Raw genomic sequence first — 144,179 nt, 5'->3', positions numbered from 1 at the left:
CCTAGCTGTCTATCTACAACTCAGATTCATCACCCACCCCCCAGCTTTACACACACCAGTTGGTGTGCATTCCTCCTGAACTCCCTGCATAGGTGATACACCTCCACACACCCTTGTCTCTCAACCAGAACTTCCTGGTCAGCCCCAGTCACAACGTCACCCTTGAATTTCTTCAAGAGCAAGAGGCTGCAGCCATGACCAGAAGTTTTTGCTGTGTCTTCTCTTCTAATAATCTGAGTGTTCTGTCATAGGCACTTAGGACTTGTATCGTGTCTGCTACATTTCACGATAGTGAAGGGATTCCACAAAGGTATATTAGACTAAACATAACCCTGTCTTCATTCCTCGTGACCCGTCCATCTCCTGTCCTCCTAACTTGTCCTGGTCTCCCATCTGTGCTCCGGGAACCCTTCGGTGTCACCACCAGAGTCACCGAGAACCCTTACCTCAGTCCTTCCCTGGCCGGATAAGAACATTTTTTCTCCGATTACCTGCCTCCACCTTGCCTCTAGAGTTGCCTCCAATATCAGACTCCTTCAAAGCCATTCATTCGGGTGAGCATGTCACAGGCGGTGTGTGTTTGTATGACTGTGCGACCTTGTGTATACAGATGTGCAGGCCAGGGTTCACATCAGGTGTCTCCTCCATCCCACTCCACCTTGAATTTTGGAAGACAGACTCTCACTAAACACAGAACTCACCAGTTGGTCAATGAGCTCCAGGGATCCTCCTGTCTAGACCTCCTTTGCCTGGGAGAACAACTCCCTTCCTTGGCTTTTAGTGGGGATTGAACTCAGGTCCCTGTGCTTGGCACTTTACTGACTGAGCCACCCCAGCTCTCACCCCAGCCCTCACCCCACCCCCAGCCCTCACCCCAGCCCCAACCCTCACCCCACCCCAACCTTCACCCCACCCCTCACCCCAGCCCCCAGCCCTCACCCCAGCCCCCAGCCTCACCCCAGCCTCCAGCTCCTACTCGTACCCACCCCATCCCCAGTCCTCACCCCAGCCCCAGCCCTCACCCCCGCCCCCATCCCTCACCCCCGCCCCCAGCCCTCACCCCAGCCCCAGCTCCTACTCCCCCCCAGCCCCACCTCCTACCCCCGAGAGGTGTTTATTTACTAAGGTATTTATTTTGTCATCACACTGTGTCCCTGAGACTGAGTATGGTTCCTAAATCGTGAGGAAAGGGATGGAGTGGGGGAGTCAACTAGATGTCCTTGTCTCAGCCCACAGGACAAGGAGACAAGCAGAATCAGACTGGAGTAAGCAGCCCTTCCCAATGCTGCTTTAGGTCAAATCCACGTTTCTTGACGTGCTTGGTTCCTTCACGGACAAAGCTGATTTCCCCAACCTGAGCTGCCTTGTGGGGAATCACCCCACGGCGGTTAATCTGTTGCTGTTTAAAACACGTTTCTTCTGGGTTGCAGAGACCACTAGAGCCACCACCAGGAACCTAACTCCCCTGCCTGCGTTTCCACGGTCTCCGCAGCGGAGGGCTCCAGGACTGGGTATAATTTCCATTCAGAAAGTGTTTCCAACCCTTTCTCCTTTCCCTCAGTCTGATGCTAGAAGGAGGAGTTGGGGGCGGGGTGGGCATGCCTGGCCAGTGACCCCAGGTTACAGGCTAGCAGAGAAAGGCTGGTGTGGGGCTTCCTAGGTCCCCAGTCTGTGTTCTGGTCTGTGAAGTGGGTTAGAGGAACTCAGCAAACTCCATCCAGCACCTCGGGTGTAGATGATCATTGTGCACTGTGGAGGCTGCGGGGGCGTGGGGGGGTCGAGGGGATTGCGCTCTGCAGCAGCGGGTGCCTCTCTTCCTTCCCGGTCCATGAGAGTCCTTATCCCAGCCAAGATCCTCATCACCCAGCTGAGCCGCGGGTGACTCTAGAGGGACGGGCCTGGAAAGGGCGATCAAACTCCCTGGAAGGTGCAAGCGAAGCCAGCATGGCTCAGCCAGCCAGAGCTTGGGGGTGCCTGAGACTCTCTGGCGCCCCTTGGCGACCAGGAGTAGCTGTAGGTGTGGGCAGGTGGGGAAGTTCTGGGAAGAAATCGCAGCCCTTTTTCCCAGTGGTTTCTTACACACCAAATCAGAAGCTACACCCAGATTTTATAATTGTGTAAAAACAGACTCAGGCGGCCAATTGAGATTGGATTCTGAGAAACTGAGAGCCCCGACTCCCCTCACTCACGCGTGGGAGCCCACTCAGGTCCGAAGGTGTTCCCAGAAAACACACCAGAATTACCCTTGCTGACACCCAAACCTGTGAAGGTTCCCCAGTTTCCTTGAAGGACCACTTCATCCCCAAAGCTCACGGTCACCTTCCCATTGCAGATAAACTGTTTCCCATCCATGAGGGGACATCCTGCCTGAAGAGACTGGGGAGGCGCTGGGCAGGTCGGAAGGAAGCTCTTTAGATAAAGAGGAGATCCCATACAAGGTACCCCGCCTGGGAGGGGCTATCCTCGTTTACTGGGCTGTTTCCCTTCTCTCTGGGGCCACTTCAATCGGTGGTCGCTCCAGTGGCCGCTTTCTGAGCACGTGTCCTGCCGGACTGCGTCAGCACTGGGTAAACAGATGACTGGTTGCGCGCCGGGCGGGGCTATTTAAGAGGCAGCCGCCCTCCCGCCTGCCCTGAACTTGGCTGGACTGCAACCTGCTCTGCTGGAAACCGCCAAGCCTGCTGGTTCCCCATCAAAGGTAAGTCAGTGTCTCCGCTGGCCGATCCAGGAATCCTGAGTGTGAAGAATCTCGGCCCGCAGCTTTGCAGCCTTGTCGTATAGTCTTTCTGTTTTCTGTGCCTTCTTTCCCCTTTGACAGCTGGGAAGATTTCCTGAAGTCAGAAATAACGGCGCTGGATCTTAAAATGCGTCTGGGTGGGTACTGCTGTGTGGAGACTTGCTTCTCTGTGTGCTTTTCATGCCAAGGCTGGGATGGCTATTTCTTAGGGTCCCCATGATGTTCGGATCACTTTGCAATTATTTATATGAAAATACTAAGTGGTTTTAAGACATGCCCGTTTTCTAAATGCTACGAGAAAAAAATTAAGGCTTTGGGGATAGAAATGCATCGCTATGATGCAGGACCTATTGGCCCAGTTCTCAAATGTGGCAGGGCTTTGGCCACAACTCAGGACTGGGCGCAGATTTCTGGGTTTTGCTTTGCATAGTGACTTCTTGTTCGTTCCCATAAAAACACCGAGGAACCTCTATAAATACAGCTTCTATTTATGCGCTCATACTTTAAACGGTGCTTCCCATCGTCGTCCCATTCATTTCTGTAGTGACAGCTTTTAATCTCCCACATTTCTCTCCAGGGGTATTCTCCTCTCTCTCTCTCTCTCTCTCTCTCTCTCTCTCTCTCTCTCTCTCTCTCTCTCTCTCTCTCTCTCTCTCACACACACACACACACACACACACACACACACACACACACTGTGCTTTTCTGGTTAGAAGAGAGGTGATCTACAAAGGCGTCCTCTAACTTCAGGAAAGCAGTAGGCACTGCTTCTGAACGGAGTAGAAAATCCTGTCTCTGTGGGATCCCGGGGCCCTAGATGTGGATAACACAAAAGCCAGGCAGACGTGTCTCAAGGCGCACGGTGGCCAGGGCGCAGCTGGGGACTGCGCTTGGCTAGCTCTAGGGCACGAGCCAGCCTGGCGGCTGCAGCCCTCCCATTCGACCTCGGTGGACTTGGGTGTGCAGGACTTTAGGCTGGAGCCCGCCGAGGTCAATCTTAGGTTCATGCTCCTCGCCTCCGCTCCCCACAGCCATGAAGAGTGGAGTGTGTCTGTGCGTGCTGATGGCAGTCCTGGCTGCAGGCGCCCTGACACAGCCAGTGGCCCCGGACTCCGAGGTGCAGCGGGCGGAGGAAGCGCCCCGAAGGCAGCTGAGGGCCGTGCCCAGGACCGACGGAGAGCCCCGAGCGCGCCTGGGCGCACTGCTAGCGCGATACATCCAGCAGGCCCGCAAAGGTAAGGGTGTTCTCTCTCTCTCTCTCTCTCTCTCTCTCTCTCTCTCTCTCTCTCTCTCTCTCTCTCTCTCTCTCTCTCTCTCTCTCTCTCTCTCTCTCTCTCTCTCCTGCTGCGGCTCTGGGGTCCCAATCCTGATCCCCAGAGCACCTGCAGGGAGGAGGAAATAGGGTACACACAAGGAGCAAGATTTTCACTCTTTCCCTGAGGTACGCTTCACCGCACTGTGCCATTGGCAGGTGATGGTCGCAGCACCCAAGAGGGAGATGGCTTACCTCGTGGGTAAGGGAAGGCTAACCCTTCTCTGAACTGATGTTGGCACGGTGTTAGGGCTGAAGTCCAACACCGCTTTAGGAAAACATTAAAAAAAAAATCGAGTGCTGGTAAAAGAGTCCCCAGAACTGCCCTCTCTGCTGTATATGAACAGGATTGGGGACCACCCAGACACTGACCCTTGGAACCCCTCTGACAGAAAGTGGGTCGGTGCTGAGAAAGCCTGAGATCTGAGAAAAGCAGTTGGCACTGTGTATGTCTCCCCCAGCACCGAGCAGGAGGAAAGGGTCAAAGGGCCAGGAGCAGTTGGAGTTCCCTTGGCTGCCCAGTCTGTAGCTGTTAGAAAGGTGGCCTCGATGGTGACCATCGCAGGGCTTCTTAGCGTTGGAAGGCTTTCCCCAGGAACCCTGTGGGCGGTTCAGCAGCTTGCCAGTTGAGGGTTCCTTTCCTGTGCCTGAATCTCACATCTTCGGAGAGGCGATGAGGGCAGAGCGACCCAGATCCCCTCCCAGCTCAGAATCATGGCTGGCACCAAGACAGCTTTCATCTCTGACTTTATCTGCAGGGACGTGGATGGTGATCTCTGGCTGGGTTGTGTTAAACTAGACCAGTAGATCTGGATTAAAATGCGGGAGGTGGGCATCCTTTCTGTGGAGCTCATTTACCAACTTGTCCTGTCCGCATTTGAACAGTCCATGGCATTAGGCTTGACTAGTGAGGGGAAACAGGGGCGCTTGGTTGAGTCTCCTAGAGTTCCACATGAAGATGAGACCAGGGTTCTTCAGGGGAATCAGAGATTTCTTGCTTTTCTTCCTGTTTGGGAACTCAGCCCACAGCCATTCCTTTCTAGGTTGTTTTCCTGCTAATTCCACAGAGGGAGGGAAGGGGAGGAAATGGAGAGGAGAGGAGAGGAGAGGAGAGGAGAGGAGAGGAGAGGAGAGGAGAGGAGAGGAGAGGAGAGGAGAGGAGAGGAGAGGAGAGGAGAGGAGAGGAGAGAGATTCATATCAGGTATGAGAAAACCTGGGAATCTGGGATCCCCCCTCTCCATTCTTCTGATTGCCTGATCTGCCCTCTGGCGTGGACCACCAGCAGACCCTTCTGGAGTATTCTAGACTCTTCACTGAGCCGCCACTCCAGAACCTTTTCGCCTAGGTTTAAGAATGCCCCAAGCAGTTCTAGCAACAAAAGCCTGGTTGCTGAATTATTGCCTAGAACCAACATGTGACAGTGGTTTTCCCAGCAGAGGTCTTAGCTGGAAGCTCTTCCCAGCCCTCTTCTCAGTCCCTCTTCCCTCAGCCTGTTGGACCTACAGAGCCCAGAAAGGAGCAGCTGCAGTCATCTGAAGGTTTGTTTGCCCACACCCAGGATCAGGGCTAAGTATAGAAGAGTGATGCTCATTTATTTGACAAATATAAACTCAAATATTGTCAATGTTTTACAATTTCTTTGAATAGTTTGTAAATGATTTTGTATTCGACTCTACTGCATAGCATTCTTAAAGATTCTAGAGAAGATACTTTCTGAGTGAGTGGGGCTTGGTTTTAGTTGGTAGACTAGCCTAGAATGCACAAAATCCTGAGTTCAACTCTAGCACCACATCAAAGTGGGTATGGTGCTGCACACCTGTAATCCTAGCACTCAGGAGGTGAAGGTGGAGTTCAAAGCTAGCCTCTGCTATGCAGCAGGTTTGAGGCCAGCCTGGGCTATGTGAGATCTTGTATTAAAAAAAAAGAAAACTAAAATGTAAAAGAAAACAGTTTATCCTTAGGACTTCCCTGCAGTGTCCTCAGTGGTCTGGGAGAAAGCGTATTCCTGTGGGAGGTGGGGGAGGCATCAGTGGTCTGGGAGGAAGTGTGTTCCCATGGAAGGTGAGGGAGGCATCAGTGGTCCAGGAAGAAGTGTGTTCCCATGGAAGGTGGGGAGGCATCAGTGGTCCAGGAGGAAGTGTGTTCCATGGAAGGTGAGGAGGCATCAGTGGTCCAGGAAGAAGTGTGTTCCCATGGAAGGTGGGGAGGCATCAGTGGTCCAGGAGGAAGTGTGTTCCCATGGAAGGTGAGGGAGGCATCAGTGGTCCAGGAAGAAGTGTGTTCCCATGGAAGGTGGGGGAGGCATGTCCAGGAGGTGGTTCCATGAAGGGGGGAGGCATCAGTGGTCCAGGAAGAAGTGTGTTCCCATGGAAGGTGGGGGAGGCATCAGTGTCACAGGCATTGGATGCTATCTCCGTGCATCTCCCTCAGGCCTTAAAACCGTTCCGCACAGTAAGCATCTCATTCATTTTTCATTTATGGAAGTCCATGCTAAAGAAAGCAGGTAACATCTGTGCACATGTTGGCACATCTAGGAGGCAGCAGAGTGAATCTATACAGGCTTGACTTCCCCTGAGGCCTGGAGGCCATTCGGCTTCCTAGCTCACCTGTCTGCTCTGGGTATAAGAGTTCTTTACTGTGTAGTGCTGGGGACGGTGGATGGAGAGTGATAACACCACGCCTGAAGACAGATCTGTGTGGGATGTGAGAGCCGAGGCATGTTCCAAACGCAGCTCCCATGACGACACTGACCAGACAGCTGGCTGATAGAAGCGTGGGTTGTGCCCAGCCCTCACAGTGGACACTGATCCCTGAGCGGCTGGAGGATGGGCTGTGTTTTCCTGTGATTGTACAGGGAACTGGACTGCGTATATTTCTGACTCTATATGTATGTTTTTACCTGAGAGGTACTGAGCAGTTAAGCAGCAGGGCTTGTTCTGCACAGGCCGGGACTGTCTACCCAAAGAACTCAGCAAGTGGACTCAGTCCCCAAGCTGGGAAGACACGGGTCAGAGAAAGGAAACGTGCTTTAAGTGTAGCTGGTTAAGTTCTTTATGCAGTAAGTCAGGGCAACTGCCTCTGTGGTGTCATTTAAAAATGTTTTATTAATGTGTATTAATTATGCTATAATGGTGAGTTTCATTGTGATGTTTAATGCATCTACAGCACATTCAGATCACACTCACCCACGGCCCTGGCTTGTCCCCCTCCCCCTCCAAGTCCTCTTCCCAACCAACCCCTCTTCTACTTCCCGGCCTTTTTTTCAATGACTTCAGTGCCCTAATGGGTCTCATTAGGTAGGGTTGCTTACGAGCATGTACCAGTGTTCTTTCTTTGGCTCTGCTAGCCTGGGGGCAGGCTCTGGCAGGGAAGCCACCTGCAAACTACCCAAACTACTCCCACTGTGGTCCCAGATCTCTCTCTCTCTCTCTCTCTCTCTCTCTCTCTCTCTCTCTCTCTCTCTCACACACACACACACACACACACACACACACACACACACACACACACTTGCGCGCGCGCGTGCATGCAGGCACCGAGCTACCTGACTGACAGGTCCTCCTTCTAAAAAGAAACTATGTATTTATTTACTTATGTAAAACCTTGAGAGGTTTACCCCAGGGGCCTCTCTTTACCCTTAGTCCACACAGAAGGCTTTACCCTGGTTACAAGTCCAGGAGGCTATTGTCAACCATCTGTGGGCTGGGACCGTGTCATGTGCCTGCAGAAGGAATCATGTCGCCACCCCCTCCTTGCAGATCACACAGTTGCCACAGGCTGGACCCCATCGCAGGTTACATCATTGTGTTTTGATCAAAATGGCTGATTAAAGTTCCATTTTTTGGGACTTTTCATTCAGTTTCTTTAAATGTTACCAAGATGCCAGTATTTTAACCTGACAAGGTGTATTTTTCTGGTTATTTTTAAGACTGTAGCTTTCAAATTAATAATTTGTAAACAATATTCATGTAGCAAGAGAACTCGATTTCATTATGTTTTACATTTATTTAGGAGGGGGCATGCTGTGTGGTCCTGTGGAGTTCAGAGGACCACCCACAGGAGTCTGCTCTCTTCTTCCACCGTGTGGGTCCAGGGGCTCAAACTCACCTTGTCAAGCTCGGCAATTAGCATCTCTTCCCACCGAACTATCTGACCATCCTTGTTCTAAAAAGAAACCATGTATTTATTTACTTACGTGCGTGTGTGTGTGTGTGTGTGTGTGTGTGTGTGTGTGTGTGTGTAACAGTACACGTGTGGAAGCCACAGGACAACCTCAGGCATTGGTAGGGCTTCACCTTCTACCTATTTTTAGGGTCCTCTATTGTTTGTGACTGTACTTCATGCTCCAGGCTGCCAGGCCCATGAGCTTCTGGGGGATTTCCCTGTCTCTGCCTACCTCAGCCTCGGACATACATCAGTGTCTCCAGCGTGGATTCTAGGAATCTGCAGTTAGGTCGTCAGGTTTATGTAGCCAGTGATTTTAGTCTCCCTGGTTCCTTGATTCTATTTCTAAAATTCTTATACTAGACAATCTTATACATGACACTGTCATGGTGTCATAGTCCCTGGAATATCCCTGATGAGCTAAGCATGCTGGGATGTTAGTCATGACATTTGGAAGTAGTGAGTCCTGGGCAGATCTCTGCATGGCTCCCAGTGAGGGTTATGTGCACTGTGAAATGCTGTTCTGGGTAAGAAAGCCTAGACAGCTCCCAGGCTGACCAAGGCAGGGAGACGAGAACCATCTAAACACTTCCACAGACGGTTCCTCCTCTTCCCAGCAGCAGCTGTTTGACGCCTTTCGGAAGGCCTGTGAGAGGGCACTGTCAGTAACCACCACAGAAGCACAGCTCAGTCCAACCCCCAAGAGCCCACGTGAAAGAGCTGGCTGTGGAGTCTGCCCACAGTCCTCGCACTGGGGCGGCAGACACAGGAGGACCCCGGGGGCTTGCTGGCCAGCCGGGCTAGCCGAGTCAGTGAGCTCCAGGTGCAGCAAGAGGCTCCATCTCAAGGAGATGGAGAAGAGAATGAGGAGGATACAGATACATGTATATACATGTATGGACGCTGAACACACACGAACAGACGCAGACACACACATCTTGGCTTTCCCCACTTTATGCTTTAGTCATATTCTCAGATCTACGGCCCTTGTCTCCTTCCTCTCTTCTACCCGCAGCTCCTTCCGGCCGCATGTCCGTTCTTAAGAGCCTGCAGAGCCTGGACCCCAGCCACAGGATAAGTGACAGGGACTACACGGGCTGGATGGATTTTGGCCGGCGCAGTGCCGAGGACTACGAATACCCGTCCTAGTGGACCAGCTTCTCAGCCCTGCTTGGAGGAGGGTGGAATGAGAAAAGAATCACGCACACAACCCCTTGCCTCTGCTGCCTGACATTTTGAGTATCTATTTATTAAGTTCCCAGTATGAAATCTGTCTGTTAAGAGGGTACAGCGCAGCCACACACCTCAGCGCAGCTGGCGGTTGGAAGGCAATGTTTTCCCCCGGTGACTCCCAGACCTAATGTTGCTATGCTATTAAAGAGATTTCCTTCTGCCCCTCATTCATTGTGTCCAGCGGGGATCTCCAGAATGGACAAGGAGGGGAGACTGGTATACAGTATCCACAGGTGAATCCTTGCGATAAATGGTCCCAGAAAGAGCTTGGGACATGAGTGCAGGGCATGGAGCTGGCCTGCCCACTGAATAGTAAGGTGGCTTGTGTACCGGCCCTTGAGCTCAGCTCTGGGGCCTAGACCTGGCTACACCAATCCCCGATCTCTTCTTCCAGGCTCTCCCACCCCAAGATTTCTTTAGGGTTCTCTCAAACTTTAATAAGTTACACATGTCAGTGATCGCCCACAGCCTGTCCTCTACAGACAGGGAAGTGAGCCCTGAAAGGTGAATTGGCTTCCCTGGTGCCCCAGTTGGTAAGTCCTAGACTTGAAGGCTGATACACCTACGTGAGCAGGACCCCTTACCCAGCAACCCTGGAACTATAGAGTCTAAGAATCACCAGGAGATCATGGTAAACTCATGTTCTGACCCAGAAAATTAGGGCTCAAGTCCCAAGCAGACTCCCAGGTGATGTTGGCCCCAGACCATTCTTGGGCACCAATAGACCAAAGAACTGCTTCCATCCACACCTGGCTTGGTGGGTTTATTGGGGTCACTTATGGAATCATGGGTGAGTTAGGCAGCTGCGTCACCAAAAACACACCCCAGCATGAGCAGGGGGTGGGGGTGGGGCTGGGCACTCATGAAAGCTGCATCCCTAGAGCTTCCTGCACGGCCTTCAGGCAACTCCACAGAAGAATGTCCTCTCTCCCAGAAATAGTTCTCCACTTTTACAGCCTTGGGAGGGGCCTCTTGGGTCTTGTTTCTTGGGAGTTTCATGAGCCTCCCTGATCCCTTGTGGGTGGAATGTTTAATCCAGAGGAAGCAGTTACATAACAGCAGTGAGCGTTTTCCCTGTCACAGTGCAGTCAGTCAGAGGGCATGCTGGGAGGGCTCTTGTCATCCAGGACAGGAGCCAATCTGTTCATTCTCCGTGGGCAGCAGGGAAGGGATCTAGTCCACAGAGACATCCAGAGATGATCTAGGAACTGCCACAGTGCAGCTTCCCAGACCTCCTGGCCGAGGCCTCCAGGACAGGGTGGCACAAAGGGACAGATATTGAAAGCAACATTGTCCAGTCTCTGTCATGTCTCAGCAGGCCCACCCCAGCCCACCATCATCCATTGGGATACTCAGTGTTTCTTTGGTGGCAGTAAAAGGACAGCTAGAAAGTCCTTCTGGTGACCTCAGGGAAATATGGTCAGAGCAATCTTTAACCCAAACATGTTAGAATTTAGTGTAAAATTAAGATCCCAAGTAGCTAACCCAAGACACTGTCACTTCCAAGGGTTCCCACCTCATTTAGTTCCAACAACTTGCTCTCTGAGACTGCCTCATAGTATCCATGTGTGATAGTCTGTCTTCATTGGTAACTTGGTTGGATTTGGAATCACCTAGGAGACACACCTCTGGGGAATGTCTGTGAGGTCATTTCCAGAGAAGATTAACTAAAGAGGGAAGGTCCACCCTGAACACAGGTAGCACCATCCCATGGGCTGGAATCCCAAACCAAATAAAAGGAGAGAGCTAGCTGAGTACCAGTGTCCAACTCTACTTCCTGATGCTCCCACCACCATCCATTTCTCCCCATGACAGACTGTATACCTTTAAACACAAGCCAAAATAAATCCTTTCTCCCTGAAGCTGCTTCAGTCACAGAGAAGGGAATGGTAACTAACGTACCATAATTCATTAAAAAAATATGCATAGGTCTGTGTTTCTAGTACACCACCAAGCGTTGGGTGGGGTGAGATGAGATCACACCCTCTGTGCAAATGTGTGTGTTGTGAGGGTGGATGAAGGACTCAGAATTGAATGAGAAGCTAACAATACCAAGTGAATGAAGAACTGATCTGAATTAGTGGCTTTTCAATCACCAGGCATGTGAGCCTTAAGTTTTCAAAGATAAAGCCACACGTGACTCCTAGAAATATAAGACCAAAACATTTCAGTGATGCCATTTAATTCATCCATTAATAAGGACCCCATAGGAAGTTCAGTCATCTCAAAGGACAGCAGACATACAGAGTTTGTCAGAACTATGACCTGGTGTCAGAACTATGACTCACACGTGGCCCCTGTGTCAATAAGATGAACAGAGTCAATGCCTGGAATAATCTTTCCCAGAACAGTAATTAGTTGCATTTTAGGATATTTTCCCTCATGTTTCTATAGACGCATCAGCAGGGTCTAAAGAGCTGACAGAGAGTATGAACTCCAAGACAGAGCCAAACACATGAGTGGAGCGCCGCAGAAGGCCTCAGTGTGCTGACTGCTCTTCTCCCAGTTCAAGGACCCAGTCCCTTGGGTGGAGTAGCCATGGCGGTGGCAGCAGAAGGTGGCTGGGTCCATGGCATCTACAGACAGGAAGCAGCTGGCTTTCCCTTTCCATTCAGTTCAGGGGCCTGGTCTGTAGGTTGCTGCTGCCCACAGTTAGGGTAAATCTTCTCCCAGGGGCCTGGTCTGCAGGATGCTGCTGCCCACAGTTAGGGTAAATCTTCTCTCAGGGGCCTGGTCTGCAGGATGCTGCTGCCCACAGTTAGGGTAAATCTTCTCTCCCCTGTTAAATATCTCTAAAAACATCCTCACAGACATACCCAGAGCTGTCTCTTCTAGGTGGTTCTAAATCTCATCAAACTGGTAAGACCAGACGTAGTATGTGCCAAAGGAAAGACTCCTAATCTCTCAACCTCATTTCTAGGTACATTCAATATTTTTTCCCGGTACCTTTAAATTATTGCTCATCCTGGAGGTAAATACAGCAGAAGCCAAGCAAAGAGAGAGCTGTGGCCTCACTAATTTCCCCTGGGCTCTAGGTTCTGCGAATTTTTATTATCGAATGTGAAAAAGATTTGCCGTGTCTTTCCTCTGCTCTGGGCTACAGCATCTGTCCCAGATTCCCAATCACTTCCTGATCCCCCTAGACAGAGCCCCCTCCCAGCAGTATCCCCTCCAGCTCCACTCATCTCTCCCCCCCCCATTAAACTCTAGCCTCCTCCTCAGGGCTCATCTTTGGCTCATCTTCCCCCCAAAGCATGGCTGGACCTTCCAGGTCCTTCAGCCCTACCTCACCTGCTGATCATCCTCTAAACAAGACTCCTCCCATGTTCTCTGCTTCCTTCCTTCTCGGAATTACATTGTCTATTAATTGATCGCTTGTTTCGTCTTGTCTACTAGGGCATCAGTCCCACAAAGGCAGGAATTTTTGTCTGTTTTATTTAATTTCCATCACTTACCATAGTGTCTGCACTCAACAAATATTTGTATGGTGGATTAGTCAGCAAAGACAAAGTTCTCAGAATCCCTTCCACTAAGGTTACAGATCAGTTTTAAAAGCAATTTCATCAGCAAAGTCAAACACATGCAGGGACATGTGTGGTGATATATTGTATATCCTAATAAACTTTCCTGAGGATCAGAGGACAGAACCAGCAACTAGTTCTTACCTCTACGAAATCCTCAGTCTAAAGAGAGTGAGTTCCTGTTTCCTCACACTTTATATACCTTTCTCTGCTCTGCCATATTATTTCCTGGGATTAAAAGTGTGTGTGTTTCCCAAGCAAAGGCATGAGATCTCAAGTGCTGAGATTAAAGGTGTGTGACACCAGTGCCTGAACTCTATGTCTAATCTAGTGGCTGGCTCTGTCCTCTGATCCTAATTAGTTGGTAATAACTTTCAAGGACTAGAAAACTGCAGCAAGTTTATTAGGGTACACAATATATAACCACAGACATGATTGAGTTCTTCCAAGCAGGTATAGGACGCTGAAAGGCAGGCTACTTACACAGTTGATGTTATGCATGAGGGACATGCCCAGAGTGACAGAGTCTTCCAAAGGACACCCTACTCCACCCCCCACACATTCAGCCTCCTTTCTTTTGCTCCAGTCAAAACCCAGAAGGGAGGCCAGTGAGATGGCTCAGGGAGTGAGGTTGCTTATAACCAACCCAGTGACATGAAGTCTGTATCTGGGGCCCACATGGTGCCCAGAGAGAACTGACTCTCATGATTTGGTCTCCACATACACTGTGCCACATGTATACCCCCAACATAGTATTTTTCAGTTGACAATTTAAAGCTCAAAGTGTTGACAACACCAAAGGAAGGGAGGGAATGCACTGATGGTTCTGCAGTGGGCTCACTTGGTGTGTTAAAGGTATGGACGCTGCCTAAATAGCTGCTGGCACACACACGCACACACAGACACATACACAGACACATACACACTCATGCACACACACATACATACTCCCCTCCCACACTCATACACATGTGCACATATAGACACACAGACACACATACACACATTCACTCACATGCATGCATGTGTATTTGCTCATATAATCACTTTAAAGTTCTTTAAAGGCCTTGAGAGTTCTGGCATCTATGAATCTAACCAGCAGCATCTATTGATTGTCTTTCCCAAGGAGAACTGAGCATTTCACACAACTTTGTATGCTGGGGACACGGTGTGTACCCTGAACAACAGGAACATTACATTATGAGGCCCTGAATCTTGTTGACATCTTAGAACACGTTGGTATTTTGCTTTAGTAGGCTATCCGCCTGGTAAAGTCTCCACAAGTTTCAATCCACCTTCTTTTGGCCTTGCACACATCATTCTGTTTGCAAAGAACGGAGACTGCCCCTTAGCCTCCTTCCTGGCTTGTGACCCGGTGACCAGCCAGGGAACAGGGAGGATTTACCCAAGGCCACAGTCATTGAAGTCTTTGGTGGGGGAGTGAGAGTCGGTAAAGATTGTGTACGTATGCAAAATTATCTAGAAACAACTTAAATGTCAATGATATTAATAAAAGAGGTGCCTGGGGCTTTGGTGAAGCTCATTTCTGGGTGTTTCCAGAGCGTATTAACTTGGGGAGACCCACCCTGAATGTTGTGGTATCAGCACACAGACTGGGATTCCAGGATGAATAAAAGAGGAAGAGGAGGACGCCACCAGACACTTCGTTCCCTTCTCAGCTTCTTGATCCACCAAGACGGGAGCCAGCAGCCTCCCCCGTACTGACCCCCCCCCCACTAAATACATCCTTCCTCCTGAACACAGCGTCTTGTCAGGGGTTGGTTACAGCAATGAGAAGGGTAACTGGTGTTTGAGTAGGAACGGCCCCACAGGCTCCTAGATTTGAATCCCTAGTCACAGGGAGTGTGGCCTTGTTGGAGGAAGTGTGTCACTGGGGTGGGCTCTGGGGTTTCAGAAGCTCAAGCCAGGCCCAGGGGCTTGCTCCTCCTTGCTGCCTGCAGATCCAGATGTGGAAATCTCAGCTACTGTGTCCGCCTGTGTGCCGCCACACTCCTCACCAGGAGGAGAGTGAACTAAACCTCTGACACTGTAAGCAAGTCCCCAATTAAATGTTTTCCTTTGTAAGAAAGACTCGGTGGTCACAGTGTCTCTTCTCAGCAATAGAACACTGATTGAGACAGTAACCAGCACAATGTCCAGTAACTGCTGCCATGAATCATAATCCTGACAGAGAAGCTTCAGACTCAGTAACTCATCTATGCGGAGACCCGGGTTTGCCTCCGCTCCTGCAGAAGGAAGCAGTGCCCCACGTGGACACTGACCCACGCGGACACTGACCCACGTGGACACTGACCCACGCAGACACTGACCCACGCGGACACTGACCCATGCGGACACTTACCCGTACTGCTTGGGTTGCTAATATTTTGCTGTTGAGGCCTCTGTTGAAAGTGGAGGTCTCCCTCCTGTGTCAGTCAATCAATGAAAATTTAAGATAATTGAGTACATGGATTCATATTTTTAATGAGTCATTTTTTTTTCATTTTATTTCTGAGCTTTTAACACAATTGCTAAAAGACCCCTGGATTTGGGAAGATCACCCAGTCGCTGGAAAGACAAGAAAAATGGCTGTCAAATAAAATGCTTTTTGTAGAGTTAAAACCAAGAGGGGGGGAAAAATAACTCTTCAAGATATTTTGAAGGCAACTTGGTAACCATGGTTACCTCTAATTAGTGAACCAGTATCTTCTGCCTTCCAGATCTGAGCGGAGAAAATGTGAAAGAAAAAACAACTCCAAAAAAGTGAAAATGTTAAGTTCTGTTGAGTTCATATAATTTTGTGTTTAAAGCTTAAAGACGGAGAATTTGCTGCTCTCAAGATGGCTCCCTGCCTACCCGCCTTTGCTGTCTAGACTTCTCTCTGCCCCACAGGGAGTCAGAACACCAACCTGGGGCATCTAGAAAGTCTCCCTGGAAGAGGCGACACCAGAGGTCAGGGTACAGGAGGAAAGGTGACTGATTTCGGACCCCCAACTGGTGAAATTAGAGTGTGTTATGACCAATTTCAGGTGTCAACTTGGCATAAACCTAGAGTCACTTGGGAAGAGGGACCCTCAGTGACCATATTGGTCTGTGAGGCATTTTCTTGATTGATGTGAGAAAGCCCAGCCCACCGTGGCTGGTGCCACCCCTGGGCAGGTGGTCCTGATCTATATAAAAAAGGCAACAAAGCAAGTCATGGGGAGCGATTGAGTAAGCGGTGTCTCCCCCATGGCCTCTGCTTCAGCTCTTGCCTCCAGTCCCCTGCCTCAGCTTCCCTCAGTGGTGGACTGTAAAGTGAAACAGACCCTTTCCTCCCCAAGTTGCTTTGGCCATGCTATCTCTCTCCCAACCAGAAAGAAAACTAGAACAGGACAAAAGTCTAAAATGCTCACACCCTGTTCTGTGCTGGACAGAAGGAAGGGGACACACGTGGCTGTCACACTGGTCACAAGCACCCAGCAGGAACTTTACCTGGATTCGGATTTGAACAAAGAGGAATCCTGCAAGAGAAACTGTCAGGGTCTAATCTAGATTTCCTAAGGGATGGAGGTAACGCACGAGCGCGCGCACACACACACACACACACATTCACATGCATGTACAGGCAAGCGAACATGCACACGGTGTCCACACACAAGTGAACATGCACACCTGTCCCTGGAGTCTTCCTGGACCTCAGAGCTGGTTAAAGCCCTGAACAAGCCTGCAGCTGAGTCCAGGAAGGTGCAAGACTTCTGAGTCTCTGGGGACTTTCTCTATTTCCAGGAAAAACGATTTCATTTGCAGCTAACAAAAAAACAAGCTGGCTTTCCAGTTCACTCTGGCCACAGCAGACAGACAACATGGCTATTGTTTGCCTCTGACTGGGAAAGACACGCGCGGATGTGGAAGCTGGGTATCATGATCTTTGGGCGGCACTAGAGACTTCTGAAGCTGCTGCTTACTTTTCCATGTTTTTATTCAAATGCTACTTATTGGCCTGGGAGATGGCCCCATGGGTGCCTTGCCTGATGTGCAGGCATGAGGAGCAGAGTTCAAATCCCCAGCACCCATATAAAAGATGAGCGTGGTGGCATGAGTCTGAAACCCCAGTGAGCTGAGCATGGAGACTGGCAGGTCCGTAGCTCTCTGGTCAGTGTAGAGAACCGGTGAGTTTTAGGGTCAGTAAAGAGACCATGCACTACCGTGTAAGGTGGAGACTGAAGAAGGCATCTGAGACTGACCTCTGGCCTCCACAGGCATGTACTCATGCTCCAACATATAACACATACGTATATCACATGCACAATAACAAAAACCACAGTTGTATCCTGGATGCCTGTGGTCCGGCACACACTAGGATGCTGAAGGAGCCAGAGCCTTTGCGTCTGAGCAGCGCTGGAGCCCACAGTCCTGACTTCTTGCTTTACTGTGCATCTGCATCAAGCTAGGAAGTGCAGCTGGCTCGGGTCTTCTTGAAATGAAAACTGCTCTACTCCCAACAAGGAAAGAGGTCAGGTCAGCTGATGAGGTGTGTGGTGGGTGGGTGCAACCTGGGTGGCAGAGAAATGAAATCATAACTTAACCAGTAACAAGGCCCTGTTTTCAAAGGAGGGGATATACAGAACTGTGGGTTATCACCAGGGATCGAACCTAGGACCTCATGCATGCTCTGTCAGCTTGCTAGCGCAGAGAGGCTCCCAACCTAGAACACGGGTATTGCAAGACTGACAAGGAAAAGGAGACACTGGGGTGCAAATAATGGCAGGAATCAGAACCCCCACTTCTGCAGGACTCGGGGATCAAAGGGATCAGGTAGAGAGCTGAAAAACTGAGATGGCTGACGGAGCTCTCCTGAGAAAGGCACAGCCCAGAGCTCCACGGAGAGTGCCCTGACTGGATGTTATCCCTGCACCGAGGGTTGTGGTAGCTGTTGTGTGGCACTGCTCCTGGAGAGACAAGGGCAACCGTCCACTCACCTCAGACGGGGAACAACAACAGACTGCCACAGTGGAACTCGGAGAACCAATGGTGACAGTTGTGTCACCAAGGCCCTCCCCAGCAGGGGTGACAGCTCACAAAGCTGGGAGCCTGGAGCTGCAGGCAGCTCAGGAGGTTGGAAAGTGTCCTTTCTCAGTGGCTCAGTTGGCCTGAGCCTCCTCTAAGCCGCTAAGCTCACCTGAGAGTGACTTTCAGTGGTCTTTCCTGCTTACATACTCAGGGAGGGCGGGGCCTAGTGAGTCTGGTCAGTTTCAGGGACTTCCTGAAGCTATTGTGAGTTGTTTATTTCTTCTTTGAGAACACCCCATTGTTTTACCTCCTTATAAACATCTGGTGCTAAAATATGCTGTTGCTTCATTTCCCTTTCGTACATTTGTCTTAAGAAGTTTCTCTCCCAGGTGGGAGCTTTTAATCTGAGGGAACTGCTACATAACAGTGACACCCTCTGGTGAGAACCAGGGAAAGCTACACCCTGGAGCCAGGTAGGAAGGTGCTGGGATGATGTTAATGGGACAGGAACATGCACAGGGAGGGGTGAGTCTCCAGGGAAGTGGTTCACAGAACCCCAGCTGAGGCAAAGCAGAAAAGATAAATTTGTAGCTGAGAGACAATAAATCCATAAATCAGTGCAACTGAATTCCCTACATTTCCCACAGTGGGTGTGTTATTGTGGTTCACATTTCAAAGCACCTCTAGGCTGCTGTGCACCCAGACAGGATTGAGAAGCACAGAAAACCGGCTGGATGTCTCCCATGTCCCCTGAACTTCCTTTTGGAGGTCATGCATGCAGTTTTGTTGGAGGTAGAACCTCCCCACTCCCCTTGCCCTCCTCTTGCAGCTGAGTCACATGTTTATTAAATGCAGCTCCCCACCCCCAGCCTCTCTTGGGCCATAGGCTTATGACACTGGACTCCATTAACAGTGTGGGCTGCAGGGCCAGTGGTCTCCTGGTGGTGGCGGCATCTTTTGGCATGCTCCTTCCTCCCTGGTCACTAAGCCTGATTCTCAGTCTTTAGGGAGACTCTTCTCTCTAATTATTATCCTATTACATAATTATATTTATTATATAAACCCTTTTAAAAATCTCTGACCCATCCGAGCTCTTACATCTGCAACTAAGAGGCTTCGCTTATGCAAATGGCAAGAATATCCCGTTTGTTGTATTTTTCTTATCTCAAGCTTTAAATGCTTCATAGAAAATGTTTTTTAAATGCAGGGAGGTGAAGGCACAATAGATGAAATCGGATCCTAGGAGAGGAGGAGAAGAAAAAATCCACAGAATTCTGCAGAAGCAGGTCAGAATCTGGATGGAGAACCTGTTTCCTTCATAAAAGACAGAAAAAAAAAGTCAAGGAGAGTGCACAGCCAGCTTATGGGTCTGGTCACAGAAAGTCGGGAGCCATCTTGTGTGTGTCTGTTTTCACCGTAAAGGAGGGTAACGGTGTTTGTTTAGAATGAAGTGAAGGTGGAACAGAACTGAGGAATGGGGAAGACTTAGCACAGGGAAAGAGCGCTAGCAAGCAGTGGATGAGACAAGAGACCACTTGGCCTCCATGCAGCCCAGCCGAGGTGGAGATCACAGATTGGGCGCCTGCATACCTGCGTTTATCCTCTCCACTCTCAAACAGTTCAGGACCCCTGCTTAAGGAACGGTGCCACCCACAGTGGCTTGGACCATTCCATATAGATTAGCTTAATTAGACACCATCTACACTCAAACACACACACACACACACACACACACACACACACACACACACACACACACGCTCATAGGCCAACCAAACGTAGACAATCCCTCAATGACCTTGTCTTCCCAGGTGACTCCAGATGGTGTCAAGTTGACAACTGACTTTAGGTATGAGATCTTAATAACACACACCATTTTTGTAACTATTTTTAAGGTGCTTTCTGGATGGTCCGGGTGTGGCGGGAGGGTGTGTGCAGTGTTTCCTCCATTGGATGCTGCTATGCTATTTTCTGCTGCTGTGCCTCTCTCAAGCTCACTTGGAGAATTTCCACTGGCCTCATAGTGCCCCAAGCACGGGGACCCACTCAGCTGTACTCATGACCGCTTCTGCTGCCCCTTTCCACCCTCCACCGGAAGCCGTCTGGATCCCCAGAGCAGCCTGAGGCTGAGAGCTAGGTATACGGAGCCTCAGAATGTCTTGAAAGAGCCGGAGGGAAATAGCCCATTGATGAGAGCAGTCCTGCTCCCCGGGCCTTTTCCCCAACCTTGAACCCAGGCAAAGCCTGTTTGCAGGTGATGACCTGAAGCGGGAGAACAGGAGCCTGCCCTTAATTGCTTTTCAGGGAAAAGCGAACTTCTGATCTTGCCATTGATCTCCAGAGCCGGTGCCCACAGGTCATCTTTTATCTCCGAGTGCCCTCTACTGGCAAGGGAAACAAACTCCTCTTGTGCTAGGATGGCACCCAGGAGTTCAGATAGACATGTCGTTTTCTCCTCCAGCCCTCTTATAGGCTTCTGGGAATTCATATTGATACGTCTCTCTGCCAGCTTTCCCCCAGATGGAATCTAGGTTCTGAGATCAATGCTGTGAGGGGAACTCTGAGATTAGAGCTGTGGGGGAGGCCTATGAATATTTTCTTTGGTCTCATCCACAAGGCCTGTGATACACCTGCCTTCCCGCTCCCAGGCAGTGTGTGGTAGTGAATCTTCACATCTATGTGGGACCAGACACTTCTCTGCTGAGACCCATCTGCTGTCATTTCTCCATCCCCACCGCTCAGTGGAGTCCTCGCCTGTGATGGAGGTGAGTCCTGGGCGGGGCTGTGTAACACCCTCCTTGTTAGCTCTGTAAAACTAGACCATCTGTCCTTGGATCCTAAGAGTCACCCCAGGCTTTCCCATAACCTGGAACTCAGACCATTGGAAAGACGGGGTGTGTCAGCATCCAATGCATAAAATACACTGGGACCTCTCCTGCCCTTCTTTCCTTGTCTGCTCAGTCCCTGCCATGGGTGATTGGCTAGTGAGCCTAGCGGGGGTGGGGGAGCTGGGGGGGTGGGGGGTGGGGAGAGATTGGGTGGGGTAAGCATTGGACTGGCAGAGAAATGAAAGAGAGAAAATGGCCCAGCAAGCTTCCCCTCCAGGTCTGGTCTCACAGCACACTGTGTGCTTAGCTTTTTCTTTCCTCATAGCTGAAAACCAAAAACTTGATGTTTCTTTCCTGGTTCTCATATTGACCTCTGCGGGGTCATTTATCCTCGAGTTAAACAATCTGGGCTGCAGGTAGGACATGAATTTGGGAGGGGTGGGGAGATGGAAGTGGGTATGGGAGAAGTTATGGAGTTGCTAGTGAATATGATTAAAATGTATTGTATGAAATTCTCAAAGGACTGAGGGTTTTTTTGTTGTTCTTTTGTTTTTTTAAGATACAGACATGTGGGCCCAATCAGAGGGTCCAAAAAGCATACTGACTTAACGTGAGCGTTTCTTTCCCCTCCAGGCTGCAGGTTGGCAGGGGTTCTGTTCCACACTCGGAGGCTCTGATAATGAGTCCCTCTCCTTGCGTCAGAATATGGCTTAGTGTTGAATGAGCGAAGAGAGGAGCCCAGGGCAGCACCAGGGTGGCACCAGGACCCCTGCCATCCTCCCACAGTTGCTATCTGTGTGGTTTAGATGTGAGCTGTCCCCCATCGGTCTGTGTGTTTGAACACTTGGTCCCCAGCTTGTGGCTGTTTGGGAAAGTTGTGAAGGAGCCTTTGGCATGTGATGCCTCGCTGGAGGAAGTACATCGCTGGGGACTGGCCTTGTGGCTTGCTAGCCCAGCCTTGATCCTCACCTGCCAGCACAGTGTGGCCAATGTCCCCTACGCCGCTGCCACTATTTGTCCCCGCTGTGATGGACAGATTGTATTCTCTTGAGGTGCAAGCTACGGTAAGCTCACCCCACCTTAAACTGCTTCCTGTCTCTACCCAAACATACTCTGCCCCTCACTGCTCCCTCTGCTCAAATAAACGTTCCTGCCTCAGATCTCACATGGTAAAGCCAATGTCCCTCCCTGGAAAGGCTTTTGGGTACTGCTAATCTGAAGTAGCCCTCACATCAACCCTCTGCTCGGCTCTTATTGTTCTGTGGATACATCTATTGTCCCTCCTCACGATTGAAAAGGTGAAGGCCCCCAGTTAAGTGGCTCCCCAGGGTCAACACTACCAAATGATTGGACCTGATGTTGATGAAGCCATGCCCCCACAGTGTCCCTGACTAGCATTCATGATGTCATACCCCCAAATGTTCTCCAGTGTCCCCAACACTCATGAAGCCACGCCCCCATCGTCCCTAACACTCGTGAAGCCACGCCCCCATCGTCCCCAACACTCGTGAAGCCACGCCCCCACCGTCCCGAACACTCGTGAAGCCACGCCCCCACCGTCCCTAACACTCATGAAGCCACGCCCCCATCGTCCCTAACACTCATGACACCAGACCCCCAGTGTTTACCTTAGTGAGTTTATCCTTTCCTCCTCACACTTCCTCTATCTCACTTGGTTCTTAAGTCTCTTGGCAAAACTCTATGCAAGGAACCTCAACACTACCTGTCTGGTGACTCTGTGATGTGCACACCTGTGTGAGAAATCATTTACGTGAAAGTTTGTGTTCACTCTGTGCTTTGATCATGAAAGACGAGAATCAACTCTGTGACCAGCTGTGGGGACTGGCTTACAGAAGGATGTGTGTGTTCACCATGTGTATACAATGGAGCAGCATGCAGTCCCGAAAAAGTGTATCAGGATCTGGCTGGGAAACTGTTGGGGACGGATGGGAGGGAGAGAGTATGTGAAGTATATGCCTTTCATTTACTGTCCCCAAAGAGCCAACCCCCCAACTCTTTGAAGAGGCTAATCTCCTGAGTGAAAAGATCCGTACCAAGGGGGAGATGGCCTGGGTGAAGAGCACTCACTGCTCTTGCAGAGGCCTTGAGTTCAGTTCCCAGCACCCATGTCAGGGCTCACAACCACTGTGACTCCAGCTCCAGGGGACCCACTGCCCTCTTCTGGCCTCCAAGGGCAACTACATTCAGGTGCACACATCCACACACAGCCACACCAAGAGATAGACCAAAGTCTCCAGCCTTTGAGCTTGTTTTATTGATATTCATTAGCGAATAAAATTTTGTTGTTGATCTTGATGCATTACAACACACTTTTTGGTCGTGGTTGCTTGATGTTGCTCACCAGTTTATTAACTACACTAAGTATCACAACCTCTAACATGCCGGTTTTCACACTGGTGTTCCCAGCGCAAATGGGTGGCTCCTCTGAATACATGGATGGTCCGTTCAAAGGCATGGTTGTCACCCTCCTTTGCTATTCTACCTACTGCTTTCAAATACATTCACACAGAAAGGTAAGTTACCGGGAGTGACCGCACACCCACAACAGGCAGGAGAGCGGAGAACGTGACAAACCAGCACTCTCGTGTTTGGAGAATAAATAGTTTGAAATAGCGGGACTGAAGCTTGCTGCTTGGGGACCTTCTCAGAGCATCCTCAGTGGATATGAGATGACCCTCACTCCATCCAAGGACACATCTCTTGCTGGGGGGAGGGTCCATGTGACAAATTCTTGTACACAGGCTGCTTTGCTACCTTTCGAGAGATGGCTGGGGGCAGGTGATCACGTGACACACAGATGGACAGTCATATTCAGACAAAAGTAAATAAATATTATACCTGGGGTGGGATCTCTCTCTCTCTCTCTCTCTCTCTCTCTCTCTCTCTCTCTCTCACACACACACACACACACACACACACACACACACACACACACACTCTCTGGCTGGAGATGGAAGCGGGGGGAGGAATCTGATTAAAATACAGCACACACAGATAATAAATAAAACTGTAACTGAGTGGGTGACAGCAACAGGCCCCGCCTCTCACGTTCTCATTCTCCCATTCATAAGCACCTCTGATTTTTTTTCCTATGGACAGAAATGGGATGAGCAGACAAAGGACTTGAGGGATGGGGAGGAAACTTGTTCCTGTTTTGAAACAAGGATAAAAAAAAATGTGGAGTACGCCTTTAATCCCAGCACTAAGGAGGCAGAGACAGGTGGATCTCTGTGAGTTCAAGGCCAGCCTGGTCTATAAAGGAAGTTCCAGGACAGGGAAGGATACACAGAGAACCCCCATCTCAAACAAACAAACAAACAAACAAACAGCCACTAAATGGCTACTGAGCTCAACCATACTGCCTGAGCTCCCTTCAGAGGAGAGGCCCCAGCAGCCACCAGACCTGACCAACCTTGACCCAGGGTGCAGTGAGGTGAGGGGACTCACCCCTCTTCTCCACGGTGTATAGATTTGACAATCTTGTCCCCTATCCCCTTGATCCTACTGTTGCAGTGATAACTGGTCATCCATCAACCTGGCTGTGACACTGGGTCCCAGAAATAAGCTATGTTATCAGCAAGTTAGTGTGTACGCCGTTTGCATCTCCATGTCATAGAACCACCAGGAGAAATTATCAGTACTGAGACTTCCCTGCTAATAAAATTTTTAAAAATGAAAAAATCAGTCACACAGAACATAGAGGGACTGCCTGATGGTGCGTCAGAGCATAAATACATTCTTTTCAGGTCAGGCTCTGAGCCTGTCAGCTGATGACAGACACAGGGTGACTTCGGGTCACACCGAAGAACGGACAACCCATCAGAGCAGATCTTGATGAAGTTGGACCACCTACAACAGAAGAACAGCTCTCTGATGCTGAGCAGCGCTGTGGGCTGTCAAGGTGGGCAAGGAGGCCAGCGACACAGGATAAGGATGCATTGTGGCCTGCGCCGTGCGGCGCTATGGTGTGCAACCCGACAGTCTTATGCAGGATTCACCAGGTTCCTATCCATGGGATAAGAACACCCTTGGGAATTTCAGTGCTTCTTAAAAGTAAAGAAGAAAAGATGCCGCCTTCCCCCCGGGTGAGCTCAGGTGACATCACAGAGTGTAACCTTTTGGGCTATCCCTTCCTGCACAGTGGAAGAGAGCAGACACCAGGTCCCCAAGGCCTGTGTACACACCGTGTGGAGTTCCACTCTCCCCCCACGAGGCACAAGGTTGATTTGTCTAGCTCAGGAGAAGTAGACCTCAGAGGGGAAAGGGTGTGAGTGCTCTGTGGGAGACAGGAGGCGAGGAGCAGATAGAGGAAAACGCTGGTCTCCTGGAGGGCAGCGCCCCTGGCCTCACCGCAAGCTAGTCTGTTTGGGAAGCTTAGCACCCATTAAGATGCCCGAGGTGAGGATCACGGGGGCTCTCATCTGCACACTGGACCCAACCATGGTGGGGAAGCTGCGATTCCGTCGGATGCCACTGGGGCACCCCAGAGACAGGCCCTCGGGCACCAGGCCCCCAGGAACAAGAGCCTGTGCTGGCCCTGTGGCTCCACGGAGGAGAGGTCCCTGGTCCTCAGTCAAGGTGGGGATATGTGCTCGTCCTGAGTTCACCACTCTGGCCACCCCCAGCCTCCTGACTTTGTCCACAAGGTTGAGGCTGGAGACAGACACGTCGGTCTGGCTCTCGCTGCTCCTCACGTGCTTCTTTTCCCTCACCTCCCTCAGGATGGAGCTGGCGGGCTTGGAGGCCAGGAAGGTGCTGTAGGGAGGGCTCGTGCACTTGAACTCGAAGGAGGGCGGGGAGGCCACGGGTGTCTGCATGGGAGAGTTTGGTGGGGTGGATGGGATCACAGCCATCCTAGGGGTGTGGGAGTGGAGGAGGGAGCCCCTGCCGGCTCTGTCCCAACTCTGGGGGTCGTACACAGCCGCCGAGATGCCTCGTTCCTTCAGTAACCATACCAGTCCCAGGGATGTGCTCATGGTGGTTGTGGACTCGCGGATATTTGTGAAGGACTCCGCCAGGCTCAGTCTCCGGGGGGTGCATGGCGTGGCCACTGGTGTGGATTTCAAGTGGCTAGTGCTGCTACAAGCCGGAGCTGGGGCTGAGTTAAGGCTGAAAGAAAATGGGGTCTGGTTATTCATCAGAAAGACCACGGGCATCTTTGTAGGGATCAGTGGCCCTGCCTTCCTGCAGAGTGCACAGAGGGGTTTGGGGTAAGAGAAGGCACCCTGGTGCCCGCAGGTGCTCTGTCTGCATCTGCTCCTCATTTCCTAGGAGGGGGTCCCCCTTACATAAGACTGTGCTTCAATTAACAGGAAGCTGCACACGGTCCCCTGTGCTCATTCCTGGCAGGGGCATATAGAGCCCTCTCCTCTGGGCAAAGGGTGCAGCTCCACGGTCAGTTGCTGGCCTGCTCAGGGTCACACTGGGCAGTACATGGACAACCCCAGGTTTGATTCCACACGTGAAGTGGCCCCACAGCTGTCGGGGCAGACCCTTCAACAACCAAATTACCCAGAATAGTTCTTCTCTCAAACCTCGATCTTCCTGAGATGCCGATCAGAGCTGTGCTGTGGGAACAGCACAAATGGCCATGCACAGTCTCACCCTCCACCCTCCACCCTCGCTGCTCACGCTCGTTCTTCCCTGGGATACAGTGGGGCGGCAAGGGCAGAGGACAAAGCCACACCGCACGTGATCTGTCTGCCTAGGCTCTGCACCGTTCAAAGCCCACAGAGTGTTTGACTCTGAATGACTGCAGCAGGGAGCCCTGCCATTCACCATGGCCTGTTGATTGGGGGCTTTGAGGTCACAGCATCTGTCGTCCAGCTGGGAAAGCCACCACGAGGCAGGGGAGCAGGGAGAAGCAGCACTCTGCTCACAAAGCTGGCTTTCAGGGAGCTCCGCCCTGCTTCTGAGTGCGGGCAAGCAAAGGAGAATCTGCTACCACCACCTCGTGGGACCCATGTCAGTGGTTGCCTGCTTTAGGCCTTAGCTGGAGTGGTCAGCTTCCCTAGCAACAGGCCAGCTGAGTGGTCCCCAGGACTTAGGCATAGCAACCTCTCCCCAGGAGGCCCAGGTACCCTGGGCAGGTACCAGCTAGAAGAAGAGAAGGAACAGAGCCCATTCTGGAGAAGGGGCCCAGCTGGGGGTGCCATGAGGCCCCACCTGCAGATGGTCTCCCCAGAGGTTGTGGGCACAGGGTGGGAGTCGTGGATCAGCTCATCTCACACTAGCTCAGGAGGGGAGACCCTGGAAAGTTGGAGCACTTGGAGAGACCTCAGCAGCTTCTGGGACCGAAGAGGTAGGGTGCAAAAGGCACAGGGAAGGTTTCTACAAATGCTGACCATTGCTAGAAGTAAGAATGTTCTAGACTGCTTATTGACGCAGTCATCCCCAGAAAGGTTTTCAGGGGTTTTGGTTCCACTGAATTTCTTCCCAACTCAAGCAAGACAGCCCCTCTCTTACTGCTCACTCCCAAGGCTTTCCTGGTCCCCAGTGTGGCCACATGGGACTTGCAGGGGAGACATACTCGGGCGGTCTGAGGCCCATAGCTTCAGCCAAAAATACACTCAGTTTCACAAGTATCCTGTGACTTTAAAAATATTTTTTCCTAAACAACGTCAGGCCGGGAAGCCAGCATCTCCCAGTGAAGCAGTGGAGACAGACACAAAGCAGAAACCGAGGGATCCCGTCGGGTGAGACCTTTGGTTAGGCCTTCATTAGTGTCGACACTCAGCTGGTCTGGGGTTTAGCTGGATTAGAAGTAATGATGGTCAAGGCCGTGTTAACCAGGCACAACCACAGAGACACACCAAGGCCTTCGTCCCCAGGTTAGTGGCAGCCACACTTGCACACACAGCTCCTTCGGCGAGGCCCTGCAGGAGCAGGCTCCGTTGGCCGTGTGCTCACCCCCTGCCTTGCCCGTGGGCTCAGACTCTCTGCCCTACATCTCCTCTCAGCTCAACAGGGCATATGGGTGCTTCGCCGTCATCCTCACAAGACCTGTGGAGAATTATCCATAGTTTAAGGTGCTCCGTGGGGTGCTCTCTGAGCTGGTCCTTTCCACCTCCCTCCCTGACACCAGCCATTAACTCTGCCATCTTGTTGGACTGCATCACACAGAAGGTGGTGTGTGTGGGGGTCGCTCTCCTGGGTTGTGGGGGTCCATTCTCCTGTCTCCCTATAAGGCAGGGAGGGGAGCCATACTGCTGGAATCAAGTCAGACGGATCAACGTCTCTCCAGATAGCGTGCCAGAGGGAACAAGCCAGAGCGGGCATGTGACTCCACCGGAGTGTTTTCACACTGGCCATTATAGTTTGGCTGCGAGAACAGTTCCTGGAGTCAGCTCCAGGGATGTGAGGGCTTCCACAGAGCTCAGGAACTCTACCGTGAGAGCACTCCACGCTCCATTGGCAAGCGTTGGGATAACAACCGTGCCGACTCATCGCCAGGGCTTGCGGAATGCTGGCTGCGGTCGGGAAAGGGAAGTCCTAAAAGTCCACACTGAGGACGGTGACAGCGGCTTTCCCAGCCCCGACCCGACTCTGTATCTGAACAAACAAGGTTCAGAAAGAAAGACGGGACCCAGAATGGGTGGCTACAAATGCCTATGCCTGTTGGACTGGGCTCTGTGTGTGCATGTGTGTGCACCTGTGCACGTACAGGTGTGGGTCTAGGAGCACATAGAGAGGCCAGAGGTCAACCTTGGGTATTGTTCCTTCGGCACCATGTACCTCGTGTTTGAGACAGTGAACCCCAGGGATCCATCCACCTGGGGTTGCAAGCGCATGGGTGATGGAGGTCAAACTCAGGTTCCCGTGCTGTAACCGGCTTCTTCTTTTTTCCTTGACAGGTTCTCACTATTTACCCCTGGCTGACCTGGAACTCACTGTAGCCCAGGCTGGCCTCTAACTCACAGAGATCCACCTGCCTCTGCCTCCCGAGTACTGGGATTAAAGGCGTGCGCCACCACACCTGGCTCTTGACCTCCACCATCACACCTTGTGAGAAAGGACGTCCCCAACTTGTCCCACTCCCACGCGCCCCAGAGCCACGGTCCCTTACCTTGGCGTGACCCGCGTGAGCTCGTCTGAAGGGTGCAGGATGCGGCAGGTGGTGAAGGTGAAAGTGGAATTGGTCTGCGACATGCATTTCCCCGGGTAGTGCGCTAGATTGGGACAGAAGAAAACAAACACATTCCTTGCATCCAAACAAACCACGACAAAAGTTCAAATCCAGCACGACCCTCCACAGACGTGAGAGGTGATGGGCTACCTTGTGAACTGGATCTGGGCGAGGAAGTCGAGACACCGATGTTCTGGACTGAAGGTGGTCCCTCAAAAATAACCATGTTTTTGAGCACTGGTCTGCAGAGCATCGAATGCCAGCTTCCGGCCCAATCCAGACAGGGTTCCTCATCAGAGTTCTGGGCCAGTAGTGGATCCAGTTCCCAGGGGATGGGGGAGGGCCAATGGGCCTTCATGGACAAATTTAGTTTTCCACCTCAGAGCTCAGATCTGCTTTCTTCCAGCATTGCTTGCTGTGTATCTCTTTGATAAGCAGGGGCCGGTGTTCTGCCCAGAGGGAGGGGTGGAGAGGGCAGGGGAGGTGCTTGGACCTGGAAGCAGGCAAGGCTCACGAAGCTCCCTTTTCTGTTCACACAAAAAGGGGCTCAGGGAAGTTGGCTCCACTACTGTCCGCCTGCGATGGTCATGGTAAGAGGTGGCCTTGGCCGCCCCAACAACAACGTCCCGGAGTTCCAGAACCCGGTCTGGTCGGACCCGCCTCTCCCTGCCCCACACCCGGTAGGCTTTCTTTCACACGGTCTCTAGGATTTCCATGTTTCCTGGACCTGAACAAGGTGTTCCCCTGTGACCACTCTGCACGTTGTTGTTAGGGCGCCGACGGCCAAGGCTGCAGCAAAGCAAATCACGGGAGAGGAAGGACCATGCACCAGAAGCCAGCGAAGGGTCAGGGGGGCAGTCTCCAAGACGTCGTGATTGTCAAGGTCTTCCTAACTCATAACCCGAGCATCAGTGGGGAGAAAAAAAGCGTGTGTGTGTGTGTGTGTGTGTGTGTGTGTGTGTGTGTGTGTGGTGTGTGTGTGGTGTGAGTGTGGTGTGAGTGTGGTGTGTGTGTATGGGTGTGTGGTGTGTGTGTGTGTGTGAGGTGTGTGTGTGTGGTATATGTGTGTAAGGGTGTGTGAGGTGTGTGTGTGTGGTGTGAGTGTGTGGTGTGTGTGTGGTGTGAGTGTGGTGTGTGTATGGGTGTGAGGTGTGTGTGTGTGTGTGTGGTGTGAGTGTGTGGTGTGTGTGTGTGTGTGGTGTGTGTGGGGGGGTATGTGGGGGGTGTATGGGGGGGTGTATGGGTGTGTGTGTGTGTGTGTGTGTGTGTGGTATGTGTGTGTATGGGTGTGTGAGGTGTGTGTGTGGTGCATCAAAATATATGCATGATGAAGTCACGAGAGGAGCACCCATCCCACTGCCTTGCCCTGCAGCAGCTCAGCCCCCAGACACCTCCTAGAAACACAAAGGCTATGAAGATTCGAACTACTAGAATCTTCTTGTGGTAAGTTTTCTCTTGGGTTTGAAAAGGAAAAAAAGAATCTGGCTGTGCCTTAAAAGAAAATCGGAAACCAAATGAAGCAAACATGAAAAAAAATAATAATAAGGGGTGGGATGGGCTGGAGACACAGATCGGAGGCAGGGGGACAATTCCAGAGCACAAAAATAGTGATGATGGCTGGGAGAGAAGGGCAAACGCAGTGCGAGCTGGCAGTGTGCCCCAGCTGTGTCCAGCAGGCCCAGGGACACCTGGGGTGGCAGCTGGCACCAGGACCTCCAGCAGAGCCTTATTGAGGCACAGAAGGAACAGCAAATGAGACAGAAACGGCCTTCGTGGGGCTGGAGAGACGGCTCAGTGGTTAGAGCACTGGCTGCTCTTCCAGAGGACCTGGGTTCAATTCCCAGCAACCACATGGCAGCTCACAGCCATCTGTAACTCCAATTCCAGGGGATCTGACACCCTCATGCAGGCAAAACACCAATGCACATAAATTTAAAAAAATAAATAAAAAGAAAAAAAGAAACGGCCTTCGTGAAACAATGACTTTAGTATTGGGTGCAGGCAGTGGCTCCTGAGCTCAGGTAACTGAGAACATGCTGCGGAAAATGGATCAAGCTATGAAGAGGAACAAAAAAAAACGCCAACAAAAGTGGATCAAGCTATGAAGATAAGGCAACCAAACAATCACAAGTCTTGGACAGCAACAAAATCCAGGAAAAAAAACAACAAGAAGCCTGAGAGGAGGGTTATTGAGGAAAGACAGACAGTGAAAGGAGTAAATAGATCATTAGGACAAAATGGTAGTAGGAGGAAACATTAACAAAAATAATCAAGGCCAGGCAGGGTTAAATTTAGAAGTGCATCCCCATCTGAACATGTGGCCAGAATGTGTGACCGTCCCTCCCCAGCCCATTATGTGTCCAGTCTCCAAGAACATTTTAGAGATGGAGTTGAATCAACAGAAGTAAAACCCATCACATCCAAATGGGTTTGGGAGATAAGAAAGGCTGCTAAAAATTCATGTCCCCACTCCCCAGGAGCAACGGACAGCTTTGAAGACCAAGAAGACTGATTATCTGAAGAGCCAAAGCCGGGGATTCGGCCCCTCCACAATACCACAGGGATGTCTGGGAGCGCGGACTCTCGGTGTCACCACGGACTGCCGGGACGCAGCTGCGCCTCCCTTCCTTGGGACACAATATAGAGACAGTGAGTTTCCCCAGCAAGGGCTCTCCAGAGCCCCTCCTGTTTGTACCAGAGAAGCAAAACATTGAGCCCTGATTCTTGGCTCTAGGAAAAGAACAATCCAGACATGAAAACACGCTCAGCAGTTGGGGCTTGGGTTCAAAGCTGGAGTTGCGAGACCACACTGCACACCAAAGCCCCGCTCAGCTGCAAGTCCAAGTTTTGTTTACCTCACAGGCTTCATTTTGAGGGCACAAAGGGCAGGGTTTCTTGGAATGACTACTCCAACTTCCTGGTGAAGTCCTTATTCTTGTCTCAGCCTGACTGGAAGGCTTCGGGCATCATGGGGACAGACAGATGGCACACTTGATCACAGCCAAAGGCTGAGTGGCAGGTTACAAGCAGGGTCAAGGTTACTGTTCGTAACTAAGCAAGCCAGGCACTTCCAGAGGTGGACTCCTGTGCTGACTTGGGCTTTGTGCTCACTAAGACAACAGCCCACTCTGGTACCTGACCACATTTTAGATGGAAATAGATTTTTCTTTCATTTAACAACTCTACGTTTAGCTGGTCTTTCGCTCTAGGTTTTGATGCTGATACAAGAACTGGTAAGGTTTAAAATCAACTAAGCCTTGGCTGTCAGAGACCCACAGGGGTGAAATAAAGACGACTGGTGTGCCACACGCTAACACCGCTACGGCCAGCTGTGGGAGGGCGTGGGAAGGTCGAGGCTCACTTTGTTCTTGTTTGTGGTGTGGCCTGTGAGCTTCTGCTTGGAGTGAAGCTAGCTGCGAGGTAACACTACCTGCTTGCCTACGGCGAGGCGGCTAGGCCCCATGGTAGGTCACCCCTGACACAGTCCTGCGGCTCCAACAGAGTTGGGTGGTGGGGAGGGGATGCTACACACACCAGGGTGGCTGCTGCCTGCAGGGTCGTTGCCTCCCCATAGCCCAAAGCTCTCAGAGGAGAGGAGTATGGCCAGACGCTCTGCTGAGCTCAAGGGCCCTGCGGGGACTTAAAGATGACTGGACGGCCCATCGGGCAGCCACATTTGGACAGATTTCACCCAGCCCTTTCTTTGGTCTATCCTCTGGGGAGGGGCAAGCTGACACCACACTGGGTTAACCACTCTCCTCTCAGAACAACCCCCGAGAAGCCAGCGGGCACAGGCACAGGCACTGAAGCCTGGTGCTGCAACTGGAGTCGTGAGATGTGACACGACCCAGGCTACTTCATAGACCTTTGAGAGTGCGAGACCCTGGCCACGCCACACGCTCTGCTATGTGTTGTTTGGAGACGGGGGCTCATGTATCCCAGGCTGCCTAGAGCTCACTGGACAGCCTAGGATGACCTTGAACTTCTGATCCTTCCGACTCTACCTCCCAAGTGCTGAGATTACAGGTGTGCACCACCACTGGTTTACAGTCCTGAGGATAGAGCCCAGGGCTTTGTGTACGCTAAACAAGTGAACCACATCTTCAGCCCCAAGATAGGTTCGTTAAAGATCGTATAAATAACTTCTAACAACGTCAAAAACATTTTTTTCAAATGTATCTGCAACTCTTGAAAAAGGGACCCCATCTTTACAGTGCACAGAGTGCCTTCTGCGCTCGCTGTGGGAAGTAGGCGCCTGGGGTGAGAGAAGCAAGCGAGCCCCCCTTCCTTGACCTGACCATGTGGGGGTGAAGCTGCTGTCATGTGATTTGCACCCGCTGTGCACTTTCTATGAACTCTTTCTCCTTCCCCACCCTCTGTACACACACACACACACACACACACACACACACACACATACACACACACACATACACACACACATACACACACACATACACACACACACACATACACACACACACACATACACACACACACACATACACACTCACACACACACATACATACACACACACACACATACACACACACACATACACATACACACACACACACACATACACACACACACACACACACACACACACACACACACACACACACACACTCTTCCAGTAGTGGCTACCACATCAACAGTGGTACCCAATGGTCTTTCCTACCCCCACCTCCCCAAGTTGCTGAAAATAAAAACTTCTCTCTTCAAACTGAACGGCCTGCCTGGCTTGAGTCAAGCCCTAAGCACATGACCGGTTTTTGTTTTTACAGAGTACCCATCTGGTAATGGCATTGTCCTGCTTGGGATGGGAAAGTTGCCTCTTCATGAGCCAAAAAAGGAGGCGAAAGCAATGTTTTAGAGTTCTTCCTAAAAAGACAAGCATCAGGGCATGGAAAAATGTTTCATAATGTAACAGCACCTGTGAAAGATCATGTATAAACCATGTGTCCAATGGCCACATTCGTACAAGCACGGAGCGAAGGATGTGACACAGTTAACCTGCGCTTTCCTCCGTACGGGGACATGGTCACACTGGTTTCAAATGAGACTATGCAAAACTTGTTTTGACATACAGTCTAGTTATGTTAGCTCAGGCTAGCCCTCGAATTCATAATCCCCACGCCTCAGCTACCTGAGAGCTGGGGTGACAGGTAGCTACCCTACTTCACCAAGATAAAAGTGGTTTTAAACTATGAATTGTTGTACTTTAGTGACAAAACTTTCTAAACTCTTAGCTTCTGGCTTCCCTCCATTCCCAGTTTTCTCGATTCTTGAATGTTTCTTTTAACAGCCTTAGTCTCGTCCTGTAGCTCTGTGAAAGCCCCTGGCTCCCAGCCCATTACACCCCAGTCTGGTAGATCTTCTGGAAGTTTCCATTGTGGAGACTGAAAAGAATCATAAGATCTTTTTCTGGTTCTATACAACTGACGTTTAGTTTTTGTGAACTTAAAAATTCTATTCTCACCATAGCAAACTGCCTGTTATCTGTTTAATCACAAAAATATGTATGAATTAGGAGATGAACCACTTCCTAACATCCTGCAGAGAGGGCAGGGACAACTTGTGAGCGCCTCTAAGGCATCCTCTGGAGGAAAAGAACGTTTTAGAACATGGCAAAACTGTCAGAGGAGTAAATGCAAACCTCTCTCTGGATCTTTTTCTGCTAACAAGGCCAGAGCACACGCTGCTGGCTCCTCATCCTCCCTTCCGGGGCTGACACAGAGGTCAGGAAGAATCCTCGCCTACTTGGGCGGATTGGAGAGTATGTCTCCCATTCTTCTCAAGGAGGTGGCTGTCGTCTGTCTGAACATCCCTGTATGCTCATAAAGTCCTCTCCACATGAGCAGGGCCACACAGGTGCCTCAGCAAGCCACACGGCAGCTCTAGTGTCCTGGAGGGGAGACACTCCAGTTGGCTCTGCTCTCTAAGTTTCAGGCAGGGCCATGCCTGCACTGTCCCTTTTTGAGGAGTCCGCTCTTCCATTCCCTTCCTTCACTGCTCTACTTCCGGTTGCGGATGGCCTGTTACGCTCAGTTCACCAAGTGCTCTTAGAAACAGCCCTAGACTTTCTTAGCATGTTCTGACCGAGTGGTGTGAGCAGACCACTCACTCTTTAAGGACTCAAGGATGCAGAGTCAGGGCTGAGAAAATGTCCCCATCCCATGGGGAACACGGAAGGCACTTCCCTCTGCCAAAGACACCAGAAGGTCTATGAGTCAATTATACCGACCTTCCCTTCCAGACCCACTGGGCCACTGGGCCGGTTTCTTCCTATAAGCTATGTGCAGCCTCCTCTGTGGACAGGGGTGGGACTGAGTGTGACCCAGATTCAGGAGGGGGCTTGCTCTCATGGGGCCCCCGCTCTGTGACTGAACTGAAGGAATGCCTCACTGCCAGACTTCTTCCCATGGCGGGCTGTTCTCTTCATTCCTTCACTCCACGAAGCTCTGAGCACAGCTTGGATCTGTATTTGGGTAAGGAAGTGGTACAAAGGCTGTTTCCTGACCTCTGCCTCTGAGAACAGGACTTCTGAGGTCTGTTTTGAATGAGTGTGATTTCAATGGTCTACACTGATGCCAGGATCTTGGGGCCCAATTGTGAGTCATGTGCACTTCGGGGTCACAGGTGGATAAAGTATGAGCCAGTCTCAGGGTATTATCTCCATGTATGGCAGTGACAGACAGACAAACTGACTTTTGACTTCATCTCTGGTGTTGGTTTAATCTTTTCTTCCCCTGAGGGTCTTCAGGAGATTCAGCTGAGCTCAGGCCTGAGCCCCTCCCACTAGCCAGCTACCGAGTGGACTAATGAACCCTTTTCCTCATGCAGACCATTCCCAACCATGAACTAAACAGAGTGCCAGGGACCCGGCAATGACTATCCTGAGAAAAATGTGCTTCCTGTGTCAACTCAGGACATCAAACAATCATCAAAATAAATAAAGCTATGACCTAAAGGTTGTTTTCAGTGCTCCATTTTAATCTTCTAGATCATTCACAACACAACAGCATGGAACCAGCCTTCTCAAAACATGAGATTAAGGGGGAAAAAAAATCACAGGATGCTTCAAAAGGTACATTAAAATACACTAATGAAAATGTTTACTAGGTGAGTCTTCCTATTCTTGGCCCATGCTGGTACCAACTGTAAGGAAGACTGTCAACTGCCTTCTGATTCAGACTTCTGCCCTCTGAGATGCTCCCAAGCACACAGCAGCTCCAGGAGCTCAGGTGTCAGCGCTGGGCCAGCGGAGACCAGGCCAGTGGGACATAAATCCCAAGACTGTGGAGCTCCAGGCCTTCTCATGAAGACCCATCAGCCTTTACCCACACTCCCTGACTGTGCATAAGGAGCATTTGGGGTATCCGGCTTGTCTCCCACTCCTGACAGCAGAACAGATCGGTCATTTCAGTAGAGAAAAGGAGTCACATGGCTCTGTACACCTTCCCTCTGCACAGTGCTTCCAAAGAAGAGCTTCCCACGAAGAAAACAAGCTCTAGAGAACTCACTGCTAAACAGGACACCTTTCCTGAACGACCCTGAACAACTGATTCGCTATGCCGGGAACACACACCTTGAGCCTGATCTTTCTATAGTTTCTGCTCTACATGTGTTTGACTGCCCTCAACTCAAGTTGCTGGCTGAACATACTCTAAGGTTCCACGAGGGGTGGGCATTAGGTCAGAAAGTCCACTGTCACAGGAAGGGCAGAAGCTGGGCCTCGCGGTCTCATAATCAGGGCTTTCACCCTCTGACCTCCCACACAGCTCTGGGTGCACTGATTTTATTCTTTCTGAACAACTTCCCCCCCAAAGCACCTGAGGGTGCATCTTTCATCTTCCAGGATGGGCATTCCAGCTATAGGAAGGATCTATGTGACCTCTGACTACTATCCTTTCTCCGTGGCAGTTAGCCAGATGCCGGTGCTGTCTGCCTTCAGATGGGACCCAGTGTTGATAACAAATCAAGACTTGAGGCTGCAGCTGGCTGTCCTGTCCTTTTGTTTGTTGAAACAGAATCTCACTATGTAGTCCAGATCCTCCTGCCTCAGCTTCCTGGGAACTGTAAGTGCTTGGATTGTAAGTGTACACCACCAGGCCTAATTGAGTGTGTAGATCTCACAGGATGAACGCTCATTCTCTCTATACCCTTCACTTGGTAACTTACTTTAAAAACTCAAAACATAAATGGGTGTGATACGCCTCTAAAGTTGACATTTAAAGAAACAGCTGGTTCAAGTCAAGCCCCTCGACCACAGCTGTCTGCAATTAACCTGGGGACAGGCAACACCACAAACCCTGGCTTCGTCCTGCCTTGGATTGCATGGCAATGTTGTGGCCTCTACAAAGTAAAATTATGAATCAGAAAAGTGAACATCCTTTTTTGCATCTAGTGACTTGGGGATGTCATGAGGATGACAGTATTGGGGTCACTCATCTCTTCTCTCACACCCTGAGTTCTTTGTCTTCCCAGGACAATGAGCTAGGAGGTCCAAGAACAAAGCAAAGGGAGCATATGGATTAGCAGTAACTACATAATGCCCCAGGAGCCCTGAGCACAAACTTCCCACCCCAGTGCAAGAGGTTTGTGGGTCACCCCGTACACCCATGGTCACACTGCTGGCACCTGGTGGTGGGACAGGGGCTAGCCAGAGCACCTAGCATCCTCTCTGTTCAGAGATGAATGACATCTCTTACAGTGTATCTGGTTAAAGAGTGTCGCTGAACACTTGAATACATGAAAGTATCACAAGCTTCACAGAGCTGGCATGGCCAACAGGCACCATCTAACCATCCCTGGACTTCTGTCTGATTTTCACACATCCTACTGCCTCTCACTCTTCATCATTCCCCTAAAATTGCTCAGCTTGCTCACTTTGGAAATCCCAAGATGATATGGAAAAGGCCATATCAGAGTCAGGGCCGGATGGCTGCTACAGAATCCAGGAGCACCTGTTCTCGGGGCACCATATCCCACTTTTTAGCAGCCTCTCCTGCTCCCACTTGCAGGGCCCTGCTGGGCCACACACCTCCAATCCAAGATGGGCAGAGGTGCCTACTTGTCACAAAGTGGAGGATTTGGTCTCTGTTTTAAAAACAGAACCTGACGATGGGAAAGCTTTTCCCTGTCACCCACACAGACGAGCAGAAGCTACAGACACAGAGTTACTACGGATGGTGCCAGGAACAGAGGTGAGCAAGGCCCAGAGCTCTGTCTCCGGGAGAGGTGTCAGGTTTACAGGACTGATTGAGGCGCCCTCACCAGACCCCTCCTCCTCCTCCTCCTCCAGGCCGGCTGGCGCTGGCGGCTTGTGCATCTCCTCTGGGGAAGCCTGAGGCTGGCTGGAGTGACTTCTGCTGCCTGAGACAGTCCTGAGTGCTCGGGACCTCTCACCTGAGGTCTCCGCGTGCTGAACTGGCGTGGAGGTAGCTAGGCCCGTGAGGGAAATGTGGTCACCTGTGTCATCTTCCTCAAAGTCGTTAAGGCAGTACACTTCATCCAGGTCAACGTCCAGGGTCCGGAAGCCCTTGGTGACCACACCAGGACGGGGGTCCAGGATGCCCCCAAGATGAGGTTGGGCCAATTGCTGCCAGTGGTGAAGCGTGGCTGAACCTTGTGGGAGAAAAGAGAGAGGGGAGGAGAAGGGGGTTAGGATGCCAGCTGGAGCAAACGTTCCCCACCCTCACACCTGCACTTGCGTGGGCCTGTGGGAGGGCCTGGAATAGAGCTCACTTGACCCTTGCAACTGGACAATGGCGCCATCCCCCTGCCGTACCAGGAGGGGGCACTACTGGAGAGAACCAGCAACTTCTAAAGGAAAATACACGCTATACACTGGGTGCCAACGATTGGTTACGAGTGTTTAGAGCACCCCAGGCCACACTTAACACACTATCATCCCTCTGACAGAAGAGGGTGGAAACGGCCAGACAAGAGCCACAGGAAGCTTGTAACAACGCGTGAGAACACACGGGGACCAGGAAGCCACGGGACACTCTGGTACAAACCTGCAAACAGAAGTTATGAAAAGAGAGTAGCCACGAAGGAAGGGAGGTGAGGGCAGGGTTCAAGAACAAGGTAAGACGTCACAGAGGCCTAAAGCTGTGGAGCCGTCTCCAAGGTGACACTGGACCCTAGGACTCAGGTGACAGCCTGTGGGGTTTGTAATAACAGAGTGTCCCTGATGACCTCAGGTGTCCCAGGCCTTCTACCAAGAAGGCGCACAGGGCCAGGAGTGTCTGGAAATCCTGGGTGCTGAGGAGCTAAGTGATATCTCAGACAGAAAGATGGCTGGGGCGGGTGAGGGGCAGCTCAGGCCTTCAGTGCTTCCAAACACCTGGGTCCTCCAACTTGTCATGGAGGTCTGAGAAGGATTCTGAAAATGGACGATTTAATCCACTTAAATGAAAACAAGCACATTTGAGCCCTAACACCCTCAACACCCCTTCCAGGTCCACACCAGTTTTAAGGATACACATTTCATCCCCCTTAACAGACTTGGGCCTACTGAACAGAATTAAAAAAAAAAACAAACAAGAAAACAAAAAACAACAAACAAAACACCCTCTGTGAGCAAAAGGAAAAAACAAAACAACAAAGAGGTTTTAAAAACCAAATCAAAACAACATATTCATGTCTGTATGGACTCCAGAAGTCCTTAACTTGGAACAAAATACAAGTTATTTTTGGTGACCACAACTTTGGGAGAAACAAGGATGCTAATGCCACCTAGTGGCAGAAATCAGGGGTGGAGCTAAGCATTCCAGTGATCCCCAGAGTCCCCACAGGCAGAAGACTCAGCTTCAAATGGCACCTGCGCTGAGACCCAAAAACCATCCTTAAGGTCCATATCTGTTGAGAATCAGAAGGAAATCGCTAACCAAAAGGGAAATGCGTGTGCCAAGAACTTCAAAGGTGCCACTGTTTCGTAAATCTAGCTCATATCGGACATGACAGTATGGTGTCCCTGTGTGATTTACATGCACGGTGTTGATGGAAGACAGCAGGCTGAAGCACTATACTGTAGACTCTCAAGACAAGGTTTCTCTGTGTAGTCCTGGCTGTCCTGGAACTCACTCTGTAGACCAAGCTGACCTCTAACTCGGAGATCCGCCTGCCTCTGTCTCCCAATGCTGGTGTAAGCCACATCCTAACTTTATACTGTAGCATCATCTGCAAAGCAGGTTGTAAGTAGTTACATAAACACATTGTAAGGTTTCTTTGACCTAGTTGCAATCCAAATGGGACTTGGGAGGAACTCAAGACGTGGTAGCCTTCACGTGTGTGAGACCTCCACTACACAGAGATGACGCAGGAAGAATATCAGAAGGGTTAGGGAAATACACCAGCAGTGTGCAACTCAGAGACAAGGCTAAACTATGGAAGGATTGGCTGCCTCAGTTTCCCTTCCTGTATAATTTGCTGGCAGGAGATGAGATGGAAGACAGGCCTCTGGCAGGTTAACCTCTCGTTTTCTCCACTGTCAGCTCACTGAATAACGACAGCTTGAAGACTCCGTTCTGCCTCTGCTCACTGGCATTTGAAATGATGGCACCCGAGCTCCACATTCCAATCGAAACTCCCTGGACTCTACACACAAGCACAGCAATGCACACCTCAAACTCCCCAGGAGGGATTCTCGCCCACTGTACAAATGGGAGAATGGAAAGTTCCTGAAGCTGAGTGACTGAACCAGTGCGTGGGCCAGGCATGTGAGCTCAGTGGCAGCAGGGGCTGGCCATCAGCTGAACAGGGGGTGTCAGTGACCCAGAGCAGAACTTCCAGGTCGGCGTGCAGGCCCAGCAGGAAGGCCCCACACCCACGCCACCTCCGACAGCCCCTATCACACTATCCAGTGCTTTCTCACAGGTCACAGGAAGAAGCCATCCTCAAGGCCAGCTGGGACACCCACCCCTGCGTCAGCTTACCATTGATCAGGCACTTGCTGAGTGTCGGCTACTCTCCATTTCACAGATAAGGACAGTGAGTGTGGGGAGAGAAAGGCACTCGCCAGAGGTGGTATTAAGTAGCAAGCAGCCCATCTAGGATTAAAATGAAGGCCTCTGGCATCTGCTCCCTGGAGCTCTCAGCAGAGAGACCCCCACCCCCACATGAACCTCATGAATCCAGCCAATAGCAAGCCCAGATGGCGGCTGCGGATTGTGGGACAGGTGCTTTCAGTCCCACAGACCTGAACACTGTTTCAGCCTTATTTCAGTTACGTCAACAGTGGGCCTCAAGAGCACTTGCTCTTCCTGGCTGGGTCTGAGGCTCCAGGTATTCAAGGAACCCAGCACCTGAGCAGAGGAGGAACACTCACTTCCGTGCCCCAAGCCATTCTGAGGGATCCCACCCACCTCCCGGCTCCACCACCCTCCCTGCAATGGTTTCCTGACGTCACAGGTGACTGAAGCAGCCTTTACCCCAGGTGAGCACAGGCCGCCTCTGCCCTCGCCTTTCTCAGTCTCACCCTTCACCCTGGCTTCCTCTACTGACCACTTCTCATCACTTACTCCATCTGAGACTCCTCCCACCCACACGAGAACACGCTGGGACAGGCAGAACACAGGAGAACTATTGCCCAGCTCAATCTGTCTAAGACAGACATTTCTTTTTTTATCTTGAATATCCTGTTCTTTACTGGCAAGATGGTTGAAATGGGAAAGGGAGAAGTAGATGGAGGACACTGATCGCTTCAGTGATGTTCCCAGACAATGGTCTCCAGGGACCTCACCCCAGGTGCCTTTACCTGGACCGCTAGAGATCAAGGATATTCTATCGGTGTCTCACTAGGCCAATGGAAACGCGTGTGAGGACATAACCCCAGCATAATGATGGTTCAGGGGTCAACAGCCATAACTGGGCCCTTCAGACCCAGGTGGCTGAATCAGGGACAAGTCTGACATTCTTGTTTGATAGCCATATGCCCATGTTACAAATAAGGGAGATGGCTCAGGAGGAGGGCTAACTCACCCAACACAATGACAGAAACTGTAATCAGGGACACAACTACACTAACATCCCATCTTAGAGCCAACAGTGATGCAAATGTTGATGTGGAGGGGAAGGAGAGAACATATCAGTTGTCCTCTAAACGGCTAAGAAAGAAGTCTGAGAAATACAAAATGAAGCCAAAAGGATCCATATCACAGGGTGTGTTACAGGCCACAGTGATAAGACATGACTTTTTAATGGTAGTAATTCAACTTCTTGGGGGGAGGGGTGCAGGATGCCACAGGTAAAATTCATCTTACACACAAGTGGAGTTTCTTCTTACTCTTGTCATAAAAATAAAGGTACAAAGTTAGAAGAAACAAAGATGAATTGGTCAAAATTAAGTTTTCAAAATCTCATCCTGCAATGCACCTGAAAAATGAACCCAAAACATATCATAGGTCACCCAGTGAAACACAGTTAAGTATGGGAAGCAGAGAGATGATCAGTGTCTAATGAACTTTGAGAGACAAAAGAAGAAAAGAAAAGAAAGGCAGAAATAAAATTGCAGAAATGGAAGGTTTTATTGAAAGAAAACCAGACATAATTGGAGGTCAGAAAACACAAGCTCACAACTGAATAAACAATTAAAAGAGTGAGCCGCCCCTTCCCTGGAAGCTAGAAAGGACCTATTACACAATTAATTCATCATTATTAAAAGGAAAAACCAAAAATAGCCTTCTTCTTTCTTTGGAAATACAGGGACTGCGACACATCGCACGTCTTTACTAATCATGGCCTCAGCTTGCAGGCTGCCTGTTCTGCAAGGCTGACACCACCCCTGAGGCAGCACAGACAGAGGCCTTTGAAATGAAAATAATTGTTGTCCTCTCAGGTACAAGTCTGTACCTGTGTGACAGAAACAAGCTGTGGCACTGAAATGTCATGATGAGTGTGGAGCGTAATTAGACTGAAGCATCCAGAGACGCTCCTTAGAAGGGACAGTGATAAAAGCTGAGAAAACACAGATGTGCAGACATCTGGCTTCACATAAAAATGCGATGCGTGGTTCTAAAGCATGTCTTCAACTCACACGGGCTTCAAACTCAAGTGGGAAAAGCAAGAGCAGCGCACACTTGGCTCCTGACGAGGCCACGGGCTCGGGGAGACGTGGGACATGCAGAACGAAAGGAGAAAGGACGGTGAGGTTTTCTAGGGCCCCTGGTACTGATTAAAGAGTGAAACCCTGCACAGGGGTTTGCTGGGCTCGAGGGCCGGCCTCCAGCTCTGCCTCCTGTCAGCCTCCACACTGCAGATTGCAGGGCCTGGATCACCTCCAGAAAGCCACAAATCCGAACATATGAACACACACAACACTTCCACGTGGCTGGGGGTGGTACTCACGATGCTTGGTTTGTGCTATTTGACAGTGAAAATTCTGAGAAGCCAGAGCATTCCTTCTCAGACCTTTGGGTTGATCTAGAACTAGTTTGTTGTCGTGAGGACAAATGGCCACAGCAGCCATGGGGAAGGGTCTGAAGCTGCCTACCTGCCACTAGGCTTGGCTCCTAAGGCACTAAGGACAAAAGAAGAGACCTGTGGGCCACCTGCAGTGGTTCCCTAGGCCGGTTCACACTAGGAGTGCACTGTTAACAGAGGCCACCTCAGAGGAACTCAAACCAGCAGCGTGGGTGGCTATCTCGAAAGAAAAACGAATAGGTGTGACAGAGGTGGCTGGCTTTCCTGTGGTGGATCAGGGCCCACAGTGAGTCACAGAGGAGGACAGAGAGGGGCCGTGGCCCCTGGGGGTCACCTTCGAGCGGCTTCACGATCTGCAGCTTCTCAGGCAGGTAAGAGCGGCTGCTGAAGGACATGCCGGAGAAGCCAGTGAACTCCGAGAAGCGTGAGTGTGTGCCCAGGGACATGATGCTCTCGGTGGGCGTGAGTGAGCCACTGTGCAGCTTCGCCCTTCTCAGCCAGCTCACGCAGCTTCCTCTCCTGCTCCTCCTCGAAGAACCTCCGCTCAGACAGGTAGTTCTCCCGGCGCAGGGACAGCCGCCTAAGTGCCGTCTCCAGGTCGTGGGAGCCTGGGGTGCCTGGGGTGCCTGGCTTCTTATTGCGCTCCTCATTCCTGGAGAAGACAGGGGGTAAGTACCTAAAGGGCACTGAGGACCCCTCGGGGCAAGGCCACTGCTTGGACAGGAGATGGTCTCAGGAGACCAGGCCAGCCAGGATGGGAGCAGACACCTGGAGGAGCTACTTCTGTGGGCCTGAGCTGACTTTTCTTAGAGACAGATGGCTGTATCAGGATGAACTGAGAAACTGCACATAAGCAAATATGTGTTTTCATAACAATCTCCCTCCTGGTTATAAAAAGGAAGACCTTTTGTAGGCTGCTATTCCTGGGTACTAGAGGGGAGCTGATTCAAGGGAACCCCCTTTTTGACTCTTAGATGAAAGGGCTTGGGCTCTCAGGTCTCAGTGAAACCAGCTCTGATCTTGGGTAGCCCTCCGTATGGCTCAACTGATCCCGAGTGCCTGTTTTAGAAGCCTGAGGGCTGGGGTTCTACAGGGCAGACAGGAACTGACTATCACTAAGGAGACCCCACAACTGATAGCCCTCTTCACCCCACCTTCTGAAGCAAACCAGAGAGCCTGGGTCCTCCTCGCCCTTTCCAGCATCCAAGCCCCCGAGGGGCCACGGTGATGATTCGTGGGGAGGAGGATTTGTTAGTTCCCCCTTCAGCATGTTGTGGAAAAGCATGCTTTGGATATCAACTTGAGATGTCCCTTTTGAAACTACCAGTGCCGTGGATAAGGTGGGTAACTGGGATGTGGAGAAGTCTCTTGGATGGTGGCTGAGTCCCCATTCAATGGAGCTCACTTCTCCCTCCCCACAACAGGAGAAAAGCCCATTGCTCACCCCAGGTCAGCTGCCTCAGTTTCCAGGAGGATGCTGTTGGTCTTGTTGTCAAGGACCACGTTGCCAACATCGCTGCCGTAGAAGCTGGAGCGGGGGGTGCTGACGCAGCTGGACAGGAGGGAGTTCATGGCTGAGGACTGGTTGGAACCGGGGATGTTCATAGGGGAGGGGGCCAGTGATCTCTGCTTGACCACCTGATTGATGTTTCTCACGGTCTCGAAGACACGCTTCTGATGGCTGGGGAGAACATGGCAGCCATGAGCAAACGCTTCAGGAAGAACCTGGAGCTAGCACCTCCACCTCCAAAGAAACACCTCAGGGAGCCCCAGTGGCCTGCTGACTGAGGGCTTCACGTGTTCCTGAGAGTGTGGGCGCCTCCATCACAGTATGGACTGGGGAGATGCGGTGCCCAAAGGCTCAGCACTAGGTTCAGCCACCCCAAGGGACACTGATTGTCACAGATCCGAAGCCTGACCTAGAAATAACAGTCCTCAAGTCTTGCTTTTGTCTTTAGTATGCTTGCTTCTTTCAGATCTACACCAGAGTGTGAGCTCCACAAGGGCAGTGCTAACCGCAGACACTTGCAGAATGATTATGTGTAACCATTCATATAAAAGAAAAAGTAAAACTTCAAACTAATCTGAAGTTTCTACCTTGAGATGATAAATACCCCACTAGGCTATTTGTAGAAACTACCATTTCTAAGTGCAGAACCCATAGTTTGATTTGAATGTGTCTTCTTTTAAGGAGAAAAGGGTGGGTACATTTCTGGACTGGCTGCTTCCCTGGGGTGCCAGGTCTGCACACACTCTGAAGTCACCAGGACACTAGCCACTCAGTCTCATATAAATTCTGTCTCAGGAGTTTGGGGGGAGAGAAAACATGGTCCCCAGATTCCTTCTAAATGCTCCAGGGAGGTGAAGCCTGAATCTGCGTTAGGAGGGGAGCTGTAGACCCCAGGAGTCCCCAGAAGGAAAAAGCCTGGCTCACACCATTGAGGAGCCCAGGTCTCATTACTGCTGATGGCTTTCTTTGCTTAGAGCAATGCTTTCCATGGGGAAGTGGAGGTTGGCAGGGAGACACAGCCTCCTTCCCACTTCCCAGAAGCTTATCCAGTAACTTCTTTTGTTGCTTTGGTGTGTCTTTTGAGACAGGGACTCACTCACACAGGCTGTAGTTAAAGATGGCCTTGAACTTCTGACCCTCCACTGCACCAGGTGCTATGAGGTGCTGGGACAGAACTCAGGGCTTTGTGCATGTTAGGAAAGTCCTCTACCAGCTGAGCTACAGCCGCTATCGTGAGAAAAGAGCAGGAAAAGGTCAGACATGAGGTTTCCCTTAACCTGACAGGAAGGACCACAGTTGTGGCTGGTGGTGACCGAGGTCCACATGTTTTTATAAACAGAACCAGTCCTGAGTCAGTTTGTGGGAACTTGAAATACAAAAACCATGCAGTCATACGTGATGTCTGGAGACTCTGGCTCTTCCAGCTGCAGCTCCTTACGCATAGTTCCCTCAATTTCTGCAGCCAAGGAGTCCTGGGAAAAGACAGAAGCCGTGTTGAGTGAGCAAGGGCATCCATTTCTACATCAGGTCTGAGGCCAGAAGAGCCACAGGGGAAGAAACAGGGGGTCCAGCCGTCTCCAGACTTCTTGCCACACAACACAAGGCTAAAAGCATTCTCCACAGAGAGAATCTGCTGACCCAAGGCCAAAGCGGGTTTTGAGCACACAGCATCTTTGGGTGAGAGTGAACAGCCCTTAACACTAATATGGCTGTGTCTGAAAGCTAGTCCATTCAAGGCTCCCTTGGCCAAACTACAGAGGTAAAATTGTGGTTACAGTACAGGACGGGGAACTCGAGGGGGCACAGGAAAGTGTGTTCAGAACAGCAGGAACAAACGTAGCTCTAAATATCTCTAAGCCTTCTGAAATGTCCTACATGGCCTCCCAGCCCCCACAGGTCACACTAAGCTACTGTCCTCTCCCAGGTCTGCAGTCCCAGCTCCTTAGGACTAGGACACCCAGGAGGCCAAGGCTGTACCTCCGACTCCCAGGCAGGCACCCACCTGCCAAGGGCTCTTTGGCTCTGCAGGGCAGGGGTCCCTGCCTCATGGACTAAGTCACACACACTGCCACCTCGGTGCTTTCTCTGGAAGCTCCTCACCCCAGCGGCCAGCCGCAACACCCACCTTCACCATGTGCTCAGGAAACAGGACTGCTTCTCCCGGGAAGAACGCCGAATTTCTTCGTTGTAAACACTCCCTGCCCATCCGTCACTTCTGACACTACTGCACCCCATTCTTTGCACATGTCTATCTCTCAACCCCTTAATTCCTACTAGTTTTCTTGGAGTACACCGCCACCCTTTTGGGGGTGGGCGAGGGTGGCATGAGCTTTAGGGTCACGGGAAGGCTGGTTCTTGAACACTACTGACTCCATAGGTGTACTGAGAAGGTTGACCCCACATGCGCCCCACCCAGCCCTCTGATTTGAGGAACATTTATGAAAACAGAAGACATAGTTCCCTCAATGTTCATGGGTCCCCAGATTCTATCCATGGATTACAGATTAAAAACTCCCACCACAAAGTGAAAGAATTGGAACATTGCCGAGTAAAACCTGCTACTGGCAGTTGGAACGGCAGAGAGCAAGAGGCAGATCCGGGTGCTCAGCTCCAGGAACGCAGGCATGCCTCAGCCTTTGCTGCTTTAACCGCCTTTAATGCATGACACCCTTCAAAACAACCATCCTCAAAACCTGGGCTTGCCAAGAGCCTCAAAGAGGCATCAAAAGCTTTTCAGCAAACACGACAGCTGAGAATCCTTCCAGAAGACATGGAGAAAGGTGTGTGCTACCCATCTCTCCTCTCACGATGGTTTGATTTTTCTCTTCTTTTTAAATTGTATTTTTTATTTATTTTGTGGACACATGCGGGTGCTTGTGTACCATGGTGTACCCACTGAGGTCAAAGAACAACCCTTGGGAGTTAGTTCTTTCCTTCTGCCTTGTTGAGATGGGCGCTGTTCTTATTTCTACCACTTTTCAGTGTATTCCAGGCTAGCTGGCCTGCAAACTTCTGGGCAATTACCCTGTCTCCACCTCCCATCTCATAATACGAATTCAGAATTACAGATGTCCACTACCAGATCCGGTTTTCATGTGGTTTCTGGGGATCACACGCAGTGGAGCAGGCTTGCACAGCTGGTGTTTTCATGTGCTGAGCCCTGGTTTTGCAAGACAGTTTTAAGGCCTCAGCCATGCCCACTAAGCTACCCAGTCAACTCCCTGGCTCACTGAGCTGGACTTGGTGGAGCTGTTCCTCTGGGCTGTGACTGCCCTCTCTGAGATGGACAGAAAACAGACTTCCCAGGAAAGTATCTCAGCAAGAGCTCCCTCCATAAATCCCGTCTCAGCTGAGATGGCTCAGAGGAGGTTAATTCCTGGAGCCCGTGTCAAGGCGGAAGGAGAGAACTACTCCACAGAGTTATCTTCTGGTCTCCGCACATGTTCCATATACAATGCGCCCTCTCCCATCATCACATACAAATACAATAATAATAAATAAACATTTAAAAAATTTAAAAAACAAAAACCTCTTCTCACTTCAGAGAGGATTCGTTATTCTGCCAGAAAAATGTCTGGAGCAAACTCTGAATATGCAGGAGCTCTCGGAGGCCTGTTCTCAGCCATCTGTCTGTCGTCCACCATGCCGTCCATGTGGAGTGGCTGCAAAGCCGTGCACTAACTTGCACTGTGCTGTGGCACACAGCTAGCGCATGGCCCCACCCTCAAGACACTCTGGTGTGCTAGAAGACAGAATGAGCAAGCGCAGTCCCTTACAAGCAGATGTCACAGGGGAACAACTGACCGACTAAAGGCTCCGCCCAGTACACGGGGAGACTAAACCTGAAACCCCCTTTGTCCTTCACGTTCCCTTCAAAGCCCCAATACTGAACAAGCCAGGCCAGGACTAAAGAAATAAGATCATGGAGAAATACTATTTTTAAAAAAATTGATTCAGATCCCAGACACTAAATGATACCAAGAGAAGGGTTAATAAACACATAAAGAACCAGGAGAAGAGCAGGCTCTTTAAGACATGGGGAAGGTGCTTCAGGGAAAAATAGCCCACACAGCAATAGCAGCCATAAGTAACACCTAACTAAACCAAGTTCCCCGTGAACTTCTCTCTTAACAGCAGGAGTAGAAAGAACAGACAGCAAAGGGCCCGTCTGTCCTAGGGAATTAGGAAGCCCCAGCTGGGCAGGTCCAGGTCCAAACACGAAAGATGCAGGCCCAGTGGTCAGAAAGGGACACGAAGCCCCTGGCAATGGCCTGGGGACAGAGGGGCACAGGAGAACCCACTTACCATGGGGAACAGGCCCAGGGAGTGGTAGCGCCGGGACGTGGTGTTGGGCATCGTCTTGTTCCGCAGGTTCTTCAGTTCCTCCTGTGCTTCGTGAAGCATTTCCATACACTCCGCATACTTGTCCTCCAGCTCACGCAGCTTCAGGGAAAGGCAGAGGGTCAGGCCTGCCCCGCACCAGGGAGCGCCCGGGTGCTGACACACCCACAAGCCCGCCCTCCCTCCCACCCGAGAGGCAGAATGACACAGCAGTCCTCATGGAACCAGCCGCCTTGTAGACACACAGCACAGCTGGCTGGATCCACAGGCTGGCTTTTCCTTTCACTTGGGGAACGCTTCTAGACGGGAAAGCTGCTAAATGTTCACAGTGGGCAAGCCGGACGACACTAACTGGTAAGAGGCAAATCGTAACCCTTGTTTCCAGCTTCGTCGTCTTTCATTTCTGTTTGATTCAGGGACTTTCTCTGTAGCCCAGGCTAGCCTAAACTCATAGCAATCCTCCTGCCTCAGCCACTCATGGACTGGGATTGCAGGATGTACCAAAATGCCCAGATTCAAGCCATATCTTTAAACAGCTCTTTACACATGCTTTTGGTATATTTTATTCACCTAGCTGGACATCCTGACAGTTGGCATCTGTCAGGAACTAGAATATTCCAAGTCCTGGGCTGGTACTGAATCCACCTCCTTGTGTTCCAACACCCACCAGAGGCAGTAGGCACAGGACCCAGGTAAAACATTATTATGCCAATATTAAAATGTTGGTTATGAGGGGAATGACCTAGGCCTGTTGAGAGAGAGAGAGAGAGAGAGAGAGAGAGTGTGTGTGTGTGTGTGTGTGTGTGTGTGTGTGTATGTGTGTGTAGTCAGGTGGATATGCCTTCCTGAGGCCCTAGAGAACTGAGGCAGAGACACCCACCTCTGCTGTGAGTTGCCGCTGGGCGTCCTTGGCGGCGCCCAGGTGCTGGACGAGCTCTTCATTTTCCACTGCACACTAAACATGGTAAAGACAAGTCCTCTGTTAAGACACCCAGAAGAGACCACCTTTCCCTCTAGTTACCTGTCAACAGCCTGTCCCTGAGGAACTCAGCACCTAGGACCATGACCTGACGCTGGAGCTGAACATCATCTTTCATATAATTGAAAAAAAAAAAACAAAAACACATTCTTTTTAAAAATGTTTTCATTCGTGTGTGTGTGTGTATGTGCATTTGTGTGTGCGTGCATGTGTGTGCGCATGCATGTGTGCGTGCATGTGTGTGTTGTGCACATGCATGTGGGTGCGTGGGTGCATGCATGTATGTGCGCATGCATGTGTGCGTACATGCATATGTGCGTATATGCGTGCATGCATGTGTGTGTGCGTGTGTGTGCCTACAGTGTGGGGTGGTTCTCTCTGGAGATGGAACTCAGGTCGTCAGTCTTGGCAGCAGGTCTCTTTATCCACTGAATTACCTCACCAGCCCCTTTCATGTGACGCTGAAGGTACAGCCTTTCCTCTATGCCTGTTTATTCTCCACCACCCAACCCCCACCTCCAGAGAATGGCTGCTTTCTGTCGTTTCTTCTTTCTGTTCCTGGAGGCATCTCATCTCCTCCTTCCAGTCAAAGCCCCACACGGGAAACTAATCAGCCAGCACACCATTCTACCATGGAATGTACCTGACTGGCAGAGTGAAAACCAAGAGCGGCCCCATGATTTGTAAGTTAAAGGCCAAGATTCCGCATCTACAGCACAGCTTTATGTGTGCCATGCATTTACAGATTATCCTAAGATCATAGAGCCTCTGCTGACTCGGGGCAGTGGGTCGGTTCCTGAGCCCACGAAGCCAGAAGAACCGTATGCGTGGCTCAGGTAGGAGCCGCCCTCTCCAGCCCCATCTCAGCACGGCCACTGGTGCGGCAGCCAGAGACGCAGGAGCCTTACAGCCTTTGCCTTCTTCTGCAAGTCCACAATTTGCGACAGCAGATGCGTGATCTCCTCCTGCTGGCGAGCAGCATCTTCTGTCTTCTTGGCCAGCTCCTCTGAGATGCTCGCAATCTGGACGTTGGCATCCCCTGTGACAAAGTAATGACGAGCAGGTGGCTGAGTTGGAAAAGCACACACAAGCCAGGGAGTGAACAGTGTCTTAATGGGGGGAATGGAGATGGGACATGAAGGGAGTCACAGTGGACATCCTTCAAAGTGATAATGTGGCTCCTTTGGGCTGCAAAGAGAAGGAACCCAGGCTTCTCATGGGCTGTCCCTCCTAGAAGGGCTGACTACTGATGAAGGCTGTCCCCAAGGCAGGTCAGGCAGGCCCAGGAAGGGAGCTGGAAGTGGCACACACCACACCAGCTGAACTCCCACGTTCCACCATGCTCAGATCCACCTCATGGCAGGAGCCCTGCACACACTGCCATTCCCTGTGGCTTTCCATTGCATTTGGAGCAGAAGCCCGTTTTCCTAGATGTGAGCACGAGCTCTGTTTCACTTCACCGAAATGCCCTTTCTCTTGTCTTACCTGGACACTTACAACAGAGGGGATGGGGAAAACCCCATTAAAATTAAATATCCACCTCACTGAGAGCATGGCTCTTGATTCACAAAGGGGCAAAAGTTGCCACACAGTCTGGCATAGGCCTCCTGCTTTCAGAAAAATGCCACTGAGCTATTGGGTGGTGGGGACGGTGATGAGGGTGTCTGAGAAGGGGGGGCAGACATACTCAGCTCCTTCACACAGTCGTTCACCAGCTGCTGTTCCTTCTCCTCATAGGTGATGGTCTCGGTCTTCAGCTGGCAGGCCTGTGGACGGGACTTAGTCAGGGGACAGCGCTCACACCATCAGGACTGGCAGGTGGACCAGGGTCCAGGCACAGAGCTGGGCAAACCCCTTCAACATCTCTGCACCTGGGACCATCGCGTGTCCAGGACAGACACCTCATCTACAATCCCTGCCTGCGTAATGGGCACATTCCTAAAGCAGAGACCTGAAGGCTACCGACCACCAGGGGGCGCCACACAGAGCCGTGAGCACAAGCGCTGCACTGAAAGGCCAAGCCATGCGGGTCTGTTAGCTGCTGGCGTGTGTTCAGCTCTTGTAGATACGGCACCTCTATGGCCCTTAGAGTGCCTAGGACGGCCCTGCCCAGAGCATGTGTTCTGTGAACAGCAGCACAGGAGCAGAACCGTTACCACGTCAGACAAGGCCACCAGGTTCTAAAGTTTAAGAACAAACTCACAGGAAAGCATTAAAACACAGTCTCCAGAGCGTTCCCAAAATAGGGAGCATGGAGTGTCACCTCTATAACCCTAGCACTTGGGAGACTAGAGCGGGAGAGCTGCCATGAGTTTGGGGCCAGCCTGGGCTACAGTAGCTACTGTACATAGTGAGCTACAAGTCAGTCTGAGGGCCTGTCTTAAAAAACAAAATGGGCTGGAAGTGATGGTGCACCATTGATTCCAGCACTTGGGAGGCAGAGGTGGGTAAATCTCTGTGAGTTCGAGGCCAGCCTGGTCTGCAGATGTGGGCCATCAGGAATTCACACCTGAACCAGAGTCCTTCAGCTAGCTCTGGGGAAGAGGGGCTGGGTGCCTGGCCTGGGGCAGTCACCTGGGCCAGATGCCAGGAGACTGCCGTGAGAGGCAGGGGCTCAGCATCTGAGCCACGGGCTAGCAGACCAAACCTGGGCGGCCTTGTTTGTCCTGCCTTGCTGGGATTAAAGGCGTGCGCCACCACCGCCACACTCTTGCTATGGCTCTAATAGCTCTGACCCCCGGGCAACTTTATTTATTAACATACAATCAAAATCACATTTCAGTACAAATAGAATACCACCACATTTGCTCTGTTCTTTCTCTTTCACATTAAGTACAGTGTCCACAGTTATTCCTATGTCCTCCAGTGACAAGCCTCCCTCCGCTCCCAGAGGCCTTCTGGGAAAGGAAGTGGAAAGGCTGTACAGGGATTTGTGGTACCCAATTTTCATCATCCAGTCAAATAAGACCTGTGAATTCCAAGACTTGAAAAATCTCCTCCTCAAAACTGGCCCACTTGGGCAGCAAGGGCCACAGTAACCACCTCTTCAGCTGTTTCTGAGCGTTCTTCAGGTAAACCAGGAACCTCTGTGGTTCCCTTGTAAGAAATAAAAGGCTGGCGGGTATGGGGTCTGCAAGGACAGGTCAGGTGCCTCGTAAGGCCCAGACAGGAGGCTCTTTGCAGTGCATGGCAAGTCCAAAGTGACAGATGGCCTGTCCCCCCCAAGGGGCCCGGCGAGTCTGGAGGCAGCTTAGGTAGGCTCACGGCCCAAACCTGACAGACAAGGGCCTGGTGGACAGGGTGGTGCCATCTCTTGCCTACAGACAAGCTCAATGTCAATTAAGACAAAGAGCACTAAATCTGTTATCAGTGTGGTACTTGTTTCAGAGAGCAGTGGTGGACAGGAGGAAAACTGCTTGGGGCCAGAGGGGCATCCTGGCCTTTGTCACCTGTCAGCCCTGACATCTTCCAACACCCGCAGCCTGGTGCAGAAGAGGCTCGGCTCTTGGCCTTGCTGTGAAGACCGACAACAGCAACAACAACAACAATAACAACAACAGCACAGGACGGTGCCTGGTGCAGCGCCTTCCTTTCCACCCAGGAAACACTCAGAAGTCCAAGCTCCCAGGCTGCCTCTGCTCAGGCTTTGCAAGCTCACTGTGTAACTCTGTCTCCATGTTCTGGTCTCCTTGGAGCAAATCTGATTCTCAATAACGTGAGAGCTGATGTCACCCCAGCCCTCAGGCCATGGCTGGGGAACCCCACGGAAGGCATGGGGTGAAGGGGAAAGGCCTATACCCCTCGGTCTTCACCCCTGTGATGGCCAGCTCAGAAGCCACCCTGGCCAGGGAGGGCACGCTGGGGCAGGGAGGGCACGCTCGGGCAGGGCTTCTGCAGATGGACGCTACACAGATGGCACTGTCACCAAAGCTCTGCTGCCAGAGGGACACCCCCACCCTTCGAAGGGAGCAAGAGCAGGGTGTGTGTGTCACCTCAGATCGAAGTACAACATTCTCCTCTTCGAGGTCCTTCAGCTTCTTCTGAAGGGAATCCAGGTGGAAGTAGTTCTGGACGGAGGAGGATGACTCATTCCTCTTCAGTCTGAGAGAAAAGCACACTCAGTCGGGGAGGCTCTGTTTCCTTCCCATCCGGTCCCGTGTGGAGACCAGGAAGGGATACCCCAAAGGTGTAGGAGCCACATTAGCTCAGAACTGGGGGTGGGGTGTGGTCAGGTTTATTTAACCAATTCAGTTCATGCACACCTATCCACAAGAAGTGTTTTATGGGCCGGGGAGACATCTCAGGGAGTAAAAGCTGACACCCGACAGTTAGAATTCAATGCCTAGGACCAACAAGAAAACTGACTCCGGAAAGCTGTCCTCTGACCTCCACATGCAAGCTCTAAGTCATGACTTGTGCCTCCCCCAATGTATACTAATAAATAAATTAAACTCTAAAGTAAGTGCTCTATGTATGCTGTATGTGTGAACTCAGTGCTCATGACCTAAGTGTTCTTAACAGTTCCAGCTACAGTGTGGAGAGTAGCCTGGGCTGCAGGAACACAGCTTCTAAGTCACAACAGAGCTGGGACCCCAAATCAGTCACTGGACTCCCAACTTGAGGGCCTGCTGACTCTCAGAGAAGCACTCAGACCTGAGGCTCCAGGGTCTGTGCCTCCTCCCAAAACTGAGCCCACCCTGTTCAATGACCTGCCAGGGCAAATGGTCGCTCTGACAAGAATGAAACCCCGTAAGAGGGAAACAGCCCCCCGCCCTGCAGCTCCCACAGAAGCAGTGAGATGGCTTCATCTGAGGCCTGTAGACAGAACCCAAGCTGCAAGTGACCCTGCCTAGAGGCCTCCAAGGACATCCCCTACAGCCCTCCTGCCCTCGGGCTCCAGGGACCTGTGCTGGTGACTTACGGGGTTGAGCAGACAGACTCGGGCTCACTCTCCTCGGCAGCGCTGGTGTAGAACTGAAGCAGCTCATCCTTCATGGACAGCTCATGTCGGAGCTGAGACACCTGCACAGAGAGGAAGGAGCAGGTTGAAGGTTTCTGGAAAGTAGCAATGTCCATTCTGTGCTCAAACGCTTGCTGGGAGGGATGATGCCCAAATGAGGATTGATTCACTACTCAAAATTTCAAGGCATTGAGTTTGATGCCATTTAAGAAAAACTCAATCAATGACGTCTAGGTGGGAAACTCTACGTTCATGATGTTTAGTTAGAAGGGCAGACAGGGGAGCAGAAGGCTCTGGAATGATCCCAGGGGTGGGAGTGAGACTGTTCATTGGCTCTGGAAGCAGCCAGATGACCAGCTGGGCAAGTGCCAGAACAATGGGCCATACACTAAATGAAAGGAGCATCCACTTGCTTTGTCAGAACTCAATGCCATCTCAGAGCAGATCTGGGCATGTGCTAACACCAGACGGGCTGCCAGGAGCAGTTCACAGACTCCACTTAGAAAACCACAGCGCCCCCCCCATCCCCGCCCATGTGATCAGCACACCTCACACTGTCCCTGACCAAGGCGGGCAGTCCCTATTCTGCACACAGTGGTTACCGGGCAGAAACGTGGAGTGTGTGAGGAAAAGATGAGCCCGGAGGAAAGACAGGCTGCTGACCTAAATGTTGCCGATTTGGGCTCAAGGCTTTCAGAGAAGCAGTGGATACTGTCAAACTTCTCATCTGCCCTTCCAGCACTCAGGACTGATAAGCACGGGACCAGGGCCATAAAGGAGGATGGGAAGTCTGTTTTCTGATGTGCCCCTGGGGTTTGTTCCAACTTTCCCACACCACACAGGGAGTGGACTCCATCTTCCTTGGAGGATCCACTTGTATCATATGCTGTGTAAGGGTTCTCCTACTCAGAGGGACCACTCAATGATTCTCCAAGAGAAGAATGGCCTCAGAGTTTTCCCATCCAAAGCTTCTCCTGGGAAGCAGGCATCTGCATCCTGTGGAGTAGGCTGTTCTTCATGCAGGCTGAGGAGGTCTCACACAGATCGCCATGGAAGGAAGCCAGTGGGCGGCCACCCACTCACCGGCTCCCAGGTGGTGTGTCCCTCTGCTCAGAAAGACATGCCTGCCCATGTGCTTTCTCACCTAACTGAGGCCATTTCCTTGGGCCAGAGAAGGCCAGAACAACTTCCTTTCTCCAACAACACTACAACACTCCAGCTTACCATCTCAAAGCAAGTTGGGGATAAAACCCTTTCTTACAGGTTGACTTGAAACAGTAAACTCAGCCCCAGAAGAGCTTTAATGAGAAAGACTGACTGGACCGTAGGGTCATGGAGAAGGGTGCCTTTCCCACTAAGGAAGTTACTGACAGACAGTGAGGAAGAGGTGGGAAGGAAGAGTCCTCAGGGCTAAAACTTACTGCTTGGAAAACAGGTCATGGGGAGAGAAGCTGGGCTCTAAACCCCGAATCCCTGTTCCATCAACTGCATCTGACTCTAATGGTCTCCATGCAGTCTATTCCTCACTCCCAGGAAAGTAGCATCCTTCCTCCTGACTGTAGGATCCCTTTGGAGATGCTGAGATAGTCTGTCCACTCTCCTCTGACAGCCATGAGTTAAGACGTGTATCATGAAAATAATGAGTTTATACTATGAAAACTGCAGGCTCTGGCGTTGCCTTGTTTTCTGCACTTACACAGGGACACTGGTGTAAGGTGAGTGGTGTAGGGCCACTGGCTCCTTGTCTGCTTGCTGTGTGGGCCTGTGTGTGCTGCTGCCCAGCATGGTGGGTCTCCATGTAGGATCTGGGCTTTCTGAGGACAAGGTCATGGCCACACCTGCACATATGCCCCCCCCCCCCGACAGCTCCCAGGTTAGGGGTCCTCACCTCCTCCCGGATGTGTTCCACCTGCTCTTCCAGTAGTTCATTCCTCTCAGTTAGGGTCTTGTTCTTCTTCAACAATGACTGGCCGATCCGGCAGCCAGCTCCAAATCCCGCTCTTTCTATGATAGACAAGAGGGAGCATGGGGACTTAATCCTGTGCATTCTGGAGGAGCCAACAGGGCTGTGTCAGATGGGTGTACTCAAAAACAGCAGGAGAATTAACAATTCTCCATCCAGTTCTTGAAGCCTGTTCAAGAGCAATAACCTTGGCCATACATGTGCAGGGGCTATGCAGGAAGAGTTGATGAAAACCAGGTTCATGGAGGGAAAATGATTTGTTTAGTCATTGATAACACTTGTCCCCACTTGAAAGCCAGCACATGGGAATACACTGACTCAGATGGATGAATGGATGGGTGGGTGAGTAGATGGGTGGGTAGATCATCGACTGATCTGGATGGACGGATGGATGCATGGATGCATGGATGCATGGATGGATGCATGGATGGATGGACGGACAGACAGATGGATGGGTGAATGGATGGATAGGTGAATGGGTAGATGGTAGATAGGTGAATCAATTAATGAATAGATGGATGGGTTGAATATGCTCCTCAATAAAGCAAAGAGCTGGCATAGGCAGGCAGGCCTTTTTAGCTCATATCAGGCTGGACTGTATTAGAACATGCTGAGTTCTTCATTCTAACCTATGAAATGAAAAGGTTTAAGGTAACTCAGATGCAATTGCATCTGTTTTGCTTGTTTCACTTTCTTATTCAGGTTTTATTTGACTTTATTTTAAAAAAAAAGAATTTTCAAAGTGCAGAGAAACTATAGCAGCGTTTAGGGACAGGATGTTTTGCTAGTTCAGCCATGACAATGGATAGACAGAGTGGACCATACAAAGACAGATGTCCCAGGTAGGGACAGATGCCAACTCCAAATCCATCTCCACGAGATTCATCTGCTTGTGTTAGACGTTCTAGAAGACCACACCACTTCACAGTCTATGCCATGTTCACTTGCTCTAGGAAATGGAACCCCAGAAGTGGCGGGCTGTAGCAGTGGCAGTCGGGGGCCCTGACTCCACACGAGGCTTTACCTTGTGGCCCGAACATTTGCTTTCTCCAGAATCAGGAAACGATAGTTTTGTTCAAACCACAGGCTATATAACTACAGGGGAGCTGAGAAATCACTAAAGTAATTGCAATTGATGTCTTGTTCGTTGGAAAATAAGATAATAAGAAGTTTAAGAGATAAGTGAAGAGGAATCAATTTCTCATGTACCACTGTACAGAAAAGGATACCAGCATGGAGACAGCAAGTGTGGGTGGTGTGCTGATTTGGTACAAAACAGTCATTTTTAAAGTTCTCAGATTATGAGACATTCCTGTCCTCTTCTCCCATAAGCTGGGCTTTGACCCTCTAAATTCCCCATTTCATTGGTCTGGGACACCCAGCCTTATGTAAGGATTTGGAGTTTGAGATGGCCCCCTTTTCTGACGGTGGGCTCCGTCATGTAGCAGAATACTACATTAAGAGCACTGACTACCCTTCCAGAGGGTCCAGGTTCAGGTCCCCACACTCACATGGCTCCTCACCACCTTCTGTAACTCCTGTCCCAGGGATTCGAGGCCCTCTCTGGTCTCTGGGCACCCAGTGCACAGACAGGCAAAACAGTCATACACATAAAATAAGCCTTTTTTAAAAATTAGAGAAAATCACAAATGTGATTATTTGTAACTTTCTGTTTTGAGACAAGCAGGCATCAGCCACCGGTTACAGGAGAGAGGGATCTAGTGCTGCCTGCTCATCTGTGAGGCTGATGGACTCTAAGCAAACCTCACATCAAATGCTCTACTCCGTACATTGTTTTAAATGGAAAACAACAGCTCAAAAATGAAAATATCAAAATGCCTCCCACATAGTTCGAGTGTCATTTAGAGCTCAAGCTTTGGTCAGGTGTTTATAGAAGTGAGGCATAAATACCCTACACACCCCTACCTTGCTTATTTCCCATCATTCCTAATCACTCAGAAGCTCAGCACCCGTAGAAAGGGCTCTCCACATGGCCAAGGGACACAGGAACAGCCCAGGCAATCAGAGAGGCTCAACCCTGCGTTTGTCACAAGGGCCATGGGAGACAAGAAAATTCCTCACCGGTGGCCCTCGGGCATTTCTCAGACTCAGTGGCTGTGCTCAGTTGAGGAAGGACTTGAAGAACAGTGTGATTGAGGCTGCCCAGGAGTGAGTACCCAGAGGCGGACTCCAGAGCAGCACAGGCCAGAGTGGTGTCAGCCCTCTTACTGCAGCTAAACCGCAGTCACAGTGTCCACGTCTGCAGAAGTCCAACTCAGGCCTGTGAGATGCCCTGCCAGGACAAGCGCCCCACCCAGACAGGATGGTCAGCAGGTGCTTAAAACTCGCTACTCACTTCCTGACCCCGTTCCCCAGTGCGTTCACCCCACGACACTGCTAATTTCTTTCCCGCAAGCACAGATGTGAGTCTTCAATGCAAGGACATGAAGGACAAGGCTGCCCAAGGGACAGAGAGGGCAGGCGCCTGGGAGGGGTGAGGACAGAGAACAGTCCAGGAACAAAAACAAGAGGGCAGTGAGCTCCAAAAGGAAGTCCTTTGCCCCAGTGACCACACCTCACACCTGAGGGCCTCTGTCCTCTTGCTCTCGTCCTGCTGAGAGCAGGGATCTCAGGCCTACACTGGAAATCTAATCTTGACTGTAATTACCCAGGGCATGTCTGCAGGATGAGAAGCAAGGAGGGCAGAGAACGACTTGCGTGACAGGAAGCCTGAAGCTGCTCTGCCATCCCCAGTCTTTCTTGGTTTTGGCTTTTGGGTGTCGGCATTGCTGTTTTGAGGCAGGGTCTGGGTATGCAGCCCAGGTTGACCTCGATCCCATGCCTGGCTCTGTCTAGGTTTATCAAGCAACAGGCTACTTAGGTTTCTTTTGAGAATCACAGGTTTGGGACGAGGTGTTTGTGTGCATGTGTGTGGGCTGAGTGTGTGCATGTGTGTGTAGGAGGTGAGTGTATGTGAGTGTGTGTAGGTGTGTGTGTGTGTGTGTGTGTGTGTGTGTGTGTGTAAGGGGTAAGGAGTCACCTCCTAAACATTTAGTTCTAAAATCAAGAAAACAGCCAGGAAATGAGCTTAGCTTTCACCTCAGAGACAATCAGAGATGATAAGTAACTAACTCAGGCCCCGGAACAAACCAGTCAAACTCTAGTTCTTTATTCTCTGAGAAATGAATCGAGGTAGCTTGAAAGCCTACAACCTGGTATTGGCCCTTGTTACCAACACACCAGGCTGGCTGGCATTCTCCCTGCAGAGGCTTAGCCTACCTCCCACACTTAGCAATGACTCATTTCATTCACCAATTTCAGGATAAAAAGATTAACTACGGGCCAATGGAAAGCATGCTGTTACTGGGGCAGAGAGGTGAGCTCTGAGTGCATTCTCAATTCAGTCAATCAGGATGAGCTTCAGGAACTCCTTCTAGTCAAGACCCTCCCCAACACACACACACACACACACATGCACAGACATACACACACATACACATACAGACACACACACAGAGACAGACAGAAACATACACACATAAAACACAGACACACATAGACATACACACACTACACACAGAGACAGGCATACACAAAACAGACACAGGCAGACAGACAGACACACACACACATGCACAGCTCGTAGCCGCACTTGTATATCCTGGGCAAAACCTGCAGCACCCCGGAATGTGGCAGGCCAGGTGTGCAAGCCAGCATTCCTGAACAGAGGCCCAGAGCCCAAGCAGGAGCAGCCTGGGGTGACTGTCACATGACGGGCTGTGGCAGTCAGACTCTAAGACGCCCAGTTACAGAGAAAGGCAGGGACTTCCCTGTGATCGTCTCATCAGGGCCAAGGACAAAGGGAACAGTTGCTATTTATAAAACACAGAGGTGCGGACATGATTGCCCATCAAAAACAGAACAGGAAGGCACTATGAAGAGCCAAGGGAAGGAACTGTCCTAACGAGATGTGGCATTCTTTCCACCTACTCAAATTTGTTTAAAGGAGAGTTCGTATTTCATACAGCCATACTTAGTTAGAAAATTAACCAGGGAAAAGTAAATTCTTTAAAAATAAAAAAAAAAAAAAAAAAAAAAAAAAAAAAAAAAAAAAAAAAAAAAAATAAAATAAAAATAATTCTTCTGGGGCAGTCATGTAGCTCAGGCTAGCCTCAAACTCACTAGATAGCTGAGGATGACCTTGAACTCCTTATCCTCCACCTGGATCTTCAAGCACTGAGATTATAGGTATGCACTACCAAGCCTAGCCAGAAAAAGTTCTTCACACGGGGCCTCTGCATAAAGGGCTAGATACCTCGGGTCCTCTGGAAGTGGCCTTTGGATGTGACAGCAGAGAGAAGGATGGTACCCCATGGAACATCACCCCACAGTGAGGCCTCAGATGTATCACAGCCAAGGACTATGGGCTGTAGATGCCCAGGGCAGCAGGGTAGCAGGGCAGCAGAGCCCAGGTCATGTTCCAAAAGTAGAAATATCTTCCTGACAACCAACAAGCAATACTACCAGAGCCTGGAAGAAGAGCAAATGCAGCAGGCAAAGAAGCTGAGTCCCATCGGGGAGGGAGCCGTTATGAGCCAGTGGTGGAAAACCCTTGGGATCTTGGCACTGGTACCTCAGATCCAGGTCCCTCCACTATAACAGCATCTACCGTCAAGAGCATCCATAGAATTTATGCAACAATGGGTGATCAGAACTTAGCTGCGTGTCAAATTTCACTCCTAAAGGTGCACCAGGAGACAGACATCCCATCGAAGGTCTGTGAGGTCACACAGCAGGAACTCTGCCCCGGCAGTTTCTAACCCAGACAGACTACCAGGTTCCAGAGCAGCTTTGCAGGGCCTGTGGCCTGTAGCTGAGAGTGAGGAAGATGAGAAGCATCATGAAGTCACAGGTCTCAAGGTGGAAGCTGTGTCTCCCGTGACAACAAGTCATTGCAGGCTGAAGAATGTGAGCTGTGGGTCACTCCGAATGCAACCTCAGAAGCTCTGCAGGCCAGGGAGGGGGTGAGGTCATCGTGGAGAGTGTGGGGTGATGGCAGAGGCCAAGAACTTGGAACAGGTGAAGGCAAACCCCACCACCAGGCTCAGGAGCCCAGAATAAAAATGAGGATATAGATGGAGAATCCCCCCAAAGACTTGGCGGCTGTCTGGACCTGGGGTTAGGGGAGGATGCCAGAAACACTTTTCCCACAGTGGCACTGCTGGAGAAACGGATCCCACAGGGAAAGGTCAGCAAGGCCATTTCCAAATCCAATGTGAGCCAGGTGGGCCTGCCACGGCCACACCAGCCAAACGATGGCAGCAGCTGCAATGTCACCAGAAGGCAGGAGGCCAGCATCTCAAAATGCCATCCCCAGAGGACTGCCACAGCCTCACACCCTGACATCACCCATGCGGAGCTCTGACTCCTCCTTCAGAACAGGACAGATGTGTTCCAGGGTAAGTGGAAATGTCACGTACACTGAAGGAAGCAACAAGGTGGGGGGCGGGAGGGGGGCACGAGGGCTGAACGGTGCGGGGCTGCAGAAGCCCTGACTGCCACCACACTGCCGGGGCCTGCCTGTGCTCCAGCATCATCCACCACTGCCACCACACTGCCGGGGCCTGCCTGTGCTCCAGCATCATCCACCGCTGCCACCACACTGCCGGGGCCTGCAGGGTCTCCCCCAAGACCCTACCCTCTTCCTGGGGAGGTGCTAAAGAAGTCACCGAACCCAGAGTCATTGAGATTCCAGAAACAAGGCCCTAAGCCACCTGTCCACTGAAGGTCAGGTCTGTGGTGAGGGCCAGTGTTGAAGGGCGGGCATGTTAGGGTCTGACCTGATCAAGGGATCCCTCCACAGCCCTGCTGTTTTGAACACGAAACCCCCAGCCGGTGGTGCTGTGTTGGGAGGCTGTGGCAAGTTAAGGAGGCGGGGACTGGTTGGAGGCAGAGGGTCACTAGGGCTGGCTTTTGAAGGCTGTAACCTGGTCCTCGCCGCTAGCCACCCCATGAACAACCAGAACCTCATGCTCTCACTTCCACAGGTGAAGCCTCTCTGCCATACCTTCCCCTGATGGTTGTGCTGAGATTCCTTGAAACTGTGAACACAAATTAAAGCCCTTTCGGGGCTGTAGAGATGGCTCAGCGGTTAAGAGCATGGCCTGTTCTTCCAGAGGTCCTGAATTCAACTCCCAGCAACCACATGGTGGCCCACAACCATCTGTAGTGAGATCTGGCGCCCTCTTCTGGCCTGCAGGCATGCATGCCGGCAGAACACTGTATACATAATAAATAAATAAATCTTTTAAAAAAAAATTAAAGCCTTTCCCCTCAAGCTGTTTCTGTCCGATTTGGTCACAGGGGGAAAATTACCAATACTTCTCCCCACGCCCTGCCCACCCTGGCCTGCAGATACACAGGTATACCCATGTGTGGAACTGCACAGACCCTGTTCCCAAATGAAAACAAACACCGGGACCAACTGAGAACACCACAGCCGTCAGTTCTCTCAAGGGCGTGTAGCCATCCTGACCGGAGTGACCTGTCCCATCGCTTTGTGCCTCTGTGTTGACACTGCGCCCACTCCACTGGCCAGACTAAGCAAGGGCTTACACTACCCTCAGGAAGCCACAGGTAAGGACACATTCTTCTCCCGGAGACAGTTTGGGTTTCTCTGGTCAGAAGCTGGGTGTCCCAACAAGTACTTCAAATGGCATTGTATTTCTGTGTTGTAAACTCATAATATCAAGAATCTAAAAAGGTGTGACTGGCCTGCACCCTGCCGACTGACTGTATATATCTCAGGGTAGTTATGAATGTGGGTCAACACGCTTGTACACGGCAATGTCATACTACAATGCCAGAAGGCTGGGCAACCTCAATCTAAATAGCAGCTGGGCATGATGGTACATTCCTGTAACCTCAGCCAGGAGGCAGAGGTCAGAGCACAAGGAGTTCAAAGCCAGCCTCAGCTACACGCAAGTTTGAGGCCAGCCTTGGCCTCACAAGAGTCTCTTTTCAAAGATTAACAACAAATCCAATACATGCCCACAAAATCAACAGCTGCAAAGACCTCGGCACACAGTTACCAGTTAAAAGACAGAGTTACTGGGTGTGATGGTGATTATCTTTAATCTCAGCATTTGGGAGGCAAAGGCAGGTAGATCTCTGTGAGTTCCAGATCAGCCTGGTCTACACAGCAAGTTCCAAGCCAGCCAGGGCTACATAGTGAGATCCTGTCTCAAAATGGATAAATACCAAAATGAAACCACTGGATTATATGTATCCTGCAAGGGCCCAGTGTGAGGCTCCTTCCTGAACAGGCAGGGAGCCCATGGGAACCATCCCCACAGAAGCCCTCCCCTCCCCCGGACACTCACCTCCTCAAGAAGCCTGGTGACAGCGTCTATGTCATTGTATGTCTTAGTCATCTGGCCAACTCTTTCAGCACATAGAACTGTAAAACACAGACAAGGCAGTGAGATCGCAAACGTCGGAGAGTCGGCAGCAGCTGGTCCTCAGCTGTGTCTGAGTATCAGACACCAGAGATTCTACACACACTGACCTTGGCATCCCCAGGCTCCAACGCCAGTGACACTGAATCAGGAATCACTAGACGGCCTGAGGACCCACTGACTACACAGGCCCAGCTCGCAGAAGGCAGATGTCCGTATCATTATTAAACAACATTCTCAAGCTGACAAGTTCACAGGGACACACACACCCTTCTTCCCGACTGGCCTAGATTCCAAAGTTCTGCAGCTTCAGTATCAGCAGTGTACTAGCCTTTGAAAATCCACTCCGCAAGCTCTACCACCTTGGCTGCTGCACACTCGTGCCCACGCGCGTGTGCACACACACACACACACACACACACACACACACACACACGCACATCGAGCACAATTTCATTACAAATACAGCTCACTGCATCATGAGAGGCTGCTCATGAACCACTTTAGGACCGTGTCTTCTCATCCCATTCTCCCAGTGGAGGAAGGCTTTGGTCTGCTACAGTGATTGACGCAAGGGACTGGTGGTTCAGGGCACACCAAGAGTCCCACGACTTTCCCTCTACGGGAAAGTGACTGTATTTGGATTTAGGGCCAATGAAAATATGTTGAACCTGTCACTTTGGGTTAAATAAAAGTATCCTAAGAGCGGAAGCTTTTCAGTTGGTAAAGTAGTAAACACAAGGCCCCAGATTTGACCCCCAGAACTCATGTTAAAAAAAAAAAAAAAGAATCCAGGCATAGTGCTATCAGTTTGTAATCCCTGTGCTGAAGAGATAGAGGACACTGGAAGTTGACCTTTGACCTCCACAAGCACCTCCCCCTACACACACACACACACACACACACACACACACACACACACACACACACACACACACACACAACTTCATAGTGATGCTATGTGATGCCATGTAACACAGACCCTGGAGAATAATTCTATTAAGTGAAAGCTTTCATGATGACCCACATCCAACAATAGCTCCTGAGAGACACCTGGGACGTAAAGCCTCTCACCAAGTCACACCCGGAGCCTTGCTAGAGAGCTGCTGCTGGAATTCAGTAGTCTCTAAATAATTCAGCAACGCAAGCAGAGCTGATCCTAGAGATGAGCTCAGAGAAAACTGATCTGCTGGAATGATTTCCTAGCTCTGTAGAGCCTGAAATCTGGTTTTCAATCTGCAGCATCAGCACCCTGGAAGCAAGAACCAGGCCATGCACACCCCCCCTCTGCACAGCCAGCAACTCCCCCAGGCCCTCTGCCTTCTGGGGAGCAGACACTGCCTGGCTCTAGAACCCTCGCCCTCACATTGGCCAGCAAGGAACAGCAGGGAGATACGTAAGAGAGTTTAAACCACTCTAATTTGATGTCCATGGAATCCAGCTCAAACTGCCTGGACGGTTCAGTAGTTCAAGTCAACAAATAGTCTGTGTGACGACTGTTGTGCCCCTAATAGCTCTTCTTCTGAGCAGCTGGGAGGTTCCACACGGAGGAAAAGGCCCAGTGTGTGGAGTCCCATGCTCGCCTGTTTACATGAGGGGCACCAGGGACATTCCACAAGACTCAGGCACTGACTGAGCCAACTGCCCTATCTAAGTAAGAACCACTGCTCGCTCTAAGCAAGGATTGTACGAAACATTTCAGTATTTATGCTTTATATATGTGTGTGTGTACATATATATGTATATCTATGCATATATATATATACACTAATAGTACACAGAAAAGAAAAAACAGAGCAACCACAAAAACACCAACATTTGGATAGATCGCAGGTTTTAATTTTCTTGTCTGTGCTTTAAAAATGATTCTAAAAATAACTATAGTAATGCTAGTGAGGTGAATTAAGTATTTTTCATGAAATATACAGTTGGCTAATATAAGGATCATGGGACCTGAGTTGACATTTAAGACAAATTAATAACAGCAGCAAGCATTTTCTTAATTAATAGATAATAAAATGCATCTTTACGGAGTGCAGTGAGATGCTGACCACATTTGAACATTGTGCACGGATGGATCCAGGCTGCCCTGCAGCCCTTTCTCAAGCATGCTCACTGAGGTCAGGCACTGACCACATCTGGCTCTACAGATCACGCAGCCCTCAGAGCAGTCAGAGGTATGCTGTGGAATATTCTTTTACACTGTGTGAAGATGTGTCACTGTGATTGGTTTAATAAAGAGCTGAATGGCCAATAGCAAGGCAGGAGACATAGCAGGGAATTCTAGGAAGAGAGAAGCTCTGGGAAGAAGAAAGGCGAAGTCACCAGCCGGATGGAGAGGAAGCAGGATTTACAGAGTTAAGGTAACAGAGCCACGTAAAAGAACACAAATTAAAAAACACAGGTTGATTTAAGTTACAAGAACTAGTTAGGAACAAACCTAAGTTAAGGCTGAACTTTCATAATTAGTAATAAGTCTTCATACTTTCATATTAGTAATAAGTCTTCATGTTGTTTTTTGCGAGCTGTCAACCCAAAGAAAAATCCGTCTACAGAAGTGGTTCTCACACCATTTCACAAATCAGAAGATTAGGCTCAGAGAAGCACTAAGTAACTTCCCAGAATCACACAGCTGGGCTGCTGAGTTCAATACGAGCTGGATCCAGGAGAGCAGCAGCTCACCTCTGTGTCTGCAAAGTCGGACCCTGTCCCATGGGCCCTTCCCAGCAACCCTGCAGGTGGCACTTCTACATAGAGGATGGGACATCGAGGCCACCACGGGGGTCTGTTGTGCAGCCTGGAGAAGGATCTACAACAGTCATACTTTGGTTTTGCTCAGGTGAGTTTGTTAAGTGTGCACCTAGCCAAAGTAAGAGCACAAGCAGCAGACAGCATCGTCAAACCGGCGCTTACAGCACCCGGCAGAAAGCAACCAGGGAGGACGCGGCCATCAGCTGGGGAGGACGTGGCCATCAGCTGGGGTTCCTGGCTGAGCTTTCTCTCCAGATGGTCTGACCATGGCTGAACCTTCTGCTTCCATTCCCACTGTAGGCATTTTTATTTCACTGGACAAAGGTCAGCAGCTTCTGTTAGAAATGGCTTGCCTTCAACTGTCTGCAATGACACAGCTCACTCTTGGGATATTTAGTTTTTCTCCCCTCCCCATCACAGAGCTCCTGACACTGTGGCCTGACTGGCTGTCTCAGAGTTGGGAGACCTCACTCTTCCTCCATTTGGGTGGAATAAAGACATAGCTGCTGTCACTTCTTAACCTGACTCTGAAAGCATCCTTCCTGTCAGCATCAACATCCTGGGTCCTCGTGTATTTTTGACATTAATACATAAATGAGAATTTTACACATATGCACATATGTGTGTATATGTATGTGTGCAATTGTGGGTGTGCGTATATCAACAAAGATATTCCTAACCCTCAAGAAAATGCCATTTCCTCATAACTCAAAGACCATGCAGCCAACATCCATGAATGAAGGCTATTCAGGCCCGCCCATCCAATCTGCATGTGGGGCTGCTTGAGCTTTGCCTTATGCTTAAGTCACTTAATTGAAGCAGGTTTTCGACAAAGTGTGCTTTAATAGCAGGTTTCATCCCCCGGGAATTCCTCTCCCATCACTTACACCTTATCATCCACTTCTTACAAAAATGAGTTTTATCTTCCATAACTTTTATTATAAGCAGTGCTGGCCAGCTGGCAAGATGGCTCAGTGGGGAAAGGTACTTGATGCCAAGACTGCTGACTTGAGTTCAATCCCCGTGACATGTGGTAGAAGGAGAGAACCGATTCCAGGAAGTTGTCCCTGATCTGCACACACATGCCAAGGCATACGTGTGCACACATACAAACATATAAGTGTAAGAAAATATTTTTAAACTGAGACATACTGAACATGCATTTAAAGCAGACATGTACCCTAGAAATTCCGATACGCCCCAGGGAGGCAGAGCAGGTAACTGATGTGTGAAACAAGAGCCATCCGTAAGTGGGTGGCTTGGCCCCTCTGCTCAGCAGCAGGTGTCATGATGAGAAGTGTCGCTACAGTGTGGCCCTTGATCCACCAGGAAGCAAGCATAATAAAGCCTACAGTCTGCCCTCTTCACACGGTGGTGGTGGGTGGAGGCCCAGCACCTATGATCCATATCCAAAAGGCTCCCATCAAATCCTGGTTGAGTCACCGCACATCAAGTTTCCAGGCCTCACAAAACCAGCGTCCTGTAGAGCTTGCTGACATGCCTTTGATTTAACAGGCCCATGTCCTGCTTTAAAATGCCCCCAGCTCTGCCGCTTCCCGCAACCAGCAGCCTCCATGCACAGAACAGCCAGGGCCGACCTCCTCTGTGCAGTCAGCCTCTCCACCTCCTTGCCAGGTGCTCATGCCCACTCTCCACCCGCTCATGCACACCTGGTGATGTCACTCTTGGTCTGCCCTGGCCTCCACACCTGTTATTTCCCTCTGGGAAGACTGTCTTTCTCTCATGTCTCCATCGGAGAATTTATTTCCTCTTCTTTCCACAGCCCAGCAAGAAGGAAGTCCCTCTGGCTATCTGACCCCATCTCTCACCTCTCATGCCCACATCTATGAAATGGAGTAGAAAAGATCTGACAAACACCCATTGGCCACAAGGGCATCTTTGTGTGGGTATCGTGAATGGGCGAAGAGTGGCAATCCCACAGAGACACAGGGCTGAGTGGACTGAACGTACTGCAAGCCAGGGAAACCAAGGCTCTAAGAGTTAGATTATCTGAGGTCACAGAGTCGTTCACGCATCCTAAGTACCTACCAGTAGGAAATGAAGACATGCCTCTACCTAAATTGAACATGAGTGTCCATGGCAACAATAATCACTGTAAGTGAAAAGTAGAAATAATATACATTAACTGGTGAATGAACAAAGTATGGTGTTCCATACAATGGAATATTTATTGCTTAGCCATAAAAAGGAATGTGGAATGAGTACATGCCACAACATAATTAAACCTCAAAATCCAAAAGAAGACATAAGATTTTGCTTTCTTCTAGGATTCTATTCATATAGGAAGTGCATTAACATTTGCTCAGGACTGAGACTAAGTATAAACAACATGAGGATTCTTACTAGGGAGGAAAGGGTGCAAAATCCAAGTGTGAATTAGAATAAAGGTTGCACAATACAGAGCACTTATAAAAAAAAAAAAAAAACATGAAACTGCTAGGTGGTGGTGGTGTGGTGGTGGTGGTGGTGGTGGTGGTGGTGGTGGTGCACGCCTTTAATCCCAGCACTCGGGGCAGGCAGATCTTTGTGAGTTCGAGGCCAGCCTGGTCTCCAAAGCGAGTTCCAGGAAAGGTGCAAAGCTACACAGAGAAACCCTGTCTCGAAAAACAGAAAAACAAACAAACCATGAAACTGCTCAGTAACAATGGGTGAATTTTATAGGATGTAAATTCCATCTTAGTATTTTCAGTAACCAAATACATGCAAACAAGGGCCCCTAAACTGCACCGTATCCCTACCACTTCCCTATAGCAAGGTATTAATATAAAAGCATTCCTTTGTTCCCTCAGCCCTGACTAAGCCTTGCTGGGGTTAAATGCTGTTGCCAGGCAGGGAACCATCCAGAAACAACAGCAAAGGAACCAGCAGGAACCAGGAAGAGGTCTTGCCCTGAACCAGGCTGGCTGATATCCAGAAAAAAAAAAAAACTGGAAAGATCTTTTTGTTTGCAAATAACAGTCCTTCCTACCCAGTGTTCCAGAGAGGGGTGAAAACATCTTATCCCCTCAAATGAACATGCATGCAGCTGAGTCCCCTCACCTGGCCTTGAAGCTTCCGACAAACAAGCTCAAGTTAGAGGTGACAGAAAATGAAGAGTGTAGGTTGCAGGGAAGATGGATCCTCAAGAGGGTTTCCCAGAGCAGCTGTGACCTTAGCAAGCAGGCGGTGTGGACACCTGTACCACAGGAGCTTTGGGCCTGCTGGCTTCCAGACACAGGCACAGTGGGGACAGCAGCATGGACAGGGGCTAGCCCAGAGCCAGTCCACCACAACAGCGATCCACAGAGCCCTGACCCATGTCTGGGCGTGAGATGTCAAGAGCAGCTCCCAAGTGTCATCAGTTACTGAAGTGGCATGACCCCTCATCCTGGTAGCCAGGAGGCTGAGGGGACCACACAAGTAATTAAAGTCAGAGAAGAGGGGCTGGGGAGATGACTCGCTCAGTCAGGTGCTTGCCATGCAGCATGAGGACCTGATTTGATCTCCCAGAAACCAGGAGAAGAGCCGGGTAATCCGCATGCTAGAGAGGGGCTGAGTGTCGCTGGGCAGACAGTCCAGGCAAATCAGTGAACTCCAGGTTTACTGAGAGACTCCATCTCAAAAAATAAGGTAGAAACTGATTGATAAAGACACTTGATGTCAACTTCTGGCCTCTACATACAGAAGTATACACACACACACACACACACACACACACACACACACACACACACACACACGGCAGAGAAGAAAAATGAGAGCTAGCCATTACTGAGATTGACAACATGACGTCAGTGTCCTGGGTACTTTATAAACACTATTCCACTTTTAACCAGAACAAACCTACAATGTAAACATGAGCCCCATACAGCAAATCAAACAGAGACTGAAGCCAAGTTTCTAGTTCAAGGACAGGTGAGGCACTAGCATAACATTAATGAGACCTTGGTTCAATCTCTAGCACCTGTAACTATGGACTTAATGCAGTAATCACAGACCTCACCCCAGATTGGAACTCTTAATGTTGACCTATGGTGGCCACTTATCACCGAGACATTTAGCAAGGAGATAACCAAACTGCTCATTCCTGGGACAGTACCATGGTCCTGGCACTTGGCCAAGTGTGTATGCATACCCTCTCCTTTGTAGCTGATACCCATCCCAGAAGAGCCAACCCCAGTGTCTTCACAGCTATTATGGGATGGTAGAGGTTGACTTGTTTTCCCCATAAGCTGCCAGAGACCACTATCTTTTGAGCAAATAAATGGGCCCCTTAAGGAATTCTTGACCTAGTTGAGAAGGTAAGACACACATACATTAGAAAAACACAGAGTGGCCAGCAGACAGGCAGTGCCAGGCAAAGCAGCTCCTGGGAGTTTGGAGGGACCAGGAACCCAGAGGTAGGTGGATCTGCCAAAGGACCCAAATATAGAGACCGAAGTGTTCACACAGGACTCGCCTGGGGTGGTGCTGGCACCCCACAATGGTTCTGATAAACCAGTTAGTCTGTTTTTCATTTGCGGCTCTACAGGGGTGTCCCAGGAACACCTGAGCCCTGCTGTTCACACAACGTTACCTTCCACAGTCAGCAGGACCCAAGGCTCGAAGCTCTGCACACAGACCCTGCAGCCCAGGAGGCTCTCTGAACTGGAAGAAAATGCTCAGCTTATACTTGCCAAGCTTCACCTGGGCACCAACTGGGGGCCTTGGCTAGCCGGTGGGTACCACCCTGGATGCTGGCATGGGGGCTGGCTCAAGGCACTCCCCTGGGCTCTGGGTTTCCATGGTCGCTACCATGTCTTCCCAGTTCTCTGTCCAGATTCTGACCTCTGGCTAGTGCTCTCAAGCTGAACACTTGATGCAGGCGACTGACACCACCTTTTGACTCAGTGGCCACTGTGAGGACAGCGGGATGCATATGCTATGGCTTCAGGGACCCTGGACCTGACTGTTACCAGAGGTGCAGGTCAGAGCCTGGACCCTAGCAGACCTTTAACACCAAGTTCAGCTATATGTCCTCAATAGGTCAGGCAAACAAACAAGGAATAGCAAAGAACAGGAAGGAGCATTGTTCAATGTGGCCAGTGGGGTGCAGTGGCCTCTCAATCCATCTTCAGGATCTGACATGAGGTTGAGATTTAAACAGCTGCGCACCCAGGGTCAAAGTGTGGTCTCAGCCATCATCGCTGTCAACACCACTCTCCCTGGTGGTCCAACACACTATCAACCTCCTTCTGGCTGGCACCAGGCTCCCGCCCTTTCCTACTCCCCACACAAGACTCCTGGGGAAATCTCCACTTCTTGGGGCCCACACTCTATACCCATAAGAAGGACCGCAGCATCTCTTTAGAATGTCTTCCTGATTTTCAGGATGGGTTCATGTTCCTCTGAGTTCTCAGTATACTCTGGCCCACTCCATGTGCTCTTTGAAAATCCTGGCTTCTGAGCAATCCTGGAAGGCACCTGCCTAAACTTTCATAACTCATTTTGCAACTGGGGGCAGGCCTGGAGATGCAGTCAGGCGAGGAGGGGTGAAGACATCAGGTTTCTTGAGAAAGCCATGGGGACCTGCCAAGCAATACACCATGATCTCCGCTCTCCTGTCTTCCTCATACCAGTGTGATTCTCAGGCATAGGGAGGGTGTGAACACTTCCCTCACCCTGTTCAGCCCTGCCTGATGTCACCCCAGGAGAGGATGGGATGGGTGGGAGGTGGGTGTTGGTAGAACCAGCAGAGCCCCTTTGAGCAGTCACACAGCACTGGACACCAACTGTGTCTGCTGCGGCTTCCAGGGGCCCGAGCTGCGCTGCCCTGCTTCTCCTTCCCACTAGAAAGACTGAAGGAGCGCAGCAGTGACCCTCTCTCTACTAGATGGGCTAGGAGTCACAGAGACAGTATGAGGAGAGGGTCTAGAAAGGCCTGGGACCACATGAGAAAGATCCTGGGGGTGTAGCAGGGCTCACAGGGCCTGCTAGGTTGGCCTCTCTGGGGTTTGTGGTACAGCGTTATCCTCTCAGACAGACTCCACCTTCAGGAGTTCAGCTGTGCCGATTAGTAAGACTAATCACAGATGGGCTTGCTGACTTGATGCTCCCTCACAGAAGGAGACGGAGCGGGTGATGGGACCCTCACCTGACTATCCGGCCTCCTTCTAATCAGTTGTATGGAATTCTGTCCTAACTGCATGTAGCCTTGGGGTCTGGGGCAGGGGGAGGGTGGTGAGAGTATAATGGCTGAGGAGGACAAGGGGAACGGCGATCCTTCTATGAAGCCATGGGGGGCCGTCATCCTTGCTATGTGCAGACATTCTCGTGGAGCTGCCTTGGGAGCACCATGTTTTTGCCAATAAGCCCTCATCCACGGCCTCAGTACACTCACTGGTGCCCCAGGGTGGACTCTGGGGAACTGAACTTTGCTTTGTCATTGGGACCTTACAAAGAACGGGCAGAAGTCATATCATACCCTTCAGGGTCCCTTAGCTGTGAACACAGAACAGGACCCTCACCCTAGGTTTACAGTTGGGGACCCCCAGGACAGGGGCAACCTAGCTGAGGTCTAGGTAGGGCCAAGATTGTTCATGCCTTAGGAGCTCCGGAGCCTGGAGCTGGAGCGTGCTAGCCAGCAGCCTGGGTGGGAGCAGAGGGCTGGTCCGCTTCGGGACTTCTGTGCTTGTGCCTGGGGCAGGCTGGCGTCTTCCCTCCTATGAACCCGTGAACTACAGCACACTTGACCCCACAGCGTTGTTGTAAGAATCCATACAGGGCTGGAGGGACGCTCTAGCGTTAGGAGAGCTTCCAGTCTTGCAAAGGCCTGAGTTCCCAGGACCCAGTGGCTCACACCTGTCTGTAACTCCAACTGCAGGGCATCCAACATCCTTTTCTGACTTCTGTGAGCAACACACACCCAAAAACCAAAATAAGAAAGAAACCCCAAAATAAAAATAAATCTTTTAAGTTAGATATGGTGGCGCACGCCTTTAATTCTACCACATGGGAGGCAGAGGCAGGGGAATCTCTGTGAGTTCAAGCCCAGCCTGGCCTACAGAGTGAGTTCCAAGACAGCCAGGGCTACACAGTGACACCTTACCTCAAAAACAAAAACACACTGTGTGTGGTTGTGCATGTGTGCACACATACATGTGTATCTGTCTCTGTGTGTGCATGTGTATTTATATTTGTATGCATGTTTGTGTGTGTGTGTGCATGTGTGTGAACTGTATGTTTGTAAGGTGTTACATGAATCTGTCCTCCACTCTGAGGACATATAAAACCACTTCCGAGTCCTCCGTGCCCTTTGAGAACCACATGGTTCACAAATGGTTTAAATGTCGCCTTCTTGTGCTTGATCAACACTATGATGCTTGCACACCTCTTCAAATCTTGTTAAAATGCAGATTCAGGGTCACTGGTTCTTGGCCAGTGCCTGGGCTTCTGCATCAGCTCCCGGTAATGCTGGCATGGGCCACGCTGGAGCAATGGACTTACAGGACAGTAAAAAGAGCCGGTGGTGTCTGGGCTGGACCTGGTTCCACAAGCATAGACCATGCCTTTCTTCTGGCCGTTCCCAGGGACTCAACGACTGCTCACTCCACCAGAACCCAGACACCAGCCTGTCACTCCTTCCCCGACCCACCACCTCCGTCAGCCTGGCATTCCTCCCCATAATCACCCCTGTCCCAACACCAACCCCGTCACCCATCAGTGCTTCCCTGCCCACTGTCTCAGTCTGGTGAGACACCAGATAAGCTCCAGCTCTCCAAACCGAGTGCCCACTCTCTCTGGCTTGCCCCATTGCCCTTTCTGCAATCAAGCATGTGTGGCTCTCCAGGGGTGACATGAGAAGGGCACTTCCAGGACACCAACTTCAAAAGACAAGAACCTTATCAGAGTGGTTTGGATAATTCTGAAAAGTTAGCCTGAGATACGAAAACGGAGCATTCTAAGGCAGCCTGACAGCCGTCACTCAAGAAGCTCAAAGGTGTAGTCGCTGCTTAAAAACCTGTTTCGCTTCCAAAATTATTTTTCTTAGGTTTGCAGGTGAAATCCAGAAGCCTGATTGGCGTTAAGATGCACCAATATTTGGGTGTACTTCACTGAACCTGCCTTCCCCACCCAAGAAAGCTCCGGGTCAGGTGGTTACAGGGTCAGGTTAGCCTATGATATCTCTGAAGTACTTCTAAATGAAAAAAATATATATATTTCCCATCTGGGTGCAACAGCACACGCTGGCAATGCCAGCACCCAGAGGCGGAAGCAGGATGGTGGACAATCCTAGAAGGTCTGGGCCACATAGGCAAGACCCTGTCACCCCAAAGAAAATAAAGATCTCCATTTCAAATGAGTGATTAGTGTTGAATACACTCTGCTTGGTAGCACCCAGAGGCGGAAGCAGGATGGTGGACAATCCTAGAAGGTCTGGGCCACATAGGCAAGACCCTGTCACCCCAAAGAAAATAAAGATCTCCATTTCAAATGAGTGATTAGTGTTGAATACACTCTGCTTGGTAGGAAGGCTGACTGGTTCTCTGGAGCCCATCACCTTACTAAAGACCACTTAGTCACCAAACAACTGAAACTCCTAGGCCAGTGCTGGACTATCACAAAGGCAAGCAACCCAGACCCTGTGAGTCCGGAGAGATTTCAAAACCAAAAGTGTAAGCCAGAGGTGGGAAGCAGAACCACACACAGTGCCCAATGATGGGTGTGCTTACAAGGATCAGGAAGGGCTGTGGCAGATCCTAGCAGTCTCTGGGGAGGCCGGGAAGACGTCCCAGGAAGCCCAGAGCTGCTCCACCTGGTGTCCCACCTGCTCCCTTAAGAACTTATTTAAAGAGTAAAAGAATGTGGTGACATCAGTGACCAATCTGGCCTGTCTAGACACTAATAGGAAAAGGCTCAATCAGGAGTAAAATGTAGACTTTACCCTCCTCCAAGATGTCCAGGGTATCATGCTGCCCAACGGTGGCTGCCTTCTCTTCATCCTGGCAGTCGCATTCAAAACATTCCTCTTCCCCTCCCACATCTCTCAGGGACATTGCTGAAGTCACCCCGAATTTGAAACATTGTCCTGAAGGACTGTCCTTGGGAGAGCCTTTGGCCACCTGCCCAGAGGAGACATCGGAGCCTGTGCCCAAGGGGCACATGCTGGGTTCCAGACAGGGTCGCAGACATGCCCTGGCTCAGCAGGAGTGGACGGGTGTGCACAGGGCCACCCGCCCAGCATCACTCAGAGAAGGAAGGACAGGGAGGCTCACAGGACCCTGGAGGAGGGGCAGGCAGAGCACCTGTTGGAATGGCAGCACCCTGCCAAGTGCCTTTGACACAGAGGGGAGCCAGGCAGGAAAGCATGTATTGTGAGTCAAGCTCTTGGCCTTCTCCCCCTGGACAAGAACAGGAATGGTAGCTTCCTGAAAGTTTCATAGCAACTGAGAAAACACCAGCCACGCCTCAAGCAGGTACACCTGTCTGTAAGAAGGCGCTGGGCTGGTAGGGTGGAGTTGCCCGGGTGAAGCATTGCCCAACACCTCTGGGCTGAGAGACTTCCTGTGGGTGTGCTTAGGAATCTGAGGGGAATGTGCTGGACCAAGGGCTGTGGGAACCAGGGAAGGCAGGGACCCTGACTCCTGCAGAGGGAGCAGGATGTGTGGGAACCATCCATCGCCCAAGCTAAGTGTAACCACCCAGCTCGTCTTTGGCATATCCAGTGGCACATATTCTCCTCATTACCCTGTGTTTTATAAACCCCACATTCCTTTTCAAGCTGTGTCCACAAATCCAAAAAGATTTCTCTCACTGCTAGAACAAGACAGAGAAAAATCGAAAGCCTAATGATAGCTTGCAATGGTGCCGCCCTAAGAATGCACAGTTTAAGGTGGACCTTGACAGAGATTCCTCTGCATCGCTTGATTTTGCCTGTCACGGTCACTAACACAGGCTCTCCTATCGGATTCTCTGTGAGGCAGCCCCGACCCAGTAACTCGGGCTTCAGCCTCCCCCAGCTGCACTGTGACTGGTCCCCGGCCCCACAAGTCTATGCCTACTGACCTCTTCCATCTCTCTGGTCTTGTATAATATTAGAGGGACCAGCTTTAATATTATACACCCCAGGGGCTCAGGAGAGAGAACTCCAAACAGCGAGGACTATTTTTGGGAAATAGAATCTCAGCACACCAAGCTCTTTAGTCCATTAGCTTTAACTCACCATTCAGTCTCTAACTTTACAGTCATATACCCAAACAATCACAATCCTCCCCTCCAGCCAGGTCACCAGGCCTGAATTCCTACAAGGTCATAAAGGCAGGTAAGAGCTTCCTCAGGCAGTGAGTGTCAGGCTCTTTCAGGACCGGAAAGTGGAGTGGTTAAGGGAGGAGGTGAGCTGAGAGCTCATATCAGTTAGTATATCAAAAAGGGAATTGATGTGCTCACCTATATTCCTAGGAGTGGTTAGGTAAGAAGTTAGGGTCTATCAAGTTAGTAAGGCTGTAAGAAAGGAAGGTCTGAGTTAAATTGTGTAAAGCTATTACTTAAGGTCCACCTGACCTAGGCGGTGTCTCCTTGGGGAATTTACCTTAAATCAGGAGACTAGCATGTGGTGGTCTGGACTGTTATTTTGTTAGTCCTTGAAAGTGGCTAAGGGAGATATCTGATTCCAGTGCTGAAAGGGGAGAAACAGATGAGCTGGGGGGAAGGAAGCCTTTCCTGAGGCTGTTCTCCAAATTCCTGGAATGTGTATGTCCAGAGAGTGATCAGTCCACACTGTTAGCCCTTCTTAGGGAAAAGTCAACTGGGAAAATGATGAAGGCACACATGAGTTTCATAACAGAAGACAGCTGATATGTAACAACCAAACAACACCAAGTGCTCCCTGGAATTTGGCTTCCCCTGAAGCAATTCCCCAGTCCCTTCAGGTAGTGGCTTTGCCATAACCAGCTGAGTTCTTATATTCCTGCGGCCCAGGGCACTCTGGCTGTTGTTACCCTCTGCCAAGTAACCAGGAAGGGAGATCTGAGCAGCAAGGGCATAAAGGGGCTCTGTGCAAGGCTGAGGTCTGGGTTTCATCCAGCCTGGAGGCGAGGGACTGAGGAGTCTGTGTGGTTGCTGAGACTGCCTGCCACACAGAATTTCTGCCTTCATAAAGTCACATATGAGTGCTCAGGCAGGAAGCCACGAGAGGAGAAAGATTTCATTTAAAAATTCCAACTAGGGCTAGGCTACACCTCAGTTAAATTTTTAGAACTTCAAAATGATTGCTCCTTTGTAACACATTAAAATTGTGTTGTTTGGGAAAGACAATGTTGCAGAAATCATGGGCAGATTTCAAAATTAGAATTTCAAATTTTTTGAAAAATTATGTATACAAGCTTCAAAGATAATGCTTTTTAAAACATACCAAGAGTCAGTCGTGGTGGCACATGCCTGGAATCCTCTCTAAGGCAGGAGAATCACCATGAGTTCAAGGCCAGCATGGGTTACACAGCAAGACTATATCTCAAATACACACACTCAGTAAAAAAAAAAAAAAAAGTTTAATCTCAATAAGCATTATCAAATTACTAAGTTCTAAAGATAGTGAGCACAGGCAGATATCAGGGCTTTCCAGACGAGAAAACTGGTTGGTTACTCCAAAGTGTGGAAAGGAGGACGGGGCGGGAACCCCCCACCTGGAGCATGACTCATCTCTTGACTACTGGATTCGTAGGATGCTGTGCCCAGAAAATAAACGACAACAAGGTTCATTCACACATTCGGAAAAACGCAAGTGACTTCACCAATCACTGAGTTAGTTGTTCACATCCATCTTTTAGTCTAAACTGATGTTTAAAATGCTATCCAGGTCACCCACCTATCTACCTATCTACACACACACACACACACACACACACACACACACACACACACACACACACACTAAATACTGTCAAAGTTTAAAAATCTTCCCCCCAAGCTGGGTGTAGTGGCTCATGTCAGTAAACACATTTGGTGGGGTCACCTGGAAGGGTGAAGCAGGAGGATTACTTCAAGTGGGCTCTAGCAAAACCCTACCTAAAAAAAAAAAAAAAAAAAAAAAAAAAAAAGCTCCTTTACTCTCAATTATGAAGGCACTTAAAGGCACAGAACACCTCCACAGAACTAAACAGTGGCTTCTTCATTCTCTCTGGACAAAGCTGGGATTTACAGAAAAGCTGTGAGAACCGAACATATTTTTCATCTAGATTCCCCAGAACAAACTTTATCACATCTGTCTGTCCCTCCCAACAGAGGCGCCGTCACCTATGCCTTCTTGGAGTCTCCCTCGTTGTCACAGTGGCATCCTTCTATCAGTGGAAGAGACCAAGACGCTGTGTGGACAGACAGGACTGAGGTCTCCTTAGCCTGGACCACTTGTTCCCCACAGACCATGGTTGGCCCCTATGAGCGTCGTTTCCCCCAAGGGTCTTGCTTATGCCAATTTAAACTGTAATCCCAGCACTCTGTAGGTGAAAGCAGGAGGGTCAGAAGTTCAAGGTCTTCCTTGACTACAAAGCAAGTTTAAGGCTAGCCTGGGCTACAAGAGAACCTGTCTGGAAAAAAAAATGCTACTAAGGAGACTTTGCCTGATGTAAGTTACTAACACTGGCTCCGAGTTTAGACTAAATTCTGAGTACATGTGGATGGATTCTACACTGGCTAACAATGCTACATATGCTGTGTTGCTGGATGGCTACAGACCACTCTAAGGCACTGAGCAATGAACATCTTCCAATCCTTAGGATAAGCTGCTGCCCAGAGCCTTGGCAGACCCTTCAACATCTGACTGTGTGGGTATGAGCAAGACCAACACATCTGGAGCTGAGCGCGGAGATGGATACAGTAACTCAGCACCAGGAGAAACTCTCTGGGACCTCAGAGTCCAGGAGGGAATACAGCTGGCACCTAGTTCCAACGTAGAGAGGAGGGTCCTCGCGGCCCTGACTTGCAAATTCCCACCTTGAGTGCAACTCTGTCCATCATGTGTGAGTCAGGACGTCCACCATAAATGATGACTTCACATCTTTCTCAGCACTGACTCACCTTTTGCTAATACCATGGAACGTTCCTTGAAGCTTCCCTCAGTATTGATTCAAAGGCCAACTGATAAAGACATAGCAAGCGTCTAATAATTTACTGTGTGAGAGAGCCACATAAAGAAGGAAAATATTATTTCCAGGCTAAGCTGCCTGAAGCCAGGAAGAACCCAACTAGTTAGAAACGGTAGACCAGGGCCAGGAGATGGCCGGTGAACACAGCATTGACTGTGCGAGCATGACAACCTGAACCCAATCCCTAGGAGCTGCACCATGGTGGAAGGAGAGCGCCACCCCATAAAACTGCCCTCTGGCCTCCACAGGGCACTTGGCACAACACCCCATACACGTACAAGAAGGAAAAGGAGGGAAAAACGGTCCAGCAACCCCAGATCAGCCTGGTGGGGTTCCTAAGCAGGTGACTTCCAGGCCCCAGACCCTTCCGCCGATCCTGCCATCTTTAGATGGGATTAAGGACATTCTACTTGTTCCAGTCCCGGCACCTTCTCTCCCCCTCACCTGACAACAGGGTCAAAGTAAAAAGGTCAAAGACCTTGCTCTCCACATACTCAGATGGCAATGGCAATCAACTGACAATCAATATTTATTGACCCTGGGGTCATGAGCCATCCCCGCTTCCATCTCCCTCACCCTCGGAAAGCACCCACCACGATGTCTACAGCCAAAAGACTCCTGAGAACCTGAAGTAAGAAAGTCCGGGTGGACAGCAGGTAAGAACGGTCTCCCATGCCTCTCCAGATGGGCACCGAGCAGCTGGCTTCCCTGAGAACTGGACAGCACAGCCATGGTCCAGACACTAAGTCCCCCTCCCCTGAGGATGGCGCAGGGACACACCCAACTCACCCAAGGGAACCGAATCTCTCTAAACCAACGAGACGCTGGGGATGAGGTGAATGGCTCTCTTACGAGCACCCAGTGACCCACAAATCACCAAGGAAACCAGAAGAGGTCAGTGGCGGCTTCCAAAAAGCAGAAAGCCCACACTGCCTCTAGCAGGGCAGTGACACAATAGGAACTTGATTTAAAATATATATATATAGCCAAGAAAAGAATGCATCTATCCTTCTTCCCCCAAGGCTACAGGCACACCTCACTCTCCTCATTACCCAGAATGCTTGCAGAACAGACAGACCCACGTGCCAACTCCACCCACTGCCAGGGGACAGGGTAAAGTTTCTCGCTACCTTTTAAGAGCATGACCCAAGAAAGCCTCTCGGCCTCCCTGTTGCAGCCCACACACAGCCAGGCGTTAGGAGATGCCAATATCACACAGCTCTTTAGCTTACTAACCAGGCCAGCTCTTGGCCTGTTACATCACACAGGGTCTTCAAGTGCAGTTGTGCCCAGAGCAGTTGGAAACTTCTGAGTCAATTAATAAGCACTCAACCTTACCTCCTAATGGGCTTGAGGGAGCTGAGAGGCCTTCACTACGAAAAACAGACCTCCAAAGTGGACACATGAACTGTCTCTTTGGGTAAAGGCTTGTGATTTAAGGGTCATTTGCAAAGAGAGACTGAAGACAAGAAGCTCTTACAGTCCACACGCTGCCTCCAGACGAGGCCCTTCCTTCACAACCCCTCCCAGAATACCCCTCAACACGGTGTCCCCTGTACCTGCTGACACCTGTCCAGCCACACACCTCAGCTACGGAGCAGCTTCCTCGAAGGGCCACGCCCTCCACACAAACCCAGATGGTCCCAGGAGGGCCATTTCTCTCTTTGCCCCTTTCATCAGCTCCTGGGCCCCATCTGTGCTGACGGCAGCCAGCAGAATTCGTTTGAATCACCCGCTGCTGGGGAAGCTGTTTCTGCCTTCCCCCGGCCTCCCCACACCCCCAGCCCCAAGGTCTGAGCTTAGGAAAGGGCAGACTCTGCCAGGCCTACGACCTACTACTGACCTGCTGAACACATGCTTCCAGCCTCTAGTGCCCCGAGCCTGCCACCAGAGCACAGGGGACACACTTTCCATATACACACAGACACGCAAAAATTCAAGAAGTCCCATGCTTGCAAACCCAGAACCCAGCACACCAAAAGCCATTTATCTCCCCATTCCAAGAAAATGACTGTGCATGGCAAGAAACACCCACCACCAAGAGCCAGCCCTGCCACCTGCCACCCTGCCCACCTGCCATCCCCTCTGTCATGCTTGCTGTGCCTTCTGGGAATGCCAGTTCCTGTGCCCCCATCTCCCCGGGAAAGATTCGGTACCCCCCTCCCCCGAGGTACAATGCCGCTGCTCATCCCCACTCTCCCTCAGGGGCCTTAATTACCGTCTGAGCATTCTTCATAATACCAATCCAGTTCATAATAATCCGTGTCAGTGAATTTCTGCATAGTCAGTATTCTTGCAGAGGAAGGCACGGACTTCACGGCGCCATGAATTGTCAAGTCAAACGCTGCCATGCCTCCCAGCCCTTCCAGAACACCCGGCAGAAGAGCATCCCCAAACACCGCAGAATTTGGCTGTGCATTCTTAATGATAGTCTGGAGCCAGGATGGACGAGGGGGCAGGGGCAAGGAAGGCTCTACAGGGGCGGGGGGTGGGGGGCCGAGGAAAGGAAGGCTGTTGGCAGGGCAGTGGAGAGACCCCGCAAGCCCGGCTGATGAAGCACACTGGACAGCGGCCCTGAAAGGGAGTAGCTGTAATCATCCTATCCAGACTCCCGGAGGGTGACGTCAGAGACACACACCACCACCCGCTGGCTCCCTCAAGCCTCGCCCCCTGCTCACTGCTCAGCTTTCAATCTAACTGTTGCCATAGAAACTGGCTAGCTCTGAAAAATGACACAGAAATGAAGGAAATGTCTTCCAAGGATCCTGGCCACAGAGGTGCCGCGCAGGGAGAAAAGAAGAATGTGGGCGGGGCTTAGAGCCACCCCCGCCCTGTTCCAGGAGGGAGGCCCGCTCCGGTATCTAAACCTAGGTCACTCCAGAAAGTTGTTTTTCTGCATCTGAAAACAGCCACCTTTTAATTTGCAAAGGATTGCTTTTGGTTTTCTTTCCTCAACTTAATATTAACATTTAACAGCCCTCCTAATTTTTTTCTTTATTTTAAAACTTACAAACACCAGTCCAAGAAGATTTGAATGACCCATAAAATGAAAACATTTTCACTCACATTCAGTATTATTTATGCTTGTGTCTTTACCCAAACTTGTAGCCAAGTAGCAACATGGAAATGGAGGGGCCGCCATTACAAAGGACCGGCTGCTTAGGTGTGTGATCAAGAACGGCCACCAGGGGGCAGATGCCCTGTGGAAGGGGTGAGGCAGTGGGCTTTGGAGAATCCTTAGGGGCACATGGAATGGTTTGCATCCATAAAAATAAAAATGAAATAAAATAAAAAGAAACAGTGAATGGGCTTAGCTCTAAGTACGTGGCATGCTTAAAATTTTTCATTATAAAAATAAAACACTGGATAATGGGACAGATCTTTTTACACTTACTATAGGTTAACTCCACCCCAGAAGCATATTTTTTCTTAGCACTCAGAGAATTCTTTATGGAAGACTGTCCTTGGCATTCCAGAACGTTCTGTAGCACCCTGACCCTGACCTACTAGATGTCATAGCTCCATGCTCTGATCTCCAAATCTGACTATCAAAAATGTATCCACTTCTTTTCCCACAATAACAGCAAATGCTTCTGCCTGGAAATTCTGAAATTGTAACTGTTTAATACTCAACTCTGAGAGATTCTATGAATATGTTTAATAATTTTTATTTTTAAATCTCTAGAGAGACTGGACAGGTGGCTTAAAAATAAGAGTGTTTGCTGCTCTTGCAGAAGACCTGGGTTTGGTTCCAGTTCCCACATCAAGCAGCTCACAACCACCTACAACTCTAGCCCCAGGGTATCTGTCTGATGCCATCTTCTGGCCTCCATGGGCACTTGCACACATGTGATGTACATAAACTCACACAGGCACATACACATAAATAACAATAATTTTAATATGGACAGTAAGAACAAAAATGGGTAGAACTGGGAAATCACCATGGCATAATTATACTATCTATTCTTGGCATCATGCTTGGTTACAGACTCCATGGATGCCAACCTCCGCCATGCTCCAGTTAAACACTACCAGTAGTTACATACATGGCACACCTTAACCCTACCCTCAAATAAATAAAAAAACTTCTTAAAAAAGATGACAGGTCTCATAATTAAATGAACCATTAACAGACTCCCGAAAAATTGACAAAACTGCCCCATCCTGTCAGCTTGGGAAGCTTCGATAGAAACTGAAAGGGGTGGTTTGGTAAAGGGTTAAGGGGTGCCAGACAGTGGTGGTGCACGCCTTTAATCTCAGCACTTGGGAGGCAAAGCAGGCAGATCTCTGAGTTCAAGGCCAGCCTGGTCTACAGAGTGAGTTCCAGGACAGCCAGGGCTACACAGAGAAACCCTGTCTCGAAAAACCAAGAAAAAAAAGAGGGTGTGGGGAGACAACTCAGTGAGGAGTAAAGCATTTCCCGCATAAGCGTGAGGACCTGAGTTCAGATCCCCACAGCGCCCACGGTTTGTTTTGTTTTAAAAGCTGGAAATGGCCCCTAAGCCTAGAACAGCAGTACTGAGGAGTGGAGACGGGGAGGGCACTGGGTGCTCACTAAACAGCCGGTCTCTAGTCTGTCTCAAACGGCAAGTTCCAGGTTCAAAGAGAGACCCTGTCCCCAAAAATAAAATGGAGAGCAAGAGGAGAAGGTGTCCAGTGTTGATCTCCAGACTTACAGGAAAGCAAAGGCTGACACGGTTGCACACGTGTGCACCCACATGCAAAGGCTGACACGGTTGCACACGTGTGCACCCACATGCACATGTGTACAAATAAATAAAAATGAGAAACAAGGAAATGAAGCTCCTTAGGGGACTGTAGAAATCTTCAATGAAGCTACAAACCCTTTCAATTATAGCTGGGCACATGGATCTTACAGTGCTATGAACTTCATTAATATTTATCTATGCCCCATCACATACACAAGCAAAAGCTAACAGGTGGGTGGATGGCAGTGTTATTGCACAGATAGAAGCCTGGGCGTATGGAGTCAGGGGGAGGTTTGGTTCAGGCATCTTGATCAAATGTCTCTGACCTTGCTAGAAACACCAGAGATGTCTGCTAAGTGGAGGTGATGCCAGTACCTGCTACAGGGATGGGGCGGGGCTTGAGCTGATGGTCACCAGCATGGGTTTAGGACAAGGCAAGCTAGCAAGAAATGCTGGTTGTGAGCATCCCCATCACTAACTCTTTATAAAAAGGAAATGACCCAGCATGAGCAATTAAGAGTACAGATCCCCAGCTATAATTAGGGAGAGGAGGTAGAAGCACCATTCATGTGCATCTGCAGCATGCACACACACACACACACACACACACACACACACACACACACACACACACGCTGCAGCAGCAGAGCAGAAGTCATGAGCTGCCTGGGAGCAGTGAACACTAAGCAGCAAAGCAAGGTGGTTTTGACCACAGCCTGCATCAGCCCAAAGACTGCACACACGCATTTCCATGTTTAAAGACCGGGAAAGCGGTGCTGGGGAGATGGCCCTGTGGTTAAGGCACCTGCTGTGCAGATGCAAGGACAGAGCTTGGGTTCCCAGCACCAGGTGAAAGTCAGGCAGGTGGAGTGGCCCACCTGTAACCCCAGCACTCTGAAGGTGGAGAAAGGGGACCCTTAGAGCAAGCTGGATGTCTAGACGAGCCGAACAGACCAGCTCCAGGTTCAGTGAAAGACCCTGTCTTAGTTAGGGTTTCTGTTGCTACAAAGAGTCACCATGACCACAGCAACTCTTATAAGGAAAACATTTCATTGGTGGCTCACAGTTCAGAGGTTCAGTCCATTATCATCATGGTGTGACATGGCGGCATGCAGGCAGACATGGTGCTGGAGAAGGAGCTGAGAATACTATCTTGACCCACAGGCAACAGGAAGTGGTCTGTGTCACTGGGAGTAGCTTGAGCAAAGGAGACCTCAAAGCATGCATGCACACACACAGTGACACACTTCCTTCAACAAGACCACACCTACTCCAACAAAGCTATATCTCCTAATGGTGCCACTCCTTATGAGCTTGGCGGTGGGGGGACAATGACATTCAAACTGCCACAGACCCCGATTCAATAACAAAGTGAAAGTTAAGGAAGACAACTAGTGTCAACCTCTGGCCTCCACATGTGTGCACACACATATGCATGTGCACCTATATACATGTGCCCACACACGTTAACATACCATACCACAGAGAACGAGAACATACACGCACACGCACACACAGAGGTGTGTGCGTGTGTGCTGTGTGTGCGTGTGTGTGTGTGTGTGTGTGCGCGTGTGCGTGTATGTGTGTGTGTGTGTGTGTATGAACAAACCAGAATGCATCAGTGAGCACAAGCAAAGGGCCCCCAATGGGCTATGAAGGAGGAAATGATCCATCCATATCTCTGCAAGGATGATTAAAAGATTAATGCACAGCACAGGGGCTGGAGGGATGGCCCAGGGCTCAAGAGCACTTGTTGATCTTGTAGAGGACCCAGATTCAGTTCCCAGTATCCACATGATGGTTCAAAACCATCTGTAATTCTAGTTACAGAGACCCCAACACCCCCTCTGACCTCCCCGGGCACCAGACACACACAAGGTGCACAGACAAAACAAAACACTCAATATAATAATAGATAAATCTAAAATAAAATCTGGAAGTGGGACTTTCTCCACACATCATCCTCAGACCCCAAAGATCATCTGCTCTCCCACTGTGCACACAAGAACAAGGGGCTCAGATGACAAGCACCACCTGCCCAGGATCCACAGCAGACACTCAGAGCGGCCATTATAGACAAGCCTGCCCGCTCCCTCATCAGTGACCCAGAGAACACCGGGGTGGGGGTGGGGTGGGGGTGTGACTGCAAATGCAATTTGAAAGGAAGAAGAGAGCTGTGTGGAAAAGGATGAAAAACTCAAGTTAGCAGCTCACAGAGAACAGACAGAAGCAGGTGTCATTGGGGACACTTGTAACCCCAGGACTCACACCACAGAGGCGGGGGATCACTGCAAGCTCCAGGCCAGCCTGGTCTACATAGTGAAAAGAATGCTCCACCCAGGGCTACACAGAGAAACCCTGTTGGTAGGGCAGACAGGGATCTGTGCTCCATTAGTGAGTGACATCTGCAGCCCTTTCCTATTTTTATTTTGAGACAAAGTCTCACTAAGTTGCCAAGGCTAGCCTTGAACTTACTATGTAGACCAGGCTGGTCTCAAATTCTGATCCTCTTGTCTCAGCCTCACAAGCTGATTGGGTTACAGGTCTGTCCCACCAACCCTGGGTCAGTGTGACTTCTTTATTGCATGTGTATGTATATATAGTGTGTGTGCATGTTCACAGGTGTGCGCGCGTACATGTACATGTGTGTGCAAGTGCATGTGGAGGCCAGAAGCTACATCAGGTGTCTTACTCAGTCACTCTCCATCTCATATATATTGACAGGGGTCCTCATTAAAACCGGAACTGGTGATTCTGCTAGCCTAGCCAGCTAGCTTGCTCCAGGGACCCCCGGTTTCTACCTGCCGAGAACTGGGGCCTGCCACAGCTGCCTGGCATTGTATTTGGGTTGTGAGAGTCCTGATTTAGGTCCTCATGGGTGAGCAGGAAGCACGGCACCCCAGCCACCTCCCACATCCTTGCTGTGACTTCTTGATATTAAAAAGAAACACTGCTTCCAGCTTTGCCATAGTGGGTGGCAAGGACACCCCTCCCCTGCAGCAGCGCACGGGACACCCCTCCCCTGCAGCAGTGCACGGGCACTCCAGGACCCACTCTGGGTCAGGGAACACTCAGGCGCCCTGCAGAGCTGTTGACTCCACAGCCTGGAGGAGCAGGGAAGGATCACGATGGGTCTGTAAGCCCACGTTCTGGAGAAGCAAAAGTGACTCCCAAAGGTCTCAGGAAGAGAGAATGGACAAAGCCGGCTTGAAAGAGCTGGACACATTGTGACAATTAAATACTGTAGGGAAAATACAGCTAATTGTTTTTAAAGGGAACAGGTGGCGTCAGTGTAAGCCATGACACCACAGTGAATATCCAGAAAAAGGCAAGCAGGGAGCACGCCAACGGATCGACGCAGGACAGAAGACTAACAGGGAGCTATTTTAATCCATCTTAGGAAGTCGGGTAGGTGTACCTCGCTGCTCCATCCCTGCCACCCCACCTTCTGGAAGACTGCCTAATGCATCTCTGTGCAGGGTGGCTATGAATACACCAGCCGAATGTGGATGAGGACAAGGTACCAGGAACAGAAAAGCCTGGCATTGTGGGCGTAAATGACACCCAGACAGGAGGAGGGTCAGACCCAGGGCAGCAAGATGATGGATTACCCAGACTGCCCCACAAGGGGTTGAGTGGGGGTAAATTCTTGAGGTCAGAGAGTAAAGGACCCAGTTAATAGCTACAACAAGACACCAACAGATCTGTAGGTGGATCCCAGGACAGTGGATCTGGAAGTTGGGATAGTGGGTTATGTCACAGCATTCAGGTGTGTCCTGTGTCCCTTCAGAGAACAGCAGATCGAGGGCTGAAGACCTGTGTGAAGATTCCCCCGGGCCATCAAGACAGTCCAGTGGGTAAAAGCACCTGCCGCTTAGCCTGACATCCCGAGTTCAATCCGTGGGACACACATGGCGGAGGGAGAGGACCGATCCTCACGGGTGTCCTCTGACCTTCACATGTGTGCCGTAGCATGCATGCACCCCCACCCTAACCCCCAGAGAGAGAAAGACAGAGAAAATGTAATTTAAAAGAAAAAATTATCATCGGAAGCTATAGGTCTAAGTTAGGATGACATCGTCCTAAATTAAAGGGGACCAAATCCAATGGCCGGTGTCCTTCAAAGTCACAGGACAGACTGGAGCCCAGGGTGCCAAGGGCAGTGGAATGGTATGAGGGCTTCCTCAGAGCCCCCTGGACTCTGGGCTCCTGACCTTCAGAGCCGGAAGTGACCGAATGTCTACTGCTCCAGGACACCAGCTCTGTGACATCGTCCCGAGCACTGGAGAGCTAATGTGACTACTGGGAGAAAGTGACTTCTTTATCAGCTGTAAGGACTCCTGAGGGGAAATGGGCTGGGCTGGGTGATAACTCAGTTTGTAATGTGAGGACATGGATTGATCCCCAAAATCTGTGCTTAAAAAGCAGGGTGTGTGGGCTGGAGAGAGGCTCCTAGAGGATCTGGGTTCAAGTCCTTGCACTCACATGGTGACTCACAATAGTCTGTGACTCCAGTTCCAGGGGATCTGATGACCTCATCTGGCCTCTAAGGGTACCAAGTACTCACATGGTGCACAGATATATAACACCCAAATACATAAAACAATGTTTTAAACCAGGTGTTGTGGCTTGCACTTGTAACCCTAGTCCTGGGGAGATGGACATAGGCAGATCCCTGAGGCTCACTGGCCGGCTAGTCAAGTATAATTTGGGGAGTTCCAGGCCAATGAGAGACCCTGTCTCAAACAAAAATGTGAATGAGGAACGATGACTGAAGTTGTCTTCTCAGCCTCCCCAACACTCCACAGGTGCAGCAGCACACATGTAACACACACACACACACACACACACACACACACACACACACACACACACACACACACAATTACTGGAAATGAGAGAAAACATGCATCCCCAAATGAGGAAGGACACTCGGAATGCCATGCTTAACTCTAAGTACCAGGAGCCCATTGTAGATACTCGCAGGCTCCCAAGGCCCATCTGAAACACGTTCCCAGGCTCTAGACCTTCCATCCCTTAAACAGCACTACCACCTTTGCCCATACCCAGATGGGGCCAGGAGGCTTGAGGCAGAAGACAGGGAGAGCCTGACCAGAGAGGGCTCACGCAGCATAACAGTCCAGCTTTCTCACTCCAGTCTTCAGTGCTGAAAATGTCACTGCCAGCCCGTGAGACCTCACGGCAGAAGGCAGGCTGCAAGGAACAGCTTGCTGTCAACTGCTCCTTCTAATCCAGGCACAGGCCACCCCACCACCACCCGGGAAGGCAGGGGTGGAAGCTGCCATTCGTAGACGCACCCCCAAGCAGAGAGAGGACAAAGCCCAGTGCTCTGGGCAGCTGTCCTTAACACCAGCCTCCTCGCTGGAAGCGCAGGGAGAGAGTGTATCTTGGCGTCAGGAAGAAGCCTGAGCGGGCTCAGTCCCCCACCTGTCAGCACAGAAGGTCTGGGGGAGAAATCTCATGCCCATGACCAGCATGGCTCACAGCTGATGCCATCACTTCAAAACACGCATAAACCACAGCCTCAAAAGACCCGGAACCCCACTCCTGCCCGGAACCCCGCTCCTGCCCGGAACCCCGCTCCTGCCCAGCCCCCGCTCCTGCCCAGACCCAGCTCGCTCCTGCCCAGCCCCCGCTCCTGCCCAGACCCAGCTCGCTCCTGTCCAGACCCCGCTCCTGTCCAGACCCCGCTCCTGCCCAGACCCCGCTCCTGCCCAGACCCCGCTCCTGCCCAGACCCCGCTCCTGCCCAGACCCTGCTCAACAGTGGCAGCCTGGGAGAGAGGAAGTGACAGCTGAGCTGTCTTGTTGGTTTCCTGCCCAAGCTGGGTCCAGCTCTGTCTCAAACTCACAGAATTAACACGAGAAGAAAATAATCTGCACAGAACAGCCTGCCAACCATGTTGTTCTTGAGCAGAAAAAGATATTGTTGGAATCTGGTTTGATCAAAAAAGATGAAAGGCTCCAGATGACAGACGTGGGACCACAAGTGTGGGCTGCTCTCCAGAAACTGTCCAGGAGGCCGAGGGCAGCCAGGCACTCTTACATGTAGCAGTTTTCAGTCACCTCCGACGGGCAACTCCATTCCTCCGACACCGGTGCCCAGGCCCACAGCTAGGTGGAGCGGCTCACGTGTGGAATGCGGTGGAGGCAGGGCCACACTGCCCGCTTCCTTCCCACAGCTGCCCCCATCGAACCAGCTAATACGGAAGAGGAATGTGGGGCCAGGGCCGAGGCCTTGCTGATGGAGGGAGTTTATAAGGTGGGGCCACAGGTCCTGGACCTCCCCGGTCTTTACCCACGAGCAAAATGGCAGGAAGGGCTCTCTGCTCGCATGGTGGGAACTCAGGGCTGTACTCAGGAAGGTACTGTCATGGGTGCGTTTGGCAACCCTCTGGCAACTCGATTCCCTTTCGATCCTCCACAGACTCTCACCCACCTTCTTGTCTGTCCTTCCTTCTATCCTGTACAGCTCGACCTGGGTAAGATCAGCCTCTTCACTGACGTTCCCCAGATGTGTATGTACATGCGCGTGTGAGTACACACTTGTGTGCACATGCATTCTTGGTTAGCTGTACACACACACATCCTGAAATGACCAGTCACACTCCCAGACTGTCGGTCTTTACCCTCTCTGAGCATCCCTTCCTGGACACTGGTTCCCTGTACAAACAACAGTAAAGCAAAGGTCTCCTTCCTCAGACACCTCATAAGAAATCCTAGGGTATGCTCAGACCTCTGAAAAATCTGAGTCTGGTTGCTGGGGTAAACTGCTTATACACACTGTACTGCCGGCCCTGACATCTGGAAGCGAGAGTATCTATGGCAGGGCTGGAGAGCAGGAGGAGAAGAGGAGGAGGAGAAAACCCTGGACTTTATTAAGCAATGTGCTAACTTAACAAATAAATAACTCACATTCAGCCTTTAAAAAAGCTGTCAGGGGAACTGAAAAATCTAAGTATGAAATGCACATTTGTGCCAGGCATGGTGGCAGGGGCCTGGAATCCCAGCTCGGGGGAGGCTGAGGTTCATGGCCAGCCTGGGCTACAGTGGGTTCAAGGAGCAGAAAGGTTCTGAGGAGGCACACAGAGTATGTGTGGGAGGAGATGTGGAGGAGCATGGGGAGGAAGAGGAAAGGGGAAGATGAGGAGGGGAGGAGGCAAGGGGGAGAGGAAGAGGAGGGTGAGGGGATGAAGACAGGAGGTGAGGGATGGGGAGAACTCTGCTGCAAATGATTTAACTGCATAATGGATTGAACTCCAGTGGGGACACATTGAATAAGGCTCTTCATATTTAATCAGCACCCTGGTATCCTACCAGTAGGAGCTCTCTTGAGGAGAGGCCCCTCAGTAGGTGAGATCAGCCAGGAAAAGAGTCCTTGAAGCAGGGCAGAAGTGTGTTCCCACATCTGGCCAGCACAGGGCTGGATGCTGCCCCCAACCTGCTAGGAAGAGCAGGGCAGTTCATTCAGGGTGTTAGAGCATCAACCCGTACAGAGGACAGAATGTCCTAGAGAGGAGACCATTGTTCTTACTACCCCACCACAAACCTGCACACGCCACAGTCCCGGGTGAGGACATGGAGAAGATCGAAACACACACCCTGAAATGACCAGTCACACTCCAAGACTGTCTGTCTTTACCCTCTCTTTCACCTTCTTAGTCAGAAAACCTCGGCAGAATCTCAAGCACTAGAAGGCGCGCTGTGCCTGACCTACCCTGAACACAATGGCTGGTTGGATTACTTCACAGTGAAAGCAGACACTGGGCCAGTGCTCTGAAACCTGTTTGCTTGGGGACCTGCCCTTTCACCTCAGAGGCGGGGTGGTCAGCAGACCCCAGGTGTGACACAGAGAATTCCTTCTTGGATCAATGCGTGTTAACCGTAAGAGGCCAGGGAAGAGCGACCACAGGAGCATGTCCACCTAACAACACACATGGTGGCCTTTCCCCTTGTGCCTGCTGACTGGTCTGTCGCACACAGGACACCATCAGACCACACGAGGCAGCTGGACATCACAGAGCAATGACATGAAACTGTGTCCGGCTATGTATCACATGTTATGGAAAATGAATTCTGTTGAATACATAGTTTATAAATAAATCAGTTTTGAACATATCCTAACACTGAGGTCTCAAGGAACTGAGCTCTGTCTGTTGTGTTTTATCAGGTGAGTGTTAGCCTTGGGTTTCTCTCCCCTTTCAGCTGCTCTCAGAGTGGGCAGGACATGACAAGGTGACCCATGTTTGACTATCAGCACCCTTTTTGCTGTGTCTCTTTGGGGAAGCTTCCTAACTTCTCTGGTTCCTAGGATTCTCAGCTATGAATAGGGACAGCAGGAGTGAGGATGAGAACGCCCTGCACACAGGAAGTGCTAAGCATGAACCGTTCTTATTTCCTGTTCGGCCATCTGACCTCAAATACCCCATACTCATGTGCATGTACTTTGGAAGTCATTCTTATTCTCTGCATTTCTCAGATTCATCGTAAGTTAGCCAGGAAGTGCTGGAGGACTCTGAAAAGGTCGATGTGGAGGGAAGCCACTCCTAAAGGAAGATGTGGAAACTTTCCTTCTCGTCAGCCAGAGGGGCACCTAGTCTTAGCCCAAACACAACAGCCAGGAAGAGTCTACTCAGATTGCAAAGTAAGATGTAACTACCCACTTCTGTTTTCTCACCTTAGGGAGTCCTGTACCCCCAACTCCACCGGCAACAGAGGACACCGCCCTACACAATGTCGATAGTGGACCTAGGAGGGAACAGGAGGACACTCACAATGGCCTGACACCCGTGATTTACTGTGTTGAGTCACGCATCACCTGGGTTACGGATGTGTAAACAGACACACAAAACTCACACAGGGCTGGGTGATAGCTCAGTTGATAAAGCACCTTATCGTTGGTTGTTTTTTTTACACTTTGCTCTTTGGGGGCCCACCATCCAGCTCCCAAATAAATCACACGTGGAGGCCTATTCTTACTTAAGAATGCCCGGCCTTGGCTCGGCTTGTTTCTTGCCAGCTTTTCTTGACCTAAACTATCCTGTCTACCTTTGCCTCTGGGCTTTTACCTTTCTCTATTTCTGTATATCTTTTCTTTCCTTCTTGTTCTGTGTCTGGCTGTGTGGGTGGGTGGCTGACCCCTTCTTTTCTTGTTCCTCCATCCTTCTTGCCTCAGATTTCTCCTCCTATTTATTCTCTCTGCCTGGCAGCCCCGCCTATCCTTTCTCCTGCCTTGCTATTGGCTCTTTGTTAGACCAATCAGGTATTTTAGACAGACAAAGTAACACGGCTTCACAGAGTTAAACAAATGCAACATAAAAGAATGCAGCACATCTTTGCATCATTAAACAAATGTTCCACAGCGCAAACGACTGTAACACATCTTTAACTAACAGTCCACAACTGTGCAATCCCTGGCACCCGGTAAAAAGCCAGGCATGTTGGAACACACCTGCAACCCCAGCTCTGTGAAAGAGGAGAGAGGACCTCTGGGGCTCCCTGACCAGAGTCAAGCTGAGCTAGTGATCTCCAAGTACAGTGAGAGAGCCTGTCTCACAACATAAGGTGAGCTGGGCGTGGTGGCGCACACCTTTAATCCCAGCACTTTGGAGGCAAAGGCAGGTGACCTCTGTGAGTTCCAGGCCAGCAAGGGACACATAGTGTCTGACTCAGGGTTCTACTGCTGTGGAGAGACACCATGACCACAACTCTTATAAAGAAAACATCTAATTGGGGCTGGTTTACAGTTCAGAGTTTAGTCTGTTATCGTCACAGCTGGAAGCTTCTGAGACCTCAAAGCCCACCCCCCAGTGACACACTTCCTCCAACAAGGCCACAGTTAGACCAGCAAGGCCACGCCTCCTAATGGTACCACTCCCTATGGGCCTATGGGGCATTTTCAGCATGGCAGTACATGCCTTTAACCCCAGGACTGGGGGGGGGGGCGGAGAGAGACAAGTTGATCTCTTTGAGTTCTGGGTCAGCCAGTGCTACATAGTAAAACTCTTTCTTGAGAATAAACAAACAAACAAACAAATAAAAAACCAGGACACCAGAGTAGGGCCCCTAACTTGTGCCTTCTACACACCACCTGCACGTATGTCTGTGCAAAGAGAAACAGCTGTATCTGCGTAGTTACTAAAACCCAAGGAGAGTCAAAGCCATAACATAAGAGCTACCTAGTAAACACATTAAATAAGGAGATCCACTGCACCGGAAACAATACCCAGCATCTTCAACCCAGTGATGGGCAGAGAGGCACATTTCGGTGTCTGCCGCTCAGCAAACAAGCGGCTCTGTCCTCCCTGGTAACAAAGTTGCATATTCTGCTGCTCACACCCAGCCTTGTCTGCCAGTCTGACTGTGGAGGATAACGTTACATTTCAGTCTGAAGTTAATGGAAATTCACAAAACTCTAAATTCTCTTTACGGACCATTTGGGGGTCCTAGAACTTCAGTTTAAGTCCTGCATTTCAAAGTCAATGCAAAGAAAGGATTTATTTTATTTTTAATTATATAATTAAATAATTATATGTGTTTGTGTAATTGTGGGTATGTGCACTTGTGAGTGCAATGCCTGCAGAGTCCAGAAGAGGGCACCCAATCCTGTGGAGCAGCTGTGAGTTGCCCGATGTGGGTGCTGGACTGCACTCAGGTAAGGGCTCTTAACTGCTAAGCCATCTCTCCAGATCGATCAAGACAGCTAACCAGCCACTTGGCTCTGAGCACAGAATCCACAGGAAGAACAAAGCAAGGAGACTTGGCCACACCCAGCCATAAGCACTTGTAAGACCTGCTCCATGCTCATTCTGGCCTCTCCAGTTGTGTTATACGTTGCAGAACCACTGGTGATCCTAACAGGGTTTCTTACACACGTGACTGAAAATAAACGAGAGAGGCATCCCTGTTTGCGTCTCCTGATAAAAAAGACCTTAGGAGCTGTGGGCTGGTGCTGGAGCAAAGCAGCCTCGCCTGCCTGCAACGGATCAGTTCTGTGACAGTCCTGTAAAATGGTCGTGTGCATCCATGAACGATGCTCTAATTACACTGCACATGTCCATGGCCAATCGCTGTGTGAGGAGGAACCAGGAGTCTCCCGTGGCAGAGACAAGAGTGAGCCTCTGACAGAAGAGCAAGGAACACAGCAGACTTTCTCAAAAATAATTCTACTGTGGACTTCCACAGTAGGAAAAAACATACCAAATCTACAAGAGAAGTGACGTGGCTTCCCACGCACAATCCCACATCCCTTGCCGGTGTGGATGCCCTGGCTAAACAAAACTGACTCACGAAGAACTCTGACCCACTGTGAGGTACATGAGACACTCTAGGCATGGGATTATTGTATTTTTTGTTCTTATTGACACTGGTTATCAGCAGTGCTCAAAAAGATACTGTGTGGATTGCATCGAGGATAAACTCACAGGTCAATCCAAACAAAATTCCTTCCTTATTAGTATTTAATACTGAGAACAGTCCTGAACACACCCTAAAGCAGGGGCCTTCAGTGCTAATGTGTTTATTATAAATGATCTTGGAAATTGGAGCGACTGGTCTAGGCTAGTGAAAACTGCAGAAAGCTCAATGATGTACCACGAGCTGGTTCTCAGTGACATTACCACCAGAGAAGCGGGGTTGTCTTTAAAAGAGGGTAGCATGATGACATACGGGGTATAATAATGAGAAATAAAGAGATATGTAAATGACAAAGGAGATATTAATTTCGTCTTCAGATTTTTTAAATTACATGTATATGTGTATATCTGTGTATAGGCATATGGATGAGTACAGTGCTCACACACGCCAGAAGAGCATCAGGTTTCCTGAAGCTGGAGTTACAGATGGATGTGAACTGCCCGACATGGGTGCTGGGAATGAGCTCTGGTCTCCTAGAAGAGCAGCCCTCTCTCCTAACTGCTCAGCCATCTCTCCAGTCCCAGAACATGTGACCTTCTAAAGAACAGAACTACAGGGACGGAGGCTAGCTCGATGACACAGCACTTGCCCCGCATGTTGGAGGCTCTGGATTTATCTTTTTTTTTTAAGATTTTAATTTTTTTTTTCATTATGTATACAGCATATATGACAGCAGGCCAGAAGAGGGCACCAGATCTCATTACAGATGGTTGTGAGCCACCATGTGGTTGCTGGGAATTGAACTCAGGACCTCTGGAAGAGCAGTCAGTGCTCTTACCCGCTGAGCCATCTCTCCAGCCCCTGGATTTATCTCTCTGTGGAGGAAGTAAAGCAGACTTCACTGCCTGGTGTGGCAGTGCCTTCCTGTACTCTCAGCATTTGGAGGCTGAGGCAAGAGGATCACCACAGTTTGAGGCTAGCCTAGACTACATAGGCCATCTTGGGCTACCTAGTGAGACTCTGTCCAAACAAACAAACAGAATTATTATAAAAGGCATCCCTTTAAAGTCTGGATGCATTGAGAACTGGTACAGTACTTGCTTAGTGCCTAGCATATACAAATGGGTTCAAATGCCAGCATTAAAAGAATAGAGAGGAAGAAGACAGAAGGGGAGAGGAAGAAGGAATGAAAGGCAGCTGTCACTTGAATAAGTATTAGTAACATTAAATATTAACTTTTAAAATCATGCTCCTCTGTCAGCAGCACCAGCTTATCACACTGCGTTCTCGCTCTCTCTCTCTCTCCCTCCCTCCCTCCCTCCTTCCTACATCTCTGAGTCCTTAAATAGCAGCTCTGCCACCCAGTGGCATAACTTTGCTACAGTGATTTGACTCCTGGAATTCCAGCTTAGTCAGTCAACCTTGGTCCTTGCTACGTCTTTATGGGAGGAAGCTGCCTAGATTTCCTGTGACTTTTGCTTTTAAATACAGACAGACTCACTCTCCATGGAGTTAAAAAAGGGAAATGATGGGGCTGGAGAGATGACTCAGCTGTTAAGAGCATTAGTTGCTCTTACAGAGGATGCAGATTCAATTCCCAGCACCCACAAGGTGGTTCACAACCATCTGTAACTCCAGTACTAGAGCATCCAGCGCCCTCTTCTGGCCTTCTCAGGCACTGCATGCAACATGATGCACATACTGACAGGCAGAAAAACACACACATAAAATAATGCACAATACCTATAACAATTATTTTTTTAAAAACAGAAAAGAAGGGAGATGAGAACAGTTTTAAGTTATTCTGTGTAGTTCCCCACTACTCATTCAGATCAAGAAGACCCCTCCTAACATGGCTAGCCCACTCCTAAGGCCACATCCCCCTTGGCCACCCTTCTACAGACGTCACGGGGACTCATGGCAGACCTGACCTGGGGCCCTAGCAAGGAAGGACTGGTCATCACACTGCTGTGCCCACAGAAGGGGCCAGCTACTTACGGAAGTATTTCAGCGTCTCTTCAATCTGTTCGGTTGTGAGGTCAATGTTGGCATCTGGGAAATGAGAGGTGTATGCAGCCAGTCATCGTGGTCGTAACCGTAGATGGTGTCAGCTCTTAGCTTGTAATGGGGCAGCTGCTCCTCCAGCAGGCTAATGATCTCAACTTCTGGAAGGTTGGTGCTGTTGCACACGTCTAGAGAGAAGAAGATAGGGGTGTAAGTGTGGCCTTAGGGAGCTAAGACACCGTCACACGTGTCTTGCCACCCACCTGCAACAGGCAAAATCCAGGCAAGGATGTATCGGGGTCTTTTCTAATTTGAAATCTACTCTCAAGACTTAGAGTTGTTGAGGTGGAGATGTCTAATGGGCAAAGGGTACAGGTAGATACTGAGCATAGCTTAGAACACTGAACATCCCAGTATGGTGTCCTAGTCAGGGTTACTGTTGCTGTGATCAGACACCATGACCAAACACAACTTGGGGAGAAGGGTTTCTATCTCTCACAGTTCCATGTAACAGTTCATTATCAAAAGCAGTCAGGGCAGGAACCTGGAGGCAGGAGCTGATGCAGAGGCCATGGAGGGGGGCTGCTTACTGGCTTGCCTCCCATGGCTTTCTCAGCCTGCTTCCTTGCAGAACCCAAGACCACCAGCCCAGGGATGACCCCCACCCACCAATCACTAAAGAAAATGCTCTACAGACCTGTCTACAACCCAATTTTATAGAGGCATTTTCTCAATTGAGGTTCCTTCCTCTCAGATGACTTCAGCTTGTGTCAAGTTGACATAAAACTAGCCAGTACATATAGTGACTGTGATTGACAGCCACTAAGTGTAGATTTCAAAATAACAAGTAGAGAGGATTTTGAAGGATCCCAACACCATGAAATAAAAGGTGCATGTTTAAAGTAACAGACAAATCAATAGTGTGACTGGATACTATAAACTATATGCATGTGCTAAACTGTAGCACTGTACCCATAAGCATGCATAATTATTATGAGTCAACAAAGACATAATTTTGGGTTTTTTTTTTTTGAAACAGGGTAGCTGTGGTTGTCCTGGAACTTGCTCTGTAGCCCAGGCTGGCCTCAAATTCACAGAAATCTGCCTGCCTCTGCCTCCTGAGTGCTGGGGTTAAAGGCCTGCGCCGCCCCACCGAGCAGAGACTAGTATTCTAACCTTAGACTCTGTGTGATGACTGCTTCCCATAGTAGCTCCTACTGTTGAGTGCCTACTGTCTGAGAAGGGAACCGGCATTTTCAAGCTTTCACCTTCCAAGTCTTACATCCATTGTTGCTGTTTTGTTGGGGTTTTTGTTTGTTTTTTGCTGTCTTCTCTCAAGCATTTGCTCTGGAGCCAACCAAGTCACCATTTAACCAAAGTACCCAATCGCTTCCTGCTGCACTTACCATCTGTGCCCTCCCCTCACCTAGAATCTAGCCTATATTTAAGTTATTGATCCATCTATCCACTTCATCTATCCATCCATCCATCCATTCTTCCTTCCTTCCATTCTTCCATCCATCCTCTCTTCCTTCTACTCTTCCATCCATCCTTTTTCTTCATTCATCATCCATCCATTCATTCTTCCCTCTATCCTTCATTCCACCCATCTATCCTTCCTTCCTTCCATTCTTCCATCCATCCATCCATCCATCTATACATCTATCTATCCATCCATTATTCCTTCATTCTATCCATCAATCCATCCTTCCATCTGTCCACCCACCCAGCCAGCCATGTTTTGAATACCAGAGCATAGGGGACATAGGAGAGCACAACATCAGTGCTGGCCTCACCACAGCAGTGCTCCCCCGTGTCCACCCTCCTCCCAGGCACAGCAGTGCTCCCCCTGTGTCCACCCTTCCCCAGGCACAGCAGTGCTCCCCTGTGTCCACACCTCCTCCCAGGCACAGCAGTGCTCCCCGTGTCCACCCCCTCCCCCAGGCGCTCCCCTGTGCCACCCTCCTCCCAGGCACAGCAGTGCTCCCCTGTGTCCACCACCCTCCTCCCAGGCACAGCGTGCTCCCCCTGTGTCCACCCCCTCCCAGCCACAGCGTGCTCCCCTGTCCCCACCCTCCTCCCGCACGCTGCTCCCCCTGTGTCCACCACCTCCCAGCACACGTGCTCCCCTGTCCACCCCCCCCCAGCACAGCGTGCTCCCCTGTGTCCCCCCCTCCTCCCAGCACAGCAGTGCTCCCCTGTCCACCCCATCCTCCCAGCACAGCAGCTCCCCTGTGTCCACCCCCTCCTCCCAGGCACAGCAGTCTCCCCGTTCCACCACCATCCTCCCAGCACAGCAGTGCTCCCCTGTGTCCACCCTCCTCCCAGCACAGCAGTGCTCCCCCTGTGTCCACCACCCTCCTCCCAGGCACAGCAGTGCTCCCCCGTGTCCACCACCCTCCTCCCAGGCACAGCAGTGCTCCCTGGTCCACCATCCTCCCAGCACAGCAGTGCTCCCCCTGTGTCCACCCTCCTCCCAGGCACAGCAGTGCTCCCCCTGTGTCCCCCTCCTCCCGCACCGTCCCCCGGCCACCACCCCTCCCACCGTGCTCCCCCGTGTCCACCCTCCTCCCAGGCACAGCAGTGCTCCCCCGTGCCCCCCCCCCCCCCCACTCCCCCTGTCCCCCCCCCTCCCCACACAGTGCTCCCCTGTGTCCACCACCCTCCTCCCAGGCACAGCTAGAACACAACTCCTCCCTATATTCCCCGTGCCTTGTCAGAACCGTCACTCTGTGAGTAGGTTCTGTCGTCCGAGCACTGTGGCACACAACTCATCCGGCTATGCGATGGCAGTCTTTCACACACAGGTCCTCGATTTGCCCATGAACCCCACAGCTCCGGGTCCACTGTGCTCAGGCGGGAGTGTAGCAAAGCCTGGAATGGCATGGTGGGTGGTTTTCCCGCAGCTCTGACCAAACCCCTGAGAAGAGCCAAACTAAGGAGGAAGGGCTGACTTTGGCTCACAGTTTGAGGGACACGGTCCACTGTGGCAGGCAGGGCCCAGTGACAAGAGCACAAAGTGGCTGGTGGCACTGCAGCCCGTCAGGAAGCAGAGATGGAGAACACTGGAGCGAGGCTGGCGGTCTGCTTTCCTCTCAGCGCGCGAGTCCAGTGGATGGATTGGTGCCGCCCACATGCAGGGCTGTCTTCCCACTTCAGTGAGACCTCTCTGGAAACAACCTCACAGGCATACCTGGAGGCGTGTTTCCACGGTGACTCTAAATACAGTCAACTGACGGTGAACCTCCCACACACAGCCCACCTGTAGCACAAATGCTAATAATAATGGTCTTAATAATAAAAACCCAAAGTCAGATATGGGGGTGAAGCTGAAAGATCAGAGAAGTGGAGTCTCTAGCTGTTGCAGAATATTATTTTAAGGTGTGTTACTTTTGTTTATGCTCTGGAACATTTGTTTAATGATGCAAAGATGTGCTTGATTAAATAAAATTCACCTGAGGCCAGGAGGCTGCGTCAGCAACTAGCTGACAGGAAGTGGTAGGGAGGAGCCAGGTGGAGAAGGGTTTGTAAGGAGGGCGAGGAGAAGCACGAGGACTTAAAAAAAGATTTATTTATTTATTATGTATACAGCATGTATGACTGCAGGTCAGAAGAGGGCACCAGACCTCATTACAGATGGTTGTGAGTCACCATGTGGTTGCTGGGAATTGAACTCAGGACTTCTGGAAGAGCAGTCAGTGCTCTTAACCTCTGGGCCATCTCTCCAGGCCCTTTCCCTTTTTTTTTTTTTAAGACAGGTTTCCTCTGCGTAGTTTGGTGCCTGTCCTGGATCTCGCTCTGTAGCCCAGGCTGGCCTCGAACTCACAGAGATCCTCCTGGCTCTGCCTCCCGAATGCTGGGATTAAATTCGTGCGCCACCACCGCCCGGCTGCGAGAGGGCTTGTGGAGGACGAGCAAGGCGAGGAGGTGAGCTGTTGGCTGCTCAGCCTCTGAGGAGCAGACTCCACCTCAACCTTTGGATCTGGAGTTCTTTAGAGGGCAGAGGCTTAGCTAAGTTCTCCTCGTAGCTTTGAGAGAGCCAGTGCCTGAGGGAACCGATTTCCCTCCGGCCACGGCCAGCCAAAGTGCTGCTGGTAGCGGCAGAGCTGCAGGGCTGGTTCGGACAGCCCTGGCTTAAAAGGCGGCAGCAACTTCTTAAAAAGACGACAGCCAGCCACTAGAAAGTCCTCTCACCTCCAGGAATCCTCAGACGGAAAGGGCCCGAGCTCCCGTACCCACCCTGCCGTATCACTTCTGTCTCAGCCCAGCCATCACTTCGTATTTCCTGAGATCCCAAGCGCTGGGATCAAAGGTGTGGGCCACCACTGCCTGGCCTCTAGTGGCTAGCTCCATTTGTTAGAGCACCAACAAAATATAACCACATTCCACCCAAGCAGTCTTTTTAATTGAACGGCAGTTCAGCCGTGTGACACATGGAATGAGGACACAGACCATGGCACCCTGCAGACTTCTACCCCGCGCTTACTCACAAGGACAAATAATGATGGAATTCTGGCATCAGCCACGAGCTCAGCCCTGTTAGCGGGAGCCTCTAACAGTAAACTGTCTGGGAGCAGCAGTGGTCTTGTCAACCCGGAACCAACTGCTCTCTGTGTGGACAGGGAGGGCAGTGAACTCTGGGTTTTGCACTAAGAATCAGTCTCCAGCTGGGAAAAACCAATCAGAAAGGCAGCAAACACTCTGAGTGGACAGTCAAGGAATGTGGGGACCTGGATAAAGGTGGAGATGAGGCCCGGTCACCTTCTGGTGTGCTCCAGGTGGAAAGGGCAGGGGAGGGGACACTCTGGAATATGGGACCACCTGCCACGTGGGGAAGCGGAGGTGCTGAGGGGTACTGCTAAAACAGGGGGGGGGCAATTAAAGGGGAACAGCCGAGCCCTGAGCACACGCTCAGAAGAAATGACTGACTGGCACTAGGAGGGGAGGCCACTGTTGGAGGGAGGAGGGAGAGCCACATGAGAACACCAGCTAGGCTGGGCCTCCCCTCCCCCTCCTCCCCCTGGAGCAGCCAAGGCAAGATGGAAGAAGGCAGTGACATGGTGGGGAGGCAGGTCCTGCTCCTCTGTTCCTGATGAGGTGGCCCTACAGCACCCTCACAGTGTTTTAAATCACTCAGGAAGACACATCTGTGAACTGTCCCTCTCGGGGTGGGCCTGGCTGTCCACGCCCACCCCGAGATTCCCCACAGCCTGGACAGCCTCGCTCAGTTCAGTCTGTAAATCTCACTGCAGAACATTCCCATGCAGGAAGCCAGCATGGTTTCTCAAAGTGCTCAGAGAAGAATTAATGATTGGAAGGTAAGGCAACGGGGATTTGATGGTGCTTTAGGGCTACGGCCCTGCGGAGGGAGAATGTCTCTGCCTAACATGAGAAGGGCATGCCCCAGCATATTCCGCATCTCAACTAGCAAAGCCTAGACCAGACCTGCTGTGTCCCAAAGGAAGGTCTGGAGAACAGAAGCCATGACCGCCCTCAGAAAGTGACAGCCCAACGTCCTCAAGACAGGGACCTCCCCTTCCTGCTCAGCTCCCAGGGAAACACTGTTCACACAGGCCCACAGTGAGTGACTCCCTCTCCTCACCAGGAGGTGAGAAGTCCAGTGCCACTCGGGGAGACTCCTCCCACTGCCAGCTTCTGCACGACCACGGTATGTGAAGGGGACCTGGGATCAAGACAGCTGCTGCCAGTCAGTGGCATCTTTTGGCTAAGCCAGCTCTGACCAAACCAGCCCTGCATGGCTGCTCAAAAACGAACCTGTCTGCGGGAGAGTGGGCAGCACATCCCCAGGAACACCCACACGACAGGTGCCATCCTCTGGTGTCTCCCTGTTGTGTGACGGTGGGGAAGAGGACAGAGCCGGGGTGGGTGGAGAGTGGAGATCCCCTCTAAGAAGAGCATGTCTGAGCTGTCAGCTGCTTAGCCACCGGGACTTGATCTGTCCTTCCAGGACTGGGCCAAAATGCATTCTCATACACCAGGGTATTTGATCATTTTGTAATGTGGCCAACCATCTAGACATAAGCAAGGTTTCAGTTGCCTTCAAAACACAGAAAATTAAACAGGAAGGTCATGTGTAGGCAGCCAGGGATCTCTCCTTGGCCTCAGGCTCTGCGGAATTCCTATGAGAATGGGCATGAGTGTGCTGGCGGAGAAGACACACCAAGGCCTGAGGGTGGGCAAATGTAGCATAAAGAACTACCAAGACTCCCGGGCCTGAGGCTCGGGGGTGGCTCAGTCAGCAAACTGCATGCCATACATGCATGAGGAAACCCCAGGTCAATGGACAGGAACCACATAAAAAAGCTGGGGTGTGGTGGTGCACACTTGTCATCCCAGCTCTGGGGAGGCAGGGACAGAGGGGTCCCTGAGGCTTGCTAGCCAGCAGCCCAGCCTGCTTGGTGATCTCTAGGCCAGTGAGAGACTCTGCCTCAACAAACAAGGTGTCCAAGGAATGACACCCAGGGTTGTTCTCCGGCCTCCACACACATTTCACTCACACACACACACACACACACACACACACACACACACACACACGTATGAAGGGACACAGACTCCACAGGAATGTTGCCAACACTCGAAACCCACAGCCAGGTATTTGCAGACTGTCCCACCTGGAAAGTGATGACAAGGTTCTATTTGCTCGGCTTCATAGGTGAAGAAGCTGAGATTCCCAGGAGCACGGATGACCTTGTTAGTCCCGGTCATGTGACTAAGCAGGTGGTGGCAGCTAACAGGAGGTCCTTCTGCCACCGCTGCCCATCTCTGGACGCATGCACGTGAAACTTGGGATTTCCCATGACATCACCCCAGGAGATGGGTAGAGGAGGCTCCCCACGTGGGCCACAGACGAGACTCTCGAGCTGTGTCCCTGCCCCTGCCCAGGTGCAGGCGCTAGCCATCTTTAGCCACACAGGCAATGCCAGGGCATGGTCACAGCAGCCCTGAGTGCCTGGCAAGGTGAGGCGAGCACACGGCACCTTCCATGTAAACTGGAGAGAGAAGCACATGAAGGCCTGTGTAGCATGAATCCTAATTAATCTTAACAATAAAACCCCGGAGTCAGATATCGAGGGTGAAAGCTGAAAGATCAGAGAAGCAGAGCAGTCAGCCATCAGAGAGACTTCTTACCTCTAGGAATCCTCAGGCTGAAAGGGGGCAAGATCCTGTCTCCAGAATCCTGAATCAGACTGAATGCAATGAGTTCCCGTCTCCTCCTGCCTTATATTCCTCTCTCTGCTCAGCCATATCCCTTCCTGTCTCCACCTTCCTAGTGCTGGGGTTAAAGGTGTGAGCCATCACCAACCTGTTTCTCTGTTAGACTGGATTAATCTCATGTAGACCAGGGTGGCCTTGAACTCAAAGAAATCCAGATGGATCTCTGCCTCCCGAGTGCTGGGATTAAAGGTGTGTGCCACCACCGCCTGGCCTCTATGGCTAATTAGTGGCTTAGCTTCACACTGATCATCAGGCAAACTTTATTTCTTAGATCGCAAACAAAATATCACCACAGGCCTGCCTTAAGGGTCACAATCCATGAACGGCTCTGCCTCTGATGAAGCACCCAAGCCCACACCTGAACCACTCTTCCCAGCTCAGCCCCTGCGGTTTTTTCTACCTCTTCAGGTAAGACACACCAACCTCTTGCCATTCTTCAGGGCTCCCCACCCCAACACACACAACCTTTCTTTAACCAGCTATTTTAGACACCTCTAGAATGTTCACTGCCCACACCACCGTACCCTAAAATGTCACTCAAATGCCAGTTTGTGTTTGTGAAGTCTCGCCTGACCAGTCCCCCAGGTTCCCACAGTGCTCAGCACATACACAATTACACAATATGCCAGGCAGGACTTTCTCCACATCTCCTCCCCCCAGCCAAGAGCTACTCAGGAGAAAGGACTCCAATCACGGCCCAACCTCAAACAAAGCCCTGAGGACGTCGCTTCAAAAGTCAAAGTGCTTGGAAGTGTTCAGATAAACAAAGGGCAGCCAGGGCAGCCGGGGTGGCATGCCTCATCATTCACCCCATCGACCCAGGATGAAGTGCCAGCTCCAGCATGTAGGAGGTGCAGCCATTGCTGAAGAGGTCATCTCATGTCCCCAGCTCTCTGTCTGGTAGGAAAGAGAGTGTCACAGGGTGGTGGAAGTACCAAGTCCTGGGGAAACGCCGACATTATACCTGCCGTGGAAGTCTACTCCCATGATCCCTCAGGATCCCCCAAGCCCTAGGTCTGGAATGACCCACCTGCTAAGAAAACGGTGCCCCTCAGAGCTTCCTGGGAGGAAGGAAAGGGTGCAGGGCACTCCAGGAATCTGTCAGGAATGGCTCTCTCCATTCCCAGGGACTCAGACAGAATCCACAGCCTCAGAGGGGGCTTCAAGGAGGCCCCTCCACCCGAGGATTTGCTCTGTGCTGAGGTGAACCACCAGGTGCCTCTTTCTTACAGCAGAGTCAACGGCTCTAAATTAGCGTTCAGGTTTAAAACTCAGAGAAACTTAGAAGTCAGGTTCTCACAGCGGGGCGTAGTGGCTCACACACTTAATCCCAGCACTCGGGAGGCAGAGGCAGGTGGATCTCTATGAGTTCGAGGCCAGCCTGGGCTACATAGCGAGTTCCAGAGCTGTTACACATAGAAACCCTGTCTCGAAAAAACAAAACAAAACAAAAGTCAGGTTCTCCGGGAGGGGGGCTCCTTTTCTGCAGAGCACATAACTACTCTGAGGTGGCCACCCCCAGATGGAGAAGGGATGCATCCCCTGGTTTCTGGGGCTGCTGCTTCTGTGCCATGCAGGAACTGAGGGGTTCTGGGCCCTGAGAACAGCTGTTAGGGAGCAAAGCACAAAACACTCCTGAGCACTCGCAGATCTGAAGGCGAGGGGAAACATCAGGGAAGTAAGGGATAAAAGAGGGCAAACCGGGAAGGCAGAAAATAGGAACAGAGGGGCAGGAAGAGGAAGTCTTCAAGTACAAAAGGGAAGAAGCAGTACCACACTGCCACCTGCTGGACAGCCAGCCTATAGCAAGGCTTCAAGAATACAGTCTGGAGGCTTCCCAAAACAAAACAAAACAAAAACCAAAAAAACAAAACCAAATATATGACCAGCTTCAACCACTTCTATGTATTCACTCAAAAGACTCCAAGTCAGCACACCCCAGAGATCTTTGCACATCAGTGTTGACTGCGCACCATTCACAATGGCTGAGTTGTGGGACCAGCCTAGGTGCCCAGCATCAGAGGACTGGATACAGAGTGCGCTTTCTATGCACAATGGACCACTTTTCAGCCATAAGGAAGGATGAAGTCCTGCCATCTGCAAGAAAATGGATGTAACTGGAGACTTTCACACTGAACAAATTAAGGGAGTCTCAGAGAGGCAAATGCCCTGCATTTTCTCCCATTTTTAGCTCCTAGATTTTATACAGATCCATAATATTGGAGAGGTACAGGTAACAGAAAAGCTAAAATAGAACTGTCCAGACCCTAGACTGTTAGGGACAAAGCTGGTGGATGGAGGTGGGGAGAGGCTGAGAAAGGGTGGCTAGAGGGGTACAGGGTGAACATGCTCAAAGAACACTCTGGAAACAGCCTTGTGTAACCCTGCATTGGTGGGCAAACAGTCTGGAGAAAGGGGCTAAAGCACTGTTCTGCCCACACTGTACCTTGTAACCCCATCCAAACTCCATCTTCATCCATCTGGACTCAGTTTCTCTATCTGTAGAACTATAGCATGAGGAAGTCACTCTCTGCCCAGAAATGATTCTGAACAGCTACAGAAAGGCCATGGGCGTTACAGAGCCTCCTCTGGGGTACCCACCACCCACAGCCCTTCTCTGTCCTCCAAATGCTGCTTCTGAGACTCAGGATCTGAATTTTTCACACACAATTCTCTGACTTCTTTAATTTTTAAACTCACATTTATTTATTTGGGGACATACATGCCACAGTGCACATGTGTGGAAATCAGTTCCCTTCTCTACCACATGGGTCACGGTGACCAAACTCCAGTCTTCAAGCTTACTCAGCTGGTGGACCTACTGAACCATCTCACCAGGCCCCAGGTCCCTTGATTTCTAACTGCTAGACTAATTTAGAAGCACTCAAGGGCCAAATTAAACAAGTCTGTGTGCAGGGATTTCCTACCCTGCATGTCACTGCAGGCCTCAGGAGTACGTCATGGCTACATTAACAGTGACCAGCAAGGGCCACTCATCAAACAGGACCCAACTGCAAGCTCCCATCTGTCTCTGACCTTTCCTCCCGTCCCTCCCCATTCCACTGCTTAGCCATCAAATCTGCCTGCGGCCATCATGGTGAGGATGGCCAGCCTGGCCCCAGGTCCACTCCCAGGAGGAGCTGGCTGGAAACAGCTGCCCTCTCTGTGGCCTGTCACCCTTGGCAGTGACTGTTACAGACCCCTCTGTGCCAAAGCTTCACAGGCCCCTCTACTCTGCCACTCGTCTCCACACAGGCCTGGAAACTACCGGACTTTCTTGACACTATAAAGATGAAAGGACACAGATCCAAAGACACGCACCTGCCACACAGCACAGGAACTGGATGTGACTGCAATCAGTATCTGATGACCTAGAGCATTCTCATCTCAGGATCCTCTGGAAACTCGCCTAAGCGTCTCTGGAGAACTGTCTCAATCACTTATTTCTGCCTGTTTTGAAGACAGACCTCTTCTACGCAGCATTCTGCAGGGTAGCCTGGAACATCCCCGTCCCCAGCTCTGGAGCCCTGGGACCACACACTGAGACCACTGGCACTTATCTTCTATAGCACAGACGCTGTGACTCCACAGATTACAGGGGACAATCAGAGTCATCTACTGTCTCAACCACTTCAGCCAGCGACACCAAACAGCCCAGAGAGGCTGTGATACCACACAGCAAAACAGTAGCCAAACATGGGCCTTGAGCATAGCCTTCTAAACACCAGCTCCTGGGCTGACTCAGCAGCTTCTAGAACCTGCTGGACTTGTAGCCAGAGCACAAAGCACTGGCTCTAATGGACCCAGAGTGCAGGAGACCTGGAAGCACATGTTACAGGCCAGGAAACAAGAGTGGACAGAGGGGAGAGGGAGGCCTCAGAGCCCCAGGGTGCTGGGTGAGCTGCGGGCTGAGCAGCTACCAGACAGAAGGCAGGACTCAGTGTCTGAGGCACTCCATGCTCTCAGTAGCCAGGAGGGTCTCCAGAGCACAGAACAGACAAACACATAGGAAACCGAAAGCAAAAGCCAACAAAGCTGAGCTGCAGAGAAACTAATGATGCTGGAGAATTCTCTAGAATGGTTGTAGCCTAACCTGAAGAACTCAGTATCCAAAAAAACCAACAGTGGCCTTAGTTCAGGTGCATGGATCTGCCCACCATTCCCAACACACACACACACACACACACACACACACACACACACACACACACACAGAGCCCTCACATAGGCCTAAGATACGTACCCTTGTCAAGCAGCTGAGCTGAGACAGTCCACCCACTCAGTCACATTTAGAAACAGGGTTTCCAGTGTGAGGCTAAAGGTCGACCTTGGGCAACTGATGTGGCGTGGTCCACTTGAGCACTGGTTTGTTGTGCAACAGAGCAGGAAGAGCAGAGCAAAGGGAAGGAGGAGGGACCTGCTGAGAAGCCGCCTCCAACATGCCCAAAGCAAAGCAGATGGTCTCATGCTGGTGACGTCGTCGTGGCTTACTGTGGGCAAGCATGCCCTGGAAGGCCCACACATCAATGCAATCGGCTATTGATACATTTCCCTGGATGCAATCCTGTTGCTAGGTGATGGATGGTGCATGGCTGTTTATGGGTGGTGAAAATGTACAACAACCAGGCAGTGGTGGGTATGCAGTAGTTTAAATGCACTAATGGCACAGAATTAAGGACCGAGGCTGTAGCTCAATGGTAGAGTGCTTGCCTAGCATGCATGAGGCCTTTGGTTCAATCCCCAGAACTGCCAATTTAAGGGAGTGGGGCGGGAAGGGTACAGAATGATATGCTTTAAAAGTGTTCGTTCACAAACATGTATTTTAACACAATTTATAAAAAAAAAAAAGTATCCTTGTTCAAAGATGATAATGAAACACTAATACACACAAACAGAATGACTAGAATCCAATGGCAAATACTGGTGGGGAGACCTCAGGCCCAGGGGCAAAAAGAAGACGGGGATCCCAGAGCAAGTGAGACTAGCTGCATCAGTGAGCTCTGGGTTTGATTGAGAGACCTGCCTCAATAAAGGTGGAAGATCAATAGAAGTTGATTCCTTACATCAACCTTGGATCTCCACATGAATGTACACACATGTAAGTGCACTCATACACACGTGTGCCCACACATAAAAGCATGCATATACACACAAATATACACTATACCACACATACACAATTATGCATTAAAATTCTCTCTCTCTTTCTCTCTCTCTCCCCCACCCCTCTCTCTCACACACACAAACACATGAAAACAGGAGGCAAATAATGCCAGGAGTTGGAAAGGACACGAAGAAGTTACACACGGCAATAGAAGTGGGAGATAACAACGGCTTTGCCAGCAGCACACGTCGATAATCAACTTAAACCTTCACTGAAGTCTACACTCCAGATCGGTGGCTCATGATAAAAGACCTCAGTTAAGCTGTGTGGGTCTGACTTTGTCCAGTGAGCCTAGCTCTGTCCAATTATGAGACAATCTGAAATCAAAACTAAAGGTGATTCCACTGATAAGGAATAAAGCCCTGCTCCCTGGCACTCACCCACCGGCTCACGGGAGCCCCTTCCGACCCAGGCTGTAGGGTCGCTCCCCAAGCTACAAGCAAGCCACAGCCAATCTCAGCCCGGGTCCCTGGGTTTAGTTCAGGCTTCCATGGCCCAGAGACAACATTAGATCCCACATACCACAGGTTTGATCCCCACAACACACCCCTCAACTTCAGATACCAGCCGCAAGTCCAGAGTCCTACCTGTGCTCCTAGCTGAGGGCCGATGAGTCTGGGTTCCCACAGTCCACTTTGTGGGTCCAGTTAAATCTGCCTGAATGGCTCACAGACCTCACAGGGAACGCACCTCAGCCTATGACAGACAGATGAGGCTAGAATAGAGCCACCTAGGTGGGCTCAAGGCTCTTCCTCAGTGCCACCATCCTGGAACCTCAGATCCTCAGCTACCAGGAAGTGAGGAAAACATCAAAAAAGCATGGCCAGCCGTGTGGAAACGTGGACAGGACAGTAGATCAGTGAAGCCGGCCACACCGGTCTGCTAGGATTCCTCAACCTTTGCTCCCTGAGGGTGAGGGCAGTCCCTTACGAAACAGGGTGTCCCTTCTACTGCCCAACAGGTACAGGACGGAGGCTTTGCTCACAGGCCAGGCAACATGTGGGGGTTGGGGGAGCCCGGAGAAGGTAAGGGCACTCGCTGCCAAATCTGTCACCTGAATTCAATCCCACATTGTGGAAATAGAACCCTGGCTCCTTCCAACTGTCCTCTGACCTCCACTCACAGGCACAGCACACATGTGCACATGCACACACATATACACACAATAAATACATCAGTGTGTGTATGTATGTATGTATGTATGTATGTATGTATGATAAGTTCATTTTTAAAAGAAGTGAGGGTGGCTGACTTCTGAGAGAAGCAGGCGGAGGCGATGACTCGGGAGACCTCATGAAGGCTCAGGACGGGGGAGAAGTCTGAGACTCCAGAGCTGATAATGCTTATTATAAACAAAGGGAGTGTGTGTGTGTGTGTGTGTGTGTGTGTGTGTGTGTGTGATGTAGCCTAGGCTAGCCTTGAACTCCCAATGCAGCCAAGGATGATCATAAACTCCTGCTTCTACTTGCACATGCTGGGTAATAGGTGTGGCCATCATGTCTGGTTTATGCTAGAAACTGACCCCAATGACTCCTGCGTGCTAGGCAAGCACTCAGTCAGCTGCACGCCAGCCCCATGGGTTGCATTTTTTTGGAAGTAGGCTTTTATATTAAACCCAATTACATCAACTGATAAAAATTACTCTATTCTAAGGTGCTGAAGAATTCTGTAAAAACTTGAGGACATTTCTCTAACATTTTTTGATTCATTATGCAAGCTAAGAGTGGCCCTGGGAAGAGTTATAATAATTTTTAATGACATTGCTAGCTGGGTGTGCTGGTGTACATCTGGAGTTCCAGGACTTGGGAAATTGAGGCAGAAGGCTGCTAAGTTCTACACCAGCTGAGCCACACAGTAAGTGTCCCCGTCTCACTGGGAAGGCGCCTTGACAGCCAGGGGCACTTGGGTCAAGTGTCATGAAATAAAGACGGCTCAGAAGTGTGAAGCCCTCTGGTAAGTGGCTTGGAAAAGCACGCGTCAGGCTGTAAGGATGCATCCCATCCCCCTCTTTACTCTCTGGACTGGGTTGCAAGGTGAAATCACCTGCTGAGAAAGCACACCATGGGGTCAGAGGCAAGACCATCCAGAGTCCACAGTCCTCAAGGGCGATGCCCCAGAGAGAGTGGGTCTCAGGCACTGCTGCTGCCCAGACAAGTTTGTCAACGCCTGCGGCAGGATTCCCAGGGCAGTCCAGGATAGAGCACATTTCCCAACTAAGCAGCCAGTCTGTCTGTCTGTTTTGAGACAGGGTCTTACTATGTAGCCCTGGCTGGCTTAGAACTCGATATGTAGACTCCTTGAACTCACAGATATCCTCCTGCTTCTATCTCCTAAGTGCTGGAATTAAAGGTGTATGCTACCATGCTTGAGTTGCCAAGGATTTTAATCTGCCTGCTTGTCAGTCTATCTATCCACTGTCTATTTATCCATCTATTTCTATCTATCTATCTATCTATCTACCTACCTACCTATCTATCCATCTATTTATATCTATCTGTCTGTCCGTCCGTCCGTCCGTCCATCCATCCACCCACCTATCTATCGACACAGTTCAGTCCACAGCATCAACAAAGGTTATTTCATTACATTACATTGTGAGTGACTCAGACTTGGGGTGATAAGGTCACTAACTCAGGAGAGAGAGGATGAGGCAGGTGAGGCAGTTAGCAGATGTGTTGGCCCAAGAAGCTAAGGTTCTTCTGCAGTCTTGGTCCTGCTGGGGCTATCCACTTATCATCATTAATCAATCAATCTAACATACCTATCATCTGTCTACTTGTCATCTACCTATCAATCATCTATCCATACTTTAACACTAGTAATGCAGAATAAGGCTTTGCTGACAGTTCCGGTCCTGCCTCCTGATCTCTGCATCTGTGCCCATCCATTCTCTTCCACATCCTCATTCTCTTTCATGAGACAGGAAATTGTAAAGCAAAGGACCCCAAGTCCTTCCCTCTAGTTCTAGACCCTTCAGAGACTTGTCCCGGCTTCCCTCCCACCAAGGAAGGAACCAGATGCAGCACTGGGCCCACAACCAATGTGACAAACCAGCGGTGACCTCCCCAGGCTGCCTGGGACCAGCTACGTGAGTTCTTGATAGCCCCACCTCAGCCTTGGACAGAGCTGAGATGATCAACATGTGCCGTCACGCCCAGCCGCACTGTTCTGTTTTTACATAGGGCATCATATATGCCAGGCAGCCTTGAACTCTCCAGATTCCTGTCTCCACCTGCTGAGATGGCTGGCGTGTGTCACACATCTGCTATCTTAAAAAAAAAAAATGTACAGGAAGCCCTATCTATCCCTCAGGGATCCACCTGAGGAGAGGCACCGGGCTTGGCCTGGCTACTGGCTTCTGGGGAACCAGCTCCCATGTTCCTGCTCTCTGTGCCTCTGGCACTGCTGTGCTCCAGCAGGATGGCGGCCGGCCCAGTCTGTGTATTCTGGTCACAGTGTCATAGAACTCCTGTGAATCTGAGTGTCCAGTTGTAGAACGCACATATTTTTCAGGAACAAATAAGCATCATTGTAGGGAAGCTTAATTCTGCATGCTCATATTAATCACTTTTCCTGTCTGTGTTACTGGGGATGGAATTCGGGGTCTCTGCATGTCAGCACCCCTAGCCCCCACTTTCTTTCTTCATGGTTCTGCTCATTCCTTCCTGATCTCAAGAGTATTAAAATATTCAGGAATATTTTCTTCCAGAACTATGATGGCTTCATTACCATATCCGTTCTGTGTTTACACCATCACCGGGCCTGAAGGAACTCAGTAGAGAATCAAAGACGCTTTCCAGAATGAGGTCAACGACAACAGTGCCAAGCATTTATGGAACGCCACTGTATGTGCTTACACTATCACCTCACTGGATCCCAACAGCTCTGAGTCAAAGTTCTTTAATTCTTTTTTTTTTTTTTTTTAAGATTTATTTATTATGTATACATTGTTCTGTCTACATATCACAGCAGAACACAATCTCATTACGATGTTGTAGCCACATGTGTTGTAATGAATCAGACCTTTGAAGACAAGCAGTGCTCTTAATCTACCATCTCTAGCCATATTCTTAAACTATTTATTTTAATGTGTATGGGTGTTTTGACTGTGTGTATGTCATGAGCATCCCAGGTGCCATGGAGGCCAGAAAAGGGAGTCAGATCATCTGGAACAGATGGTGGTGAGCTGCCATGTGGGTGCTGGAAACTGAACCCAGGTCCTCCGGAAGAGCAGCCAGTGCTCTTAACCACAGAGCCATGTCTCCAGCTGTAAGAGTCAAGATTCTTACTGTCCCCTGTGACACAGCAGAATACACCAGCACAAAGAGGTCACATAAAAGGAGCCGGGTCACATAGCTGGGAGGCAGCAGACCCTAGCTGCCCCAGAGGCCTTCGTAACTACCACCCATGCTGCCCCTCTTGCTGTGAGGCCTTGACCTCCTCAATGCTTTCATTTTTCCAATGTCCAGGGTCTCTGGGTCTTTGAGCGTCCCTTACACAACACACACAGTTAAAGACCCTCTGAGCCATTCTGAGACTGTCTCCACCCAGGAGCCCCATAGTCACCTCAGACATGGTGGGTCTTGTTATGTTTCCTAGTGCCCAAGGTTGTGGTGGCTGTGACCCTCGGTTTGTGATAGCACATCCCTCCTGGCACCTCAGTCTGTGGAGGCTACATCCTTTGGCTGTCATTTGCTCATAAAATATGTGCATCCAGATTCCAGAACTCTCCCACACTATGCCCAGAATACAAGATGCCAGCCAGGGTCCAAAGTGGCCTCCAGCTGTGAAGGACCTCCACCACTTACCCATCACAATTTGCAAGCACCATTATTATTTTCTTGAACAGGTCACGATGTGAAAGATGAAGAAACACTGTTGTAGAAAGTGTATGTCATACTTTGAATCCTAGTCGCGGTGGCCTGGTAGACAACATGATCTATACTCTTTGCCATCAAAGCCCCAGAGCCTCACAGAAGAACTTCTTAGCCACCCACTCCGCCTCCACAGCAAACCATGACCATGAGGCTTCCACTCAGCCAATGTGGCAGAAGCTAGGGCCTGCAGCTACAGTCTGTGACTTGCCAGGGATGGCTGAAGCTTTCGAAGCTTCATTACACACGGGTTCCTTAAAGGACGGAGGCCATGGTTACGACAGTGAAACCAACAGTGAAGAGGAACCTGGGGCCCTAATGACAGCAGGGCCACACCAGCTCTGCAAGCCTCTTTCTGGAGTGTGTGTGTGTGTGTGTGTGTGTGTGTGTGTGTGTGTGTGTGTGCGCATATGAGTGCACGTGCTTATGGAGGCCAGCGGTCAGTCTTAGGTGTCTTCCTCACCTGGTTTTTTGAGATCTTCTCTCTTTTCCCTGGTCCCCCACAGGCTAATCTAAACTGACTGACCAGCAATCCCCAAGGTCTGCTTGTCTTTGTCCTCAAAGCTAGGATTATAGGTAGAGACTAGCACCCCTGGATATTTTATATGTGGGTTCTAGGGACCGAACTCAGGTCTTGATAATTACACAGCCCATCTCCAGCTCAAGTTCTTCTACTTCAGAGAGAAATAAGCAGTATCAGGTGAAGCTGCTGTTCAAAACATTCTAACTTCACCTTTTGCTAACAGCCATTAAATGACTAGCTGTGAACTGTGCTTCCCTAGCAACCCAGAACAAAACAGGACAAGTATCTTTGAGTCACTTCACCATCCCCAGCTCTCCTCTTGGGCTTTACAGTGATAATGTGGGGCTTTGGACCGAGTTTACTGTTCTCAAATCACTGAAGCTCTGTACAGAATCGTTGGTATCTGTGGCATGACTCCAAGCTTGTAAGAGAGCCTGAGCAGGGCTGAGACATAGCTCAGTAGGTAGAGCTGCCCACCATGCATGAAGACCCAGAGTCAGACCCCAGTACCACATGGACTGGGCGTGGCAGCACATGCCTGTAATCCCAGCACTTGGGAGGTGCAGGAAGGACAATCAGGAGGCCCAGTTCATTCTCCACTACATGGAGAGTTGGAGGACAACCTGGGCTATGTAAGACCCTGTCAAAAAACAAAACAAAACAAAAAACTTCCTGAGCATCTGGCAGAGTTCAGGCCCACACCCTTTCCCAGCATCTCCTCTCAGTGTGAGCTTGCCTGGGGGGACATTGGGAGTCAGTTGAATGCCAAATCTGGAGACATTTACCTTATTAGTAGAACAAAACACTGAGAAACCACAGCCCCAGGGGTGGTCCCACCATTCAGGGCTCTCACCTGCTACTGCTTGCCTACATTATTTCCTACACTCTGCTAAATGAACCACTGTGGTAGTCTCAAAACAGCTAAGTGAGGTCACCTGCACAGCAGAACGTTCCCGCCTGACACTGTGCAGCTAAACACAGAAGACCCACAGAGTGAGAACAACTTCCGTGACCTGAGTCCACGGTACTCAAACCAGGCTTCAAACCAACCTCAGAACGTAGAGCACAGCAGAGGAAGGCCTGCTACCAAGCAGGGCACGAAGGGAGGATCTCTGTTTCCTCTGTGTGCGTGTTTGTGGAGGCCAGGGGGCAGCCTCAAACGCCATTCTTCAGAAGCCATCTACCTTCTGTGACACAGGTCCTCTCGCTGACCTGGAACTCACGGAGTAGGCCGGGCTAGCCATCCAGAGAACACCAGGAAACTGCCCATCTCCGCTTCCCCAGCACTAAGACAAGTGTGCACTATTGTGTCCAGCTTTTGTGGAGATCAAACTCAGGTTCTTGTTGCAACACTTTGTCAGTGACTAAGCCCATGCTCCCAACCCAAGGGCAAATCTTAAAGTCACTCCTCATTGCCATATCACTCTGCAGGAGGTTCAGGTACAGACGAGAAAGCGATGAAGTACACACTCCACAGCCCCACTCAGCTCTGCCAACCCAGACAGTGAGCCCATCGGCATTAGGAACAATACAGAGAGCCAAGCAGTGGTGGCGCACGCCTTTAATCCCAGCACTCGGGAGGCAGAGGCAGGCGGATCTCTGTGAGTTCGAGGCCAGCCTGGTCTACAGAGCTAACTCCAGGACAGCTAGGGATACACAGAGAAACCCTGTCTCAAAAAAACAAAAACAAACAGTGAGTTCCAGGAAAGGCACAAAGCTACACAGAGAAACCCTGTCTCGAAAAACAAAAAACAAACAAAAAAAGAAAAAAAACAGACAAAGAACAATACAGAGGAACTCAGAGGGCCCTGAGAACACAGTCAATATACAGCCATCCTGCAGGGCAGATTTGGGGATGGCTAAAGGCTATGCAGTTGTGGGGGTGCTAAAAATGTCCTAACACTGTAAAAGTGACTGCCTACTCCCAAAGCACACTGAAAGCTCCTCAATACTATACAGCCAATGGATGGAGTGTCTGGGTATAAATTGTACCTGTGTGAGAATTCCAACACAAACAGTCAGAAAAAAAAGCATGCAAGGGCTACTTGGTGCACTCCAGCCATGGAGCAGGTTGGCAGACCCGGGAGAGGGCTGTGCTGACCACAGAGATCAGGGTGACTCGTCCTGAAGGTCGAGCTGCCACCCATGCCAGCGGCATGCAATGCCAGCCAGGCAGCTTTTCTAAGTGTCTGTGTCATGGTTCTGCAGAGGGTGCCATGAGCCAGGTGATGCACACCTGAGTACAACAGGCTTTGGTCACATGACTGTGCGGCTTCAGAGCCGAGTGGGTGGGGCAGACCTCATCTAGCTTCAACACAGATCTCTCTTGTTGAGGCTGGGGTCTGGGGCGGTTCGTTTGGTCAGGTTGACTGGGCTAGCAGAGTCTGGGGCATCAGTGAGGCCTTCCTTCCCGAGCCTCTGTAAGGATGCTTCCAGAAAGGATCGACTCAGAGCAATGATCCATCCTGAATGTAGGCAGCACTATCCCACCAGAAAAGGTCCGACACTTGATAGAAAGGAACAGGAGGAAGCCAGCTGAGCGCTGATCCACTGGGATGGGAACAAGCAGCCTCCCACTCCACCATAACAGACTGCACCTCCCAAACCGTAAACCAGAACCAACCCTTCCCCCTGAAGGTGCCGCTGCCCGGCATTTGGTCACAAGCAAAGGCGTGAATGCCAGCTACCCATCTGCCCTTCACAGACTAGGCTGGAGGTCTACAAGCCACAGCCCATCGGGAAGCCACCTGGTCTCGTAAGGACGGGTCCTGACAGCCAGCCCTGCCGGTCCTGCTTCTGAGCGGCCCGTGTACGGCACACCTGGCCAGCTCACCTGAAATGTTTGCCCTCTGGCCCTTCAGAGGTTTACCAACCCCTGCTCAAGGCCATCGGAGCTCTGCCCTCTTCATCTCTCCCAGCTTCTCTGGCCCAGCAGAGCTAAGTGAAGTAAAGGGCTTGGAGGAGTCTGACCCTGGGAAAGGTCACCTGTTTACCTGTCATTGTAGGCTGTTACCTCACAACCTGCTGAAACAGAACCTCCTTCTGTTCCCTACCCCTCTGTGCTTTGCTGATTTTCTGTGGAACACCACACTACACATGACATGGCCCATGTAGGCATGCTTTTATGGCTCGGTGTGTCCTGAGCAAATAGGTCACTGCCCCACAACAGACCCCTTCTCAGAGATGCAAACAGAGCGTGGGTAATCAGAATGCTGCTGTAGTGCTTTACAGACCCACTAGGTGGCGCTGCAGCATCACCCTCACGGCCCCACAGGGTCCTCCCATCCAGCAGCCTAACTGCCAATCATAGGCCTGGGAAGGAAATGAGAACACAAAACTTCCAGGCCAGCTACAAGCCGTACTTGGCTCTGCTCACGTCTCCTCTGCGCACAAACACCGAAAAGAAAAGAAAGCCTGCCTAACTGTCAAGTTAAAAAGGAACTCGGGACAATGGCTGTTTGTGGTGCCTGTTAGCATACCAAAGTGAACACTGGCCTCCGCACTGCAAATACCTGTTAGAGTCCATGCTGGCATCCTGGCTCCTCTCAGCTCTTCTCTTCCTGATCCATGCCCTAAACTTCTCCAGCTCATGGGCCTCCCTTCCCCCAGCTTCTCGTCCCTATAAAACCACTCAGGCCAAGAGTTCTGCTTGTCTTCCTCTCTTGGCCTCTTCTGTCTCGACCCTCTCTCTTGGCCCCCTCTTTCTCTTCCTCCCCCACCCCCAGCCAAGTCCAGCCTACTACTTTCTCTCCCTGTTCTGGACTCTTCAGATGACTCTGGCTGCGCTCTCCCTCCTGTTTATAATAAAAACCTTCCACCACACCTGGAGCGGTCATGTCCTCTTATACACTGACAGCTGTTAGTGTTGAGCCAAGGAACCCAAACCAGAACAGATGTCTGCAAGGTGGGGCAGCCTTGGCAAAGCTGTCTTTCCACGGGCTCGGGCTTGTGGGAGGGGTTGCAGGAAGGACCTGTCCTCACGGACCCTGGGCTGGGGTCTGTGGCTCGCCCGCAGAACACAATGCCCTGGGATCCATCCGCAGCACTCCAAAAAGCACTAGAAACAAGACCTGCCTGCCTTCCCTCTCTCTTGGGAGCTTAGTCGGCCCAGGTTTACGTGGAGGCACCTGGGTCGGTCAAGCTGGGACCTGAGCCCTGAGTGACTGGCCCTTGTGGTCCTGAGATCCTTGGGATCTGCACTCTCCCCAGCATACAGGGCTCTGTCTCATTGGCACATAGAAGGTCTTACTTATTAGAGACTCGCATCATCCTGTCCTGATCCATGCCCTCTTCTCCAGCTCATGGGCCTCCTTCCCCCAGCTCTCGCCCATAAAACCACTCAGACCCAAGAGTCTGCTTGATCTCCTCTCTTGGCCTTTCTGTCTCGACCCCGTCTCTCTTGGGCCCCTCTTTCTCATTACCTCCCACCCCCAGCCACGCAGTCAGCCTACTACTTTCTCTCCCTGTTTACTGCGACTCTTCAGAATGACTCTGGGCTGCGCCCCTCCTGTTATATAAATAAAAACACTTCCCCACAGCACTGGAGCGCGGGCAATGTCCTCGAACACGGGACAGCTAGTTAGCTGTTGAGCCAGGAAACCCAAACCAGAACAGATGTTGCAAGGGTGGCGGCAGCCTTGGCAAGACGCTTGTCTTCCACGGGCTCGGGCTGTGGGGTAGGGGTTGCAGGGAAGGACCTGTCTCACGGAGACCCTGGCTGGCGTCTGTGGCTCGCCCGCAGAACACAATGCCCTAGGGAACCATCCGCCACCAGCCACTCCCAAAAACAGCACTACGCAAAACAAGACCTTTGCCTGGCCTTATCCCTGCTCTCTTGGGAGCTTCGTCCGGCCCGGTTACGGGGCACCTGGTCGGTCAAGCTGGGACTGAGCCTGAGTGACTGGCCCTTGTGGTCCTGATCCTTGGGATCTGCACTCTCCCAGCTACAGGCTCTGTCTCATTGGCACATAGAAGGTCTTACTTATTAGAGACTCGCATCATCCTGTAGACCCAGATCCCGGGCTCCTCAATGGTTCAGCCAGTCATCCGGGCTGCAGACACCTTCTCATACCTGACACCACAGATTCCCCACCTCTCAGCTCCTGGGCCTCCTCAGCAGCAACAGGATCACATCTGGCCTCTGCCAGCCACACATTGACCAGTTCTGAATTCCTGAACCTCCATACCCTTGTCTGATCATAGCCTGTTGCTGTGGGATGGTCTGTATGTCAAATTATTCTGATTGGTCAATAAATAAAACACTGATTGGCCAGTGGCTAGGCAGGAAGTATAGGTGGGACTAACGGAGAGGAGAAAAGAAGGAACAGGAAGGCAGAAGGAGACACTGCCAGCCACTGCCAGGACAAGCAACATATAAAGATGCCAGTAAGCCATGAGCCATGTGGCAAGGTATGGGTTATGGAAATGGGTTAATTTAAGATATAAGAACAGTTAGCAAGAAGTCTGCCATGGCCATACAGTTTGTAAGCAAAATAAGTCTCTGTGTTTACTTGGTTGGGTCTGAGCGGCTGTGGGACTGGCAGGTGACAGAGATTTGTCCTGACTATGGGCCAGACAGGAAAACTCTAGCTACAGCCTGTATCTCCAATGCCACCTCTGTTTCTGTTAATATTCTGATCTGCCCCTTGAAATCCTACCCCTTGACGCCACCCTGCGTCCTGATGTAAAAGCCTCTTTTTTTTTTTTTTTTTAAAGATTTGTTTATTTATTATGTATACAGTGTTCTGCCTACATGCATGCTTGCAGGCCAGAAGAGGGCACCAGATCTCATTACAGATGGCTGTGAGCCACCATGTGGTTGCTGGGAACTGAACTCAGAACCTCCGGAAGAACAGCCAGTGCTCTTAACCGCTGAGCCATCCAGCCCTGTAAAAGCCTCTTTTTAAGAAAAAACTCTGCCTCTCTCTCTCTCTCTCTCTCTCTCCCTCCCACAAGGTGTGCACCCTTGACCTCTCTCTCTCTTCTTCTCTCTGTCTCTCTCTTTCCTATCTTTCTCTTCATCTCTCTATTATAATAAACTCTCCACGTGGATGCAGCATCTGGGTTGTGAATTACTGGCTGCAGCCACCATGCCCGCATGCTGTGCATCTGCCCAGCCTGAGGCTGCATCTGCCCGGCATGTTTCCTTGCATGTGTGGGATACCCTCAGGGGTCCCCTCGCACAATAACTTATAACAGTTTCTCCCAGGATTCCTCATCCAGACCAATGGCTGGACAATCTGCTCAGGACCAGTTCACAGTGGGTCCCAGCCTGATGATGGCCCTCACACCAGGGTATTTGCAGAGCTCCCAGTGGGCAAAAACCAAGTCTGGAGAAACCTGTTTTAATTTGCTTCCCTGTTGCTGTGATAACACTCTGACCAAAGGTGACTTGCAGGAGGAAAGGATGTATGAGCCTTACACGTCCATGTTGCAGTCCACCATGAAGGGCCGTGAGGGCAGGGAGCTGGAGGTGGGAGCTGAAGCAGAGACCACGAAGGAACACTGCCTCCTGGCTCCTGGCTGCGGTCTGTGCAGTTTGCTTTCTTGTACAATCCAGAATCATATGCCCCGGGGTGACACTGTCTCAAGTGGGCTGGGCCCTCCCACACCAATCATTAATCATGAAAATGCCCCCACGGACTTGTCCACAGGCCAATCTGACGCAGGCATTTCTCAACAAAGGTTCCTTCTTCCCAGACGACTCTAGTCTGTGTCAAGTTGACAGTGATAACAGTAATAACAACGAGCAGAACAGTGAACTCATGTCCCCAGATTCTCCTTGAAAGTGGGCCTAATAAGAGCCCTGGGCTGCAGCCGGCCTCATTTTCCCAGAGAGGCCAGGGAGGTGGGGCAGGTGGATGGGGGGAGGGAGCAAGAGGGAGATGAAGGGAAACAGGAAGGAAGGCAGGCGAGGGTGGGAAGGAGGAGAAGTGGGTGTGTGTGTGGAAACAAGGGCTGCCTGGGGCCCCACGCTACAGTGGCCAATATAAAACCTTCACTAATGCCCGCACATCTCTACACATCAGCACAGTGCCAGCCTCTTAACAGGTGCCATGGGACCCCAAGGGCGCCACAGCCATGGCTGCTTTAGAGAGGGGAACAGGTTGGTAATAGATGACCGGCCCGGGGTGGACAGCAAGGGTCACAGCCACCACTACAAAGAGTCCAGTCTGCCCCAGAGCCTAAGCTTTCAGTCCGAGCCGGAAGGAGGCCAGGCAGCTTCTCGGGAGAAAATGCATGCCGGCTCCCTGAAGGGCAGTCAGCCAATGCTCCCCATACACTGGATGAAGATCTCACGGAATCCTTAAAATCAACATGAAACAAGACCAGTCTGCACACTCACTAAAAAGGCAGGCTTGCACAAAAGAGAACTGAAGGGAGAGACGGAAGGGAGGGGACTCCAGAGGGGAAATCCTGCTTCCTTGTGTCCAGCCCCGCCCCAGCCCGCCCCAAGCCCCGCCCCAGCCCGCCCGCCCGCCAGTGTGGAGTCGTGTCTCTCCCCACCCCTCCCCTGATCGGCACCCTGCACTGCTGCTGCTGCTGCTCTCAGTCCGGCCCTGAAAGAGGAGCTAGGGAGCAGGGGGCCTGGAAGGACAACTTCCCACAGCAAGTGAAAGGAACTGAGGCCGGGGGACAGTTGTTACTGGGTGGGAGTTAAGGCCGTTCTGTAAGTGTCACAGGTGTGCTGACAGGCTAGTGCCCCATGGGGGACAGGAACTGGGAAGGGGCCTGCAAAGGGGGTCTAGCTGCAGGGTTCTGTCTGAACAGCTCTGCCAGCCTCCCTCTGCTGCCCTCGGCTTCCCCACAGCCCAGCAGCAGCCACCAGGGGTTTCCTCCACGCCCAACAGACCCATGGACAAACAGACAAACTGGCCGGCAGACAGACAGGCAGTGACAGAGTGAGCTGGCTAAACATGGAGCTGTAACAGAGAAACAGCACATTAAGTGAGCACTGAGTGCACACTAAGCCTTCCTGCTCTGTACCTTATGTGTGAGCTCACTTAGTCCCTCAGCAGAACAACAAATAAACGGGAAGGAGAGAGAGAGAGAGAGAGAGAGAGAGAGAGAGAGAGAGAGAGAGAGAGAGAGAGAGAGAGAGAGAGAGGAAGGAAGGAAGAGAAAGAGAGAGAAAGAAAGAAAGAAGAAGAAGAAAGAGAAGGAAAGAAGGAAGGAAGAGAGAAAGAGAAAGAGAGAAAGAGAAAGGAAGGAAGAAAGAAAGAAAGGAAGGAAGGAAGGAAGAAAGAGAAAGAGAGAGAAATTAAGGAAGGAAGAAAGAAAGAAAGAGAGAAAGAAAAAGGGATTTTAAAGGGATTTCCTCACCAAATTGAAGGAGCCCACTGTGGGAGCTACAGTCAGAACAGATAACACAAACAATGCAGAAAACACACTATCTCTGTCAAAGTCCATCAAAACTCAAGTCTGACTCCAAGCAATCCCACTTGGACATCAGGGACATCTGCTAGGTGGGGCAAGGTCTCCCCAGCCCTAGAGAATGGATCTGTGAAGCTGGGAGTAGCCCACAGGCCTCTGGAGGGGAACTAATGAGATCAATGTTGGCTTTGGAGACTGAGTAACAGCTACCAACCACGGCTGTGAAGCCAGCTTGCTCGTGGGGAAAGGTCTCCAACACAGATGGCTGCGGGTAGAACAGGCAACAAGGTGTGTGGGACGAGTTTCCTGAGGAGAGGGGCACTCCAGCAGGGGCCCCCAACCTTCCTAATCCTGCGACTTTAATACAGTTCCTCATGCTGTGGTGACCCCAAACCATAAAACTGTTTTTGTTGCTACTTCATAATTTTGCTACTGTTATGAATCATAATGTAAATATTTTTGGAGACAGAGTTTTGGCAAAGGGGCTGTGACCTGGGGTTGAGACCTCTGGGGTAGAGGGTCAGGAGGTGCTGCGGTGGGACTCGCTCCCAGGTGTATTCTTTTCCTGATATTTCATCACTGTTTTGTGTGAGGCACCTCAGGGGGAGCTGCAGAGCGTGGGACTGGCTATCGTGGAAACAGTGGGTCTACGTTTTTGCGAAGACAGGAGGAGAGGATGCTGCAAGATGCTCCCACCTACGAGCAGGCGGGACTCCAGCCTGGTGAACCTCCGTTCTCCTTCTTGTTATCTAGGACAGAAAACATCCCGGGAATTTCAGTGACCAGGGAAGGGTATCCTGGGATGCTCTGGGGCTCTGTCTGCACACGAGTCACCATGTACCATGACTTTCTTCCCAGTGGTCTCAGTGCAGGAAGCTTGGACAGCAGATAAGACAGCGGAGCTCGAGGCAGATGACCCACATTAAAGCCTGGCTTCACCAGGGGTCTGTGCGGCTTCAACTACGCTCTCTGTACTTCAGTCCCTCATCTGTGTATGAAGAGGATGTAAGACATACTTTCAAAGGTTGTCATGCTGCGTGGCTGATGTCTGCGTGGCTGACGGCGGCGTGGGTGATGGCGGCAGGCTTCTGAGAAGGCCCCTGGTCACCCTGGCCTGCCTGTGTGATCCTATCACCAGCTACACGGCACCGCTGCTGGCCCATGAGTCACTGGGATAGGAAGGCGACCCTGTGTCTTCTGAGGCTCCAACACAGAAACGGAGTGTCTGCCTGGTCTTGTTCTGAACGCCTCACTCCAGTGACATGGTACTCCTAGACCTCCCCGCCTCTACCCCAGGCACAGGCCCCCAACAGCACACCCCTGCGGAGTGGGAAGAACCAGGTGCCAGGGCTCAAGTCCAGGCCTGATCTCAGGTTAATTTTCCTCCGTTATAACTTATTGCTTGCTTGCCTCCCTGTCACAGGGCTTGAGGTAGGTGAAGGCTGTAACAGATGGCATGCTAATGAGGGCCACTGACTACATTAAAAGCCTGTTTCCAGGTAGAACTAACACCAGTTGGGAGGAAGATAAAAATATAACAAGTACATGAGAACTACAGCCCAAGTTACAGGTCAAGAATCTGATTTTTGGGTCACCTAGAGGGCTCAGAGCACAAAGGGATCTGCTGCAAGCCTGAAAGCCTGAGTTCAGTCCTTGGGACCCACACGGGCCAGAAGAGAACTGATTCCCACAGCTGACCTCTGACAATGCATGTGCTCATACCCATACATACAGAAATATAAAAATGTAATTTTTAAGAATCCCTTTTATATTAAAAACTGTGGTAAGTGTCTTGTCCATCACCCCAGGGACAGAACAGGAAGCAGTGGCCCTGAACAGGAGTGTTCTGTCTTTGCAAAGACCAGTCTTGTGCTCCAGAATCAGCACACGACTCACAGAAGGATCTCTGCCATCTGTTCCGTCTGCAGAACCTGACCGCTGTTAGGTCAGGGCGATCCACGGAGGGAAAGGACAGCAATGGTTCCAAATTTATGACTTTAGGAAATCCTAGGCAATCCCCCAGATTCTAGGCTGTGGCTTCTCATTGTTGTCCATGAGAGATATCCCATTGTCCATTCCTTCCTCATTCACTCACGGTCAAGTAAGTATCTTTTAGATTGTGATTTTTCAAAGGGAAGTATTAAAATTAAACTTCTGGAATTACTAAATAATACCTGAGCTAAATCAATGAACTGTGCAGGAAGGCCACGATGTTTTATTTGAGCGAGTTTGAGGGAGGTAAGATGCCATGTTTGGTGGGTTAAGTTAGTGATAAGGGACAAGCTCCTTCTGCACCTGCTCGAGGTAGGAGGGCTGGATTTTTGGCTGGTTTGTTTTAATGAATTCATGTGTATACATGCACGTATGCACATGTTCCCACGATGGCCAGAAGTTGTCAGCCTGTGTCGTTCTCAATTGGTCTCCATCCTGGCTTTTGAGACAGGGCTTCTCATTGGCCTGGAGGTCCTGGATTCATTTAAGACGAGTGGCAGCCGGCCCCAGGGACGCTCCTGCCTCTGCCTCCCCGGTGCTGAGAAGTAAGTGTCACCAGCACACCTGGCCTTTATGTGTGGGTTTAGGGATCAAACTCACGCGCTGGTGCTGGTGTGGCGTGCACACTCTCCTGACTAAGCCATCTCCCAGCCCAAGCGGGGTCTCCTTCAGGCGGGACCAATGCCAGAAGCTTCCTGTCCCTGAGAAGTTCCTGCTTGTTTTCAGAGGTTTACAGCCGCTCACACACACCCATCCTCACCTCTGGGCTTTGAGCAGAACCATTTCTCACTGAGAAACCCCAGCAAGAAGCTGGTCCTGAGCATTTATGGCCAAGTGTACTTGTAGGCTTAAAATGTCATCAGGCTGAATATGATCTAAACGTCTACAAACCTGAAATTGTTGGTAAGGGACAAGAAGAGGTCACAGCTCCCTGAACCTCAGTGGGGTTTGGAGTGCAGACAGGAACTAGATGGGTCATCCCACTGTCAGACTTGAGTCTATCCACTCAGAGGAAGTGAGAAGCCCGCAGCAAGCAACAAGCCAGAGCAGGCCAGCATAAAGCTCTGTCAGGGTGTGGGGACCACAATCACAGGGCCCAGCTTTGAGTAGAGAAGACAGGAGAATGTGGGGGCAGGGGGAAGAATGCTGAGTAGTTCTGTTCTTCACATTCGAAAAATCCCTTGCTGTCCTAGGATACCAGCCAGGGCTCTAAGAAACTAGGAAAAAGACTGTTTAGATGCAGAGGCTGAGGCAGGGTAATGTCAATTCAAGGCCTGCTTGAGCTACAGAGTGAGTTCAAGGTCAGCCTGAGAGTGTTCGTGAGACTCAGTCAGAAAATAAAAATGATGAAAAATGGAAGGGTGGGCTAGGGATGGAGCTCCGTGGTGGGGCACTTTCTAGAATACATGATCCTCAGGACTGAAAAAAAGAGGAAGAAGCCAGGGTGGAGATGCACACCTTTAATCCTGGTATTCAGGAGGCAGGTGGATCTCCATTGAGTTAAGGCCAGCCTGGTCTACAGAGAGAGTTCCAGGACAGCCAAGACTACACAAAGAAACCCTGACTCAAAAGAAAAAAAAAAAAAAAAGAGGAAGAGAAGGAGGGAGTGGAGGAGGAAAAGGAAGAGGAAGGGCAGCAGATACGGCACAGATCTGGGAACAGGAGCTTTAGAGACGGACCTTACCCCGGCCAGCAAAGAACAGGCCTGCATCTTGCACCTGGCTCAGTAAAGGTGGTGTGGAAATAAGCAGCTTCCGGCGCCCCTCCACGCCACCTGCCCACCATTGGTGATTCCTCAAGCCACCAGCAACCGACCAACAGCTCAGAAAAAGGTGAAACCAAGTCCCTCTGCTTTCCTCCCTCTGGCCACGCCACAAAGCAAATTTATAGCGGACGCTCCCATAAACACTTACCACATGAGTCTGTCCCAGCCAGTTCGTGGCAGAGTCCTGGCAGACACTGGGCCCTGGAGGGCTGCCTGAGCGGAAAGGCCAATGCCATGGGCAGACTCAAACTCCAGAGGGGACTTGGAGAAAGAGCGGTCCTCCATGCAAGCCTGGCCACAGCTCTGCGCCTTCCTCAGCAGTTTTCTGAGTTTGCTTGTTGGGGCAGAGCCGGGGAGCCTGCACTGCCCAGGACGCACAGTGGGTTACGTAACTCCAGCAGCCAGGAACCCTATCACCTCATCTTATAAAACCACCCCAAACAGAAAAAGGCGCGCCCACAACACGACACCTCTCTAGGGTGGGGTGAATGGGGGAGCAGGGAGAGAAGGCTTTGTGATGGGCGGCTAGTTTTGCCTAAAATGTAGAGTAGAACAGAAAGCCACTGTTCTTCCCGGGACTCCCTGGGAAGTGAGGGTGGAGGCACCATGCCAGGCAGTGTCCCGGGGCTGTGCTTGGCAAAGCCCTCAGAATCTGCAAAGCGCTCTCAGGCGTATTCAAGGTCTCCCAGAGAATGCGTTTGCATTTTATGTCTTTGTTGCTCTGACCACTTGATAGGACTTTCATTTGGCAGCGAGGGACGGCAGAGGCTGAATGCCCGGCTCCTCGAATGTACCATGGTGCCTGAATTGGCACTGCGGTGTATGGGGCCACTGTCGGGTATCATGGGCATGAACTGTGGCTCTCAGTGGTCCCCTGGGACTGGCTACAGGCATCCCAACAAAAGACCTCGGGTTTCCACATCCTACGGGCGGGAAGCTCCCGAATCTCTCTGCCATTTCTTTGCCCTCAGCTGTCACGCTTTGAGAAAGTGAAACTGGTTGGACAGGCTGAAGTTCCCAGGATTTCACTGGTGGAGTCGGCATTGGAATCCCAGCTCTGGTGGTTGGAGTGTCCTGATCTCCATCTTTTCTCCTCCAAAGCACGGAGCAGGTGGTCCTCGATTGCCCTCCCATGCGCCCTGTACCAACTGTGCAGCCAAGTCCTTCCTGCTCCCGTCTCCCCGGTCAGCTTACCTCCCTGGGTATTAGAGAACATGGACTCCAGAGCACCTCCAGATGCCATTCCCCACTCAGGACTCATTCAGGCCTCAGACCTGGGCACCATTTCCTCTCACTTAGGCCCGAGACCCAGACATCCATCCCCAGCTCAGACCTGGGCACCTTTTCCTCTCACTTAGGCCTGAGACCCAGACATCCACCCCAACTCAGGGCTCAGACCTGGGCACCATTTCCTCTCACTTAGGCCCGAGACCCAGACATCCATCCCCAACTCAGGGCTCAGAGCGGGACACCGCTCCCCATTATGCTCACGACAGGAGGCCCACAAAGAAGTCCATGTCCCAGAGCGGAGAACATGAGAAGGAGATGGACCAAAGAGGCCAAGGGGATCCTATTTGAGGCCTTTGGAGACAAAGTAAGGACCCTCCAAAAACTTGATGGCGTTAAACACCACCCCCCCTTTTCTCTCAAGGGTTAGCTCTCACAGCAACCGGAGTAAGCTAGCTGGCTGGCCTGCAGGTCCCACTGGGATTCTCCCAAGGAGTTCCCAGCATGTCCCTGCACTGAGGAGAAAGACTGATCATGTCACATGGGTGTTTCTGGCGAGTGAGAGAGGAATTAGGGGCACGGGGGGGGGGGGACGGGACACGACGACGATGATGACGACAGGGACAGCACTGGTGCCACACCAGAAGGGACAGGGAGAGGAGTGCAGAGGCCCAGGACGGGGTGAAGCACACGCGCACACCTAGGAACCACAGCTGTCTGTGCCCTCAGGAGCCAGGCAACTCCTAACACACAACTGATAACCTAGAACAAAGAGAATCTACCGGAAGCCAGTGTGTACAAGCGAAGTGTCCTGGGACGTTATTTGAAAATGGGGGAGGGGAGCAAAAAGCAAAACTTGACAAACGAAAACCAGGGCGGCCTTCTCAGGAGACTGTGTCGCGTGCTGCCGTGTGCACAGCACCCCACACCATGCCTACCCTTCTCACGATTCCCTGGGGACAGAGCTTGAGTATAAAGTGCCCACACTACAGACATCCTCAGTGGGCGTGGGGCTACTTCTCCCTGCTCCTGGGACCCTGGAAAATAGTGAGACCCACTGCAGGAAATGAGTGAGTACCAAGGCACACACAGTGGTGGAGTTCTTCCTGTATCCAGCAATGGCGCTGCATGTGGCTTCCATTGCACCCATGCAAGTCTGGAGAAACAGAACCTGAGAGAGAAGAGTAAGGGACTGAACTACGCCCAGAACCCATGATGGGCTGTGTGTGCTGTTTGGGGCCCAGGCTACTGCCCTCAGCCTCTGTGACAATTCTGGGACATGGCAACCCAAGCCACAGAATGACATCCTGGCCAAGCAGCTTCTGAATGGAAGGTCCTTGACCTCAGGTTCCTGTGCACTGTGGTAACTGCGACCTCCCTGTGATGTTCACACTGTCACCTGGACAGCTCTGGATGTGTCTGCCATGGGGTGGGTTTCTCCACTGGGTTAACTCAGGTGGGAAATCAATGCTAAAAGAGGGCCGTTGTCCCATGGGCTGGGGTCCTGGACTGAATAAAAAGGAGAAAGTGATGGACTGAGCGCCAGCACTCATCTCTCTCCTTACCAACTGCGGACGCAAAATGACCACCAGTTCTGAGCTAAGCTTTCCCTACCGTTGTGGACCGCTCCCTCAAAGCTGTGAGCCGGAACAAGCCCTTTCTTCCCCAGGTGCTTTTGGTAGTTATTCTATTATAGCAACAAGGACTTGCTAATACATCCCAGACCCGCTCCTGGGGCTGCGTCCCTTGTCAGGCGTGATGACTGAAGCCCCCTCTCCCTCCCCAGCAGAAAAAAAGGCCATCGTACCAGTGATGGTGCAGGCATCCCGGTACCCTCTGTAGCTGGGAGCATCTTCCACAGCCTCGCTCACATAGTACTCTTCAGGGATGCCCGGGCTGCAGGCTAGGACTGCATGGCTGCAAGCCTCAGAGATGGGTGCGGAGCTGGCCGAGGTGTCGTCGTGCAGGGCTGTGGCGTCCAGCTTGGCAGGTTTCAAGGGGAGGTGCCCACTGCCATCCGGGGGAGCCCCCGCTGCCGTAGTCAGGGGCAGTCAGGCAGTTGGCCCCCGGGTGGTTCAGTGTACCAGTATGGTTAGCTCACGGAATCTGCGGAACAATCCAGAGAGAAGGGAACCATTACATGGGGTCTGTGAATACATCCAGACAAGATCTTTAAAGTCAAGGCAGATGTGGTTAGCACTACAGAAATGGTTCACCAGCTGACCAGGCCTCAGTCCAGACCAGCATGGATTCAACACTGAATTCATGGGCGGTATTAAAAAACAAACCGGGCCGGGCGGTGGTGGCGCACGCCTTTAATCCCAGCACTCGGAAGGCAGAGGCAGGCGGATCTCTGTGAGTTCGAGGCAGCCTGGCTACCATGAGTCCAGGAAAGGCGCAAAGCTACACAGAGAAACCCTGTCTCGGAAAAAAAAAAAAAAAAAAAAAAAAAACCGACCTCAGCTAGCAGGACGATGGCTGTCCTGAAAAGGAGATGCCGGGCCAGGTACTAAGTCATGGTGGGAAGAGCACTGAGTGTACATTCTGAGAAAGATGCACACTGATATGGTTGTCTTACATACGCTACATATGATATGATGATTCTTTAAACTCTTCTAAACACAACTGCACGAAGAACTCTAAGTCTGGCGGTCACCTTAAGCTACAGTGAGAAATGAGTGGACTCCTTTGAGAACCTGGTAAGTCCAGACCTTTTTTTAAAAAAACAAAAAATGCATGGGTTCCTGGTCATGAACAATGGGTTAAGGCCCTTGGAAAGATGACGCTGGGCCAATTCTCCAGGGCCCACTGCAGCAACGTCGCCTCATTCGGCAATTCAGACTACCGCTGGGATCGGACTAGGGTCAAAGCCAAGTGCAGGAAAGGGGCCAGGGTAGGACGCGGCTGCCCTCTCTGTTTCAAGAGCAACCCTGCATGGGCACCTCTCAGGGCAGTGCTGGCCCTGAGAAGTTACCCTTCCATTCAGTAAGGGTCCCTCACCTCCCCACCCACCTCTACACATATGACAGGTGTACATACATGCTCAAATACACACATGGCAAAAATGTCTAATGGGAGTGTGATGAATGAGGTCGACAAAACCTACGTTAGTGTCTGGAGAGATGGCTCGGGGATCAAGTGCCTGCTTGCCCTTCAAGGACCTGAGCTCAGATCCCCAGAACTCACGTAAAAGCCAGGCACAGCAGTCTGTGTGTGTAACCCCAGCATTTTTAGTGAGATGGAAGGGGGAAGAGGCTCACATGCCAGGCAGCCTAGTGTGCAGAGCAGAGAGCAACGAGCGAGGCGGGAGGCGGAGACGGACACCCAAGGCTGCCCTTTAACCTCCACCCCGTGCGTGCACACACACCTGCACAAGCACACATATACACAAAAGTTCAAAAGGGATAGATATGCAGCTTAAGAGTGTGTACTGCTCTCCCCAACACCCATGCTAGGCAGGTCGCAACCTCCTGTAACTCCAGCTCCAGGGGTCTGACATGGCCTCCACAGGTACTGCACGCACGCACGCACACGGTGCACACACGTAAACAGGATTTAAATGGACAGACAGTACAAACTGGGAAGAGACACTTGTGCACACAGTGAGGAGACAGAAGCAGGAGGGAGAAGCCTGGAAGTCGGGTGCTTCTGCAGGATGACGCGTGAGCCCCAACTGGACCATCACACCTGGTCAGCCATGCTCGGTGTTGGGATGGAATTCTCTGGGGGAGGCTAGTGCGGGTGCTGCCCTGGCTGTCCTGAGCAGGAGGTGGCTTCCCCTGGGCCAGCTGTGTCCTGACTCTGGGTCGGAACACGGAGCGTAGTCAGAGACCATCTAACAAGTGGCACACGTCTGCGTATGTTTTCACACAAGTGGGGAAAAGGCTGAGCACCCAGACTTGGAACCTTTGTTAACTTGAAGTGATCCACAAACAGGTTAAAAGGCACACTGGTGAGTTCCAGAAAAAACAAAACCAAGCCAAAAACAAACAAAACAAAGAAAAAAAAAACCATGATGGCAGAAACTAAAAGAAACAAAATACAGAAAAGTACACTGGCATTTCACAATTTTTTAAGAGTTTTATTTCATGCATATGAGTGTTTCGGTTGCACGTCTCTCTGCACCACATTTATGCCTGGTACCTGAGGAGGCCAGAGGAAGGCATCAGATCCTCTGGAATGGCCATGTGGGTGCTGAGAATCAAACCTGGGTCCTCTGGAAGAGCAGCCAGTGTTCTTAGTGAGCTTCCCTCATTCCCTCAATGACCTACGTGATCCCCCATCCTGTTTCTGGCTTGAATGATGTCCCAGCAGGAGGAGTGCTGAGGAGACCCAGGAATGGTGGGGAACCTCACTTAGAATAGTCAAGCTCAGTCAGGCAGTGCTGGCGCACGCCTTTAATCCCAACACTCGGGAGGCAGAGGCAGGTGGATCTCTGTGAGTTCGAGGCCAGCCTGATCTACAGAGTGAGTTCCAGGAGAGGCTCCAAAGCTACACAGAGAAACCCTGTCTCAGGGGGGAAAATTGTCAAGCTCCAGGTTCAATGAGAAATCTGTCTCCAAAAAAGTGGAAAGAAACTAGTTGGCATCTGACATCACCTTCTGGCCTCCACACGTACACACATGGAACATGTTCACACATGCGCACACGAAGTCTCTGCACCATCTGTGGAGACCAGCAGAGGAAGGAGCTAAGCCTCCAGGCTGCTGAGACGCAGGCTGAATCTCGGCAAATGCTGAGCCCAGCACCTTTCCCACACCTGAGACTGTGAAGCAGATGACAGCTGTGACCAAGGCAGATCGGCCCTGCGCTCAGCATATAGCAAGCTCATACGCCAGTCACCATCCTCCAATTACTCAGGCTGCCTAAGAGAAGTGAGCCTTGTATGTCCCTAAAGTCACAGCTCTCTGTGACAGCACACAGCCATACAGCTGTGCCGCTACCAGGGAGCATGGGGTGCTGGCCCCTGCGGAAGCCCTAACTGCCACCACCACGACCTCCCTGTGGCCAGCTCTTCTTAGCTGCATGTAGTTACCAACCCCACTCAGAGGTAAGGAAGAATGCGCAGAGATTCAGTACCTTTCTTAGGCCGCGGAGCCAGCAGGGGGCCAGTGTGAAGCGGGTGGCCCTCAGCTGAGCGCTGGTCTCCGTCCTCCCCTCACTCAGACAGGCTCAGGGGCAGCTCCTGAGGCTCTGGCCCAGCAAAGCCTGGCGCATACAGAGCCGGGGCTTTCTTCCAGAGAGAGGAGACAAGCAGGGCTTCAGAGAGGTCTGCCCGGGGGTGAAGACGCACAGTGTGGGCTGTGTGGTTGACTCAGCAGCCCGGGGGGTCCAGGGACGGTGGGGAGGGCGGGACCCTGTCAGCAGGGGTGAGAAGTTCTGCAACCTGGCCATCTTGTCAGCCAAGTGTGCCAGAAAGATGAGAATGCAGGTGGGGGCGGGCCAAGGGTGCACCCCAGGAGGAGGAGTGTGCCCCAGGAGGAGTGTACCCAGGAGGGGGGGGGGGGGGGGGGGGGGGGGGGGAGGGGGGGGGGGGGGGGGGGGGGGGGGGGGGGGGGGGGGGGGGGGGGGGGGGGGGGGGGGGGGGAGGAGTGTACCCCAGGAGGAGGAGTGTACCCCAGGGGAGGAGTGTACCCCAGGAGGAGGGGTGTACCCCAGGGGAGGAGTGTACCCCAGGGGAGGAGTGTACCCCAGGAGGAGGGGTGTACCCCAGGAGGAGGGGTGTACCCCAGGAGGAGGGGTGTACCCCAGGAGGAGGAGTGTACCCCAGGAGGAGGAGTGTACCCCAGGAGGAGGGGGTACCCAGGAGGAGGAGTGTACCCCAGGAGGAGGAGAGTGTACCCCAGGAGGAGGGGTGTACCCCAGGAGGAGGAGTGTACCCCAGGAGGAGGAGGAGTGTACCCCAGGAGGAGGAGTGTACCCCAGGGGAGGAGTGTACCCCAGGAGGAGGGGTGTACCCCAGGAGGAGGAGTGTACCCCAGGGGAGGAGTGTACCCCAGGAGGAGGGTGTACCCCAGGGGAGGGTGGGGGGGGGACCCAGGAGGAGGGGTGTACCCCAGGGGAGGGGAGGGGAGGTGTACCCCAGGGGGAGGGGTGTACCCCAGGAGGAGGAGTGTACCCCAGGAGGAGGAGTGTACCCCAGGGGGCTGAGGGTGCAATGGAATAAATGGCCCTGCCTTTTCCAGAATGTTACATGAAGCGTGACCTCTGAGAACCCTCCTCTGGTGACTGGCTGTGGAGGTCTGAATAGGAATGGCCCTCATAGACTCATGTGTTTGAAGGCTTGGCCCATAGGGAGTGGCACTATCAGGAGGTGTGGCCTTGTTGGAGGAAGTGTGTCACTGTGGGGGCGGGCTTTGAGGTCTCATGTGCTCAAGCTGCACCCAGTGTGGCACAGCTGACTTCCTGGTGCCTGAGGATCCAGATGTAGACCTCTCAGCTCCTTCTCCAGCACCGTGTCTGCCCGCACGTCACTATGCAGCTACGATGATAACAGACTAAACCCTAAACTGTCACCCAGCCTCCATTAGATGCTTTCCCTTAGAAGAGCTGCCATGGTCATGGTGTCTCTTCACAGCAGTAGAAGCCCTCAGACCCAGGCAGCATCTATTTCCTGTGTTCTGTGGTCTTAAGTGCATCCCCTCTTAACCTTCACTGGGGTCAAGTCTCCCCTGACTGGAGCCCTGGGTGTCTAGAGGTCTCTTCTGCAGTGTAGGGGGCATCACCTTACTTGCCAAGCAGCAGGCATAAACAGGAGGCAGTCCTGGAGAATGCCTTCAGGCAATCAGAAGCAGCCCAGCACACACTGAGCATATTTTCAACACCTGTTTCTATATTAGGAACAAGCTCCCAGGAAGGCCAGCCAGTCTGCAGGCTACGCTGGAGGGCCGGCATTCGAAGACCTGCTCACCACCAGCGCCAGCTCACCCACGAAGATGAGGCAGAATTGAGACAGGGGATAAGAAGGGGACACAGGAAGGGGGAAAGCCCCTCACCCTGGGAATCTAGGTCATCCTTCCTCCCGCCCGGGGCAGGAAACTTCAGCACAGCCTATGGATAAGGCCAAAATTTCCAGAAATAACAGATGTCCCCCTAAAGACACCTCAGACAGGGATGTTAAAATGAACAAGCTGAGGCCAGGCAGCGGTGGCGCACGCCTTTAATCCCAGCACTCAGGAAGCAGAAGAGCCAAGTGGATCTCTATAAATTCAAGTCCTGGTCTACAGAGTGAGATCCAGGACAGGCACGAAAACTACACAGAGAATACCTGTCTCGAAAAACCAAAAACAACAACAAATGAACAAGCTGTGCTGACTTGGGCCATGGTATGTTTGTGACCTGGAGCTTAACTGTGCTTGCATTCCTCTGTCACCCTTAAATCTAAACACTGTGCTCCCCCAAACTGCCTTCCAGTTTCATTTGCAGCCAGAGATTGTTTATGAGAAGGAAGTAAGCAGCTCATGGAGGCTTTACTTAATTCTCAAATGGCTTCATCTTTAAATCGCATTGTAAATTGAATCCTTTGAGTAATATAAACACACACACAAACACACCCAGAAACATATACATATAAACATACATGAACAGTTTCAGTGCCCCGGGAGTAAGTAACGCCACCTATGAAATAAGTCAGATCAGATCAAATTAATAAATCCAGGTTTAACCTGAGCACAGCAAAGCTCCTCCCGGGGGGTTCTTGGGAAGGCAGGGGAGAGGGCAGGAGAGCACACAGCATGTATGGCGGCCAGGTCTTAAGTAGCCTGTGGGCGTGGTCTTGAGCAGCCCCAGGGCGGTGCTGACTCTTGGCGGGCTTTCTAAGGGGCAGGGTCTGGGGAGAGAGGTGGGGCGTCCACTTAATCATCCCAGGCTCCTTGGGTATACAGTGCCAGCAGGGCTTCCACCTAAACACTACACACACATTCACACATATACACAAACACACACACAGACACACGACACACTCACACACACACATATGCACACACACATAACCACTGTAAAGATACCTAGGTATGGCTTTCTCGGGAAGCCCACACCGATGTTATTCACATATATGTATGTATGTCATATATAATCATTTCTATCTACAAAATCTTTTTCCTAAGGGCACCTCTCTGGTCTCTCTCTCTTCCATCTCATCTATCTTGTTTCCGTTTCCCCCTGAAACACATGCTCTCCCTTTTGCCTACTAACTTAAAAAATAAATCTCTGCTCACTCACTCGCTTCACTCTCACTCACCCTAAAGCTCCCTCCTGCTAGGAGCCAGAGCCCTGGTTTGCCTCAGCAGAGGTCCCTAAGGAAGGGGACTCTTCAGGCCAGCAGCAGCAGCAATGCTGGCTGTGTCTCCCTGCGGCACTAACTAGGGGACTGCCTCCTTCCCCACCCAGGGCAATCCTTTCTCTTGCCACTGGACAGTGACTGCTGCTGTCACCTGTTTTAGACGGTAGCAAGGCTGACTATTTTAAAGTGTAGGCAGCCCCGGCACGCCTGGAATTGGAAGATGAGCTACTGCCTGGAATGTGTGGCCTTGTTTAACGCTCCTGACCTACCAAGTGGCATTAGCAACAGGAGAATCTGGGCTCAGGGAGGCCAAATAACCTGCCAAGAAGTTGAGCCTTGCTTTGAATGGATCCAAGCATGATACTGCTCTGACCGAGTGGTGCTGTTCTTCCAGGAGAGTCAGGCACACCGTGTGCCCCCTAACAACCAACCATTCTGCTTCCTCTGCCCTGGATCTATGAAACAACACTCCTGCCAGAGCAGAATCAAAGGAGCTCCATGAAGACCCATGGGACCACACCTGTCCAGTCAGCTGGGAGGTGGGGCTCCAGCACATAATTGGTGGACAGCTGGTGGGCAGCCATTCGGGAGCTGGGGCCTCCCATAATTGCCCATGCTATCACTCTCTTACCTTCTGTGACCTTCCTGGCACTCCCCTGAGTCCAGTCTGGCTCCTTAAATAGCTGGACAAGTGGCTAGTGGAGCTGGCACCTCAACACTGAATGGCAGAACAGGAGCCACGGCAGGGTCACAGGTCTGCGCCAGGTGGGGTAAAGAGCATGATGGCCATGAAGGCACCCACGGACAGCACACTCACGCTACTCAGGACCACGATGGGCCACGGCCAAGCTACAGGCAGGGTGCTAATCGTCCTGTTCAGAAAATGATTTTAAGTCAGCTTTGGTAGAAGCATCCTCCTATGAGAGGGTGTGTGGAAAGGCTTGGCCAAGTCAGGGTTCTGTTCATAGTTCACCTTGCATTTGTGACCACCCACAAATGACAAAGATGTGAGGAACCCACATCAGACAACTCCCTCTGAAAGCCAAAGCAGATGGCAGGTGCCATGGCACAGGCCTGTAACCCCAGTCTTGAGAAGCTGAGGCAGGAGGATGAGCTGGGTCTAGCTTGTGTCACACACCAAGGAAAAGTCTATCTACAGAAGGGAGCCGGTGATCTAGCTTAGTAGGCGGAGGGCTTGCATACCACTGGTGGTGCCATCCATCCATCCCCCCACCACACACACGCACACACACACACACACACACACACACATGCACACACACACATACACACACATACACACATGCGCACACACACACATGCACACACACACATGCACGCACACGCGCACACACGCACACACACAAAGGCGGGGAGGGGAGAGACAGAGGAAGGGAGAAAAGAGGAGAAGAGAAGGTTGAAGCCTCACTGTGGGCACCAAGGCACAGAAACAGATGACAGACGGTGTCAATGACAGCTCCTGGGGCTTTTAGGACTGTGGTGAGAGCCCTGAGCCCCTCCAAAGAACAGAGTGAGACAGCTGAGGCCAAGTGAATACCGTTACAAGTTCTGCCAGAGGGACTTCAGGACAGCCTTGCACTTGGACAGCCAGCCAGCCATATACAGCAGTTATCTTGAGTGCCTGCCCCCTTCATATGTACACATATGAGTCTTAATCCATAGCTCAGGCTGGCTTGGAATTCATAATGCCCCTGCCTTGGCCTTCCAAATGCTGAGAGAACAGGCCTGTGCCACCACACTGGGCTTAATGCCATTTACTCCGTGTGCGTGTGTGTGTGTGTGTGTGTGTGTGCGTGTGTGTGTGTGTGTGTGTGTGTGTGTGTGTGTGTGTGCGTGCGTGTGTGTGTGTGTGTGTGTGTGTGTGTGTGTGTGTGTCTCGCTGTGCCGGAGCTTGCCATTGCTGCCAGACTGGCTGGCCTGCAGGGATCCATCTGTCTGCACTGGCCCTGCAGGCCACCTGCCACCAGGGCTGGCTCGCACATGAGCTCTGGGGACCTGACTCAGGGCCTCAGGACAGCCAGTGACACTTTACCTCCTGGCCTCCCCAGCACCTCGGTGCAGTTATTGCTATGTATTTCTTTTATCTTTTATTGAGACAGGGTTTCACTCTGTAGTTCAGAATGTCTAAGACCTTGCTCTGTAGACCAGGCTGGCCTCAAACTCACAGAGATCCACCTGCCTCTGCATCAGAGTACTGAGATTAAAGGCGTGCGCCGCCGCCACCTCCTGGCTGCAATTATTTTGAAATTATGCATGTGTGTGTGCATGAGCATGTGAGTGTATGTGTGTGGGTACACATGTGTGCATACACGTGGAGGTCACCCTGAGAAACACTAGGCACCTCCTTGATATGTATCTCATTATCCACTAGGCCAGCCCCCACCCTGGGACCTCCCTGTCTCCTCCTCCGAGGGTTGGGATTGTATCCCATGCCACCACAGCCAGCATTTCCACATGGTTTCTGGTGAGCCAACTCATGTCTGCACAGCTTGCACTTTGCTAACTGAGACACCTCCCCCACCCTCAGTGCCTTGCCTTCCTCTAGCTCTGGAGAGTCTACCGCCCCTGATAATAAAGCAATCAGCTTCACTTAAAGAAAGTTCCCATAACTCAAGCACAGTGAAGGAAATGACTGTGGCCTGGTTTGACCCCCAGCCCCAGCTCTCCTTTCTAAGCCTCCTGGAGCACAGGAACAATTTCCTCAACATGCACACATGCAGGCCTGCTAAGGAAGGACGGACAGCTCCATTGATCCATCAAGGTTTCATGAATGAGAACTGCTGTCACGTGACCAAACCCCCATGTCCAAAAATAATTCTGTGGCCGCTGAGAGGACAGAGAAGCCCAGCTCTGTGTCTGTCTCCTAGAACAAGGGAGAAAACGAGAACAGACCCAGAACAGCTCAGCCTTACGTAACAGCCCCATCTCTCTTTCAGCTGCAGCAGCAGATTTTTAAAGCACCATAAATAGCTCCCTCTCCTGCAGGAGGCCGTCCAGCCCCAGGGCCTGGGGCAGCCTGCCTCTCCTCTTTCTTCTGCAGTGGAACCTTCACAAGCCTTCCAGCACAGAGTAAGGCAAGCTCACCTGGCCCAGGACAGACACGTCACTGACAGACCCCTACAGGCTGGGCAGGATTCGAACCTTGGCTATGGACTTCAAGAGCCAGCAACCCCAGGCTGGCACAGGCAGCGGGAAAACACCGAGGGCCCCGCGGAGGGGCTTCTCCTGCACACCCGCCATAGGGTGACTCTGAAGGGTCAGCAGTGGCCCCTGGATATTTGATCCTGCCAATCAAGGGGCACAAGGCCAGCCTGGCAAGAGGGAAGCTGTAAGAGGCCCAGCACCGAGATAGTATGTCAGGCCCTACTGCAAGCCAGGCACAGAAAGCCACAATCTAAACCCTTCACATCCCAGGTCAGAGGAGGAGTCTCGAAGGCTAGCCAGAGCTGGGAGGAAGATGGCCTCACCCTCCCCCTTCCTGAAAAGTGCACGAGGAACACCTGAGACACCAGACTGGAAAGCTCTTGCTCTGAAAAGTTCTGCCTGAGAAGGGCCCAAGGACATCGGCTGGGAGTACTGCAGCCCACCTTGTAGGTATCATTGCCTGGAGGACAGAGAATCCCCGGAGAGGTGCAGGCCAAGGTCTATGAAAGGTGGCATCTGGGGAGGGGTCACACCTGCCCTCCTAGTACAGGCCTGAGTTAGTCATCAACCTCACCCAACCAGGAACAATGGCTGCTGAGCCTCAAATCCCGGGATGAAAGAATTACAGGAACTCCACAGGGGCATGAGATGAGGCGGGGAGAGGACCGGAGAAGCTCTGTCCATGACGCAGCCTTTAATGTACTCACAACTCTTAAAAAAAAAAAAAAAAAAAAAAAACCTCACGAGGGCCCACCAACAAAGAGGGCATACTGGAGCATGCATCATGTCATGGCTGGGTTCTGCCAGGTGGGGGCACTGCCAACCCTAAAATCACAGCAGCAGGAGGATGGCATGCCCACTCTTTTCCCAGTGACTGCTGGGGAAACAGACTGGAAGTCATTTGCCCACAAGAAAATGGACGGCAGAAGCCCAGGACGGCAGAAGGGCTCAGCCAGGACATGCTGGCAAGCGAAGACCTGGGTTTAGTCTCTTGAACCTACACAGTGGAAGAATAGAACAGATTCTTCTAAGTTGTCCTGAGTGTTCCATATGAGTGCTATACACACACACACACACACACACACACACACACACACACACGCACACACAAACTCACACACACATACAGGAAATAATTTTTTAATCTCTATTAAAAGCATGGCCTGTGCCGGGCGGTGGTGGTGCACGCCTTTAATCCCAGCACTCGGGAGGCAGAGCCAGGCGGATCTCTGTGAGTTCGAGGCCAGCCTGGGCTACCAAGTGAGCTCCAGGAAAGGTGCAAAGCTACACAGAGAAACTCTGTCTCGAAAAAAAAAAAAAAAAAAAAAAAAAAAAAAAAAAGCATGGCCTGTGGCATATCTAGGAAACATTGACAAAGTTCCCCATCTCCGCTTACTATGTACAGATTTGAATTTTTTAGAACATGCTGGGACAACAACATAAAGAATAGCCATGCATGGAAAACAGTTTTCTCAAGTGTGTACGGTGACTCAAGACAAGTGTGTTCAAATTATGATCTTTTCACACACACACACACACACAAAAGTTAAAATTACACACTGTAGGGGCTGGAGAGATGGCTCAGAGGTTAAGAGCACCGCCTGCTCTTCCAGAGGTCCTGAGTTCAATTCCCAGCAACCACATGGTGGCTCATAACCATCTGTAATGAGATCTGACACCCTCTTCTGTATACATAATAAAAATCTTAAAAAAAAAAAAAAGAAAGTACACACTGTAGTGGTATTTGCTTGGCCTATGACCTTGGGCTATAGGGCCTGGAGGAGGCGCTTGTAGTGACCTCTTAAAAGGAGAAGGAGAGGGTCACATGCCCCTTCTCCCTGCTCCTGCCTTCAAGGTGGATTCACTCCCAGTCAGATCAGAGGACAACTTCAGCTGTCTACTCCGTTCTATATTCATGAGTGTGTTTCCTCAATTTACCTTAATAAATTTCCCTAACACTTCTTAAACAGACTCCCGTGGATTACCACTTTAGTACACAATATAAAACTTGGTTAAGGTAAATTCAGTGATAGAAAACTATGCAGGCTGGCAAGAGGGCCCCGTGAGCACAGGTGCAGGCTGCCGAGCCTGGTGGCTCAGCAGTGGAGAGCATGGCTGCTCTTACAGAGGACCCAAGCTCCATTCCCAGCACCCACACGGTGGCCCACAACCATCTGTAACTCCGGTCCCAGGGGATCTGATGTCCCACTCTGGTCTCCAAGGTCACCAGATGCACACATGATACACAGACATACATGTAAACAAAACACTCATATACATAAAATAAATAAATCTCTCAGATTTGAAAAGTAATTCCATAGCTAGTTGTTTTCTAAGAAAGACAGAACCCTGTGCCAAGACCTAACTTTCTCTTGGCATGTAAGCCCACTTAAGACAGAAAAACACAGTACCTACTGCAGATTTCAATGAAATAAGGCACAGTCCGTGACTCAACTTGTCCCTCTCACCCATGTGCCATTTAGGTCACCAAGCAAAGATGCAGAGCATGGCCGGGTGTGAAAACGCAGCTCACAACCTAGCACAGGGTGCCACAGCACAGGGCGCCCCAGCACAGGACGCTCCAGCACAGGACACCCCAGCACAGGACACCCCAGCACAGGACACCCCAGCACAGGGCACCCCAGCACAGGACACCCCAGCACAGGACGGCCCAGCACAGGACACCCCAGCACAGGACGCCCCAGCACAGGACGCCCCAGCAAGGGCACCCCAGCACAGGGCACCCCAGCACAGGGCACCCCAGCACAGGACACCACAGCACAGGGCGCCCCAGCACAGGACACCCCAGCACAGGACACCCCAGCACAGGACGCCCCAGCACAGGACACCCCAGCACAGGACACCCCAGCAAGGGCGCCCCAGCACAGGGCACCCCAGCACAGGGCACCCCAGCACAGGGCGCCCCAGCACAGGGCGCCCCAGCACAGGACAGCCCAGCACAGGACGCCCCAGCACAGGGCGCCCCAGCACAGGACGCCCCAGCACAGGGCGCCCCAGCACAGGACGCCCCAGCACAGGAC

At 51.0% G+C, this 144,179-nt stretch overlaps 2 protein-coding genes across 4 annotated transcripts; one reads left to right on the top strand and one right to left on the bottom strand.

Moving 5' to 3' along the window:
* Positions 1 to 2,497: 2,497 nt before the first annotated feature.
* Cck (cholecystokinin) lies at positions 2,498 to 9,614 on the top strand. 3 transcript variants are annotated; one of them, XM_028861384.2, is made up of 4 exons: positions 2,498 to 2,698; positions 2,819 to 2,874; positions 3,769 to 3,972; positions 9,230 to 9,614. In XM_028861384.2, the coding sequence occupies exons 2-4, from the start codon at positions 2,865 to 2,867 to the stop codon at positions 9,361 to 9,363; spliced, it is 348 nt and encodes a 115-aa protein (XP_028717217.1). In that variant the 5' UTR covers positions 2,498 to 2,698; positions 2,819 to 2,864; the 3' UTR covers positions 9,364 to 9,614. The 3 variants fall into 3 exon arrangements, with proteins under 3 accessions (XP_028717217.1, XP_028717218.1, XP_037063947.1); XM_028861385.2 differs by lacking the exon at positions 2,819 to 2,874 and having other exon boundaries at positions 2,501 to 2,698; XM_037208052.1 differs by lacking the exon at positions 2,498 to 2,698 and having other exon boundaries at positions 2,713 to 2,874.
* A 14,842-nt stretch (positions 9,615 to 24,456) lies between these two features.
* Trak1 (trafficking kinesin protein 1) lies at positions 24,457 to 128,801 on the bottom strand. The gene is given in 19 exon segments (XM_028861383.2): positions 24,457 to 25,918; positions 28,875 to 28,977; positions 38,347 to 38,565; positions 43,700 to 43,847; positions 43,849 to 44,017; positions 44,810 to 45,046; positions 46,271 to 46,347; positions 49,181 to 49,318; positions 50,097 to 50,171; positions 51,104 to 51,234; positions 51,883 to 51,961; positions 54,188 to 54,296; positions 55,117 to 55,217; positions 57,044 to 57,135; positions 57,138 to 57,159; positions 64,501 to 64,577; positions 98,530 to 98,589; positions 98,592 to 98,723; positions 128,614 to 128,801. Coding segments are annotated over 19 exon segments (2,820 nt in total). The 5' UTR covers positions 128,702 to 128,801; the 3' UTR covers positions 24,457 to 25,155.
* Positions 128,802 to 144,179: the final 15,378 nt, after the last annotated feature.

The sequence above is a fragment of the Peromyscus leucopus genome, chromosome 7, assembly GCF_004664715.2.
Source record: "Peromyscus leucopus breed LL Stock chromosome 7, UCI_PerLeu_2.1, whole genome shotgun sequence".
NCBI lineage: Eukaryota > Metazoa > Chordata > Mammalia > Rodentia > Cricetidae > Peromyscus > Peromyscus leucopus.
Note: the sequence above shows the minus strand (reverse complement) of the source record. Positions and strands in the feature narration are given on the sequence as shown.

Excerpts from the sequence above, each read along its gene's own strand:
- Cck (XM_028861384.2), top strand. Across the intron at positions 3,973-9,229 it reads CATCCAGCAGGCCCGCAAAG|CTCCTTCCGGCCGCATGTCC; the intron begins GTAAGGGTGTTC and ends TTCTACCCGCAG.